The sequence below is a fragment of the Bombina bombina genome, chromosome 4, assembly GCF_027579735.1.
Source record: "Bombina bombina isolate aBomBom1 chromosome 4, aBomBom1.pri, whole genome shotgun sequence".
Taxonomy (NCBI): domain Eukaryota; kingdom Metazoa; phylum Chordata; class Amphibia; order Anura; family Bombinatoridae; genus Bombina; species Bombina bombina.
Genome location: NC_069502.1, coordinates 864,416,843 through 864,561,021, shown reverse-complemented (window position 1 = coordinate 864,561,021; position 144,179 = coordinate 864,416,843). Strand labels below are relative to the sequence as shown.

At 40.7% G+C, this 144,179-nt stretch overlaps 4 protein-coding genes across 4 annotated transcripts; all 4 read left to right on the top strand.

Moving 5' to 3' along the window:
* Positions 1–38,442: 38,442 nt before the first annotated feature.
* Positions 38,443–46,601, top strand: LOC128658011 (uncharacterized). Its single transcript, XM_053712453.1, has 2 exons — positions 38,443–38,524; positions 45,820–46,601. Exons 1-2 carry the CDS (start codon positions 38,443–38,445, stop codon positions 46,599–46,601), a joined length of 864 nt encoding a protein of 287 aa, XP_053568428.1.
* Positions 46,602–47,862: 1,261 nt separating this feature from the next.
* Positions 47,863–141,674, top strand: LOC128658008 (gastrula zinc finger protein XlCGF71.1-like). The gene is made up of 4 exons (XM_053712450.1): positions 47,863–47,977; positions 81,467–81,593; positions 82,972–83,055; positions 141,061–141,674. The coding sequence occupies exons 2-4, from the start codon at positions 81,473–81,475 to the stop codon at positions 141,672–141,674; spliced, it is 819 nt and encodes a 272-aa protein (XP_053568425.1). The 5' UTR covers positions 47,863–47,977; positions 81,467–81,472.
* LOC128658010 (uncharacterized) lies at positions 68,107–70,703 on the top strand. Its single transcript, XM_053712452.1, is given in 2 exon segments — positions 68,107–70,077; positions 70,080–70,703. Coding segments are annotated over 2 exon segments (2,595 nt in total).
* On the top strand, positions 71,085–75,458 carry LOC128658009 (ATP-dependent DNA helicase pif1-like). The gene is made up of 2 exons (XM_053712451.1): positions 71,085–72,489; positions 75,367–75,458. The coding sequence occupies exons 1-2, from the start codon at positions 71,085–71,087 to the stop codon at positions 75,456–75,458; spliced, it is 1,497 nt and encodes a 498-aa protein (XP_053568426.1).
* Positions 141,675–144,179: the final 2,505 nt, after the last annotated feature.

The following is a 144,179-nucleotide window of genomic DNA, read 5'->3' as shown; positions in this document are numbered from 1 at the left end:
CACTCACCTGTGCCCTGTATCCCTCAGACACATCACACACATACACTCACCTGTTTTCCACATACATGTCGCAAACGTAGAATCGTCTGTGCCCTGATTCCCTCAGACACATCACACATGTAGAATCACCTGCGCCCTGTATCCCTCAGACACATCACACACGTACACTCACCTGCACCCTGCATCCCTCAGACACATCACAAACGTACACTCACCTGTGCCCGGCATCCCTCAGACACCTCACACATATACACTCACCTGTGCCCGGCATCCCTCAGACACATCACACACGTACACTCACCTGTGCCCTGTATCCCTCAGACACATCACACACGTACACTCACCTGTGCCAGGCATCCCTCAGACACATCACACACACACACTAACCTGTGCCCTGCATCCCCCATACATGTCACACACATACACTCACCTGTGCCCTGTATCCCTCAGACACATTACACACGTATATACTCACCTGTACCCTGCACCCCTCAGGCACATCACATATGTACACTCACCTGTGCCCTGCATCCCTCAGACTGATCATACATACACTCACCTGTGCCCTGCATCCCTCATACACATTACACATGTACACTCCCCTGTACCCTGTATCCCTCATACACATTACACATGTACACTCCCCTGTGCCCTGTATCCCTCAGACACATCACACATGTACACTCACCTGTACCCTGCGCCCCTCAGGCACATCACATATGTACACTCACCTGTGTCCTGTATCCCTCAGACACATCACACATGTACACTCACCTGTACCCTGCATCCCTCAGACACATCACACACATACACTCACCTGTACCCTGTATCCAGCAGACACATCACACACGTACACTCACCTGTGCCCTGTATCCCCCATACACATCACACATACACTCACCTGTACCCTGCATCCCTCAGATACATCACACACGTACACTCACCTGTGCCCTGTATCCCTCAGACACATCACACACGTACACTCACCTGTGCCCTGTATCCCTCAGACACATCACACACGTACACTCACCTGTGCCCTGTATCCCTCAGACACATCACACACGTACACTCACCTGTGCCCTGTATCCCTCAGACACATCACATATGTACACTCACCTGTGCCCTGTATCCCTCAGACTCATCACACATGTACACTCACCTGTGCCCTGTATCCCTCAGACACATCACATATGTACACTCACCTGTGCCCTGTATCCCTCAGACTCATCACACATGTACACTCACCTGTGCCCTGCATCCCTCAGATACATCACACACGTACACTCACCTGTGCCCTGTATCCCTCAGGCACATCACACACGTACACTCACCTGTGCCAGGCATCCCTCAGACACATCACACACACACACACTAACCTGTGCCCTGCATCCCCCATACATGTCACACACATACACTCACCTGTGCCCTGTATCCCTCAGACACATTACACACGTATATACTCACCTGTACCCTGCACCCCTCAGGCACATCACATATGTACACTCACCTGTGCCCTGTATCCCTCATACACATTACACATGTACACTCCCCTGTGCCCTGTATCCCTCATACACATTACACATGTACACTCCCCTGTGCCCTGTATCCCTCAGACACATCACACATGTACACTCACCTGTACCCTGCGCCCCTCAGGCACATCACATATGTACACTCACCTGTGCCCTGTATCCCTCAGACACATCACACACATACACTCACCTGTTTTCCACATACATGTCGCAAACGTAGAATCGTCTGTGCCCTGATTCCCTCAGACACATCACACATGTAGAATCACCTGCGCCCTGTATCCCTCAGACACATCACACACGTACACTCACCTGCACCCTGCATCCCTCAGACACATCACAAACGTACACTCACCTGTGCCCGGCATCCCTCAGACACCTCACACATATACACTCACCTGTGCCCGGCATCCCTCAGACACATCACACACGTACACTCACCTGTGCCCTGTATCCCTCAGACACATCACACACGTACACTCACCTTTGCCAGGCATCCCTCAGACACATCACACACACACACTAACCTGTGCCCTGCATCCCCCATACATGTCACACACATACACTCACCTGTGCCCTGTATCCCTCAGACACATTACACACGTATATACTCACCTGTACCCTGCACCCCTCAGGCACATCACATATGTACACTCACCTGTGCCCTGCATCCCTCAGACTGATCATACATACACTCACCTGTGCCCTGCATCCCTCATACACATTACACATGTACACTCCCCTGTACCCTGTATCCCTCATACACATTACACATGTACACTCCCCTGTGCCCTGTATCCCTCAGACACATCACACATGTACACTCACCTGTACCCTGCGCCCCTCAGGCACATCACATATGTACACTCACCTGTGTCCTGTATCCCTCAGACACATCACACATGTACACTCACCTGTACCCTGCATCCCTCAGACACATCACACACATACACTCACCTGTACCCTGTATCCAGCAGACACATCACACACGTACACTCACCTGTGCCCTGCATCCCTCAGACACATCACACACGTACACTCACCTGTGCCCTGTATCCCTCAGACACATTACAAACGTATATACTCACCTGTGCCCTGCACCCCTCAGGCACATCACATATGTACACTCACCTGTGCCCTGTATTCCTCAGACTCATCACACATACACTCACCTGTACCCTGCATCCCTCAGATACATCACACACGTACACTCACCTGTGCCCTGTATCCCTCAGACACATCACACACGTACACTCACCTGTGCCCTGTATCCCTCAGACACATCACACACGTACACTCACCTGTGCCCTGTATCCCTCAGACACATCACACACGTACACTCACCTGTGCCCTGTATCCCTCAGACACATCACATATGTACACTCACCTGTGCCCTGTATCCCTCAGACTCATCACACATGTACACTCACCTGTGCCCTGTATCCCTCAGACACATCACATATGTACACTCACCTGTGCCCTGTATCCCTCAGACTCATCACACATGTACACTCACCTGTGCCCTGCATCCCTCAGATACATCACACACGTACACTCACCTGTGCCCTGTATCCCTCAGGCACATCACACATGTACACTCACCTGTGCCCTGTATCCCTCAGACACATCACATGTACACTTACCTGTGCCCTGTATCCCTCAGACACATCACATGTACACTTACCTGTACCCTGTGTATCCCTCAGTCACATCACACATGTACACTCACCTGCGCGCTGTATCCCTCAGACACACGTCACACTAGTACACCTACCTGTACTTATATTGTCACATATTTCCTGCTTTGCAGCTTCTGGCATATTTGCTGGCCCCTGATCTTCTGTTTGTTCAGAGTTACATAAAATTTTAGCATCGTTTTCATCTGAAAGAAATATCAGTAATAGAAATAAATCCCTCTTTACATGGTATCTTTTTAAAAGTTAGTTTAAAACAAAAATGTGAAAAACTGTAATTTAACTTAAATAAACCTGAGCCTACATCACTAGCAGTCACATTTGGAAGAAACGTCCCATGAAATGACATCAGCACAACAGTAAATACAACCTGGGTCATGCAGTAAAGGGAGTTAGCTGGGAATCAGTTACTTTACTTGCTACAAATACAGCCTCATTGTAACCAATCAGAATTCCCATATGAGACGTATTACAGGGTTTTGTGACCATTTTTCAACTTGTATTGCCTGTGTGAGAGAGTGTACCACAGTGATATGATAGAGACATCAGATATATAAAGGGATTTATATAGTTCAAGACAAAAGTATTTTCTATTTCTTTCATAAGAGAGTAGAAACAATAGAAATATTGAAAGTTATCAAGTTTAACCTTTTTCCCCTACTGAGCTATTTCATACCCTTGTGCTGACGCCATTTTCAGTCTTTTGCATTCATTGTATTTATAATTCAGCCTTACATAAATTATATCATAATCACCACAAATAACAGGTGAGTTTTTATCTACGTGGGGAATAGGGACTCGTTTCCAGATCGCTGGAAACTTAGGTTAAGAAGCAGCGGTCTTAAGACCACTGCTCTTTAACTCGTCCGCCACCTCTGAGGCGGCGGACAGCAATCCGCCCGATCGCATACAATCGGGTTGATTGACACCCCCTGCTAGCGGCCGATTAGCCGCGAGACTGCAGGGGGTGGCATTGCACAAGCATTTCACTAGAAATCCTCCTGCAATGATATATGCCGACAGCGTATGCTATCAGCATTTATCGATGTGCGGCGGACATGTTAAAATCGGCCCCTAAGGGTCAGATTACAAGTGGAGCACAATTTAACACTCACGCTTGTTAACTGTGCTAGAAGTAAACTGTTTTCGCTCGCACGCTAACCTGAAGAGCGTAAAAATCTGAACTCATGATATTGTGCGTACCATAACCTATTCCTCCATAGAAGTTAACGGAGCAAAAAAAGTGGGGAAAAAACCCTACTGGTGCACAAACCTGATCCCATAGTCTAAAACGCGCTAATCGAACATGAAAATATGAATATTTCACATTCCTATGTTCTTCACATAGAAGAATATGTTCTATTTATTCATAAATACATAATACATGCAATTATGCACTGGTATTTGTGGAGCGCAATGCAAACTATTGCATGGAAGCTTTGCTCTCAATAGAGGGCGCTTCCTTAGGCTCCAATGGAAGCCTTGTTCTCAAGCCTTTTTTTCTAACACCTCACATCCCCTAACTATAATCCCTAAAACCTGCTTTGAGCAGTTATTTTACAAATTTAAGATGCTCATTATTTTATTTTAAATAAAACAACACTTAACCTTATTTGGGGGGCAATTGGGGAAAATTCATAAAATGAATCAGAGATCTGATCTCTGGTTAATGTTATAAGCGCTAATTGCTACTGCAAGCTTGTAATGGCTGGTTATTTATCGCGGGTCCAGGCAGATTTCCACTTGTAATGTAGCCCTAAATATGAATATTGCATAAATATGTTTTTACATGTTTTCATCTACTTAACTGCAAAGGGCTCCGATGCACTCACACACACACACATATATATATATATATATATATATATATATATATATATATATATATATATATATATATATATATATATATATATATATATATATATATATATATAAAGAGAGAAAGAGTACCCTTATTGATCCAGCAACAGACTATGTAATGAACAGTTATATACTAGTCTCAGGATATAGTTAAAGTCAGAAACACAATGATATAAAACACACTCACTAAATACGTGAATACATTTTTGCTGTTTATATATACATGATAGCAACATAATGTAATTATCAACAATTCCCCCAAATATGTGAAATATAATAATAACAACCCGGGTTGTAAAGGAGAGTCTTAAGGTTAGTCCGTTTATAATCCGGTACACTTAGAAATTTCATTCACAATGCCACTCGTTGGCATATTTGTAATCCAAAAAGTGTGGATAAACGTTAATGCAGGCTCTGCATCAAAAATAGCAACATACCCGATACAGGATTGCAACTTGTATCAATTTAGACAGGATGCCGTAGATTAGCAAGTTCACAATGCCATTACTATCTTGATTTGAACGGCTTGCTCAGCATAATATCACAAGATAAACATATACCTGTTCCTTCGGTTGTTGCGGTGCAATATGACTACCTGCTTGTTACATCCAGTGATTCGATCTTCAATCCGGAGCCGGACTTCAAAATCCGTTACCTTGTGTATATATATATATATATATATATATATATATATATGCACACACATATACATCTTTAGACATGTGTAGGTATGTATCTCTATGTTAAAGCCCTTTGCCTGTGTTTTTTCTAACAACTGGGACCTCATATCTTTGAGCCCTTATAACTTCTTTGTGCAATATTTTTAATTAGATGGTGTTATGGGTGTAACTGTACTTTGTAATTTATTTTTGATGTGTTATGTGACACTTTTTTGTTTCCCAAAACAGTTAACCAGGGCTCTGTGGACGTAGTAATCATTCTAGCATACATTTAACTTGTAATACGAACAGACGCCTGCAAATAGCTGCGATAGAACCCCTTATGGCTCGTGTATAACTTGGGATGGGCGATTGTTTCTAAAAATTCAAAATTTAAAACAAATTTTTATACATTTGTTCGTTCGAATTTCTAATGTTTATATAACATTTTAACATTCTATTTTCGAATTTTACAATGACATTCGAAACTATTTGATCGAATAATAGAATGTTTAGCTATGTATTTTATATCACATTCAATTTCAAAATGTAATATTCGAATTTGAATGTGACATTCGACTTCAAAATAGTATTTCTAGTCTAATACTTTTTTATAAATGTAATATTCGAATTCGAAATAGTATTTCTAGTATAATACTGTGTTTAATAAATGTAAAATTCGAATGTGACATTTGAATTAGAAAGTGACATTTGAAAACTGTAAATAACATTCAATAATATAATTTTTAAAAATATTCGTTCTTAAAGGGACATTAAACCCAATTTTTTTCCTTTCATGTTTCAGATAGAGAATACCATTTTAAACAACTTTCTAATGTACTTCTATTATCTAAATTGCTCCATTCTCTTGATATTATTTCCTGAAAAGCATATCTAGATAGGCTCAGTAGCTGCACATAGATGCCTCGTGTGATTGGCTCACCCATGTGCATTGCTATTTCTTTATCAAAGGATATCTAAAGAATGAAGCAAATTAGATAATAAGTAAATTGGCATGTGGTTTAAAATTGAATTCTCTGTCTGAATCATGAAATAATTTTTTTGGGTTTAATGTTCCTTTAACTTTCGATTATGTAAATCGAATTTCTACAATACCATTCGTTCTAACATTTGAATTCAAATATAAACACATTCGCACATACTTAGCATAACTGTTAATGCGCCACTCGTAATCTGACCCGAAACGTATCTAAAATAAATGTGCCACCCACGGGCTGCATCCCTGCATTTGCACATGCGTCTTCACAGCTCATTAGAATATGAAATTCAACTGCGTACACTATTGCACACTTATACATTTTCATAGTCATCGCTGCTGCCACTTCTCAGCTGGGTATTTATCACTAATAATAATTAGCTGGTTCTGTTTTTAATGCTGTGGCTTGATGGCAGAGTACAATGTCCCTTTAAAAAAAATGAACATAAAAATAAATATTACAAACACGTTTCTCTGCTGGTCTTTCACATGTATTATAGAAGGTTTAAGTACAATGCCCCTTTAACTCACAACATACAGACAGGGCACACAGATGAGCAGATCATATAGTGCTGTGGAGTTTATTTTATGCCCCTACAAAGTGCTACTGATCAGATGACAATAGTAATGATTATACTTGGGCAGATATAAATGACAGCAGCTGTATAGGGCTTGGGTGTCATGTGACCAGGATAACTAAACACTAGTCAGTGACTATCAGGCTATATTGTACTGTGACACTCAGTGTGTGATTGAGGTGACACCCTGACTGGTGATATAATGTACAGCACTTACAGACAATAAGCTATAAACACCAGGCAATACCTCAAAAACAGAATATACGTCACACACACGTGCACTTACCTGCATTGTCACTGTAACACATTTCCTGCATTGGATCTTCCAGTTGACACGTTACACTCACATCTTCTGTTTTAACATCTACGTCAGTATTAATGTCACCTGTCAGAACATATAATGCAGATAATATTTCATGGTTTAGGATTTTATTTCATCCCAAATGCAACTAATGTTTAACACAGTAATGGGTACTTAATTGCCAAACACTTAAAGGGAAAGTCTACTTGAAAACTGTTATTGTTTAAAAAGATAGACAATGCCTTTATTACCCATTCTACAGTTTTGCATAAACAACACCGTTATATTAATATACTTTTTACCTCTGTGATCACCTTGTATCTAAGCCTATGTAGATAGCACCCTTATATCAGTTTATTCCACAATCTTGCATTTCAGCAAATTAGTGCTGTTCCTGCAATATCATTATACACTGGAGTGAGCACAATGTTATCCATATGACACACACGAACTAGCACTGTTTAGCTGTAAAACGCTAATAAAAGGCACAGAGATAAGAGGTGGTCTGCAGGGGCTTAGAAACAGGTAAACTGTGGCTATAAAGTATATTAATATAACAATGTTGGTTTTGCAAAGCTGGGGAATGAGTAGTGAAGTAGATAGTCCCTTTAATATTTGGGGCATATTGAGGTTGACCACTAAAATCAAAAATTTAACTTTATTAGATTTGTAAATTCAGATGTTACGTTAAATAATTAAAATATATTGCAAATTTGAAGTTATGAGTATTAAGCATTTACACCCAAAACATATTTCAGAACTTAAAAGGAACATTCCAGCCAAAATTAGAATCCCTATGGATGCATTTCAGTTTTGAATAGAAGCATCTTTGTAATATACATGTATTAGCAAAAATGCTTATAATAAAAGCTATAGCTGTTTCAAATGTGTATTTAAGTATGCACCGTGCACCAGCATTTTAAACACAGCACTGGTTCAGAGAGCATACGGTGCTTTTACCATCTGGTAATGACGGAATTTGTTAATTGCTGACATTATACAAGCCCGGCAGGCACTCTGAGCAGCTGCAGTATTTAAAATGCTGGTGCACTGAGAAAATACAGCTATGCTTCACATGCACGTGCAGAAAAAATACTAACACTAAAACAGTGATAACTTTTACTATAAGCATTTTTGTTAATACTTGTATATTGCAAATATGTTTCTATTCAAAGATGTAATTCATCTATATGCATTTAAATTTTGACCGGAATGTCCCTTTAAATTTACACATTATAGTCTGTAGGTTAAATAATGTTCCACTACTCTCACTGCTGTCATCATATTAAGAGGATATTTACAGTATATTGCAAAGTACCAGATGCCAATTTATTGATATATTTAATATTAATTAATGACAAAAATGTCTGAGTTCACAATAAAATAAGAGTTTTCAGAATATAATTTAATGAACTAGAAGAGAGATAGAGAGGGCACATGTGTGTATCATTTACATGAAGCAGAGTGTGAAGAAAAAAAGGAAGAGAGGGCATGCATGTGTGCCATTTACATGAAGCAGAGGGTGAGAGAGGGCATGCGTGTTTACCATTCACATGACGCAGAGGGTGAGAGGGTGCATGCATGTGTGTCATTCACATGACGCAGAGGGTGAGAGAGGGCATGCGTGTGTACCATTCACATGAAGCAGAGGGTGAGCGAGGGCATGCGTGTGTACCATTTACACGACGCAGAGGGTGAGAGAGGGCATGCGTGTGTACCATTCACATGAAGCAGAGGGTGAGAGAGTGCATGCGTGTGTACCATTCACATGAAGCAGAGGGTGAGAGAGGGCATGCGTGTGTATCATTTACATGAAGCAGAGGGTGAGAGAGGACATGCGTGTGTATCATTTACATGAAGCAGAGGGTGAGAGAGGACATGTGTGTGTACCATTCACATGAAGCAGATGGTGAGAGAGAAGGGAAGAGAGAGCATGTGTGTGTGTGTGTGTGTGTGTACCATTTACATGAAGCAGAGGGTGAGAGAGAAGGGAAGAGAGGGCATGTGTGTGTATCATTTACATGAACCAGAGGGTGAGAGAGAAGGGAAGAGAGGGCATGTGTGTATCATTTACATGAAGCAGAGGGTGAGAGAGAAGGGAAGAGAGGGCATGTGTGTGTGTATCATTTACATGAACCATAGGGTGAGAGAGAAGGGAAGAGAGGCCATGCGTGTGTATCATTTACATGAACCAGAGGGTGAGAGAGAAGGGAAGAGAGGGCGTGTGTGTGTGTATCATTTACATGAACCAGAGGGTGAGAGAGAAGGGAAGAGAGGGCATGTGTGTGTGTATCAACTACATGAAGCAGAGGGTGAGAGAGAAGGGAAGAGAGGGCATGTGTGTGTGTACCATTTACATGAAGCAGAGGGTGAGAGAGAAGGGAAGAGAGGGCATGTGTGTGTATTATTTACATGAAGCAGAGGGTGAGAGAGAAGGGAAGAGAGGGCGTGTGTGTGTGTATTATTTACATGAAGCAGAGGGTGAGAGAGAAGGGAAGAGAGGCCATGTGTGTGTATCATTTACATGAACCAGAGGGTGAGAGAGAAGGGAAGAGAGGACATGTGTGTGTATCATTTACATGAAGCAGAGGGTGAGAGAGAAGGGAAGAGAGGGCATGTGTGTGTACCATTTACATGAAGCAGAGGGTGAGAGAGAAGGGAAGAGAGGGCATGTGTGTGTACCATTTACATGAAGCAGAGGGTGAGAGAGAAGGGAAGAGAGGGCATGTGTGTATTATTTACATGAAGCAGAGGGTGAGAGAGAAGGGAAGAGAGGGCATGTGTGTGTATCATTTACATGAAGCAGAGGGTGAGAGAGAAGGGAAGAGAGGGCATGTGTGTGTATCATTTACATGAAGCAGAGGGCGAGAGAGAAGGGAAGAGAGGGTATGTGTGTGTATCATTTACATGAAGCAGAGGGCGAGAGAGAAGGGAAGAGAGGGTATGTGTGTGTATCATTTACATGAAGCAGAGGGCGAGAGAGAAGGGAAGAGAGGGTATGTGTGTGTATCATTTACATGAAGCAGAGGGTGAGAGAGAAGGGAAGAGAGGGCATGTGTGTGTGTGTTTACCATTAACATGAAGCAGAGGGTGAGAGAGAAGGGAACAGAGGGCATGTGTGTGTGTGTGTATCATTTACATGAAGCAGAGGGTGAGAGAGAAGGGAAGAGAGGGTGTGTGTGTCATTTACATGAAGCAGAGGGTGAGAGAGAAGGGAAGAGAGGGCATGTGTGTGTGTACCATTTACATGAAGCAGAGGGTGAGAGAGAAGGGAAGAGAGGGCATGTGTGTGTGTGTTTACCATTAACATGAAGCAGAGGGTGAGAGAGAAGGGAACAGAGGGCATGTGTGTGTGTGTGTGTGTATCATTTACATGAAGCAGAGGGTGAGAGAGAAGGGAAGAGAGGGTGTGTGTGTGTCATTTACATGAAGCAGAGGGTGAGAGAGAAGGGAAGAGAGGGCATGTGTGTGTGTGTACCATTTACATGAAGCAGAGGGTGAGAGAGAAGGGAACAGAGGGCATGTGTGTGTGTACCATTTACATGAAGCAGAGGGTGAGAGAGAAGGGAAGAGAGGACATGTGTGTGTATCATTTACATGAACCAGAGGGTGAGAGAGAAGGGAAGAGAGGGCATGTGTGTGTGTATCATTTACATGAAGCAGAGGGTGAGAGAGAAGGGAAGAGAGGACGTGTGTGTGTATCATTTACATGAAACAGAGGGTGAGAGAGAAGGGAAGAGAGGGCATGTGTGTGTGTACCATTTACATGAAGCAGAGGGTGAGAGAGAAGGGAAGAGAGGGCGTGTGTGTGTATCATTTACATGAAGCAGAGGGTGAGAGAGAAGAGAAGAGAGGGCGTGTGTGTGTGTACCATTTACATGAAGCAGAGGGTGAGAGAGAAGGGAAGAGAGGGCGTGTGTGTGTATCATTTACATGAAGCAGAGGGTGAGAGAGAAGAGAAGAGAGGGCGTGTGTGTGTATCATTTACATGAAGCAGAGGGTGAGAGAGAAGGGAAGAGAGGGCATGTGTGTGTACCATTTACATGAACCAGAGGGTGAGAGAGAAGAGAGGGCATGTGTGTGTATCATTTACATGAAGCAGAGGGTGAGAGAGAAGGGAAGAGAGGGCATGTGTGTGTATTATTTACATGAAGCAGAGGGTGAGAGAGAAGGGAAGAGAGGGCATGTGTGTGTGTGTACCATTTACATGAACCAGAGGGTGAGAGAGAAGGGAAGAGAGGGCGTGTGTGTGTATTATTTACATGAAGCAGAGGGTGAGAGAGGGCATGTGTGTACCATTTACATGAACCAGAGGTTGAGAGAGAAGGGAAGAGAGGGCATGTGTGTGTGTGTGTGTATCATTTACATGAAGCAGAGGGTGAGAGAGAAGGGAAGAGAGGGCATGTGTGTGTGTGTGTATCATTTACATGAAGCAGAGGGTGAGAGAGAAGGGAATAGAGGGCGTGTGTGTGTGTATTATTTACATGAAGCAGAGGGTGAGAGAGAAGGGAAGAGAGGGCATGTGTGTGTACCATTTACATGAAGCAGAGGGCGAGAGAGAAGGGAAGAGAGGGCATGTGTGTGTACCATTTACATGAAGCAGAGGGTGAGAGAGAAGGGAAGAGAGGGCATGTGTGTGTATCATTTACATGAAGCAGAGGGCGAGAGAGAAGGGAAGAGAGGGTATGTGTGTGTATCATTTAAATGAAGCAGAGGGTGAGAGAGAAGGGAAGAGGGGGCATGTGTGTGTTTACCATTAACATGAAGCAGAGGGTGAGAGAGAAGGGAAGAGAGGGCATGTGTGTGTGTGTATCATTTACATGAAGCAGAGGGTGAGAGAGAAGGGAAGAGAGGGTGTGTGTGTGTGTATCATTTACATGAAGCAGAGGGTGAGAGAGAAGGGAAGAGAGGACGTGTGTGTGTGTGTATTATTTACATGAAGCAGAGGGTGAGAGAGAAGGGAAGAGAGGGTGTGTGTGTACCATTTACATTAAGCAGAGGGTGAGAGAGAAGAGAAGAGAGGGCATGTGTGTGTGTACCATTTACATTAAGCAGAGGGTGAGAGAGAAGGGAAGAGAGGACATGTGTGTGTACCATTTACATGAAGCAGAGGGTGAGAGAGAAGGGAAGAGAGGGCATGTGTGTGTATCATTTATATGAACCAGAGGGTGAGAGAGAAGGGAAGAGAGGGCATGTGTGTGTATCATTTACATGAAGCAGAGGGTGAGAGAGAAGGGAAGAGAGGGCATGTGTGTGTGTATCATTTACATGAACCAGAGGGTGAGAGAGAAGGGAAGAGAGGCCATGCGTGTGTATCATTTACATGAACCAGAGGGTGAGAGAGAAGGGAAGAGAGGGCGTGTGTGTGTGTATCATTTACATGAACCAGAGGGTGAGAGAGAAGGGAAGAGAGGGCGTGTGTGTGTATCAACTACATGAAGCAGAGGGTGAGAGAGAAGGGAAGAGAGGGCATGTGTGTGTACCATTTACATGAAGCAGAGGGTGAGAGAGAAGGGAAGAGAGGGCATGTGTGTATTATTTACATGAAGCAGAGGGTGAGAGAGAAGGGAAGAGAGGCCATGTGTGTGTATCATTTACATGAACCAGAGGGTGAGAGAGAAGGGAAGAGAGGACATGTGTGTGTATCATTTACATGAAGCAGAGGGTGAGAGAGAAGGGAAGAGAGGGCATGTGTGTGTACCATTTACATGAAGCAGAGGGTGAGAGAGAAGGGAAGAGAGGGCATGTGTGTGTACCATTTACATGAAGCAGAGGGTGAGAGAGAAGGGAAGAGAGGGCATGTGTGTATTATTTACATGAAGCAGAGGGTGAGAGAGAAGGGAAGAGAGGGCATGTGTGTGTATCATTTACATGAAGCAGAGGGTGAGAGAGAAGGGAAGAGAGGGCATGTGTGTGTATCATTTACATGAAGCAGAGGGCGAGAGAGAAGGGAAGAGAGGGTATGTGTGTGTATCATTTACATGAAGCAGAGGGCGAGAGAGAAGGGAAGAGAGGGTATGTGTGTGTATCATTTACATGAAGCAGAGGGTGAGAGAGAAGGGAAGAGAGGGCATGTGTGTGTGTGTTTACCATTAACATGAAGCAGAGGGTGAGAGAGAAGGGAACAGAGGGCATGTGTGTGTGTGTGTATCATTTACATGAAGCAGAGGGTGAGAGAGAAGGGAAGAGAGGGTGTGTGTGTCATTTACATGAAGCAGAGGGTGAGAGAGAAGGGAAGAGAGGGCATGTGTGTGTACCATTTACATGAAGCAGAGGGTGAGAGAGAAGGGAAGAGAGGGCATGTGTGTGTGTACCATTTACATGAAGCAGAGGGTGAGAGAGAAGGGAAGAGAGGACATGTGTGTGTATCATTTACATGAACCAGAGGGTGAGAGAGAAGGGAAGAGAGGGCATGTGTGTGTATCATTTACATGAACCAGAGGGTGAGAGAGAAGGGAAGAGAGGACATGTGTGTGTATCATTTACATGAAGCAGAGGGTGAGAGAGAAGGGAAGAGAGGGCATGTGTGTGTGTATTATTTACATGAAGCAGAGGGTGAGAGAGAAGGGAAGAGAGGGCATGTGTGTGTACCATTTACATGAAGCAGAGGGTGAGAGAGAAGGGAAGAGAGGGCATGTGTGTGTACCATTTACATGAAGCAGAGGGTGAGAGAGAAGGGAAGAGAGGGCATGTGTGTATTATTTACATGAAGCAGAGGGTGAGAGAGAAGGGAAGAGAGGGCATGTGTGTGTATCATTTACATGAAGCAGAGGGTGAGAGAGAAGGGAAGAGAGGGCATGTGTGTGTATCATTTACATGAAGCAGAGGGCGAGAGAGAAGGGAAGAGAGGGTATGTGTGTGTATCATTTACATGAAGCAGAGGGCGAGAGAGAAGGGAAGAGAGGGTATGTGTGTGTATCATTTACATGAAGCAGAGGGTGAGAGAGAAGGGAAGAGAGGGCATGTGTGTGTGTGTTTACCATTAACATGAAGCAGAGGGTGAGAGAGAAGGGAACAGAGGGCATGTGTGTGTGTGTGTGTGTGTGTATCATTTACATGAAGCAGAGGGTGAGAGAGAAGGGAAGAGAGGGTGTGTGTGTCATTTACATGAAGCAGAGGGTGAGAGAGAAGGGAAGAGAGGGCATGTGTGTGTGTACCATTTACATGAAGCAGAGGGTGAGAGAGAAGGGAAGAGAGGGCATGTGTGTGTGTACCATTTACATGAAGCAGAGGGTGAGAGAGAAGGGAAGAGAGGACATGTGTGTGTATCATTTACATGAACCAGAGGGTGAGAGAGAAGGGAAGAGAGGACGTGTGTGTGTATCATTTACATGAAACAGAGGGTGAGAGAGAAGGGAAGAGAGGGCATGTGTGTGTGTACCATTTACATGAAGCAGAGGGTGAGAGAGAAGGGAAGAGAGGGCGTGTGTGTGTATCATTTACATGAAGCAGAGGGTGAGAGAGAAGAGAAGAGAGGGCGTGTGTGTGTGTACCATTTACATGAAGCAGAGGGTGAGAGAGAAGGGAAGAGAGGGCGTGTGTGTGTATCATTTACATGAAGCAGAGGGTGAGAGAGAAGAGAAGAGAGGGCGTGTGTGTGTATCATTTACATGAAGCAGAGGGTGAGAGAGAAGGGAAGAGAGGGCATGTGTGTGTACCATTTACATGAACCAGAGGGTGAGAGAGAAGAGAGGGCATGTGTGTGTATCATTTACATGAAGCAGAGGGTGAGAGAGAAGGGAAGAGAGGGCATGTGTGTGTATTATTTACATGAAGCAGAGGGTGAGAGAGAAGGGAAGAGAGGGCATGTGTGTGTGTGTACCATTTACATGAACCAGAGGGTGAGAGAGAAGGGAAGAGAGGGCGTGTGTGTGTATTATTTACATGAAGCAGAGGGTGAGAGAGGGCATGTGTGTACCATTTACATGAACCAGAGGTTGAGAGAGAAGGGAAGAGAGGGCATGTGTGTGTGTGTGTGTGTATCATTTACATGAAGCAGAGGGTGAGAGAGAAGGGAAGAGAGGGCGTGTGTGTGTGTATTATTTACATGAAGCAGAGGGTGAGAGAGAAGGGAAGAGAGGGCATGTGTGTGTACCATTTACATGAAGCAGAGGGTGAGAGAGAAGGGAAGAGAGGGCATGTGTGTGTACCATTTACATGAAGCAGAGGGTGAGAGAGAAGGGAAGAGAGGGCATGTGTGTGTACCATTTACATGAAGCAGAGGGTGAGAGAGAAGGGAAGAGAGGGCATGTGTGTGTATCATTTACATGAAGCAGAGGGCGAGAGAGAAGGGAAGAGAGGGTATGTGTGTGTATCATTTAAATGAAGCAGAGGGTGAGAGAGAAGGGAAGAGGGGGCATGTGTGTGTTTACCATTAACATGAAGCAGAGGGTGAGAGAGAAGGGAAGAGAGGGCATGTGTGTGTGTGTATCATTTACATGAAGCAGAGGGTGAGAGAGAAGGGAAGAGAGGGTGTGTGTGTGTATCATTTACATGAAGCAGAGGGTGAGAGAGAAGGGAAGAGAGGACGTGTGTGTGTGTGTATTATTTACATGAAGCAGAGGGTGAGAGAGAAGGGAAGAGAGGACGTGTGTGTATCATTTACATGAAGCAGAGGGTGAGAGAGAAGGGAAGAGAGGGCATGTGTGTGTATTATTTACATGAAGCAGAGGGTGAGAGAGAAGGGAAGAGAGGGCGTGTGTGTGTATTATTTACATGAAGCAGAGGGTGAGAGAGAAGGGAAGAGAGGGCGTGTGTGTGTGTATTATTTACATGAAGCAGAGGGTGAGAGAGAAGGGAAGAGAGGGCATGTGTGTGTATTATTTACATGAAGCAGAGGGTGAGAGAGGGCATGTGTGTACCATTTACATGAACAAGAGGGTGAGAGAGAAGGGAAGAGAGGGCATGTGTGTGTGTGTATCATTTACATGAAGCAGAGGCTGAGAGAGAAGGGAAGAGAGGGCATGTGTGTGTGTATCATTCACATGAAGCAGAGGGTGAGAGAGAAGGAAAGAGAGGGCATGTGTGTGTGTGTACCATTTACATGAAGCAGAGGCTGAGAGAGAAGGGAAGAGAGGGTGTGTGTGTGTGTATCATTTACATGAAGCAGAGGGTGAGAGAGAAGGGAAGAGAGGGCATGTGTGTGTATCATTTACATGAAGCAAAGGGTGAGAGAGAGAAGGGAAGAGAGGGCATGTGTGTGTGTACCATTTACATGAAGCAGAGGGTGAGAGAGAGAAGGGAAGAGAGGGCGTGTGTGTGTGTGTACCATTTACATGAAGCAGAGGGTGAGAGAGAGAAGGGAAGAGAGGGCGTGTGTGTGTATTATTTACATGAAGCAGAGGGTGAGAGAGAAGGGAAGAGAGGGCATGTGTGTGTATTATTTACATGAAGCAGAGGGTGAGAGAGAGAAGGGAAGAGAGGGCATGTGTGTGTGTATCATTTGCATGAAGCAGAGGCTGAGAGAGAAGGGAAGAGAGGGCATGTGTGTGTATTATTTACATGAAGCAGAGGGTGAGAGAGAGAAGGGAAGAGAGGGCGTGTGTGTGTACCATTTACATGAAGCAGAGGCTGAGAGAGAAGGGAAGAGAGGGCATGTGTGTGTGTGTATCATTTACATGAAGCAGAGGGTGAGAGAGAAGGGAAGATAGGGCATGTGTGTGTATCATTTACATGAAGCAGAGGGTGAGAGAGAAGGGAAGAGAGGGCGTGTGTGTGTATCATTTACATGAAGCAGAGGGTGAGATAGAAGGGAAGATAGGGCATGTGTGTGTATCATTTACATGAAGCAGAGGGTGAGAGAGAAGGGAAGAGAGGGCATGTGTGTGTATCATTTACATGAAGCAGAGTGTGAGAGAGAAGGGAAGAGAGGGCATGTGTGTGTATCATTTACATGAAGCAGAGGGTGAGAGAGAGAAGGGAAGAGAGGGCGTGTGTGTGTGTATCATTTACATGAAGCAGAGGGTGAGAGAGAGAAGGGAAGAGAGGGCGTGTGTGTGTGTATCATTCACATGAAGCAGAGGTTGAGAGAGAAGGGAAGAGAGGGCATGTGTGTGTGTGTGTATCATTTACATGAAGCAGAGGGTGAGAGAGAAGGGAAGAGAGGGCATGTGTGTGTGTGTGTATCATTTACATGAAGCAGAGGGTGAGAGAGAAGGGAAGAGAGGGCGTGTGTGTGTATCATTTACATGAAGCAGAGGGTGAGAGAGAAGGGAAGAGAGGGCGTGTGTGTGTATCATTCACATGAAGCAGAGGGTGAGAGAGAAGGGAAGAGAGGGCGTGTGTGTGTATTATTTACATGAAGCAGAGGGTGAGAGAGAAGGGAAGAGAGGGCGTGTGTGTGTATTATTTACATGAAGCAGAGGGTGTGAGAGAAGGTAAGAGAGGGCATGTGTATCATTTACATGAAGCAGAGGGTGAGAGAGAAGGGAAGAGAGGGCATGTGTGTGTGTATCATTCACATGAAGCAGAGGGTGAGAGAGAAGGGAAGAGAGGGCGTGTGTGTGTATTATTTACATGAAGCAGAGGGTGAGAGAGAAGGGAAGAGAGGGCGTGTGTGTGTATTATTTACATGAAGCAGAGGGTGTGAGAGAAGGTAAGAGAGGGCATGTGTGTGTGTGTGTATCATTTACATGAAGCAGAGGGTGAGAGAGAAGGGTAGAGAGGGCGTGTGTGTGTGTGTGTGTGTATTATTTACATGAAGCAGAGGGTGAGAGAGAAGGGAAGAGAGGGCGTGTGTGTGTATTATTTACATGAAGCAGAGGGTGAGAGAGAAGGGAAGAGAGGGCGTGTGTGTGTATTATTTACATGAAGCAGAGGGTGTGAGAGAAGGTAAGAGAGGGCATGTGTGTGTGTGTGTATCATTTACATGAAGCAGAGGGTGAGAGAGAAGGGTAGAGAGGGCATGTGTGTGTATCATTTACATGAAGCAGAGGGTGAGAGAGAAGGGAAGAGAGGGCGTGTGTGTGTATTATTTACATGAAGCAGAGGGTGTGAGAGAAGGGAAGAGAGGGCATGTGTGTGTGTATTATTTACATGAAGCAGAGGCTGAGAGAGAAGGGAAGAGAGGGCATGATTGTGTACCATTTACATGAACCAGAGGGTGAGAGAGAAGGGAAGAGAGGGCGTGTGTGTGTGTGTGTGTGTACCATTTACTTGAAGCAGAGGATGAGAGATAAGGGAAGAGAGGGCATGTGTGTGTATCATTTACATGAAGCAGAGGGTGAGAGAGAAGGGAAGAGAGGGCGTGTGTGTCTGTATCATTTACATGAAGCAGAGGGTGAGAGAGAAGGGAAGAGAGGGCATGTGTGTGTGTATCATTTACATGAAGCAGAGGGTGAGAGAGAAGAAAAGACAAGGTAGGGGTGTGAACCAAATAGATTTTATTATTACAATCTGTCTGTCCTGAGGCTCATCATTAACATAGGAGCAAAACATTTGAGAATCTGAAGCTTATACCATAGATCACTCACCTTCAGAGACATCTGATGGCTGAACATTCTGTACAAGTTCTTCTTGTGCTCCTGTGTCTAGATGTTCATCACTGTGACCTGTTAATTCTAATAAAGAATAAAATTTGTTTTTTGGTTAAATGGATTTAAGTGCAGTTATCTCACACAATCTGATTACACAGTAATATTACACAACACATCATGAAAACATTACTAGTAGCTTCTGCCACAGATCTGTCACCTGCAGAGACGTCTGATGGGGACTCCACTGGCTGAATATTCTGTACAAGTTCTCCTTGTGCTCCTGTGTCTAGATTTTCATCTCTGTGACCTGTTAGTTCTAATAAAGAATAAAATCAGTTTATTTTGTTAAATGGATATGAAACAATTTTTGTTGCATCTAAAAAAATATATATTTCCATCTTAATGGGAGGAGAGTCCACTGCTTCATTCATTACTTGTGGGAAATAAGAACCTGGCCACCAGGAGGAGGGAAAGACACCCCAGCCAAAGGCTTAAATACCTCCCCCACTACCCTCATCCCCCAGTCATTCTTTGCCTTTTGTCACAGGAGGTCGGCAGAGAAGTGTCGGAAGATTCGGAGTAGTCTCTTATGGAGGGTAGTACTCTTCGCAATGGGACTGAAGTTTTAAGTAGTCCTGTCAGCAAAACTAGCAAAAAAAAAAAAAAAAAAAAGTATTTCTGCAAAACCATCCCTACTCAGATTAACAGCTCCATAACCAATCAGCGTTGCCGAGTTTCTCTGCCTGCTTTCTTCACTCAAGTCCATGTCAGGAGCGATGCTACTAACCTGTCACACTTGAAAGGACGTGTTCCTGTTCCATGGCATAGATTCTGGTAAGATTGTTTCATTTTTTATACATGATGATAACGCTAGAAGACGGGGTCACAGTGTGACTCCTTTATCTGTATAGAATCAAGGGTTAAAATCTTCTGAAGGGGGATTATTGAACAGTGGGGAATAATGTTATATTTTTATTTGATTTTATGCTGCTTTTATGTGTGAGATTGTATGGGCTCATAGGCTGTTATGGAATATCCAGGTTTTATTTTCACTTTGAGAGCCATGCAGCTTACAAGCTTGGCGTGCTTTTTCTCATAGCAGGGACGGTCCTGCAGTGTGCACCATGTGATTCTTTCCCTCTTTCCTGGTCAGGTGTCTATCAAAGAGGAGTCCTAACTCTCTGTACTGTCTGGGTCATGGGAGGTGGCGAGTGCCCCAGCCTTTGGGATATAAAGGTGCAGTTTTATTGAATAAAATAAGATGTTTTATTTCTATAGTTCTCCGGTTATTGCACTAGCAATGGAGGATTCTGTTACTTAGAGGGCACTCCCTCTATTCCTAAAGAGTAATTCCTGTTTATATTGTGAGGAGGCCTTAGTTCCGCCCCCTCAATTATGTTCTATATGCCTTGATAATGTGATAATATCAAACATGTTTGATACCACTGAGCCGTCCACCTCTGAGGAGCTGTTGCCTAGTGAGGTGCATACCCTGCATACTTATATCTCTACACATGCAATTTCCTGTAGCATTGCTCATCCTCCATCTGGAGGGGGCCATTTTTCAACAGACGTTACTGCACAGTTCAGACGACGGTGTCTGCAACCTTTAATGCTTTACCTCGCCCTGCTAAGCGCAAGCGAAAGGTTACATATTGCACTCCTTCCCAGAGTACATCAGAGAATTTATTGGATTTACCTGATAGGGTTATCCGAGGATGAAGTTCTTTCTGAGACTTCAGAGTATGAACATTCTTAGTCGGAGTCTGCTGCCTCTAAACCTCCGGCTGCGGAGGAACCAGACTTTAGTTTTAGGAATTCGCTCTTGTTACAGAAGCATTAGTTATTTTGTTGTGAAGAGCTTATTTCCCAGCAGCAATGCCTGAACCAGCAAGCCAGCGCCTAAGAAGGGCTCCAAGAAAACTGTAACAAGTTTCATTTCATAAAGAGTTAACTCTTTTTTTTCAGCTTTTAGAAACTATTGTCTAATCACCTCTGGAGCCAGACTGCTAATTGATAAGATGAACTTGTAAACTTGTTATCTTAAGTACTGTAATCCTATTGTGGCCTGTCAAAGGACAGTGCTCTCTATCTAAATGTGTGATGGGGGATTTTGTGCTTCCCCCCCTCTCCCCCTGGGAGTGCCCTGTGTGCATGTAACCTTAATAAAAAGCAGGCTGGGCATCCCAGTCCTGAGTTCTTGTTTGACCCTCAATCGCAGCGTTGACTCGTTTTTGTGGGCAGAAGGGTATCCTAGCTGTACTGCAGCTAAGGGAAATTATTCTATATTTGCGAGACTCATATAGAATACTATGGAAAGCAGCTTCTCCCCTCTTTAGCAATAGGGATCCAGGCTACTAAGCGGTCCATCTCTCAGCGAGACTAAGGGTAACCGTAACATTTGGCGGCAGCGGCGGGATTTTCCTGGATTTCCTAGGAGAGGTACAGAACGGATGAAGAGCGCTTACGAAAAATTGAAGCGTACAACCCTAAAGGATTTACTTGAAAGCAGAGGGGGGTACGCCAGCAACCGGCCGAGGAGAGAGCTGATCGCAGAATTGACCGAACTGGATCAGAGCTTCACAATGGCGGAAACACCGACCACGATTAGTGACGAAAAAACCAGGATTGTTCGGGAAAGGCTCTCATTATACGGGCCGAACCCCTCCATGGAATTGGTACAGCAGTTGATGGCGGAGGCGGACGAGGATATACGAGAGACTCGAGCCCACGAACTCAACCTAGCGAACGCACACCGCAATGCTGAAGCCCCGCAGGTAATCATCCCTGTCGAAAATGCTGGGAGGCCCAAGATACCCTATGCGGCATTTCGACCCTTCCTAGAGAGCGAGACAGGGATTGATGAATATTTGGCGGACTTCGAAAGGCAATGTGCCCTGCACCAGATTCCCAACAGAGAGTGGCCCACGATATTGTCTGGGAAACTATCCGGGCGAGCCCTGGAAGCCTTTCGTACTCTGGGTGCTGAGGAAGTGACACAGTATGAGCTAGTTAAGGAGACACTGTTGCGACGGTACGCTGTAACTCCGGACACGTATCGCCGACAGTTTCGGGGCACGGAAAAGAAGCCTAACGATACCCATATGGAATGGGCGCACCGAATGCGGAGAGCGGCAAATCACTGGCTGAGCGGAAGTAAAGCGGTGACTGGGGAGGAAATTTTACAATTGTTTCTCTTAGAACATTTTTATAATGGCATGGAACAGCAAGGGAAGGAATGGCTGCGAGACAGGCGGCCTTCTACCTTAGAAGAAGCAGCCAAATTGGCCGATGAACATTATGACTCCCGTCTTCACGAACCCATGAACTACCGAGCTCCAGCACGGGTCGAACCCAGAGAGGTTTACCGTGCACCCCCTCGTGCTGAATTCCGAGCCCCGGTGCCCACAGGGCCCGTCCGACACTCAGGACCACCCAATAACAGCTCTGAGCGTCCCAGACCGACTTGCCACCGATGCAAGCAACCAGGGCATTTCATGGCTAGCTGCCCCCTTAATACGCACCAGACACCCAGGAATTACAATTACCCCTCTGGGTCCTATCGTCCGGCCCGGGCCCTCTGTGTTAACCAAGAGGCCCCTATGGAGGGATATGTGGGGCCGCTTCACGAGGCAGACCCTGTATATGCTGCCTCAGATAACCGCCAGCACCATCGGCAGAGGGTATGGCTCGAGGGGCGATCTACCGAGGGATTGCGAGACACAGGGGCTACTATCACGCTGGTACAGAGTCATTTGGTGCCAGAGCACAAGCGATCCGGACAGACTGTGGCCGTTAGAGTGGCGGGGGGGGATGTGTACAAAATTCCAACAGCTAAAGTGCATCTTGATTGGGGAGCGGGAAAGGGGGCTGTGAACGTGGGCCTAATGGATAATTTACCTGCCGAAGTACTACTGGGCAACGATTTGGGCCCCATGACTTCTGCCTATGCTCCAGTATGCAACAACGAGGCGGACCCAGTGACTACACGGGCCCAAGCCCGGACGGAGCGAGAGCTCTCACCAGTGCGGGAGACACAGGTAAGACCTACCCCGACCTTGCCTGACAGGTTAGGCCCCATACCCTGGGACACCCCAGATGCCTTCGAGGCAGAGTCTAAGACTGACCCGACCTTACAAAAGTACCGGGAACGAGCAGAGACCGGAGGGGGCGGGGCAGATAACGAAACATTCTTATGGGAAAAAGGGAAACTATACCGCTGGACAGAGAAAAGGGGACAGCGTAGGCGACAGCTGGTAGTGCCCCACAAATACCGTCAAGAAATCCTCAAAATAGGCCACGACATCCCCTTAGCAGGCCACCTAGCCGTTACCCGTACCCTACACCGCATTACTCACACGTTCTTTTGGCCAGGGGTGCACGCTGACGTTAGAACTTACTGTAACACCTGCGATGTGTGTCAACGAGTAGGAAGGCGAGGCGATCACCCTAAAGCCCAGCTAGTAAATATGCCCATTGTAGAGGAACCCTTCAGCCGGGTTGCTATTGACCTAGTGGGACCACTGGCTACCCCTAGTCCCTCCGGTAAGCGATACATTCTTACCGTAGTGGACTACGCTACCAGGTACCCAGAGGCTGTCGCCCTATCCAACATACAAGCGGATACGGTAGCGAATGCACTAGTACAGGTGTTCTCCCGGGTAGGATTTCCAAAAGAAATCCTATCCGACCGAGGCACCCAATTTACGGCTGAATTGACCCAACAACTCTGGCAGGTTTGCAAAATTAAGTCCCTCCTAAGCTCCCCATACCACCCCCAGACGAACGGGCTGTGTGAGAGGTTCAATGGGACCCTCAAGCAAATGCTCAAGACGTTCACTCAGGAATACCGAGACTGGGAACGCTTCCTGCCGCACCTCCTATTTGCTTATCGGGAGGTGCCCCAGGAAACGACAGGGTTCTCTCCCTTCGAGTTGCTCTACGGAAGAAAGGTACGGGGACCCCTAAACCTGATCCGGGAGCACTGGGAGGGAGAGATGGAGGCTGACGGTGTCCCAATTGTGCCATACGTGCTGGAACTCAGGGACCGAATGGAGCAATTAGCCAAATCCGTGCGGGCTAATCTCCAGTTGGCCCAGAGAAGACAGAAAGTATGGTACGATCGGGGGGCCCGAAAGAGAATCTTCACCATAGGACAAAAGGTGTTAGTACTTAAGCCGGTGAAGACAGACAAATTGCAGGCGTCCTGGCAGGGTCCCTACCAGATCGTAGAGAAAAGGGGAGACACCACTTATGTGATAGCTAGCTGCCACGACAACAATCTTAGAAAGACATTCCATGTAAACATGCTCAAGGAATATTTTGAGCGACCAGAGAACGTGACGGCCGTATGTTGTTCCCCTCAGGAAGACCCCGACAGTTTACCCATTCCAGACCTATTAGAAAAGAGCCTCCCCACAGGTATAGTGGCGCAGGTTCAGATAGGGGACCGACTTAGCCCCACTGAAAGGGAGCAGCTCAACCAACTCCTCCAGTCCAAACACCTCACCTTCTCCCCGAAGCCAGGGTACACTACTTTAACCACCCACCAGGTAGATACTCCGGGACAAGCTCCCTTGCGCCAGGCTCCGTACCGAATCCCCGAAGCAGTTAGGACAGGAATGAAGAAGGAGATCGATGAGATGCTCCAGCTCAGGGTAATTGAGCCCTCCGATAGTCCCTGGGCCTCCCCAGTTGTCTTGGTGCCCAAGAAAGATGGGACCACCCGGTTCTGCGTAGACTATCGGAGGCTCAATGAAAATACCGTGACGGACGCTTACCCTATGCCCAGGGTAGACGAGCTACTCGATCGTATAGCCAGGGGAAATTACCTGACCACTATTGACCTCTGCAAAGGTTACTGGCAGATTCCCCTGGCCCCGGAGGCTATCCCCAAGTCGGCATTCGTCACCCCATTCGGCTTATATCAGTTTAGGGTAATGCCGTTTGGGATGAAGAATGCCCCAGCTACATTCCAGCGCTTGGTGGATAGGCTCCTGGATGGCTTCCAGAGTTTTGCTTGCGCCTACCTGGACGACATAGCGATCCACAGTGAGTCCTGGGAGGACCACTTAGCTCATGTGGGAATGGTTCTGGATCAGATCCGGGCTGCTGGCCTGACTCTGAAGCCAGAAAAATGCCACTTTGGGATGGCCGAGGTACAGTACCTGGGTCACCGGGTGGGGTGTGGAAAGCAGCGACCAGAGCCGGCCAAAATAGAAGCTGTCGCCAATTGGCCCACCCCCATCACTAAGACTCAGGTCCTAGCCTTCCTGGGCACGGCAGGGTACTATAGACGGTTCGTACCAGACTACAGCACACTTGCCAAACCCCTGACTGACTTGACCAAGAAGAACTTACCTCGACAGGTCCTGTGGTCTCCCCACTGTGAAACGGCTTTCCAGGCTCTCAAAAATGCTCTAATTAACGCTCCTGTCTTGGCGGCCCCAGCCCTTAACAAACGTTTTATCGTCCATACAGATGCTTCCATGTTCGGGCTGGGAGCCGTCCTCAGCCAAGTAGGCGAAGATGGAGGGGAGCATCCAGTTGCCTACATCAGCCGGAAGCTCCTGCCCCGCGAAGTCAGCTATGCAGCGGTCGAAATGGAGTGTTTGGCTTTGGTGTGGGCATTAAAGAAATTGACTCCCTATTTATATGGTCAGGAGTTCACTCTGGTCACCGACCATAACCCGTTGGTGTGGCTGAACCGGGTCTCTGGAGATAACGGCAGGCTATTACGTTGGAGCTTATCGTTGCAAACCTTCAATTTCACCATTACTTACAGACCTGGGAAACAGAATGGCAACGCCGACGGGTTGTCCAGACAAACCGACCTCAGCCCCGCATAACCAGCGGTCTGGACAGCCTTAGTCTGCCCCGAAAAGGGGTCAGACCGTGTCTGCCAGAGTGTTCCACAGAAAGGGAGCAATGTTACAGAAGCATTAGTTATTTTGTTGTGAAGAGCTTATTTCCCAGCAGCAATGCCTGAACCAGCAAGCCAGCGCCTAAGAAGGGCTCCAAGAAAACTGTAACAAGTTTCATTTCATAAAGAGTTAACTCTTTTTTTTCAGCTTTTAGAAACTATTGTCTAATCACCTCTGGAGCCAGACTGCTAATTGATAAGATGAACTTGTAAACTTGTTATCTTAAGTACTGTAATCCTATTGTGGCCTGTCAAAGGACAGTGCTCTCTATCTAAATGTGTGATGGGGGATTTTGTGCTTCCCCCCCTCTCCCCCTGGGAGTGCCCTGTGTGCATGTAACCTTAATAAAAAGCAGGCTGGGCATCCCAGTCCTGAGTTCTTGTTTGACCCTCAATCGCAGCGTTGACTCGTTTTTGTGGGCAGAAGGGTATCCTAGCTGTACTGCAGCTAAGGGAAATTATTCTATATTTGCGAGACTCATATAGAATACTATGGAAAGCAGCTTCTCCCCTCTTTAGCAATAGGGATCCAGGCTACTAAGCGGTCCATCTCTCAGCGAGACTAAGGGTAACCGTAACAGCTCTTTCTTCTAAAGAAAGTTTTTTTGGCGAATTCAGAGGTTCCAGAGGCCAAATTGCCTGAGGAACCTTTGATTCCTAAATTGGATAGAGTTTGAGGACAGGGTGGTACCTTATCCTTCCCAGCTCCTATTAGATGGCGAAACTACCTTCTGGTGTGACTCCTTATAGGATTTGATCGGGGTGGAGAGGTCCCCTCGACGTTACTCAGGAAAGATTTACGGCCTTGAGGGTTGCCAATTCTTTTATCTGTGATGAGATTATTCACTTGAATGCTAAGGCTTCAGCATTTTCTGTTCAGGCCCGTCGGGCTGTGGCTGAAGTCATGGTCTGTGGATATAACTTCTAAGTCTAGATTGCTATCCCTCCCCTTTAAGGGAATGATTTTGTTTGGTCCAGGCATGGAATCAATTATCTCCTCGGTCACAGGGGCCAAGGGTGCCCTTCTACCGCAAGAGAATATGAACGAATCTAAGGGACAATTTCCGTTTTGATATAGCTCATGCCAGCAGTCCTCCGCTAAGCGTGAGCAAACCAAGAGCTCTTGGAAGCCGGGTCAGTCCTGGAATAAATCCAAGCAGAGCAAGAAGCCCGCCGAGACTAAGTCGGCAGAAACGGGTGGTCCCAGGTCCTCTTCTGGATCATGTAGGGGGCAGACTGTCGCTCTTTTCAGTCGCTTGTTTCAGGGACGTGCAGGATCCCTGGGTCCTGGAGGTCATAGCTCAGGGTTACAAGATATTATTATTATTATTCTTTATTTATAAAGCGCCGACAGATTCTGCAGCGCTGCCCATGGGTACAAGGATAACAGTACAGTGGAGAAACAATACGATAAGACACAAAATTTTACAGACAAATACAGGGGGAATTGAGGGCCCTATTCCCGTGGGAACTTACAATCTAGACGGGTAGGAGGATTGGAAACAGGAGGTGGGGACTGCAGAGGTGAGAATGATATTAGTGAGGAGATAGAGGGCAACTGTTAGTTAATTGAAGTTAGTTTGTTGGTAAGTTGGGTGATAAGCTTCCCTGAACAGAAAGGTCTTTAGGGAACGTTTAAAGGAGGAGAGGTTAGGGGCAAGTCTGACATCTTGAGGAAGTGCGTTCCAGAGGGTTGGTGCCGCACGAGAGAAGTCCTGTAGTCTAGAATGAGAGGAGGTGATGGTAGAGGATGCAAGAAGCAGATCGTTGTTGGATCTTAGGGGATGGGCAGGAGTGTATTTGTTGATAAGTGAAGACAGGTAGGGTGGGGCAGCATTGGTGAGGGCTTTGTAGGTCAGGGTGAGAATTTTGAATTTAACTCTGTTGTGAATGGGGAGCTAGTGAAGGGACTCACAGAGAGGTGCAGCAGAAACAGAGCGATGAGAGAGGTGGATTAGCCTGGCAGATGCATTTAGGATGGATTGGAGGGGAGAGAGGCGGGAGAGAGGGAGGCCAGTTAGTAAGTTTTTACAGTAGTCAAGTCGGGAAATTACCAGGGAGTGTATGAGCTGTTTGGTAGTTTCAGCACTCAGAAACGGACGAATTTAGGAGATATTGCGTAGGTGGTTGCGGCAGGATGAAGAGAGCAGTTGGATGTGGGGAATGAAGGACAGATTTGAGTCAAGCGTGACTCAGAGGCAGCGGACTTGGGGTGATGGGAAGATAGTGGTGCCGCCAACAGTGATAGAAAAATTAGAGACTGGAGTGGAGCTAGAGGGGGGAATTAGAAGTAGTTTGGTCTTGGACATATTTATTTTTAGGTGGTGAGAGGCCATCCAGGAGGAAATGCCAGATAAGCAGTCGCTGATGTGAGAGTTGACAGAAGGAGAGAGTGCAGGGGTGGAAAGGTAGATCTGGGTATCATCAGCATAGAGGTGATAGCTGAAGCCATAGCTGTTGATAAGTTTACCCAGTGAAGAAGTGTAAATAGAGAAGAGTAGAGGACCCAGGACAGAGCCTTGAGGTACTCCAACAGACAGGGGCAATAGAGAGGAGGAGTCACCAGCAAAAGAGACGGAGAAGGATCTGTTAGAAAGATAAGAGTGAATCCAGGAGAGTGCAGTGTCAGAGACCAAGAGAACTGAGAGACCGTAGGAGAAGGGGATGGTCAACAGTGTCAAAGGCAGCAGATAGGTCAAGTAAGATGAGTATAGAGTAGTAGCCTTTGTTTTTAGCAGAAAGGAGATTGTTAGTAACCTTGGTGAGGGCAGTCTCAGTTGAGGACGGAAGCCAGATTGCAGGGGGTCGAGCAATGAGTTGGAGGACAGGAAGAGGGTTAGGCGATTGAAAACTAGTTTTACAAGGAGTTTTGAAGCTAGTGGGAGCAGTGATATGGGGCGGTAGTTTGCATGGGAGTTAGGGTCGAGGGAGGTTTTTTTGAGGATGGGAATGACCTTCGCATGTTTGAAGGAGGCAGGGAATGAGCCGGTAGAAAGGGATAGGTTAAATATGTGAGTAAGAGCCGGAGTGAGGGTGGTAGACAGGAGGAGGAATTAGATGTGAAGGAATAGGGTCAAGTGGGCAGGTAGTGAGGTGTGAGGAAGACAAAAGGGAAGCCACTTCACTCTCAGTGGTTGGGAGGAGGGTGCAGAGAGTGGCAGAGGGGGTGACTGGGAGTGGAGTTGGGAGATTGCAGGTTTGTGTTGAGATGTTTCCTCGGATTGCAAGTGTTTTATTGAGAAAATAGTCAGCAAGGTCTTGAACATTGAATGCAAATGAGAGGGGTGGTGCAGGTGGGTAGAGGAGAGAGTTGAAATAGAGAAGAGTATTTTAGGGTTTGAGGAGTGAGTGGATATAAGAGAAGAGAAGTAGGTTTGCTTAGCTAAGCGAAGGGCAGAGGTGTAAGGGTAAAGAATGAACTTATAGTGCATGAAATCATGTTCAGAGCGGGATTTCCTCCAGACACGTTCAGCAGTGGGGGAGCATTTTTGTAGGTGACGCGTTTGTTGGGAGTGCCAGGGTTGGAGCTGACGACGTGGGGCTTTGCGAGGTTGGGGTGGAACGAGAGTGTCAAGTGCAGCAGAGAGAGTATTGTTATAGTGAGTTATAGCAAGGTCAGGGCAGGATATCGTGGAAGTGTGGGGGAGGCATAGTTGAATAAGATTGGAGAGTTGGGGAGCGTCCACAGTGTGGTTTCAAGTCTCAGCCACCCAAGGGCAGTTTCCTCCTCTCTCTACCTGTCTTCCTGACCAGAAGGGAGGGAAGCCTTTCTGGGGTGCGTTCGGGATCTGTCCTCTTAGGAGTTATTGTCCCGGTGCCTATCGCAATGAGAGGTTTGGGATACTATTAAAACCTTTTTGTTGTCCCAAAGATGGAGGGAACTTTCCGTCCGATTTGGACCTAAAGTGCTTAAACAAGTTTTTAAATTGTCCCCTCGTTCAAGAGGGAGACAATAGGTCCATTCTTCCCCTCGTTCGAGAATGGCAGTTCATGACCATGATAGATCTGAAGGATGCAATCCTCAAGGACCACTTCCAGTTCCTAAGGTTGCGTTCCTGGAACAGCACTTCCAGTTTATTGATCTTCTGTTGGGTCTAGCTGGTATAGTGGTGAGCATAACTGCCTTCCAAGTAGTTGACCTAGGTTTGATTCCCAGCCAACGCAGCATTCTCCAAGAATTTTTTTTGGAGAGTGGACCATTCGGAATCTCTCCTCTGTTTTCTTCGATCCCATGGATGGAAGATGAATCTAGAGAGAGTTCTCTTGTATCAAATACCAGGGTAGAATTCTCGGGTACTATAAAAGACTCCACAGACATGAGAATTTTTCAGACCAGAGACGTTGCAGGTTAGCTTCAACATGTCTTGCCCTCCAGATCTCCTTAAGGCCATCTGTGGCTCAGTGTATGGAGGTGCTTGGTCTCATAGTGTCCAGCATGGACATCATTTCCTTTGCCAGGTTTCACCACAGACTGTTGCAACTGCGCATGCTGAAGCAGTGGAACCGCGATCATTCGGATCTGCCTCAACAGAATCACTGTGTTTTTGTCCGGATCACTTGTTCCAAAAGGAAGTCCGCCTCAAGACCATCTTTGGTGATTGTGACTACGATTGTGAGTCGGTCAGGATAGGGAGCCGTTTGGCGTGCCAGGAAGGCACAGGACCTATGGACTCAGGAGGAAAAGCTCCTTCCCGATCGCATTTTGGATCTTCGGACAGGGCAATATACAATGCTCTGAAGGCTTGGCCTTTGCTGGGTTCGTCCCAGTTTATTAGATTCCAATCAGACAATATATACTCGGTAGCTTAGATCAACCATCAGGGGGGGGGGGGAACGAGAAACTTCCCACATAGCTAGGGAGCATCTCGGATTCTGGAGTGGGCGGAGACCCACATTTGTTCTCTGTCAGTGATCCACATTCCGGGTTTGAACAGCTGGGAAGCGGATTTCCTCAGCAGACAATCCTTTCATGGTAATGGTCTCTCCATCCCAGGTGCTTACAGAGATTTGCAAGAGGAAGATCTTATGACATCTCAATACCAAGCTGCCCAGATATTGGTCGAGGTACAGGGATCCTCAGGGGGAGCTAACAGATGCATTAGCGGTGCCTTGGAGGTTCAATCTAATTTATCTTTTCCGGCAGTTACCACTATTTCCTAGTGTAGTGGCTTGAATCAAGCAGGCGTCAGTGATACTGATTGCTCCGTCTTGGGCGCGAAGGATATGGTTCGCAAACTAGTGGGGATATCGTTATCTCCTCCATGGAAGTAACCTTGTCGCAGGGATCTGCTAACCAAGAACCATCTATGTCTAGATCTCTGAGGCTGACTGCGTAGAGATTTAACGCTTAGTCCTAGCCAAGAGAGGGTTTTCTGAGAGTGTTATTTTTTTTTTTTTTAAAACTTTATTTATAATCCAGATCCATCACAACATGGAAGTCATAGTATGTAATACATCAGAATTTACATTTTAAGATACAGAAAGGGAATTCGACGACCCTCCTCCCCCACAGTCCGGGGGAAGAGTCTTCCCAAAATAAGATATCTCCATACTGAGATGTTAATCTGTTTTTTTCCAATTTTTTTATAAAGCATCAAGTAACTAATACAAACCATAAACAGTAAACAATCCTATCAAATCAAATCGAATCAGGTCCTTCCACTCCGGGGGGGGGGGGGGATAGATTTTGGGGAGGGGGGGGGACTGAGCTCCCTGGCACTTATGTCAAAGAGAATTTAAGGGCTACTACAAAGCTATGCGTATGTGGTCAGGTTGGCTGAGGGGGGGGGGGGGGGAGGGGGGCGACAGAGAAAGACACCACTTCCCTCTCAGATTTTCCTCCATGATAAATGTTGAATTGCGAAAAGGATAAAGTATTCTATGTCTTACTTGTGGAGAGATGTACAGTAAATAAGGTTCCCATTTATATATATAAGATTTTATTCTTTTATCAAGATCTCCCTGTACGTCCGCCTGCTCCACCAAAACCTGAGTGTGTATTGCCCCCAACAGTTTCTTGAAGGGTGGGGCCTTATCCCTTACCCAATACTGCATGATTAGTCGCCTAGAGAGCAGAATCACAGAGTTCAGAAATTTCCGATGTTGGGATGTAATCCCCTGGTCTGTCAGAAAAATGATGGTGGAGGGAGTTAAAGCTATCTCTTGCTGGAGTACCCTCTGGAGCCAAAACTGAACTTTACCCCACAGTCTTTTTATTTTGGGGCAGTCCCATATTAAGTGTGTGAGATCAGGTGATGCAAAGGAGCACTTGTTACACTTATCTACTGCCTGAGGGGCCCACCTTAGTCTTAGTTTAGGGAGGATATATGCCTGATGTATTAGTTTGGTGTGTGCCTCTCTAGAATAAGCTGAAAGGGTAGCTGCTCTTACTCTCTGAAAGCTATCTTCGATCTCTTGTGCCATAATCTGTATGTCTCTTGTCCCTTGCCATTTGTTGTGTATTGTTTGAAGGACAGGTTGTTCTAAGTGACTTGTGATTTCGTTATATATACGGGTTATGGAATATGATCCTTGTTTCGTCATGCGGACTAGTCTGTCCACGCCAGAACTTACTTTAGTAAGCCGATTGTCTAAGATGAGAGCCCTGACAAAGTGCCTACACTGAAAATATGCGAACATGGTATCAGCGGGGATAGCAAAGGTTTCTCTCAGTTCCTGGAAAGGGAGAACCTGAAGCGTGTTAGGATTGATAAATTGTGCAATAGAGGTCAGGCCAGAGGCCCTCCATTTCTGAAAGGCCCTGGTGGTGAAACCAGGTATGAACGTAGGGTTTCCCTGTATGGGCAGATATTTGGTCACTTTGTGATCACTACCCCAGAATCGGCATAGCCTGTGCCATGCTCTCAGCGGGTCTCTGAACAGTATGTTCTGAGAAATGTGATGGGGTAAGGCAGACAAGGTAGAGTGTGGGAGGTAGGCCAAGTTCAGCGGTGACGCACAGTCCGCCTCTACAGCATGGCTGAAGTATTCAGATCCGGCTAACCAGCCAAGCACCAGCTTAGTTAGTGTTGCCCAATTGTACCACTGAATGTTCGGAAACCTAAGTCCCCCCACCCCCAGTGGCATGGAGAGTCTGGTGGTGTTGATCCTATGCTTTTTTTGGTTCCACACAAAGGAGGCAAAAGTAGAAGAGATTACCTGTATGTCCTTGTTGTGGAGCAGAAGAGGGAGCATTTGCAAGGGATACAAGATTTTTGGTAGTATTACCATTTTCAATAAATGAATTCTACCGTGAAGGGAGAGGGGAAGACCCCTCCAACCTCGGATGGTGTTCTGTGAACTAAGTATAACTTTTGGGATATTAAGTTGATAAATCTTTGTGGGGTCTACATGTAAGTGAATCCCCAGATACTTAAAAGATCCGTCCGTGACCTTAAGACTCGTGTTCTGAAGGGAGCTGCCTCCCTGGTTTTGAAGCCAAGTGACTTCAGATTTGTCTTCGTTTATTTTGTATCCAGTAAAGGTACCAAATTTTGTCATTACTTGTAATATTTGAGGAACGTTAAGATCAGGGTTGCTAATATACAACAAGAGGTCATCAGCAAACAGTGAGATATGTAGACACTGTGCGTGTAGTTTAAGGCCAGCACAGTGTTGTCGGATATAGCAAGCCAGCGGCTCAATGGCAAGATCGAATAGGAGCGGGGACAATGGGCAACCTTGCCTTGTGCCCCTTTCTAGCTTAAAGGAAGGGGAGAGACCACCATTGATAATGATGGATGCCGAGGGTGAATTATACAGTCTACGTACAGCATCCAAGAAGTGGCCTGTGATACCAAAGTTAATAAGCGTAGTGTATAAGTGATCCCACTCCACCCTGTCGAACGCCTTCTCGGCGTCGACAGAGAGGAAGCAGGCATCCTGTAGTGAGGCATCTGACCGGTTATGTCGGGCTTGATGGTATTGTGCTATGACTGCCAGTGCTTTGCGTAAATTGATAACTGATGATCTGTGTTTGACAAAACCCGTCTGGTCTGGGTGGACCAGCAGTGGCAGAACATCTGCCAGCCGATTAGCGAGGATTTTGGTCATTAACTTATAGTCCCCATTTAATAAAGAAATCGGCCTATAAGAAGACGGCAGAGTTGAATCTCTATCCGGTTTGGGAATGACGCATATGTTAGCATCGGTAAATCTAGAGTCCGGTACAGACTTCCCTGCTAAGTAGTCTGAAAAAAGCTTTGCCAAAGTGGGCGCTATCGCCGGGCATAAGATTTTATAATATTCTGCGGGAAGACCGTCAGGTCCCGCCGCCTTCCCTAGTTTAATGCTTCGTATGGTATTCACAACTTCTTGTATTTGAATAGGGGCATTAAGCGTAGCCAATTGTTCCTGGGTCATGGTGGGGACGGTGACATTGCGCCAGAATGACTGTTTATTATGTTCTGATATGTCCTGCTTAGTGTATAGTTTAGTGTAGTATGACACAAACTCTTTCATAATCGTAGGGGTGTCATTACAAAGGCCCTTATCTGTAATGATTGCTGGAATGTTAGATCTAGGGGTGACCACTTTGACCATGTTTGCCATTATTTTCCCTGCCTTGTTCCCGTACCTGTAGAATCGTCCCTGCCTGTGCAATGTGTGTATGTTATCTACCATTTGGATATGGGTGTCTCTTTCTTGCTTCAAGTTGTAATAGTGTTGCCTCGATTGGCTGGTCGGGTGTTGCAGATATGTATTATATGCATCTGTGAGATTTCTTAGCATTTGATCAGTGAGCCTCTTAGTCTGTTTCTTATGATGTGAAGTGTATGCTGTGATTCTCCCCCTTAGCACAGCCTTTGAGGCATGCCAAAAGAGATCCGTGTTGTCGCGGTGTTGGGCGTTATCTGCATCATAGTCTATCCAGTGTGCAAGTAAGTTTTGGCGGAAATCTACATTGTTGTAAAGATGAGAGGGAAACCTCCATGTTTTATGTAAATTATCGGCGGGGGTAAAGTCCAGCACCAGTGTGATAGGGGCGTGATCTGATATGGTGATGGGTTGTATTTTAGTATAGGGTATGAAAGGGGTGAGAGCAGGAGACGTGAGGAAGTAGTCAATCCTGGACAATGTGTGGTGTGATTTAGACATACAGGTGTAGTCCCTAACCTCTGGATTACGCAATCTCCATAAATCAACCAATCCCAAGCCCTCCTTAAGCCTTAAAGTAATTTTAGATTCAATTTTCTGTCGCTGAGAGCCCTGTTTTATGCCAGAGGGTTGTGAGGGGTTTATAAATCTATCGAGAGGGGATAGTTGGGCCATGTTGAAGTCCCCTCCCATGAGGATTTGAGAGCTATTACGTTTAGTTAGGAGTGATTGAATCTGGGACCAAAAGTGGGGAGAGAGACTATTCGGCCCATAGACACTGCAAAGTGTATAGGTTTTGGAAGATACATGCAAGCTAGTGATGATATACCTTCCCTGCACGTCGATATGTGTATCTGTAAGCACTATTGGTAACCCTTTCCTGACCAGTATCGCTACCCCCTTTTTTCTGCCTGTCGTTGGCGTGTTTATAACTTGACCTACCCATCTAACCTTCAGCTTAGCGTGCTCTTCCTGTGTCAAGTGGGTTTCTTGCAACAGTGCAATATCTGCGTGGATTGAGTTGAGGTAGTGGAGTATCTTGCTTCTTTTAGCTGGAGAGGTGATACCTCCAACATTCCAAGATACTACATTATAGCGCTGCGCCATTATCTAATGAAAGTATGGAATGTGCCTGCAGCTCTACTATTCTGAGGTGCGGTCTGTGGAGCAGGCGGATCAACAGGATAAAACATGGGTACCCTAAGGTATGTGGAAAAATGTGGTATGGGGAGGGCATGATATCAATTTGTGCCAGGGAGTTGTACTCACGAATCAGCCAGATGGGAGAGAGTCGGGAAGCCAAACCAGAAGGTTTCCATGTGTCAAGGATTGCATGGTGTGGGGACCCCCCAGAGTGGAGGAGCATCTGTTGCTGGAGGCAGAGACACAAAAGCATTAGTGCATCACATAACATTGACACTGTAGGCAAAACACATAGACATAACAAACAAATTCCACCCAGAAACCAGCAGACTTCATCAGCCTGAGAAAGCGGTTGGAGACCCTGCTTTAACAAAAGAGTATCCTGGTAGCAGGCCTGGCACCTAGCAAAGAGCATGTCAATCTCAGCATAAACATAAACATCCCTAAGGACACATGTAATAGTACCAAAAAGAGAGAAAGAAATGGTTAGGCAAACATGGGCTAGGAGCCTGAAATATCTCTCCGTTACGGTTAAGGGGGAGTGGGGTTCTACTTGGCTGGGAGTACTGTAATTAGAATTAAAGCCACTTTGGGCCTTTTCCCAGGCTGTTTGAATATTGGGTATAGAAGGTTTAAAGCATGGGCAGGGAAGCTTGCCAGCCCTGTTAGAGGATAGGGACGCCATGCATGGCTTAGTTTTAAAACCTGGGAGGAGAAAAAATGCTATCCCTCTACCTTTATGTGGGGAGGGGGTTAGTGTCAGACCTGAGAGACAAAAAGCATAAATTACTGTCTTCGAAAATGCATGCAGAACATAACTTGTAACACAAAACAAGATAACATTGGGGAACCAAACCAGTATCTCCCCAAAATGTATAAGTTTGGTCTTCATGAACCAAGAAGTGAGATAATGTATATGCCCCCATAGCCTAGTTCCTGGGAGTTTCTGCAGTTCCCACATGAGCCTTTCATGCAGTTCAGTATGCCTGAGATTAGTCCCAGTTACTCTTTCTGCCACTGGGCATGTTGCAGCACTCCATCCCTCCATTATGTAACGGAGAGCATGGAGAAAATTGAGGCTGAAAAGAAATTCTTCTATGTTCAGTGTACATCTCGTTGGTCATCTTTATCTCTATCAAGGTATGCTTGCAGATCTTTGGGGGAACTGAAAAACTTGGGACCAGCTGGTGTTTGCAGTCTTAATTTAGCAGGATATAGCAGTGAAGCCTGTCTCCCCTCCTTGTGAAGTCGAGAGCACAGTGGAGCGAATTCTTTCCGGAGTTTGGTAACCTCTGCAGAAAAGTCCTGAAAAATCAATATTTTCTTTCCTTCAAAAATCAAATCTCCTGTATGAGCCCTATAAGCTCGCAATAGTGCGAGTTTTTCCTGGTAGTTGAGGCACTTATAAATCACTTGGCGTGGACGAGAGTTTAAAGTCTCAAGGCCTCTATCCGGGCCTATGCGATGGGCTCGCTCTATGTCAAGGGGTAAGTGATCTGGATTCATTTTCAGCAGTTTAGGGATGGTTAAAGCGGTAAACTCAAGCAAATCTTTGTTTTTCACTGTTTCAGGTACACCCACCATTCGGAGATTGTTCCTCCGACTCCGATTTTCGAGGTCGTCTACCTTTTCTTGCAAGATTTGGTTTTGGCGTTGTAGCTGCCTTACTGAGGTAGAGGTTGATTCTTGTCTGTCTTCTACATCTGACACACGCTGCTCCACGTGGGACATTCTGGTAGAGAATTGGCGTATTTCGCTGGTCAATGTATCTACCCCAGCCTGAAGGGATTCCATCTTCGGTAGAAAGAAGGACTTAAGTTCCTGGAGGAGGGCAGAGGAGTCAGATGTGATCACATGTGAGGATTTGGGAGAGGGTGGGGATTCAGCATGTAATTCTGGTGCAGGCCTCTTCTTATCTGCTTGCTTATGCCTGGATGTCATTTTGTCGGCCAGTGTGTTTGATACAGGCTTAAAGTAATGATCTAGCTTCATGCAAACCCTGCACCGATTTGCTTACAATATAGACAAAGTTCTCTTGGTAAGAGTGTGAGAGTCCTCTAAGTGGCAGCATCAGCCCACGTATCAGCAAGCCAAAAGAAACAAACTCCCCTTCGATGATCTTAATACAAGTGTTTCATGAGACAACCATTTTTTTTATTCTGTTGTTAGTAAACGTTCAGCATAATATGTCATATGTTTCACAATAAATGCTTTGAAACAATGTCCCTTTGATTGTATGATACTTCTTTTATTGTGAGCTGTATAGTCCAGACAGAAAAAGTGTTCCCAATCTCCCACAAATGCAAGTCTTTAGGGGTGTACCTCTGATAAAAAACTTCTGAATGTGCGTGAATGTGCTTGTATCAGGTTTTACACGGTCTCCTGCATGAATCAATACCTCCGTTCTTGCACTTGTTATGTCTATGCACTGCTTGTGGGGCTAAGATGCATGCAATAGGGCTTGTACTCACTCCCTCCGGTAACATACAGCGGCTAAGAATGTCCTCTGGTAGCCGGGTAGCAGCCGGTTCCAATGCGATGCTAGCGTGGGCCGCACTCCAAGATGGCGCCCGCGGTTTGCGCTTCGTTGCGCACTTTCGTTCCTTCCAGGGACTAGGGCGATATTCGGCCCTTCACACTATCTAGTCCGTTGGGGCTAGGGTCCAGATAATACCCCAACAAGGATGGCGTGTGTGGGTAGCAGAGACCGGCAGTTTTTTGGCTTAAACGCAGCACAATCTGAGGAGCTCTTTCACTATGCTGCCGGTCTGTAGCTCCGCCCACCGGAAGTCGAGAGTGTTATTTTTACTCTCATTCAAGCTCGTAGCTGGTTGCTCGTCACATCTATCATAAGGTGTGGAGGACCTACTTATTCTATTCTCCAGGATGAACTGGTGAAGGGCTTTCTGCAAGTCCCCTGAGGGGACAGATTTTGGCACTGTCTGCGTTACTGCACAAGAGGTTCGCTGAGTTTCCTTATGTGTAGTCACTTGTTAAGGCTCTACTAGGATCTGAACTGGGTTTAAGATCTATTGCTCCTCGGTGGAGCATAAATCTTGTTCTTTAGGTTTTGCACGGGCTCCTTTGGAGCCTATGCATGCACTAGACATTAAAATATTGTCTTGGAAGGTTCCTTTTATACAGACTACTGCTTCTGCGCACAGAGTATCTGTGATTACTGCTTTGCAATGTGTCCCTCCTTATCTGGCTTTCCATGCTGATAAGGCTGTTCTATAAACCAAGTTAGGTTTTCTTCCTAAGGTTGAGTCAAATTGCAACATCAATCAAGATATTGTGGTTCCTTTCTTATGTCCTACTTCTTCTTCGTCAAAGGAATGTTTTCAATGTAATTCTGGATGTGGTTTGTGCCTTGAAGTCCTATCTTCAGGCCACGAAGAAATTTTGTCAAACTTCTTCTCTGTTTGTTCTCTTTCCGAAAAGCGTGGGGGTCAGAGGGCCTCTTCGACTTCCTTATCTTTTTGGCTGAGGAGTATCCTCCGTTTTGCATTGAGACAGTGGAACATAAGCCTCTTCTGAGGATTACGGCTCATTCAACTAGAGCCTCTACTTGGGCCTTTAAGAACGAGGCTTCTATGGAGTAGATTTGTAAGGCGGCTATACTTGGTCCTCTTTACATACTTTTGCAAAATTTTACAAATTTGATGGGGGAAAGGTTCTGGGGGAAAGGTTCTGCAGGCTGTGGTGCCCTCAGTATAGGGTCCGCCCCCTTTTTGCCTCACTTTTTTTTCATTCAGTGTCCTCTAGAGCTTGGGTATTTGTTCCCACAAGTAATGATTGAAGCAGTGGACTCTCCTCCCATTAAGATGGAAAACAAATTATGCTTACCTGATAATTTCATTTCCATCTGTGGAAGAAGAGTCCATTGCTCCCGCCCGTTTCTCCGGGGGGGGGGGGGGCGGACCTAAATGTAATATTCTTCTGGCACCATGTAAACCCTGTGATATTTCTCCTACTGTTCCTTGTTCCCTTGGCAGAATGACTGGGGGATGAGGGGAGTGGGGAAGGTATTTAAGCCTTTGGCTGGGGTGTCTTTGCCTCCTCCTGGTGGCCAGGTTCTTCATTCCCACAAGTAATGAATGAAGCAGTGGACTCTCCTCCCACAGATGGAAATTATCAGGTAAGCATAATTTATGTTATTTAAATGTATTCAATTAAGAACAAAACAAAGTATCTGTTTTGCACTTCAACATTTACATATATAAATGAATATACAAAGTGATTTAGGAATAATTCCTCTTGACCCTTTAACTGTGTTTTTATTATTTGTGTTGGGTATAAAACTAGTTTATAATCAGACAGCTGGTTAGATCACACATTATAGATTCACTGTAGATTTGCTCTGTGTCAGTCACATCAGTTGTGTATGTGCATTTCCTGAGTGAGATATTTATTACTAAATAGTGTTACCTGAGCTCTCATTTCCTGGGATCTCCATAGTCCTTAGTGCTTGGTGAGTCTCCATCATGACGTCCTTGTAAAGCTCCTTGTGTCCCTCTATATACTCAAACTCCTCCATAGAGAAATAAACGGCAACATCATCACACTTTATAGGCACCTGAAACACACACAACTGATTTAGCACTCACATAGGGACTGGTTCTGTCACACACTTTTACTGACAGAGCCAGAATAATGTTACTGAGAGCATGTAGAGTCACAGAGAGAAGGTGGAAAGCACACAGGGCCAGATGGGTCAGTAAAGTGAGTGACTGTGCCCTGACGCTGGTATATTGTCAAATTTCCCAGCAATACTCACCTCTCCGCTCAACTGTTGAACGCTGCCGTGGGAGGGCCTCTTCTTCACAATGGTGTATTCCTATAATATGTAGGAGAAAGATCATCAGACTCCATTTGCCTGGACTAACAAGTTCTTGTTTACTTCTCTCGATCATCACAAAACATATAAATAAATAAAATATAGTGGATAATTTTGTGGGACCTCTATGGCTAAAAGCTGCTTAAGACTGAGGACACAAGCTCAGGAATATAGACTTTGCTGGAACATTTGAGAGGGTGTGAAGTGGGGGGGGGGGGGGGGGCAAAAAAAGTTGAGCCCTTGGTTGATAGGAGGTTCCTTTGGTGCTGGGGTCCCTTGTGTGTTAAGCCTTTTTTGTAGTTGGGGTCATGCAGAGGGGCCTTTAGGTTCTGGGGTGAGTTTTTGCAATAGAGGTCATGTAGTAGGGCTTTGTATGAGTGGGCAGTCTACTTGATTTTTTTTTATTATTTAAAAAGATAGTTAGATAATGCCTTTACTACCCATTTCCCATCTTTGCATAACTAACAATGTCATACATTTTATAACCACTAAACCTCTAAATATCTGCCTGTTTCTAAGCCCCTGCAGGTCACCTCTTATCTCAGTGCTTTTTATTAGCTTTTCACAGCAAGACAGTGCTAGTCCATGCATGCCATATAGATAAACATTGTGTTCACTCCTGTGGAGTTATGCAGGAACCAGCACTCGGTGAAAATGCAAGTTTGTAAATAGCACTGAGATAAGGAGCAGTCTGCAGAGGCTTAGATACAGGTAATAATAAAACAAAAAGTATATTTGTATAACAGTGATAGTTATGCAAAACTGGTGAACCTAGTTAAACAATAGCAATTTTCAAGTCTCTTTAAGTTAGTATTAGTGAGATGGTCTGGTTGAACTGAAGTTAGGGTTAGTGAGATGATCTGGGTGAGATGAAGTTAGGGTTAGTGAGATGGTCTGGGTGAAATTAAGTTAGGTTAGTCAGATGGTCTGGGTGAGATGAAGTTAGGGTTAGCGAGATGGTCTGGGTGAGCTGAATTAAGGGTAAGTCAGATGATCAGGGTAAGTGGAAGTTAAGGTTAGTAAGATGGTCTGGGTGAGATGAAGTTAGGTTTTAGTGAGATGGTCTGGGTGAGCTGAAGTTAGGGTTAGTGAGATGTCTGGGTGAGCTGAAATTAGGGTTAGGAGATGGTCGGTCTCGGTGAGATGAAGTTAGGGTTAGTAAGATGGTCTGGTGTATCAGAAGCATCATGATAAATAGGACCAGTGTCACATGACATTACCCAGAAGCTCTCACCTCTCCGGTTAGCAGACAGATGATGCCCAGGGCCTGACTCAAGAACTGCTCTGCTATCAGCTTCCTGTTTTTGTTCATCTTGTTCTTCGTCAGTGACTGAGTCAGATGCTATAAATGTGACACCTACAAGAAGAAAGGAAGACAGTTAACGTGAAAGATCAGAAATAATCAGAGCTCCCCCTGGTTATGGTAGAGAGATGATTATGTGATATTAAACATGTTTATTTCACTTATGAGCAATCTAATACTACACGTGACCAGCTGCATATGCATATATAACATATAAAGTGATAACATGCGACAATATTTTTATAGCATGTTTGACATTATGGGGTGACATATTTATTTAATATTAAAGGGCCAGTAAATACAGTACATTTGCATGATAACAAGACAATGCAATAGCACTTAGTCTGAATTTCAAATGGGTAGTAGATTTTTTTCTGACAAATTTCAGTTATGTCTATTTTCACTCCCCCGTATCATGTGACAGCCATCAGCCAATCACAAATGCATATATTTTGTGACTTCTTGCACGTGCTCAGTAGGAGCTGGTGACTCAAAAAGTTTAAATCTAAAAAGACTGTGCACATTTTGTTAATCAAAGTAAATTGAAAAGGTGTTTAAAATTGCATGCTCTATCTGAATCATGAATGTTTAATTTTGACTTGAGGGCTCCTTTAAGCTCATTAGCAAAAGAAGGTGACTGTATACAGGAATATGCATTGTTATCTGATAAATCAGGAAGCAGATGTAAAACACTAGTGCCACAGCTCTCTGTAATTTTTGTGATTATCCCAAACTGGAAGCTCTTTCCTGTTGCACCTTGGTTTTTCATCTGCTGTTTATGCTCAAACCGGAATCTGCTCCAAATCATATAACCCACATATTACCTTGATCATAGGATGCACCATACAGGATGTGACATAACTGGGAAAAAGTTTGTAAAAAAAAATATCACCTATATTACGAGTTTTGTTCTAAACAGGGTGCGAAAATAACGGCAAATAATTTGCGTTATTTCACTCTCCATAGCACTGCCAGTACAAGTTACTGAAAATCCTCCTTGTGCTGTGCGATATGGTGCGATAAGCTCCATACCGCACAAAAGCCAAGGCCTGATAAACATCAATGGGGAGAAAGTGTTAGAAAAAAACACCTGCGATCGTGGAATGGAGATCGCTATAATGCAATCCCCATTGATGTCTATGGGGAAAAGAAAGTTACATTTAAACCTAACACCCTAACATAAACACCTAGCCTAAACACTCCTAATCCGCTGCCCCCGACATTGCACACACTAAATGTATTAACCCCTAAACCGCTGCCCTCTGACATTGCCGACACTAAATAAATGTATTAACCCCTAAACCGCTGGCCCCCACATCGCAAAACACTAAATTAAACTATTAACCCCTAAACCTAACACCCCCCTAACTTAACATTTAAATTACAATATAACTATCTTTAAAGTGAAAGTAAATCCTAGTGTTTTACAAACGCTAGGATTTACTATTGAATTATTATAAACAGGTCAGACTTGTACTTCATCAAGTCCTCACTCCCTCAAATACAGCTTGCTCATTGTATCAGCCCCCCTCACACTGTAGTCCCTATACAGACTCTCAGCACCTCTTTTTCTCACACCTCAGTCCCTGTACAGACTCTTAGCCCCCTCACACACCAGCCCCTGTACAGAATATCAGCGCCCCCCCCCCCCTCCTGTCTCACATATCAGTCCCTGTACAGATTCGGACCTCTCTCTGACACCCCAGTCATGTACTGGTTCTCAGACTCCCTCTGCCTCACACCTAAGCCCCTGTACAAGTTCACGGACCAACTGTATCACAGCCTAGCTCCTGTACCGGCCTGTACAGTCCCTGTATCCTCCCCCCTCATATTCACTCCCCCAGCCCCTCTGAAGTCTCTCAGCCCCCCTGTTTCGCACTCCATCCCTTGCACAGGCTCTCAGACCCCTTTGTCTCACACTCCATCCCTTGTACAGGCTTTCAGAACGCTCTGTCTCACACCTCAGCCCCTGTACAGGTTTTTAGCCTCTCGCTCTCTCTCACACCCCAATTCCTTACAGATTCAGACCTCTATCTGACACCCCAGTCCTGTACTAGTTCTCAGACCCCCTCTGCCTCACACTTAAGCCCCTGTACAAGTTCACGGACCAACTGTATCACAGCCTAGCTCCTGTACCGGCCTGTACAGTCCCTGTATCCTCAACCCTCAGATTCACTCCCCAACCCCTCTGAAGTCTCTCAGACCCCTCTGTCTCACACTCCATCCCTTGTACAGGCTCTCAGACCCCTCTGTCTCACACTCCATCCCTTGTACAGGCTCTCAGGCCCCTCTGTCTCACGCCTCAGCCCCTGTACAGGTTTTTAGCCTCTCACTCTCTCTCACGCCCCAATTCCTGTACAGGTTCTCAGACCCCCCTGTCTTATAATCCAGTCCCTATACAGACACTTTGCCTCACACCCCAGTTCCTGTGTAGACTCTCAGCCCTCTCTGTCTCCAGCCCAGCCCCTATACAGACTGTGAACCCCTGTCTCACACCCCAGTCTCTGTGTAGACTCAAAGCCCACCTCTGTCTCACAGCCCAGCCCCTATACAGACTCTCAACCCCCTGTCTCACAGCTGTCTCTGTGTAGACTCAAAGCCCACCTCTGTCTCACAGCCCAGCCCCTATACAGACTCTCAACCCCGTCTCACACCCGTCTCTGTGTAGACTCAAAGCCCCCCTCTGTCTCACACACCAGTCCCTATACAGACTCTCAACCCCCAGTCCCTGTGTAAATTATCTGCCCACTCTGTCTCACACACCAGCCCCTGTACAAACTCTCAACCCCTCTCTCTCTCACCCCAGTCCTGAATTGGTTTGCAGCCCTCCTCTGCCTCACACCTAAGCCCCTGTACAAGATCTCAGCCCTCCTCTGTCTCACACCCCACCCCCTGTAAGACCCTCACCCCCCTCTGTCTCACTCTCTAGCTCCCATACAAACTCTCAGCCCTCCCCTCTGTCTCACACTACAGACCTTGTACAGACCCTCAGCCCCCCTTGTCTCACACCCCAACCCCTGTACAGACCATCAACCCCCTCACACTCCACTTCCTGTACAGACCCTCAGCACACCCCAGCCCCCTCACAACTCAGCCCCTTCATAGATTATTACCCCCCCTCTACCTCACACCCCAGCCCCTGTACAGATTCTCAGTCTCCCTCCATCTCACACCCCAGCTCCTGTAGAGAACCTCAGCCCAATCACACTCCAGCCCCTGTACAGACTCACAGACCTCTCTCTCTCACACACACACACACACACACACACCAGTCATAGTATTGGTTCTCATTTCCCCTCTGCCTGACACCTAAGCACCTGTAAAGTCTCTTAACCCTCATCTGTCTCACACTCCAGCCCCTGTACAGATGCTCAGCCCTCCTCACACCCCAGTCCCTGTGTAGAAGCTCAGCCCCCCTCTGTCTCACACCCCAGCCCCTATACAGACTCTCAACCCCCAGTCCCTGGGTAGACTCTCAGCCCCCTCTGTCTCACACCCCAGCCCCTGTACAAACTCTCAACCCTCTCTCTCTCTCTCTCTCTCTCTCACCCCAGTCCTGTATTGGTTTGCAGCCCTCCTCTGTCTCACACCCCACCCCCTGTAAGACCCTCACCTCCCTCCGTCTCACTCTCTAGCTCCCATACAAACTCTCAGCCCTCCCCTCTGTCTCACACTACAGCCCTTGTACAGACCCTCAGACCCCCCCCCCTCACAGCCCAGCCCCTGAATAGGCTCTTAGCCCCCCTTTGTCTCACATCCCAGCCCCTGTACAGACCATCAACTCCCCTCACACCCCAGCTCCTGTAAAGACCATCAGCCCCCTCACACCCCAACCTCTGTACAGACCATCAGCCCCCTCACAACTCAGCCCCTTTATAGATTATTAGCCCCCCTCTGTCTCACACCCCAGCCCCTGTACAGATTCTCAGCCTCTCTCCATCTCACATCCCAGCTCCTGTAGAGATCCTCAGCCGCCCTCACAACTCAGCCCCTGTTTAGATTCTCAGCCCCCTCCGTCTTACAACCAAGCCCCTGTAGAGACTCTCAGCCTCCCTCCATCTCACACCCCAGCTCCTGTAGAGACCCTCAGCCTCCCTCCATCTCACACCCCAGCTCCTGTAGAGACCCTCAGCCTCCCTCCATCTCACACCCCAGCTCCTGTAGAGACCCTCAGCCTCCCTCCATCTCACACCCCAGCTCCTGTAGAGACCCTCAGCCTCCCTCCATCTCACACCCCAGCTCCTGTAGAGACCCTCAGCCTCCCTCCATCTCAGACCCCAGCTCCTGTAGAGACCCTCAGCCTCCCTCCATCTCACACCCCAGCTCCTGTAGAGACCCTCAGCCTCCCTCCATCTCACACCCCAGCTCCTGTAGAGACCCTCAGCCTCCCTCCATCTCACACCCCAGCTCCTGTAGAGACCCTCAGCCTCCCTCCATCTCACACCCCAGCTCCTGTAGAGACCCTCAGCCTCCCTCCATCTCACACCCCAGCTCCTGTAGAGACCCTCAGCCTCCCTCCATCTCACACACCAGCTCCTGTAGAGACCCTCAGCCTCCCTCCATCTCACACCCCAGCTCCTGTAGAGACCCTCAGCCTCCCTCCATCTCACACCCCAGCTCCTGTAGAGACCCTCAGCCTCCCTCCATCTCAAACCCCACCTCCTGTAGACACCCTCAGCCCAATCACACTCCAGCCCCTGTAGACTCACAGACCTCTTTTTCTCTCTCTCACACACACCAGTCATAGTATTGGTTCTCAGTCCCCCTCTGCCTCACACCTAAGCACCTGTAAAGTCTCTTAAACCCTCCTCTGTCTCACACTTCAGCCCCTGTACAGATGCTCAGCCCTCCTCACATCCTAGTCCCTGTATAGACTCTCAGCCCCCTCTGTCTCACACACCCCTGTCCATGTACAGACTATTAGCCCCTCTCACACCTCAGCTCCTGTAGAGACTCAGAGACCTCTCACACACACCAGTCCTTGTATTGGTTCTCAGCCCCCCTCTGCCTCACACCTAAGCCCATGTACAGTCTCTTACCACCCCTGTCTCACACCCCAGCCCATATACAGACTTTCAGCCCTCCCCTCTGTATCACACTCCAGCCCATGTACAGATGCTCAGCCCTCCTCACTCACTTTCAGCCCTCCCCTCTGTATCACAGTCCAGCCCATGTATAGATGCTCAGGAGTCAGCCCTCCTGACACACGCCCAGTCCCTGTATAGACTCTCAGCCCCCTCTGTCTCGCACACCCCATCCCCTAATACAGATGTCCAACTCCTCTCTCATCCCAGTCCTGTGCTGGCTCACAGTCCTCTGCCCCAAACCTAAGCCCCTGTACAAACTATTAGCCCCCTCTGACTCAGACATCAGCTTTTCTCTGTCTTACAGCCTATGTACAGACCAATAGCATTAGTACCTCTGTCTCACACCCCAGCCCATACACAGGTTCTCATCAGCTCCCTCTCGCACATAAACCGCTCCTTGTCCTCTTAACCACTCTCTCTCTCTCACTCAGCACCCACAGCTCATTCTCTTAACCAAACTCTCAGCACCCACAGTTCCTCCAGGCCTCACCCATAGGCGGTAAATGTTAGTTATCAAGCTTATTACCAGCTAGCAGCTAGGTCCAGTCCGGTTTAAGGACAGATGATGTCACTGCAGTCACGTGGCTTCTGTGAGTTCATGGTCCTTTTGCTGCAAGGGATCTAGCTGCTACTGGAGGATACAGTACTGGAAGGAGGCTGTGTGTGTGAGGCAGAGGGAACCTCTTTATAATATTATTTATCTGTATATAATGCACTGGGGAGGTATTTGTGTGTGAGGCAATGGGAATATCTATATACAATTATATACCTGTAGACAAGGAACTGGGATTATTGAACTATCAACTTTTGGACCCCGCCTCTTTTACCTTACGTGACGCTAATGATAGAGCTTCCGCTGCAGTGTATGCTGGGACTACTTTGTTTGTGTGGTTTCCTGTTGAATATCACGCTGCCTGGGAATGATCTAATTGGATTTAGTACTTTCTCGTGTTTGTTTCTGGGTAGGATGTGATGGCTGGCGTAATAACCAAGTCAGTAAATCGGCTATAGACTGATGTGTTATGTGTGTAATATATCTTTATGAATGTGTAGCTTTATGTGTGTAACGTGTCTGTGTATGCACAACTCTGTAATGTCTAACTGTATGCGTGTTACATGTAAACTGCACGTGTGTAATGTGAACTTAGAACATATGGTACTTTTCTGTGTTCTCATTGTTTCTCGGTAGTATGTGCTGACTCTCAGCTGCGTAACTAACCAAGTCAGTAAATCGGCTATAGACTGATGTGCAATGTTGTTTGAGTGTAACTGTATTAGTGTGTGTGCAACTATGTGTTTATACTGTGTGTGTGATAGATGTGTAGCACATTGCGGAAGGAGCAGCACAATTCCACTTTTCCACATGATATGACAAGGCTGAAGTTGGCTTCTTATCCTGTCAACTTCTTATTCGCTGAAGTTGGCTTCTTATTGAGCCAGCTTCTTTTTGGGCAACTGATTTACAATCAGAGAAAAAAAAGCTTTTAAACAAAATGTCTACAATTGTTTTTATTTTAAATAAAATAGACTTTCCCAAAACCTAAACAAATTTACATTTTATACAGATACATGTTATATGGGATGTACTAAAAGGAATGATAATGGTGAATGACAAAATGGAATGCCCATAGACTATAATGGGATTACATTTAAAAGTGTTAAAGCAACAAAACTATGTGACATATCAACTAGATATTTACCAGATATGTTCCCCGGGCACAGTAGCATATTCTGAAAGTGAGATTACATCAGATTATAGCTGCTTTCTATGGAATGACAAGGGTGAATGACAAAATGGAATGCCCATAGACTATAATGGAAATACAAGTATATATAAACTGCGCTTTCCAGTTATCACATAAAGTATTTCTCAACAGCTATAGAACCAACATACTTTCTTTGGTATTTTAATAAGTGGTATATAGTTGTACGTACACTATATAATATGGAGAATATAGGGTAAAACTTCAAAGTGACCTGTATACTTATAACCAGATCAGAAAAGTGTATATCACCCTTGTTGGTATGTAAGTTCCTGCATATGATGGAAGCAGAGGAAAAAGTATTTTCCAATATATGTCCCTGGAAAGCGGTGTGCACAATTCCAAGCGTTGGCCTCAGAAAATGCTGTAAATGGACATATATATATATATATATATATATATATATATATATATATATATATAGAGCAAAAGACAAGAAGCACTCCAGAAGTCTTTCAAATATTGTCACCTTTAATTAGTGAACGTTTTCGGGCAATAAACTGCCCGTCCTCAAACTTACCTTGTAAGTTTGAGGACGGGCAGTTTATTGCCCGAAAACGTTCACTAATTAAAGGTGACAATATTTGAAAGACTTCTGGAGTGCTTCTTGTCTTTTGCTATAATCCGATTTTTGCTAGCACCCAAAGCTGTTGTCTGCTTAGTATCTGGAGTGCACTTTGCTCGTTTATATATATATATATATATATATATATATATATATATTTGTATGTGAGGCTAGTAATGTCCCAAGGTTGCCCACACCTCTTGATATAAAACTATGCCAAAGTGTAATACAGAGCAAGCGCTTTTATATCCCACATATCAAATCCCTCCTATTTATTTCAAGTATTGGTACTTCGCTATCCACATTATGTGGCATACATAGTTAAATGCTATAGAGTTATTGTATACAAAGCTAGTTATCTAGAGATTTACACACTCCATAGAACCTACATATATACAACTTAACTCTTTGCTCTAATGTTTTGTTGACATGTCCTGTATAACCTGACCTTTACATAATACTGTTAACTCTGCAAGTTATGATACTCTTACCCCCATTGATATTATCTAGGTTATTAAAATGTTGAGAATGTTGCATTACCATCATGGCCCAAGAGTGGCCTTAGAGATGTATTAGTCCCCCTTCTCTATGTCGCATGAAAATGTATGGGCCCAAGAGTGACCTGTTTATTGGGGGAATTCTAAAATGTAAAAACAATGTTTAATTTAGGTTTGATTTATATATTTTACCGACACTGCCCTTTGTCCTGGAATAGCGGACAATATTCTGCATTGATTATTATTTTTATGTCTTTATCATATTTTTCCTATGATCGTCTGTAATATTTTTCTTGAAACCTCAATAAAAACATATTAAAAAATATATATATATTTAACATTATGTACCATTATAATGAAAAAAAAATAAAAAAAATTCCTAGATCTTATTATCATTTAATAAATTAATATTCTGAATCTCAAACGTAATGTGTTGTAAGAGGGTACTTATGAAACTAGAAAAGCTAGGAGGAGAAGTATCCTTCCACTTCTTCAATATCATGTACCGCATTATCATTATTATTGTACAATAACTATGAAAGTAGTTTGGTCTAATAATTGCCGAGCTACCATTAACCTTAAAATGATCAGAAAAAAGCTTGTTGTACAAAAAATTTAATTTGGACCATAATTGTGATATGTTTGGATATTTCCAGAATATATGTAGAATATCTGCTTTATCTAGATGACATTTAGAACAGTAAAAATCATTGTTTGGAAAGAATTTTGCCAATTTAAAGGGAGAAAAATAGACATTGTGAATCAGTTTGACATGTGATTCCTCCCAACCGATAGGAATTGTAAGCTTTTGTATTAACATAAGACTATGTCTAATATTAATAGAATCTACTGCTGGAAAATGCGTTGCCCAAAAAGCTTGAATTTTATTTAAATATAACTGACCCTGTTTGGAGAGCAAAATATCATACAATAACGATATAGAACATTTGCCGACAGAAAATTTCCTGATGCATATATTGATCTCGGACCATCGACACAGTAGCTCAAATTTCCAATTTTTAGAATTAATAAAATGACATATCTGAAAATATGCAAACAAATCGTTCCTAGATACTTGGAATGTGCGATTAAGGTTAATAAAGGATATTAAATGTCCGGTAGAAGAGAGCAATTGATACAGATATATCAACCCCTTTTAAGACCATGATTTAAAAACTGTTTGTTGGATTCCTGGTATAAATTCTGGATTCCCACATATTGGAAGAAGGGAAGAGCATTTAAAGTCTATTCCCAGATTGGAGCAATCTATTAGATTTGTTAGAGTACTAGGGAGATTCCTTATTGAACAGTGCAGGATCACCTTGAGAGAAAATGGTGAGATTATTTCTGTTTCAAGTTCATTAGAAGTAAATTGATTTGTCAGCCAGTCCATAGCGGTCCTGGCTAACATTACAAAATTGTACAGTTTAATATCTGGAAAGCCAGCCCAGCATTCTCTTTTTTTTTTAGTGAGTTTACTATTGATATGTGGGCTTTTTGCTTTTTCCATAAAAATTGTCAACAAATTGAATTACATTTATTTATTTGCTGTTTAAAAATAAAGAGTGGTAAATTCTGTAACAAACACAAAATTTGTGGAAATATGATTGTTTTTATCAAGGTGATTCTGGCTGACAATGAAATGGGAAGATCTATCTAGTCTTTTAGATCTAGGATAGATTTACTAAAGACTTGGGGAAAATTCATCTCGTACCAAAATTTCGGGATTTTATGCAGTTGTATCCCCAAATAGTTTATATAATCTGTTGTTTTAAAAGGATGATATACATAGCTATATGATTTCATCATAATCCACATCAGTTCGCTTTTTCCCAGATTAATCTTATAACCTGAAATCGAGCTAAAGATAGTGAGCATGTCTAATAATAAAGGTATAGTTTTTTTTGAGTTTTCCAGGAAAACCAGTAAATCATCAGCATACAGTAATATTTTAATCTTCTCTCTACCAAATTTCAGCCCTATCATTTCAGACCGGAGCCATATAGCGAGGGATTCTATAGATATATTGAACAATAGCGGGGAGAGGGGACATCCTTGACATGTCCCACAACCTAGTAAAATTCTAGCTGAGGGGTTACCGTTAATCAATAGATAGGAATAGGGATTTGTATATAGTTTCCGAATAAAACCTACAAAACTGCCAATAAATCCAAATTGCGATAATGAATCGAGCAAATGATTCCAAGAAATGGAGTCAAAAGCTTTCTCTGCGTCTAACAACAGCAAAGCCAAATCTGTATCAAACATCATCTTTTTATTGGATTGTTTTGGTAATTGTTGAGGATTTATATTCCAAAATGACTTCCACTTTATGCAAGTTTAGAGACATATTCCTTCCCTGTATAAAACCCGTTTGATCAGGATGTATTATTTTATACAGAAATTTGTTTAACCTGTTCGCTAGGATAGACGTAAGGATTTTATAATCGGCGTTTAAACAGAGAACGGCCTGTAAGAAGCTGGCTCTTCTGCATCCTTTTTTATGAATAAGAGTGATATTAGCAGCAGAAAAGTAAATTGATATTGGCATATTAGTAGTATAATACGAGTTGAACAGTTTAGTAAGTGTATGCTTAATATCTTCTACTAAAATTTTGTAAAACTCTGCAGGGAGTCAATCTGGGCCAGCCACTTTATTCAGTTTGGATTCCCTGATAGCATCACATATCTCACATACTGAGTATGGTTTATTGATCAGTTCAAGATCAATTTCTGAAACCTTGGGTGGAGAAATTTTGGACCAGAAGTTTATTCTATTCGATAGATCTTCATCAACTTTTTTTATTTAAGTTTTGATAGAATTTAAAAAATTCCTCCCTGATATTTTCGTTATCAGTATATCTCTGGCCCCCTTCCTTAATTGCTGCTATGTAGTTTTTACTCTTCCTATTCTTAGTTATTTTTGCTAAATATTTAGCCGAGCAACCAATATATCCCTTATATCGATTGTTGATTTTCTTATCTTCCTCTAAACACTTTTGCTTTAAGAATAACTCCCTTTCGGTTCTGGCATGACAATATTTATCCCAATTGAACTTAGAGTTCTCCGATCGATATTGTATTAATGCATTTCTGAGCTGATTAGATAATTGTAATTCCCTAGCTTGCTGTTTTCTTTTCCAATTGCACATATATGCTTTTATCTTTCCCCTCAGAACTGCTTTTGCCGTTTCCCAATATACTTCAATTTTATCATAATACCCTCTATTATTATGATGGAAATCTTTCCATTGACTAGACAACCAGGTATTCAATTTAGTATTCTCTAGCATAAAACGTGGAAACGTAAAAAAAATATTTGCGTAATTTTCTGCTTTTATCGCTTGAAATTTGATGGAGATTATTGCGTGATCCGAGACCAATATATTATGAATTTTAGGTTCTGAATCTAATAATATAATCTGCTCTGAAACAAGAATATAATCAATTCTGGAGAATGACCGATGGGTCTTGGACACACATGTATATTCATAGCTCTCTGGATTTTTTTTTTTTTTTTTAATCAAAGATTTTTATTGAGGTATTTCAGTAAATAACATACATATTGCGTTGACAAACTTATAGGATGCAAATAATAAATGTTCAGAACAGCATCAGACACATTGCAATTAAAAAAAAGAAACAAGAAGGGAATTACTTGTTTGACATAGCTGGAGACAACAAATATACATCTTACAGAATATAGTAAACTACTTTGTCTCTAACAACAGTGCACATCTAAAGATGCAAAAATGATAGTTTGATACCTCTTTTTAATATATAGGATAAATTAATACTAGTACCTCTGGAATATAAATTGCTGCCTATTAGAGTGATATTTTATAATGGTCCTTTGGTAGCCATAACATTCTCATTTTCTTATGAGAGGTGACACATTTTTATATTCTTGTGTGTGTAGGTGCAAAGTAGCGGATAAAAACCGCTGAAAAAGTTCACCATATTGGGTGAATAATAGTGAAATAATATAGAGTCACCCCCTCCCTAGAGGGAATATATAGATATTAAATAACTAAATAGGTTTTACAACCTTGGAGCACTCTATTTAACAGCAGATAGGCGCCTCTTGAAGTTGAAGTAAGGGAAGGGGGGAGGGAAGGTGTGCAAATTAGAACGAAACCCTTTAATCTTGGGAACACCACCTAAGACTCACTTTAAGCTGCATAGCGGTGAACAACCCAAACCTAAGTTAAAGGCTATGTATCAACGGTCATACCCACAGTATATAGACATATAATTATAGCATATACTCACCAAAAACATGGGATATTTATAAAGTTGATGTTACCCTCTAGGTATGGGCCCTATACCCAAGGGTGGTTGTGTTATATTAATAAAGAGGCAATCCTAGTGATAGATATAAGAATAAGGATAGTAACATATAAGGATACCGCAATACCATTAGTGCTAGTGTCTCTACATATATACTAAATTACAGGACCATATGTACAGTTGCAGAAAATGTACAACTACGGTGCTTTGACTGTAGCCACAATTAGGACTCTCCAAAAGAGGAAGCATAACAATAAAGATAGTTCCCTAAAATTCAGTATATTATATAGGGCTACTGTTTTATTACATGTAGCTATATATGCCACCAAAAGAGCATGTCGCAATAAAGAAAACTAAAATCTCCCCTAGTATTACAATATCTTCAAGTGATGTCCATGTGCCAATAGGGGGTTAAGTTAGTGAGGACAAAATAACTATGTGCATAGATGGGCACAAATGGAACTTAGTAGTACCAGGTGCAAATCAAAATATTAGTATGGCTCTGGTCAGTACTCATTATGGCGGCTGTATATTTTGTGAGTCAGAGTATGGCATTCAACAGCAGTAAAGATAATATCACAACAAAACACATCCTGTTCTTTAGAAAGTTAAATAATATAAACAGTATTATATAGAAAATAAACTAGTACAGGGTAAAGGTTAAACTCAAGAATGGTAACTCTCATAACTAATATATTAAAGTGCTTTATAAACCACTAACTGATAATTTACAGATAGTCCCCAAGTAAGAGGAGCGCATGGTAGGAGTATCTGAAATAGTTCATCTTATAGCCGCAATTGGGGCAAATTATGCCTAAAGCACTAACTTTCTTTTAGGGCGTGATAAGTCAAGTTCCAAGTGACAGGAAAAGTAAAATCTGAGACATCAGCCCAGAATATCATCATAGTGAACTAAAACATATACTTCTATGTGGCTTGGACAGTATAGGAGAAAGTCAAGTTGTGAGAAGTCTCAGAAAGAGTGAATAATAGGGTGACCCATCAACAGCGGAAAAGCATGCCGCCTTACCCTACTCCAGATCTGGCTGTAGGCAGAGGAGGAGGCTGCATGAGCGAGGAGGATACTTCTGTATAAATCTGGGGCTGCCTGGAGCCATTGCAGCAAAGTGCGTTAGTAGACGAACCTGAGACTAGTAAATCCACGCAGAGCCATGACCCCTCCACAACACTCCGCTCCTTACCGCTTCCAGCGGGTAGCCAGGGTCCACCAGCCTCTTTCACTGCTATTAGTGTCTGGGCTTCCTTCCACAGATCACGAATCAGCTTATTGTAGGGCTCTGCAGGAGGGTCATTTTGATGCGTGACGGCATCAGCTCCATCAACCAAATTATGACCTCCAAGTTTCCACACAGGCATGTCAAACTGCGGCTCTGCTTCTGTTTCTCCCGTCTGTGGTAAATCATTCCAATTTTGTATTGCGCTGAGCCCGGGAGGTCCTACTTCGATGGTAGAGGGTTGTAGGGAATAGTACCACATACTGAGCTGTGGCGACTCAGCCATACTCGACTTGTGGTTTCGTGCTCTAGAGTTGCTTATGTCTCTTGCCTCTTGAGGTGCCTTCCCTATACAATACAGCACTTCTGGAGGACCATATTCAGCGATTGCCACAAAATTACAAGCTGTCGGGGAATCCGGTTGCGTACCCACAGCCGTTCTCAGTTCACTAATTAGTGCTTGTTGCTGGTTGTCTAAGGCAGTAAGCAAGTTGCGCAGCTTAGTAGAGAGTAGCCCCTTCATAGTAAGACTGAAGACTCAGTTAATTTTTAGAAAATGTACCTCTGATAATAAGAAAGCCTAACAGATGCTCTCTGAAATGACAGTTTGCTCCATGCAGTCATCAACTCAGGCCAAGAGATCTTAGTGCCGTTGCAGTGTCTAATGTTTCGTGTCAATGCCCGAAACTATTTGTCCTGCTCTCCAAAGCATGAATAATAAAGTATTTTGGAGTTTAAGAGACCTTAATTAGGTCTAAAAAGATATGTCTTGTTGCTTCAGTTGCTAGCTCCGCCCCCAGCTCTCTGGATTTTTAATTCTCCAGATATCATTGAGTTTTAGAACCGTACACATTGTTTTAAAATACTGGGCAATTTTTTCATTCTTAACCTTCTCTTTAAAGGGATACTGAACCCAATTTTTTTCTTTTGTGATTCAGATAGATCATGCAATTTTAAGCAGCTTTCTAATTTACTCCTATTATCAATTTTTTTTTTATTCTCTTGGTATCTTTATTTTAAATGCAAGAATGTAAGTTTAGATGCCGGCCCATTTTTGATGAACATCCTAGGTTGTCCTTGCTGATTGGTGGAAAAATTCATCCACCAATCAAAAACTGCTTTCCAGAGTACTGAACCAAGAAAAAAGCTTAGATGTCTTCTTTTTCATATAAAGATAGCAAGAGAATGAAGAAAAATTGATAATAGGAGTAAATTAGAAAGTTGCTTAAAATGGCGTGCTCTATCTGAATCACAAAATATTTTTTTGGGTTCAGTGTCCCTTTAATTGAAGATCTGTCTAACTTAGGCCATAGTGTCATGTTAAAATCGCCGGCAAGAATTACTTTTTCACTAGCAATTGAATATAACTTATTTTTAATTGTGTCCAAAAACTGTGGAGAAAATACATTTGGCCCATATATACTGCCTATCACATATTTTGTGCCACCAGTTATTAAGTGAACAAAAATATACCTACTATTCGTATCACGCTCCACTTTTAATACTTGATAATCTATTTTTTTTTGTATTAAAATTGCAACCCCACAGCTCCTTTTAGTGGAAGATGTGGCCAATACTTCCCCCACCCATCGGTTTTTTAATTTACTTAATTCATTCTCCTTAAGATGCGTTTCCTGAACCATGGCAATGTCGGGGCGTGTCTACCCAACTGTGCTATTATTTGCTTACGTTTTCTTGGGGAGGAAATTCCCCCGACATTCCATGACAGTATATTCAACTGTGTACCGATTTAAAGATATTCTGTATACTTAAATAATGCATAGAGAGATGGAGCGACAAAGCACAAAAAAACCCCACACAGCACAAAACAAAGACTCCTAACATACCCCTACAGAGCGAATATCCTATGTTAATTGACCTTTGGTCACTCTGGCAACAAAAACAAATAGAAATTTTATTGACCCTATTTTCCGTAAGGATGAACCTTGGTTCCTTTTTAAATAAATTATTTAAATAGCAGCCAGTAATTCCTGCGCTTCTAATACATTATTTAATATGTTAATTTTTCCCTAAAACATCCACCCATAATTTGGTTGGGTATAACATTCTAACTTTACAGCCTTTTTCGATAAATTGAGAAAAATAGGGGGACATACTTTTCCTTTTTTTTCGAGTTTCGTTAGAGAAGTCTTGGAACATCAGTATTTTATGATTGTTTACAGTTAATGTGCCAAGCTCCCTATAGAGTTTGAACATTTCTATCTTGTCTTGGTAATTCAAGACTCTAAATATGAGTGTTCTGTTAAACCCTGTATCCCCCGGTTTAGATGTAATAGTACCCACCCTATGAGCTCGCCCTATTTTTAATGGGAGATTTTCCTCGGGTATACCAAGAGCTTTTTGGTAGTGTTAGTGAAGTAAATTTAATTAGGTCTGAGTAATTTGTATTTTCTGGGAGGCCTACAATACGTACATTGTTATGTCGAGACCTATCCTCAAGGTCTTCGAGTCTAGTATTGATTAACTGAATATGCCTTCCCTGTTCTTGAAGTAAAGTGTGTTTTCACCTGTGATATAAATTTATCCATATGCTTATACTTGTGTGTTACCTTCTGAATATCAGCTACCGATTAGATTTTTTTAAAGTTTAATAAGTGATATATCCACTAAATAAAATAAATTAAAGGCTTAATCAGCCGTGACCACACAAAATTGTGTACAAATCAAAATTAAGAAAAAAAAAGGTGTAGTAATGTAAAAGTGATTTAGTGCTTTAAAGTGAATGTAAAGTTTGATGCTAAAGTGCACGGTTTTTAAAACTTCGATTAAAAACAGGGGCACTTTAATTCATCAAAATTTACATTTCACTCCTGTTGTGAAAAAAACTTACCTTTTAAACTTCACAGCAGCTCCAGCTTCCTCCACCCATTTCAAAGCCTCTTCCTGGGTCTAAAAGGAGGCATCCAGCTTCCTCCAATCACAGCGTTGAATCAGACACTGATTCCCCCGGGGGGGGGAAGCTGTGATTGGAGGATGACCTATCAATCATTTCTGACATCAGAAAAGGCTTGTGAGACCAGAGGAAGCTGGAGCTGCTGTGAAGATTAAAAGGTAAGATTTTTTTTCACAACAGGAGTGAAATGTAAATTTTTATGAATTAAAGTGCCCCTGTTTTTAATTAAAGTTTTAAATCCGGGCACTTTAGCATCAAAATTTACATTCACTTTAAGAACCCTAGATAGATTTGTACCCTAGGAATTAACCCTTATACATTAATAATCTTCCTCTACTATTCACTTACGCCTAGATTTAGAGTTGGGCGGTAGCCGTCAAAACCAGCGTTAGAGGCTCCTAACGCTGGTTTTTACTGCCCGCTGGTATTTGGAGTCAGTCATTAAAGGGTCTAACGCTCACTTTCCAGCCGCGACTTTTCCATACCGCAGATCCCCTTACGTCAATTGCGTATCCTATCTTTTCAATGGGATCTTTCTAACGCCGGTATTTAGAGTCGTGGCTGAAGTGAGCGTTAGAAATCTAACGACCAAACTCCAGCCGCAGAAAAAAGTCAGTAGTTAAGAGCTTTCTGGGCTAACGCCGGTTTATAAAGCTCTTAACTACTGTGCTCTAAAGTACACTAACACCCATAAACTACCTATGTACCCCTAAACCGAGGTCCCCCCACATCGCCGCCACTCTATTAAAAATTTTTTAACCCCTAATCTGCCGTCCGCACGCCGCCGCAAGCTACATTATACTTATGTACCCCTAATCTGCTGCCCCTAACACCGCCGACCCCTATATTATATTTATTAACCCCTAATCTGCCCCCCTCAACGTCGCCTCCACCTGCCTACACTTATTAACCCCTAATCTGCCGACCGGACCGCGCTGCTATTATAATAAAGTTATTAACCCCTAATCCGCCTCACTCCCGCCTCAATAACCCTATAATAAATGGTATTAACCCCTAATCTGCCCTCCCTAACATCGCCGACACCTAACTTCAAGCATTAACCCCTAATCTGCCGACCGGAGCTCACCGCTATTCTAATAAATTTTGTAACCCCTAAAGCTAAGTCTAACCCTAACACCCCCCTAACTTAAATATAATTTAAATCTACCGAAATAAATTAACTATTATTAAATAAATTATTCCTATTTAAAGCTAAATACTTACCTGTAAAATAAACCCTAATATAGCTACAATATAACGAATAATTATATTGTAGCTATTTTAGGACACTACACTATCAATAAATTAATTAAATACAATACCTACAAATAAATACATTTAAATAAACTAACTAAAGTACAAAAAATAAAAAAGAACTAAGTTACAAAAAATAAAAAAATATTTACAAACATAAGAAAAATCTTACAACAATTTTAAACTAATTACACCTACTCTAAGCACCCTAATAAAATAACAAAGCCCCCAAAATAAAAAAATGCCCTACCCTATTCTAAATTAAAAAAGTTCAAAGCTCTTTTACCTTACCAGCCCTGAAAAGGGCCATTTGCGGGGCATGCCCCAAAGAATTCAGCTCTTTTGCCTGTAAAAAACACATACAATACCCCCCCCAACATTAAAACCCACCACCCACATACCCCTAATCTAACCCAAACCCCCCTTAAATAAACCTAACACTAAGCCCCTGAAGATCTTCCTACCTTATCTTCACCTCACCGGGTATCACAGATCCGTCCTGGCTCCAAAATCTTCATCCAAGCCCAAGCGGGGGCTGGCGATCCATAATCCGGCGGCTGAAGAGGTCCAGAAGAGGCTCCAAAGTCTTCATCCTATCCGGGAAGAAGAGGCGATCCGGACCGGCAACCATCTTGATCCAAGCGGCATCTTCTATCTTCATCCGATGAGGAACGGCTCCATCGTGAAGACCTCCAGCGCGGATCAATCTTCTCCTTCCGACGTCCAACTGAAGAATGAAGGTTCCTTTAAGGGACGTCATCCAAGATGGCGTCCCTCGAATTCCGATTGGCTGATAGGATTCTATCAGCCAATCGGAATTAAGGTAGGAAAATTCTGATGGAATCAGCCAATCAGAATCAAGTTCAATTAGATTGGCTGATCCGATCAGCCAATCAGATTGCGCTCGCATTCTATTAGCTGATCGGAACACGATGGAGCCGTTCCTCATCGGATGAAGATAGAAGATGCCGTTTGGATCAAGATGGTTGCCGGTCCGGATCGCCTCTTCTTCCCGGATAGGATGAAGACTTTGGAGCCTCTTCTGGACCTCTTCAGCCGCCAGATTATGGATCGCCAGCCCCCGCTTGGGCTTGGATGAAGATTTTGGAGTCAGGACGGATCGGTGATACCCGGTGAGGTGAAGATAAGGTAGGAAGATCTGCAGGGGCTTAGTGTTAGGTTTATTTAAGGGGGGTTTGGGTTAGATTAGGGGTATGTGGGTGGTGGGTTTTAATGTTGGGGGGGGGTATTGTATGTGTTTTTTACAGGCAAAAGAGCTGAATTCTTTGGGGCATGCCCCGCAAATGGCCCTTTTCAGGGCTGGTAAGGTAAAAGAGCTTTGAACTTTTTTAATTTAGAATAGGGTAGGACATTTTTTTTATTTTGGGGGGCTTTGTTATTTTATTAGGAGGCTTAGAGTAGGTGTAATTAGTTTAAAATTGTTGTAAGATTTTTCTTATGTTTGTAAATATTTTTTTATTTGTTAGGATTTATTTTACAGGTAATTTTGTAATTATTTTAACTAGGTAACTATTAAATAGTTATTAACTATTTAATAGCTATTGTACCTGGTTAAAATAAATACAAAGTTGCCTGTAAAATAAATATTAATCCTAAAATAGCTACAATATAATTATTCGTTATATTGTAGCTATATTAGGGTTTATTTTACAGGTAAGTATTTAGCTTTAAATAGGAATAATTTATTTAATAATAGTTAATTTATTTCGTTAGATTTAAATTATATTTAACTTAGGGGGGTGTTAGTGTTATGGTTAGACTTAGCTTTAGGGGTTAATCCATTTATTACAGTAGCTGTGAGCTCCAATCGGCAGATTAGGGGTTAATAATTGAAGTTAGGTGTCGGCGATGTTAGGGAGGGCAGATTAGGGGTTAATACTATTTATTATAGGGTTATTGAGGCGGGAGTGAGGCGGATTAGGGGTTAATAACTTTATTATAGTAGCGGTGAGATGCGGTCGGCAGATTAGGGGTTAATTATTGCAGGTAGCTCGCGGCGACGTTGTGGGGGGCAGATTAGGGGTTAATAATATAATGCAGGGGTCAGCGATAGCGGGGGCGGCAGATTAGGGGTTAATAAGTGTAAGGTTAGGGGTGTTTAGACTCGGGGTTCATGTTAGAGTGTTAGGTGCAGACGTAGGAAGTGTTTCCCCATAGGAAACAATGGGGCTGCGTTAGGAGCTGAACGCGGCTTTTTTGCAGGTGTTAGGTTTTTTTTTCAGCTCAAACAGCCCCATTGTTTCCTATGGGGGAATCGTGCACGAGCACGTTTTTGAAGCTGGCCGCGTCCGTAAGCACCGCTGGTATCGAGAGTTGCAGTGGCGTTAAATTATGCTCTACGCTCCCTTTTTGGAGCCTAACGCACTGAAAACCCAGCCATTCTGTGAACTCTAAATACCAGCGGTATTTAAAAGGTGCGGGGGAAAAAAAGCACGCGTAGCTAACGCACCCCTTTGGCCGCAAAACTCTAAATCTAGGCGTTAGTTACTAATAGCTATCCTTTTAAAAGGCAAGATCAGCAGAAAATTATTTTAACCCAACAAAGTTTTAAATTTCTATACAGAAATGAACCAACATGCAACATGACATTTATCATGCAATCAATGACTTTTGCAGGTTTTAACTCTGTTTTCAACTTGATTCTTCACAAACTACATCCATATACCCATTCAGAGTTTGACCAAGGATTTACAGAGAATTCTACAGACACTAAATATGTTACACAACCAGGATATACTTTTTACTCCTGAACTCTATTTGTGCTATATTTGAAACTTTTAAGTCTGCACATTACTATTTCCTTATGGGATTTCGATTCAAGATATACCAAGATGTACCCAATACATGACATTTCCTATTAAACACTGTATTTGTTTATAATAAAAAAAAGAGAAAGCTTTTATAAAGTCACTGCTCGCCATATACCAAGATGTACCCGTTAAAGAAATCTCCTGCTATAGCTATTTGCAGATATAATGGACAGATATTTTCGATCAGCTTATAGCCAGTCTCTTATGATGTTACTGTTAATCATATACTAAGATGTACCCAGAACAGAAGTTCCTGGCAGGTGCTATATATGTAAATAACAGATACTGCAGATATCATAACGATTATGAATTATTTACAAATAACAATGGAGGTAACTCTTCTGACAGGAGCCACATATATATATCATTAAAAATCGACTGATATCTTATTTTTACTCCAGCTATTCACTCCAACTTTATTATGGGATTAATACCCATAATATACCAAGATGTACCCAATACTGAGATTTACAGCAGAGAATGTGTGTATGTGTATATATCTATATCTATATATATATATATATATGTGTGTATATATATATATATATATATATATATATATATATATATATATATATATATATATATATATATATATATATATATATATACACAAAAATACTCCAGGTATAGTTAGGCAGTACTAAATTGCTTTCAGCTTAATTTATGTGGGACAGATTTCAGCCATTATATTAGTTAGCTTGTCCAGCAGGGATTCAGATGTTTCCGCTAAACTCTAATTGCTTTGTGAGTAAAGCTTTCAACTCTGCTCACAACAAATTTCTGAAGAGGTTGCTGCCCAGAATATACCAAGATGTACCCAATACAAAAGTGTTTTCAACTGGGACAGGTAGAATTAAGCAGGCTATTTCAGGTTCAGCAGCAAGTACGGGTAATAACAATGTCCCTTTTTAAATGTATTGACACCGAATCCTTTTAATCTTGTGACCAAGTAAAATTAAAATCCATCAGGGGGAGAGAGTGGGGGGGGACTGGTCATTTATTGCCGCATTTCCAGTTCCAGGGAGACAGCGTGTTATACCTGGGAGGCCCCTGGGTCTATATTTAAAGATGATCGTTTTAACAAACCATATAGCAGGGATTAAGCCGACATTCTCTATTATATTGAGCTTCTGCCTCCTTAGGCAGTATCATCCGCTTTGGCCCATCCTCCCAGTACTCACATACACAAGAACTCTTACCGTCCTCTGTCTCCCAGGAATCAGGCAAATTCTTCACCCCACTCCTCTCCCTTACCTCTTCGCTCTGGCATGCGCCACAACGCCTAAGTAGGCTATAGATCGACTTCCTTCAACAAGCTGCTCACAGCTCAGTGCCTCCGGCCCAAGAATATCACCCTGCGCCTCGAGGCTGATTGATAGGGGAACTCTGAAAATCCATGCAGTATCTTCCCTGCACGCGCAAGCAACACTTCCTGCTCCTTGCTCCACCCCAAACGGAAGTCCATTATAGTCTATGGTCATTCCATTTTGTCATTCACCCTTGTCATTCCATAGAAAACAGCTATAATCTGATGTAATCTCACTTTCAGAATATGCTACTGTACTTGTGGAACATATCAGGTAAATATCTATTTTTTTATGTATCATAGTTTAGTTTCTATAGCACTTTTAAATGTAATCCCATTATAGTCTAAGGGCATTCCATTTTGTCATTCACCCTTGTCATTCCATAGAAAGCAACTATAATCTGATGTAATCTCACTTTCACAATATGCTACTGTACCTGGGGAACATATCTGGTAAATATCTATTTTTTTATGTATCATAGTTTAGTTTCTATAGCAATTTTAAATGTAATCCCATTATAGTCTATGGGCATTCCATTATGTAATTCACCCTTCTCATTTTCAGAATATGCTACTGTACCTGTGGAACATATCTGGTAAATATCTAGTTGATATGTCTCATAGTTTTGTTGCTTCAACACTTTTAATTTTACATCCCATCAAAGTCAAAGGCATTCCATTTTGTCATTCACCCTTGTCATTCCATAGAAAGCAGCTATAATCTGACGTAATCTCACTTTCAGAATATGCTACTGTACCTGGAGAACATATCTGGTAAATATCTATTTGTTAGGTATCACAGTTTAGTTTCTATAGCACATTTAAATGTAATCCCATTATAGTCTATGAGCATTCCATCTTGTCATTCACCCTTGTCATTCCATAGAAAGCAGCTGTAATTTGACGTAATCTCACTTTCAGAATATGCTACTGTACCTGGGGAACATATCTGGTAAATATCTATTTGATATTGTCTCATATTTTAGTTTCTATAGCACTTTTAAATCTATCCCCATTATAGTCTATGGTCATTCCATTATGTCATTCACCCTTGTTATTAAACATAGAAACATAGATATTGACGGCAGATAAGAGCCATAGGCCCAGCAAGTCTGCCCGACCTTACCTAACAGTATAAACTTATCTAGTTCGTAGAATAGCCCTATGCTTGTCCCATGCATTTTTAAAGTCCCCCACAGTGTTTGTTGCTACTACCTCTTGAGGAAGTTTATTCCATAAATCAATCACTCTTTCTGTAAAGAAGTGCTTCCTCAAATTACTCCTGAATCTACTACCCTTTAGCTTGAGCTCATGACCCCTTGTTCTTGAATTTTCCATTTTATGTAAAATACCCACAGCCTCAGTTTTACTAAACCCTTTAATGTACTTGAAAGTTGCTATCATATCACCTCTTTCCCTTCTCTCCTCTAAGCTATACATATTTAGGTCATTGAGCCTATACTGGTAAGTTTTATTTTTTAGACCATGTACCATTTTGGTAGCCCTCCTTTGCACAGATTCAAGTTTGTTAATATCCTTCTGAAGATATGGCCTCCAGAACTGCACACAATACTCAAGATGAGGCCTAACTAATCCTATATTATAAAAGACAAGAGTTTGTCTGAAGCCGTCATGCGCAGTTCAGACAAACTCTTGCCGCTGCACGCGCAACCCACTTAGCATTGTTTGTTAGCACCCCGCACGCGCACGCGCCTTACCGCACACTCTCAAAACTGATTTGAGCCCCAGATTTGAGCCCCATTGTTTGTGAACCTTACCGCACACTCACAAACTGATTTGAGCCCCATTGTTTCACACTCACAAACTGATTTGAGCCCCATTGTTTCACACAAACTGATTTGAGCCCATTGACCCCCCTTGCTGCGCACGCACACTTTGAGCCCCCCGCACGCGCACGCGAACCCGTGAAGCCCTAGCCATTGACAACCCACTTGCGCACGCCCTAGCCATTGACAACCCACTTGCGCACGCGCACACGAACCCACGCGCACGCAACTAGCCGTTAAAAGCGTCGCGAGCCATAATACATTGCGCATTTCTATTGCACTGGCACTGAGAAAGGTCTTCATTTCAAAGCTCCGCAAAAAAAAAAAAATTTAAGCAAAAAGCAAAAACCTCTTTACTTTAATTTAAAAGAATTGGGTCTTGAAACTCTTTACTTTAGTTTAAAATAATTGGGTCTTGAAATTTTATGCCCTCAGGAAAAAAATTACCTCAGGACTTATGCTGCGCATTTCTTTTGCACTGGCACTGAGATTATTTGAAAGCAAACATTTGCTCTTTAGTTTAAAAATTTGTACATACTAAAAACATTTGCTCTTTAGTTTAAAAATTTTAGTTTAAAAAAAAAATGTTGAAAAAAAAAGTCCCTCAGGAAAAAATTTGCTCTTTAGTTTAAAAATTTGTACATACTAAAAAAAAATACCTCACATTTGCTTTTTAGTTTAAACATTTTTAATACCTCAGGACTTATGTATGTGCAAAATAGCACATACTAAAAAAAAAAACCTAGCACTCAGGACTTATGTATGTGCTAAACATACTAAAAAAAAAAAAAAACCACATACAAAAAAAATATATGCTTATTTAAAAAAAAAAAAAAATATACACAGAACATACAAAAAAAACAACACTGTGCTAACAGAACATACAAAAAAAAGGAATAATAGCCTCATAAAGAGCCCAACACTGTGCTAACAGCACATAGTAGTTTAAAAAAAAAAAAAAAAAAAAAACCTTAATAGGATCAAAAAAAAAAATTTAGGTTTTAAAAATAAAAAAGGATTAACAGGCTCATAAAAGAGCACAACACTGTGCTAACAGCACATAGAAAATAAATATTTTAGTCATAAGCTCATAAAAGAGCTCAATACTGTGCTGCACAGCACATATAACATAACTATATTACTTTAAAAGAAAAAATAGTGCTCCACTGCACATATAAAAAGTCTCTATACAAATAAAAAAAAAAAAGGAAATAAAGAGCGCCTAATACTACATAAGCAGCATTATAATAAACCCTTTGAAAAAAAACCCCACATATATACTGCATAAAAAAGGAAAAAAAGAGTGCCTAATACTACATAAGCAGCATTATAAGAAACATTTTTAAAAAAACATATATACAGAATAAAAAAGGCAAAAAAAGAGCCTAATACTACATAAGCAGCATTATAATAAAATCTTTGAAAAAAACACATATATACTGCATAAAAAAGGCAATAAAGAGTGCCTAATACTACATAAGCTGAATTTTAATCAACCTTTTTAAGAAAAGATATAAAAACATATATACTGCATAAAAAAAGTGTCTTAAAAAAAGGACATAATACAAAAAAAAGAGTGTTTAAAACAAAGTAAAGAGTGACAAACACGCCTAATGTCTACAACAAAATAAAGAGTGCCTAAGACTGCATGAACAAAAATTAAGACTGCAAAAAACAAAGTTACTCATAAGCAGCATTATATATATACTGTATAAAAAACCCCATAAAGAGTGCCTAATACTAATAAACCGTAAAAAACATATATACTGCATAAAAAAAAAGTGTATAAAAAAAGTGCATAAAAAAAAAAGAGTGTTTAAAACAAAGTAAAGAGTGACAAACACGCCTAATAAAGAGTGACTAAGACTGCATGAAAAAAAAATAAAACTGCCAAAAACAAAAGAAAAAGTGTATTGTCTAAAAAAAAAAAATTTGCCTAACATTGCCTAATACAAAATAAAGACTATCTAAAAAAATAAAGACTGCCGATATTAAAAAAAGAGTGCCTAAAAAAACAGGGAAATAAAGAGACTGCCTAAAACAAATAAAGAGACAGCAATAAACAGCATAAAAAAGGCAATAAAGAGTGCCTAATACTACATAAGCAGCATAAACACGCCTAATGTCTACAACAAAATAAAGAGTGCCTAAGACTGCATTAAAAAAAAATAACACTGCCAAAAACAAAATAAAAAGTGTATAAAACAAAGTAAAGAGTGCCTAAGACTTTGTTAAACAAAATAAAGATTGTCTAAAAAAAAAAAAGTGTGCCTAACATTGCCTAATACAAAATAAAGACTGCCGATATAACAAAGAGAGTGCCTAAAAGACTGCCTAAAACAAATAAAGACACTGCATAAACAGCATAAAAAAGGCAATAAAGAGTGCCTAATACTACATAAGCAGCATTATAACAAATTTATAAAAAAAAAAAATATATACAACATAAAAAAGCCAATAAAGAGTGCCTAATACTACATAAGCAGCATTATAACAAACCGATTTAAAAAAACATATATACAGCATAAAAAAGGCAATAAAGAGTGCCTAATAAGAATAAACCTTAAAAAACATATATACTGCATAAAAAAAAGTGACTACAAAGAAGTGCATAAAAAAAAAAAAAGAGTCTTTAAAACAAACTAAAGAGTGCTGCATAAAAATAAAAATAGAAGAATGCCTCCTAAAAGAATTTTAACACAGGAAGATGCAGAAAACGTTAAACGCAGAAGAAAAGAAACTCAACGTATACGACGGACACATATGACTGAACAACAAAGGGTAACTCTACGCAAAAAGGATTCTTCAAAAAAACGGATTTGTAGGGCCAATATGACTGCTCAGGAAAAATGTCTCCAACTGGACATGCAAAGATCACGTTCTGCTGCACGTAGAAAAAAAAAAAAAAATAGTACTAACATCAACCATTCATTATTTAATGAAGACAATGTCCCGATGCACACATGTGGTCAACTTAATGTTTATTGCAAATTTTGCATGGCAAAGCATTTTCCAGAGGAACAACCAAGCGATAAGCTTTTTAATAAATGCTGCAATAAAGGAATAATAACATTACCTCATATACAAATTTCACCACTGATCCAACAACTAATGACTGGACAACACACACATTCAAAGAATTTTATGCAAAATATCCGTTCTATAAATAGTGCATTGGCGTTTGCATCAATGGGAGCAAACATTGCACCACCTCCAGGATATGGCCCATACTGTTTTAGAATAAATGGCCAAATTTATCACCGATCTGGTGCTTTGCATCCAGAAAATGATGATCAACGCAAATTTGCACAACTCTACATTTTGAGTCCTGAGGAAGCTGCGGACCAACGAGCAGCACTAAAAGAAAATTCAGGATGTCACATTGAACTTTTGAGGGAGTTAAGTTTATATATGTCTCAGTATAACCCTTTTGCAAAAGCATGTAAAATGCTCTATGAGGTAGAGCAAGAATGCATCCATGAAGCATCTTTAAATGGAGTTCAAAATTCTAAAGTTTCAATGGTAATTCTGCAGGACAGAACATCAGATTACCGAAGATATAACGTACAAAGAGTTAATGAGGTTGCTGTTATTTTCCAAAATTCTGATGGTGAACCTCCTCTTGAACGTGACCTTCTTATTCATTGCCGATCTACAGATCAAACAAAAAAAACTGAAAGAATAAGTGTTTTAGATCCTAATCTTGAACCATTGCTGTATCCTTTGTTGTTTCCATATGGGGACCAAAGTTGGGGTTCCAATATTGCTCTTAACTACAGGCCAACATCAATTAGTGATGTACAAAGAAGAGTAACCACCAATCCAAGGATAAGAGTTAGCCAAATGAAATACTACTCTTACAGAATTTCAATTAGGGATCAATTCAATCTTTTCCTTAGTGCTGGCAAGTTGACGCAGCAGTACTTTGTTGATGCTTATGTCAAGACTGAGGCCAACAGACTCAACTATATCCGTCAAAATCAATCTAATCTTCGCATTGAAAAATATACAGGATTAATGGATTACATTCAAAGTGAGGCTGCTGCACAGGGCCTGATGCCTGGAAAAGCAGTTATTTTGCCATCATCTTTTCAGGGAAGTCCACGAAATATGGCCCAAAACTACCATGATGCTATGGCCATTGTTAGAGAATATGGAAAACCGGATTACTTCATCACCATGACCTGCAACCCTAAATGGCCTGAGATACTTGATAACCTATTAGAAGGTCAAGCAGTGGAGTTCAGACCAGATTTGGTAGCAAGAGTTTTCAATCTCAAATTAAATTCTCTTTTGAATGATATCTTGAACAAACATGTTCTTGGAAGTCCTTGCGCAAAAGTGCATGTAACAGAGTTTCAAAAAAGAGGATTACCACATGCTCATATCCTTTTAATATTGAAAGCCGAAGACAAGCCAAATGATGCTGAAACCATTGACACTTTTATATCAGCTGAAATTCCTGATGAACAGATTTATCCAAGACTACATGCTATTGTAATAAAGCATATGATACACGGTCCATGTGGAGAACATAATTTAAATTCTCCATGCATGGTTGATGGTAATTGCAGCAAGAATTTTCCAAAAAATTTTCAAAAAGAAACTTTAATTAATGTTGATGGATATCCGCGATATCGTAGACAAAAAAAAATGACACCACTGTAATTGTCAAAGGGAAAAAAATTGACAACTCATGGGTAGTTCCATATAGTCCATACTTCTGCTTGAAATACAACTGCCATATAAATGTAGAGAGTTGTGTTTCTGTTAAAAGTGTTAAATATCTCTTCAAATATGTATATAAAGGTTACGATTGTGCAAATATTTCCATTAAGGAACATAATACACTACAGCATGATGAAATTCAAAATTTTTTGGACACAAGATATGTCAGTGCTCCTGAAGCTGTTTGGAGGTTGTATGGTTTTTTGATGCACCATCAAACACATACAATAATAAGACTTCAAGTTCATCTTCCAGGCGAACAAGATGTATATTTCCATAATGAAAACGTACAATTAGCTGCAGAAAAGGCACAAGACAGGGATACCACTTTGACAGCATACTTTAAGTTGAATGTGGATAATAATGCGGCACGTGAACTTTTTTACTTTGACATTCCTCAACATTTTGTATTTGATTTAAAAAACCGTAAGTGGAATCCAAGACAAAGAGGAGCAGATACAACAATTGGCAGATTGTATAATGTAAATATTTCATCAGATTTGGAGAGATTTTGTTTGAGGTTATTGCTCTTGCACTTAAAATGAGCAATATCCTTTAAGGACTTACGAACTGTTAATGGACAAGTTTGTCACACATTCAAAGAAGCTGCCCAAAAGCTTTCACTTTTAGATGACGACGCTACATGAGATCTTACACTTAACGAATCAGCATCTCAACAAATGCCTAAACAAATGAGGGAACTGTTTGCTTATTTGTGTATATTTGTTGTCCCACCTAATGTCCCACAACTCTTTGAAAAATACAAACATGATCTTTATGAAGATTATTCACGTCATGAAGACCACATTGATGATTGCAAAAGTTGCAAAAATTTGGCATTAACAGATATTCAAAATGTTCTCATATTGCATAGTAAACGTTGTGAAGATTTTGGACTACCCAATCCATCAAACTTCATTCCAGAAATGCAATTCAACTATGTTACACAGTTGGAAGCCCAAGTTGGAGCACAACTTCAAGAAGCATTAAACATCGAGCAAAAAGCTGCATTTGACAATGTAATGTCTGCAATTGATAATGAAAATTTACCACACAGATGTTTTTTTATTGATGGACCTGGTGGAAGTGGCAAGACTTATTTATATAAAACATTATTGAGTACTTTACGTGGACGCACAGATGGAGTTCTTCCTGTTGCCTCTACAGGAATAGCAGCTAATCTCCTTGATGGTGGCAGAACTTACCATTCACAGTTTAAGCTTCCAATTCCATTACTGGAAACATCAACATCAAATATGAGAATGACTTCAAAAGATGCAGAGTTCATACGTAATGCTAAATTGCTTATTTGGGATGAGGCCTCAATGACACCCGGTATAGCTCTAAAATGTGTAAATAACCTTCTTCAGGAAATTATGCAGAACAATAAGCCATTTGGTGGAAAAGTTATACTCCTTGGTGGAGACTTCAGACAAACACTCCCAGTTCTTCCTCATTGCAATAGAACTGCTATTGTGGAAGCTACTATAAAGTTCTATGATCACTGGGATAAATTTAAAATTTTAAAATTGAAGAATAATGTGCGTTCAGTGGATCCAGAATTTAGCAATTGGCTACTAAAATTAGGACAGGGTTCATTAAATAATTCAGAGGGCCTTCCTGAGGATTTAGTTGAGATCCCTTCCAAATTAATATGCAATGATTGTATCATATCTGAAATTTTTGGAAAAAAAATTCTTCCATCTGATCTTCACAGTTTTTCAAAAAAGGCCATTTTGTGTACGAAAAATTGTCATGTTGATCAAATCAATGAGCATGTATTAAATATACTCGATGGTGATGAAAAAATATATCTGAGTTCAGATTCAATTGATGATCAGACAGATGAAGATGCACAAAACTATCCCATAGAGTTTCTAAACGAATTAGCTCCATCAGGAATGCCTCTTCATAAGTTAAAAATAAAATTGGGAAGTATTATTATGTTGCTCAGAAATCTGAACACAAAAAAAGGTCTGTGCAATGGAACAAGATTGATAGATAAAGATCTTAAGCCAAATCTATTAATTGCAGAAGTACTCACAGGAACAGCAAAAAAACAAATGGTGTTTATTCCGAGAATAGATTTAGCCCCTGCCAACACTGAACTACCATTCATTTTACGAAGGAGACAGTTTCCAATAAAACTTGCATTTGCAATGACCATCAACAAATCACAAGGTCAAACGTTAGACAAAGTAGGAATATTTCTTCCAGAACCAGTATTCAGTCATGGACAACTTTATGTTGCAATGTCTCGAGTTCGTACATCATCTGATGTCAAAATTAAGATACTTCAAAGTTCAAAGCAAGGAAAGATATTACCAAACAGTGATACAATTTATACAAAAAACATTGTTTATAAAGAAATATACTTTAAATAAATAAATAAGTTGTGTATTTTTAATTAGTTAGAAGTAATTTTGTATTATTTAGAGCAACAATATTCTTCATGTACAAATTAAACTTTATTTTAATTTAATTTACTAAAAATAAAAATATGACTTTATGTCTACTTTAATGTTTATATCTTATGTTATTTTTTTGAATAACAAAAAAAAAAAAAAATTATTTGGCCCGTGTACACGGGCTTTAACACTAGTGATCTATAAAGTGGCATAAGAACCTTACTATTTCTGCTGCAAATACCTCTACCAATACATCCAAGCATTCTGCTAGCCTTACTCGCTGCATTACTACATTGTTTACTAAGTTTTAAATCATCTGAAATAATAATTCCCAAGTCCTGTTCCTCGTCTGTAACAGTCAGTAAAGTGTCATTGAGTCTGTAATTAACATTTGGATTTTTCTTCCCTAAATGCATTATTCCATAGAAAGCAGCTATAATCTCACGTAATCTCACTTTCAGAATATTATACTGTACCTGGTAAATATCTATTTGATATGTCTGATATTTTTAATAAATATCTAGTTGATATGTCTCATAGTTTTGTTGCTTCAACACTTTTTTAATTTTACATACCATTAAAGTCTATGGGCATTCTATTTTTTTTTTTTTTATATATTTTTTATTGAGGTTCTTTTCGATACAAACAATTAAAGGGACACTGTACTCAAATTTTTTCTTTTGTAATTCAGAAAGAGCATGCAATTTTAAGCAACTTTCTAATTTACTCCTATTATCAATTTTTCTTTGTTCTCTTGCTATCATTATTTGACAAAGAAGGCATCTAAGCTTTTTTTTTTGGTTTCAGTACTCTGGACAGCACTTTTTTATTGGTGGATGAATTTATCCACCAATCAGCAAGGACAACCCAGGTTGTTCACCAAAAATGGGCCGGCATCTAAACTTACATTCTTGCATTTCAAATAAAAATACCAAGAGAATGAAGAAAATTTGATAATAGGAGTAAATTAGAAAGTTGCTTAAAATTTCATGCTCAATCTGAATCACAAAAGAATTTTTTTGGGTACAGTGTCCCTTTAATAGTTGCCATAACATACATACAAAAGAAAGCAAATTGTTACAGGGTAGGCAACGAAAACAAGTAAAGGAAACATATAGTATGCATTACATGTTCAGTACAGACAATAATTGCTGAACAAACTGTAAACCCACCAGATGATTTAAGTGGCCGCTCTTGGACCACATAGTTATAAGTAACATAGTATAAGGTAGGTAAGCCTTAATGTGGAGGGGCCACTCATGGACCCCAAATGAAGGACCTCTTTTTTTTGTACTTTTTGATACTATATTTCTGATGTATATTTTAACAAGGTAGGGTGACACTAAAATAAGCTAGCAATAAATTGGTGGGAATAGAGATGATGTCAACATGAAACTTAACTGCTAGTCAGGAGATCTCTAACATAATATAAAGGGAAAGGAGAACCAGGATAATAGAGTAATGCCTTGAAAGACTAAATTATCTAAAGAAGTTACTCAAGCATCAATTGAAACTAGCTGTACTTTGCTGTTAAAGAGCCTAAAATATGGTATATTTATCCCCTCACTAAGGCATAGGTTAAATTATACTGATTTACTAGGTAATACAGATGGGAAACTAGTTAGTTTACTCATCCAATAGAGTACATTGTGAAGTCATGTCCGGAACCCCTATCACGATCCGGCAAGGCCCAGGTATACAAAGTTTAATTATGCTCCAGGCCCTCCCATAAAATAAAAAAAAATAAAAAAAATAATAATGTACCTCCTAGCATACCATAAAGAGAACATTTACTATATATCTCTTAACAGTGCTATTGGAGTAGGTCCAGCCTGCCCCATAAACAAAGTGCAATTCACACAGCATACTGGGTTTGGAGCTAAGCATATTCTAAAGAAAGTAAAGAGATTTGGTCTGCGTGCATGATAGTGGCAGCACACAGTTAGAGATGAGGGTAAATACATGGCTTGCTTGTACTAATCTCCTAGTACTATTTATTTATTATATGTGTTATGTCCTGAAATTGTATATGGAGATGAAGTGATACACTAAGTTTTACAGAGCCTAATAGATGAATGCACTTTACACTACCTGGGAGCTCATCACAATAACATGAGCCAAATTGCAAACTAACCAAGTGCAATCATTTGAGGAACCACTCTCCTGAACTTAAGTACTCTACCTGGTCAGAGCCCGGTACAAACATAAAGCATTGATAGCTGGTACAGTAAAAGCAAAGTAACAAAGAGCTCTGTATTATAGTTGAGAGGTAATAAATGCTCAGTCTAGGCACAGACATATTTTCAAAAGTCCCTTACATACATCATAAGCTCAAATTCTTACATGTAAACAAGCATCAGTTTGTTTATTAGTGGCATAATGTTACTTAAGGTGAGCTTAGTTGGACATACTATGAGAATGAATAGATGCAGTGAACATGCGTAGTAGTAATTATAATTGACTAGGGATTCTATGCAGGGAGTCAGAGTCATGGATGATTTGTGCTAAGCTCTTGGGATTATTCATGGGATTCGCTTTATATACTAGGTCCTGAGATGGGTTGTGAAAAAAAAAGTGTTATGATAAACTATACAGAACTTGATATGCGTGAGTAGTGTATTCTAAAAAGGAGCTCATCGCTATGACATGGACCAGAACTTTATCTAAATAAGTGCAATCAATGAAACAAACACCTTCTTTATAAACATACCACAAGATCAGAGGTCAAATACCAAAGTGGAGAAGAAATATAAAAGTACAATAAAAATAAAATAACTGTAATCTTTGTCTTATACTTTAGGTAGATTAGTTGCTTATTCTAAACACATGTACATTCTCAAAGGTGAACAGGCATCCATTCTTGTTCAATTAGCAAATGTCACAACTCAATAACTGCTCAGTTCCAACTCATAAACAACTCTAAGATTCTCTAATAGATGTTATGGGCTTGGATCCTTGTTTGTGGACCATCTTCAAATCGTATACAGATGGTATTATGTCCCAGCTTAAGGTACTATCTAGGCTTAAAATTATCACTGTCCCAAAGCAAAAAGGAATAGCAGACCGTACCTGCAGCAAATAGATAAGTTCTGTATCACAGCTGCAGGGTTTGCTTAGAGAGCCGTAGCTGCAAGTGTGAGCGTCTTAGAAGGCTAAGGAACCAAACATGCGTGAAGCAATGACAAAAAGGAGGTGTGTTCTCAGGATCCAATCGGAAGAGCGAATGTGCTGACAGGCTGTACACACAAGAGCTGGAACCGCGACCAGCGAGTGTAGAAAGCAAAAGTCAGTGTAAGTTTATATCCTCGTAAAAAGGCAACCGTAAATGAGGAGAGACTCTGTTAGAGCCTGCTGTAATCAGTGAGTGGGTTGTTGATCGTGAGTGCGGTTTGATCAGTCAAATGAGAACCGTTATCACGCAGACAATTACTGCTCAAAGTCCCTTTTCTTGTAAGTTATCTTCCAAAATAAGCAGCAGACAAGTCTTTGGAATAAAGTTGAAGATAGTAGTTAAGAGGGATTAGACTTTTTTTTAGGGTTTTGTAGACTCCTAGCCAAAAGATATAAACAACCATGTCACAGGCTGCACCAATACACAGCATTTGTGATCTCTTACACCAATCGATAGGTCATATTGATGTGAAAGCCAGGAGCCGTATAACCTCCCGTTCACCCAGAAGGCCATCCTCCTGGGTCCCAGGCAGCAAAAAAAGGAACCTGTAGCTGTGTCCAAATCAGCACGGGACAAACTGAGCAACACATAAGCCTGTATGATTTAATTACAGCCGTGGAGGGGAAAGTTACAGGTATAGCCAGATTTAAGTAGCCTATATACTGCGCTGAGGACCTATGATATGTGCGCCTTTTTCCTGCTCGGCTCAGCGGTCCATCCGCTCGAAGTCCTGTCGCTGCCGTAGTGTGATCAGAGGGTAATGCAGTAGAGCGGTTCATTGCAATCTCTGGGTCATGTTGATCCTGTAGTCTTTCCTCGCTAGACTCCCCAGTTCTTGTTGACATGCTAAGGGCAGTATGCTGACGCCGGGGTCCCAAAGCGCCACCACCTCCACCCCTCACAACTAGAGGTTCAGCTTGGGTAAGTTCACAAGGAGGACAGTTGTCGTTGCTCCCAAACGTTATGCGGAGCTTGTCCTCTAAGGCGGCATGGTGGGCAACAAGCAGTTTGCGCAGGTCCTCCCAAAAACACAGAGGGATCTCCATATTGAAAGTTATTAGCTCCTGCTGGGTAGAAATAAAGAAAACTCTATTCGTTCCAGTGTAGTCTGTGTCTAATTATCATGAATTTTTGCAGTATCTTGCGGGGTAAACTGCATCCTAACGACAGAGGCAAACAAGTGCCCTGCCGGGGGGTGAGTGAGATGTTAGGCCGCAACCTCTGAATCGTTCCGGTAAGCAGGGTATTAATTCTAGCCCCAAGATGAGATAATAATATGATGGAGCTGGCTTAGCTGCACATTCTCAATCCAAAAATATATGTGCTGAGATGATGAAAAGAGGGATTACATGCAGGTTTGGGCTAGAAGTTGCAGGAGCTAAAAAGTTTGCGACCTGTCATGGCCGCTGCCCGGAAGTTCCCCCGGGCATTCTATTTTGTCATTCACCCTTGTCATTCCTTTTAGTACATCCCCTACTCAATATTATATATCTGTGTGTAATGTACTGGGGATATGATGTTTGTGTGCGTCTCAGAGGGAACTACGCTATAATATTATATATCTGTGTATAATGTACTGGGGATATGGTGTGTGTGCCTCAGTGGGAACTACTCTATAATATTATAAATCTGAGTATAATGTACTGGGGATATGGTGTGTGTGTCTCAGAGGAAACTACTCCATAATATTATATATCTGTGTATAATGTGCTTGGGACATAGTGTGTGTGTGTCTCAAAAGGAAATAATTATACAGTATTATATATCTGTGTTTAATGTACTGGTGATATGGTGTGTGTGTCAGAGGGAACTACTCCACAATATTATATAGCTGTGTATAATGTGCTGGGGATAACATCATGTGTGTGTCTCAGAGGGAACTACTCAATATTATATACTGTATCTGTGTGTAATGTACTGAGGATATGATGTTTGTGTGTGTCTCAGAAGGAACCACTCCACAATATTATATAGCTGTGTATAATGTGCTGGGGATAACATCATGTGTGTGTCTCAGAGGGAACTACTCAATATTATATACTGTATCTGTGTGTAATGTACTGAGGATATGATGTTTGTGTGTGTCTCAGAAGGAACCACTCCATAATATTATATATCTGTGTATAATGTGCTTGGGACATAGTGTGTGTCTTAGAGGGAACTACTGCATAATATTATGTATCAGTGTGTGATGTACTGCGGATATGTTGTGTATGTGTCTCAGAGGGAATCCCTCCATTTAAATATATATCCATGAACAAGGTGGAGAGGGTTGTGTTTCTGTGAGAGGGTACCTCTCTATTACATTAGATATATCTGTGTATAAAGTAGTGGGGGCAATATGTGATGTAGAGGGAACCTCTTTATAATACATACTGATATTTTCTTCAGTGGTCAATAAAACCAAAGCAGGATATAATATTTTTTCTATCTTTGATCCCTTTATTAAGGATTTACACCTGTTTATCATGGTCTTGCCCTGTTATTACTGGGATGTGACATGGGTGTAGAAGGGATCACTACATGTGAGGGCTTATTAGCCCTGATAAAGTTGCATTCAGAGGTACCTCTGGGTAATTTAAGACTATATTTAAATATAAAAAAAACATTTTATTTTGCCGTTTAAATTGATATTAAAACTTAGAGGATATGCACATTTGTGCTCAGTTCACCCCCAGGAACAGAATGCTAACTGGGGTAAACAATACACAAATAAATACATAAAATAACTGTGTTAAGATGCCATCAAGAAAAAATTATTTTATTGGCCATTTAAATTTCTAGTATCTTCTTAGGAGGATAGAGATGTTATTTGTACTTATTGTAGTTTAACTGTATAGTTAAGTCTTTACCATCACAGTTAGTAAAAGCTTTTAGTAAAACGTTTGTCACACAATTTTTTCATTGTCATCAAAAATAAATCACTACACTTGTAAGAGAGGGTTTGGCCTAAATATTTAACCAAATATGTAGTAATTAGCTTGAATGGTTTCAATGCTAGTGAATTTTGTGTGACATAGACACAGATCTGTACATTTATATGTAACATTTACACTCTCCACTCTAGTTCTAGGTCAGTGTTACTGTGAGTGACAAGGTGAGAATCTGTAATTCAATGTCACACACGTCAGTGCAACACATATACACACACAACACATATACACACACACAACATATACATATACACACAAACCATAGGCAGAACACTGTGCGATCTGCGTTCTTATCGCAGAAACTGAAGGGTCTCTGCAGAAAGAACGGCAGTGCCAGTTAAAAATATTTTTTGCCTGCACTTTTAATTTCGGCCTGCAGGTGTCACTGTTCCGTTCTCAATAGAAATATTTGCTATGTTCCTCTCTTTTTAATTTCCTTTCATTTCCTGAACTCCAGTGCGGTACAGAGTAACAGCACATTGCAGAAAAGGTAAGTCAGGGCTTAACAAATGTATTCTAGGAGTGTAGGAGCCAACCAAAATACTTAGACAGATTTTATTTTTGTTCTTTAATAAGTGTGTGTGTGTTTATGTTGTGTGTGTGTGTGTTTATGTTGTGTGTGTGTGTGTATATGTTGTGTGTGTGTGTGTATATGTTGTGTGTGTATATGTTAAGTATACGTTGTGTGTATATGGTGTATATGGTGTGTGTATATGTTTTTGTATATGTTTGTGTGTGTGTATGTGGTGTGTATGTGTGTGTGTGTATGTATGTTGTGTGTATATATGGTGTGTGTGTGTGTGTGTGTGTATATATATATATATATATATATATATATATATATATTTGTAGACAAAGTGCACTCCAAGCTTATCAATCAGCTGCCTTGGGTGCAACAAACAGTATGTATAGGCAAGTAGAAGAAAGTGCACTCCACAGGACTTACTTGTTAATCAACTTTATTGTGAACGTTTTCGAGCCTGACCGGCTCGTCCTCAGACAGACAAAACAACAACCTTTGGAGTGCACTTTCTTCTACTTGCCTATATATATATATGTGAGTGTATATGGTGTGTGTGTATGTGTATATGTTGTTGGTGTGTGTGTATGGTATGTGTGTGTGTATATGTGTTGTGTATGTGTATATGTTGTGTGTGTATGGTATGTGTTGTGTATGTGTATATGTTGTGTGTGTATGGTATGTGTTGTGTATGTGTATATGTTGTTGGTGTGTGTATGGTATGTGTGTGTATGTGGTGTGTGTGTGTGTGTGTATATATATATATATATATATATATATATATATATATATATATATATATATATATATATATATATACTGTATATGGTGTGTATGGTGTGTGTGTGTGTGTGTGTATATATATGGTGTGTGTGTATATATATGGTGTATATTGTGTGTGTGTGTGTGTGTATGTGGTTTGTGTGTATATATGGTGTGTGCATGTGTATGATGTGTGTGTGGGTGTGTGTATGGTGTGTGGGTGTTTGGTGTGTGTATATGTTGTGTGTGTGTGTGTGTATATGGTGTGTGTATATGGTGTATACACAGGCTGTACATGAACCTGTCCTCATGCACACCGAGTAAGGGCAACAAACACAGCAACACCAGCTTCTTAAAGACACTGCAGAAAAATTTTCATTAAAAAAAAATCTCATCGCAGAAAATGAAAAAAAGTTCTGCCTCTTGGCACTCACAACATATATATATACACACACACACACACACACACACACCATATACACACACACCATATACACACACACACCATATACACACACACACAACATATACACATACACACAACATATACACATACACACACACCACATACACACACCACATATACACACCACATATACACACCACATATACACACCACATATACATACAACATATACATACACACACAACACATACACACAAAATATACACACACACGTGTGTTTGTATATGGTGCGTGTGTATATGTTGTGTGTATAACATATATATATATATATATATATATATATATATATATATATACACACACAACATATATACATACACACACACACTATATACACACACCATATATATATATACACAGACACACAACATATACACAGACCATATACACACACACAACAAATACACACACACACACACACTTAAAGAACAAAAAACAAAAAAAATCTGTCTGCTAAGTATTTTGGTTGGCTCCTTTACTCCTAGAAAACATTTGTTAAGCCCTGACTTACCTTTTCTGCAATGTGCTGTTAACCTGTACCACACTGGAGTTCAGGAAGTGGAAGGGAATTGAAAAGAGAGGAACGTAGCAAATATTTACATTGAGATAGAACGGAACAGTGACACCTGCAGGTAGAAATTAAAAGTGCAGGCAAAAAAAAAAAAATATATAGCTGCAACTGCCGTTCTTTCTGCAGACACCCTTCAGTTTCTGCGATAATAATGCAGATAGCACAGTGTTCTGTGTTGGGGCACGTCATTAATATTCCGTATCAGGGCAGATTCACATGTGACCCACATTGCCAAGCCTCAGAAATCAAAATGCTGATTGAGGAGGTGAATACCATTAGTCATATTGTCCCTTATCTGCTACTGTATGTGATGTCTGATGCTGAGTGGCCTTTAGACAACACACACACACGCTGTTCATGGTTAGTGGCCGAGCTCTGGGTTTGTTACTGGTCACTGGCAGAGTCGGTTTGATTTGTGTGGTTTATACTGCGTACATTAAGACTGGTTTTTGATGGTTTGACTTTTTAATTTGAAGGAACAAATGGAGTTTGATGAAGTTGCAGTTTATTTCTCGGAGGAGGAGTGGGGCTGTTTAACTGAAGAACAAAAAGAGCTTTATAAGAATGTGATGATGGAGAATTACAAGACCCTCAGGTCTCTAGGTAATAATTTATATAACTCTACAGGGAATGGGACAAAATGGAAAACACATATAAGTGATACATAATCTAGGCTTGTATTAAACAGATATAAAATCTATGTGTTGTTTATTACAGACATTTGTTACTTAATAAAAACATACATGAGATATACAGCCCTGTGTACCCTTCCCTTGCACTGCTCCCTGCTTGGTCATCTAGCTGAGGTCCCACCACCATTTATACATCACACACTGTGCTACTGGCCCATAGTGATTCTGTCATACATATGCGTGATGTCATAACACACAATGAGTGCCCAGAGTCTTAGGCTCTTCATTATAGTTCTGGATGCTGGAAGCAGCAGCACTAGTGGGGCTTATCTGGTTACTGTCACCACTGAGAGGGACATATGACCCTTATTTACAATGCAGGGTCTTATGTTACTGTAAGCTGCAAGTGATAGACCTAGAGAGCAGCACTCTCTGCATTACTATACATTAGGGGATATATTATACGGGGGCAGAGGCTGTAACAGAAACCTTATCTGCATATATGTGTAATAGGGATATGTTCTCAATGAAAATTGAAAATGCTTAATATCAATGGCAAGTGGTTAAAATGTCAAAGTAGCCCCTTTCCCGAATAACACACACACACACACACACACACAGTGCGCAATGCTCATTATGTAGAAAAAATATGGATTTCATGTATTTTAAATACAAACCTCTTACACTAAAATAGGAGTTATAGAAATTTGAGACTGAAAAACCAAACTGATTAATGTAAAATATATTTTTATTCTTGGTTTAAAAACACATAGGGGGATATTTATCAAAGGCCTGGCGGACCTGATCCGACAGTGCGGATCAGGTCCGCCAGATCTCACTGAATGCGGAGAGCAATACACTCTTGTGAGCTGCTGGTGCAACGCCGCCCCCTACCAATCGGTGTCAAACAACCGGATCATACTCGATTGGGTTGAATTGCAGAGATGTCTGTCCGCATGCTCAGAGCAGGCGAACAGGTTATGAAGCAGCGGTCTTTAGACCGCTGCTTAATAGCTGCTGTTTCTGTCGAGCCTGCAGGCTCACAAGAAACATGGGTCCTCAAGATCCATCCGGAGCTTTATAAATGTGCCCCATAACATACACAGCAGTGCTTTTCACATATTATAAAAAAAAATATATTTTTTACAATAAATAAGTGTAAATATGTTTGCTATACAATATAATCTTTTGTTCAAAAGTAAAGTCAAATGTGGTAAAGTTAAAATAAATTTCAACAGTAGGAGATTTTAATATTCTTTTTACTGTTTAACTAGCTAAGAGCAGTTGATAATGTTTGGCACAATATAGTGGTTTGTTTCTCATATAACCTGTGATTTATGCCCATACAGGATATGTTCATGTGAAACCTTTACTTGTTACACAGATTGAACATAGAGAGGAGCTGTATGTGTATAGTTCTCCAATTAACAAAGGTGAGTAATGAATTGATAACTATAGGCTTCATTGAAAGTTGAGCACTATTGCTAGTACAAGATGTACTATCCGTATTGTGACCCTGCTCCCCAAGGCAGAACATACAGTGATCTGAGATGTCATTGCAGAAAATGCAGCATGTCTGCAGAAAGAACAGGACACCTGCAGGAACTTTTAGCACTTTAACTTTGTAGTGCTGCTCCACATTAGACTTTTCTCTTTAAACAGAGCTGTGCTCTGGGTGCACTGTGTAATTTTTCCTTATCACAGTGCATCCAGAGTAAACTGCTGTTTGATGTGAACAGTCTAATATGCAGTAGCACTACAAAGCAGCAGTGCATTTATAGTCGACTTGCAGTGGGCTTTGAATCTTTTATTATTATTACATTTCTCCAACATAGGTGTGTCCGGTCCACGGCGTCATCCTTACTTGTGGGGATATTCTCTTCCCCAACAGGAAATGGCAAAGAGCCCAGCAAAGCTGGTCACATGATCCCTCCTAGGCTCCGCCTTCCCCAGTCATTCTCTTTGCCGTTGTACAGGCAACATCTCCACGGAGATGGCTTAGAGTTTTTTGGTGTTTAAATGTAGTTTTTATTCTTCAATCAAGAGTTTGTTATTTTAAAATAGTGCTGGTATGTACTATTTACTCTGAAACAGAAAAGAGATGAAGATTTCTGTTTGTAAGAGGAAAATGATTTTAGCAACCGTTACTAAAATCGATGGCTGTTTCCACACAGGACTGTTGAGAGGAATTAACTTCAGTTGGGGGAACAGTGAGCAGAGTTTTGCTGCTTGAGGTATGACACATTTCTAACAAGACTTGGTAATGCTGGAAGCTGTCATTTTCCCTATGGGATCCGGTAAGCCATTTTTATTAAATAAGAATAAAGGGCTTCACAAGGGCTTTAAAGACTGGTAGACATTTTTCTGGGCTAAAACGATTGATTTATAAGCATTTTTAATACTTCATAGCTTTGAGGAGTTATTTTATTCTTGGGAATTATGTAAAATAACCGGCAGGCACTGTATTGGACACCTTTTTCACTGGGGGCCTTCTCTAATCATAGGCAGAGCCTCATTTTCGCGCCTCTATTGCGCAGTTGTTTTTGGGAAGCAAGGCATGCAGATGCATGTGTGAGGAGCTCAGATACATAGAAAAAGCTTACTGAAGGCGTCATTTGGTATCGTATTCCCCTTTGGGCTTGGTTGGGTCTCAGCAAAGCAGATACCAGGGACTGTATAGGGGTTAAATATAAAAACGGCTCCGGTTCCGTTATTTTAAGAGTTAAAGCTTTCAAATTTGGTGTGCAATACTTTTAAGGCTTTAAGACACTGTGGTGAAATTTTGGTGAATTTTGAACAATTCCTTCATACTTTTTCACATTTTCAGTAATAAAGTGTGTTCAGTTTAAAATTTAAAGTGACAGTAACGGTTTTATTTTAAAACGTTTTTTGTACTTTGTTATCAAGTTTATGCCTGTTTAACATGTCTGAACTATCAGATAGACTATGTTCTGTATGTGGGGAAGCCAAGGTTCCTTCTCATTTAAATAGATGTGATTTATGTGACACAAAATTTAGAGAAAATGATGCCCAAGATGATTCCTCAAGTGAGGGGAGTAAGCATGGTACTGCATCATCCCCTCCTTCGTCTACGCCAGTCTTGCCCACACAGGAGGCCCCTAGTACATCTAGTGCGCCAATACTCCTTACTATGCAACAATTAACGGCTGTAATGGATAATTCTATCAAAAACATTTTAGCCAAAATGCCCACTTATCAGCGAAAGCGCGACTGCTCTGTTTTAGAAAATACTGAAGAGCATGAGGACGCTGATGATATTGTTTCTGAAGTGCCCCTACACCAGTCTGAGGGGGCCAGGGAGGTTTTGTCTGAGGGAGAAATTTCAGATTCAGGGAAAATTTCTCAACAAGCTGAACCTGATGTGATTACATTCAAATTTAAATTGGAACATCTCCGCGCTCTGCTTAAGGAGGTGTTATCTACTCTGGATGATTGTGAGAATTTGGTCATTCCAGAGAAATTATGTAAGATGGACAAGTTCCTAGAGGTCCCGGGGCCCCCCGAAGCTTTTCCTATACCCAAGCGGGTGGCGGACATTGTAAACAAAGAATGGGAAAGGCCCGGCATACCTTTTGTCCCTCCCCCTATATTTAAGAAATTGTTTCCTATGGTCGACCCCAGAAAGGACTTATGGCAGACAGTCCCCAAGGTCGAGGGGGCGGTTTCTACTCTAAACAAACGCACTACTATCCCTATAGAAGATAGTTGTGCTTTCAAAGATCCTATGGATAAAAAATTAGAGGGTTTGCTTAAAAAGATGTTTGTTCAGCAAGGTTACCTTCTACAACCAATTTCATGCATGGTTCCTGTCACTACAGCAGCGTGTTTCTGGTTCGATGAACTAGAAAAGTCGCTCAATAAAGATTCTTCTTATGAGGAGATTATGGACAGAATTCATGCTCTCAAATTGGCTAACTCTTTTACTTTAGACGCCACTTTGCAATTGGCTAGATTAGCGGCGAAAAATTCAGGGTTTGCTATTGTGGCGCGCAGAGCGCTTTGGCTAAAATCTTGGTCAGCGGATGCGTCTTCCAAGAACAAATTGCTTAACATACCTTTCAAGGGGAAAACGCTGTTTGGCCCTGACTTGAAAGAGATTATTTCTGATATCACTGGGGGTAAGGGCCACGCCCTTCCTCAGGATAGGTCTTTCAAGGCTAAAAATAAACCAAATTTTCGTCCCTTTCGCAGAAACGGACCAGCCCCAAGTGCTACATCCTCTAAGCAAGAGGGTAATACTTCTCAAACCAAGCCAGCCTGGAGGCCAATGCAAGGCTGGAACAAAGGTAAGCAGGCCAAGAAACCTGCCACTGCTACCAAGACAGCATGAGATGTTGGCCCCCGATCCGGGACCGGATCTGGTGGGGGGCAGACTTTCTCTCTTCGCTCAGGCTTGGGCAAGAGATGTTCTGGATCCTTGGGCGCTAGAAATAGTCTCCCAAGGTTATCTTCTGGAATTCAAGGAGCTTCCCCCAAGGGGGAGGTTCCACAGGTCTCAATTGTCTTCAGACCACATAAAAAGACAGGCATTCTTACATTGTGTAGAAGACCTGTTAAAAATGGGAGTGATTCATCCTGTTCCATTAGGAGAACAAGGGATGGGATTCTACTCCAATCTGTTCATAGTTCCCAAAAAAGAGGGAACATTCAGACCAATCTTAGATCTCAAGATCCTAAACAAGTTTCTCAAGGTTCCATCGTTCAAAATGGAAACCATTCGGACAATTCTTCCTTCCATCCAGGAAGGTCAATTCATGACCACGGTGGATTTAAAGGATGCGTATCTACATATTCCTATCCACAAGGAACATCATCGGTTCCTAAGGTTCGCCTTTCTGGACAAGCATTACCAGTTTGTGGCACTTCCATTCGGATTAGCCACTGCTCCAAGAATTTTCACAAAGGTACTAGGGTCCCTTCTAGCGGTGCTACGACCAAGGGGCATTGCAGTAGTACCTTACTTGGATGACATACTGATTCAAGCGTCGTCCCTACCACAAGCAAAGGCTCATACGGACATTGTCCTGGCCTTTCTCAGATCTCACGGGTGGAAAGTGAACGTAGAAAAAAGTTCTCTATCTCCGTCAACAAGAGTTCCCTTCTTGGGAACAATAATAGACTCCTTAGAAATGAGGATTTTTCTGACAGAGGCCAGAAAATCAAAACTTCTAAGCTCTTGTCAAGTACTTCATTCTGTTCTTCTTCCTTCCATAGCACAGTGCATGGAAGTAATAGGTTTGATGGTCGCGGCAATGGACATAGTTCCTTTTGTGCGAATTCATCTGAGACCATTACAACTGTGCATGCTCAGTCAGTGGAATGGGGATTATACAGACTTGTCTCCGACGATACAAGTAGATCAGAGGACCAGAGATTCACTCCGTTGGTGGCTGACCCTGGACAACCTGTCACAGGGGATGAGCTTCAGAAGACCAGAGTGGGTCATTGTCACGACCGATGCCAGTCTGGTAGGCTGGGGCGCGGTCTGGGAACCCCTGAAAGCTCAGGGTCTTTGGTCTCGGGAAGAATCTCTTCTCCCGATAAACATTCTGGAACTGAGAGCGATATTCAATGCTCTCAAGGCTTGGCCTCAGCTAGCAAAGGCCAAATTCATACGGTTTCAATCAGACAACATGACGACTGTTGCGTATATCAACCATCAGGGGGGAACAAGGAGTTCACTGGCGATGGAAGAAGTGACCAAAATCATTCAATGGGCGGAGACTCACTCCTGCCACTTGTCTGCAATCCACATCCCAGGCGTGGAAAATTGGGAAGCGGATTTTCTGAGTCGTCAGACATTTTATCCGGGGGAGTGGGAACTCCATCCGGAAATCTTTGCCCAAATAACTCAATTGTGGGGCATTCCAGACATGGATCTGATGGCCTCTCGTCAGAACTTCAAGGTTCCTTGCTACGGGTCCAGATCCAGGGATCCCAAGGCGACTCTAGTAGATGCACTAGTAGCACCTTGGACCTTCAACCTAGCTTATGTATTCCCACCGTTTCCTCTCATCTCCAGGCTGGTAGCCAGGATCAATCAGGAGAGGGCATCGGTGATCTTGATAGCTCCTGCGTGGCCACGCAGGACTTGGTATGCAGACCTGGTGAATATGTCATCGGCTCCACCATGGAAGCTACCTTTGAGACAGGACCTTCTTGTTCAAGGTCCGTTCGAACATCCGAATCTGGTTTCACTCCAACTGACTGCTTGGAGATTGAACGCTTGATTTTATCAAAGCGAGGGTTCTCAGATTCTGTCATTGATACTCTTGTTCAGGCCAGAAAGCCTGTAACTAGAAAAATCTACCATAAGATATGGAAAAAATATATCTGTTGGTGTGAATCTAAAGGATTCCCATGGAACAAGATAAAAATTCCTAAGATTCTATCCTTTCTTCAAGAAGGTTTGGAGAAAGGATTATCTGCAAGTTCTTTGAAGGGACAGATTTCTGCTTTATCTGTTTTACTTCACAAAAAGCTGGCGGCTGTGCCAGATGTTCAGGCTTTTGTTCAGGCTCTGATTAGAATCAAGCCTGTTTACAAACCTTTGACTCCTCCTTGGAGTCTCAATTTAGTTCTTTCAGTTCTTCAGGGGGTTCCGTTTGAGCCCCTACATTCCGTCGATATCAAGTTATTATCTTGGAAAGTTTTGTTTTTGGTTGCAATTTCTTCTGCTAGAAGAGTTTCAGAGTTATCTGCTCTGCAGTGTTCTCCTCCCTATCTGGTGTTCCATGCAGATAAGGTGGTTTTGCGTACTAAACCTGGTTTTCTTCCGAAAGTTGTTTCTAACAAAAACATTAACCAGGAGATAGTCGTGCCTTCTTTGTGTCCAAATCCAGTTTCAAAGAAGGAACGTTTGTTGCACAATTTGGATGTAGTTCGTGCTCTAAAATTCTATTTAGATGCTACAAAGGATTTCAGACAAACATCTTCCTTGTTTGTTGTTTATTCTGGTAAAAGGAGAGGTCAAAAAGCAACTTCTACCTCTCTATCTTTTTGGCTTAAAAGCATCATCAGATTGGCTTATGAGACTGCCGGACGGCAGCCTCCTGAAAGAATCACAGCTCATTCCACTAGGGCCGTGGCTTCCACATGGGCCTTTAAGAACGAGGCTTCTGTTGATCAGATATGTAAGGCAGCGACTTGGTCTTCACTGCACACTTTTACCAAATTTTACAAATTTGATACTTTTGCTTCTTCTGAGGCTATTTTTGGGAGAAAGGTTTTGCAAACCGTGGTGCCTTCCATCTAGGTGACCTGATTTGCTCCCTCCCATCATCCGTGTCCTAAAGCTTTGGTATTGGTTCCCACAAGTAAGGATGACGCCGTGGACCGGACACACCTATGTTGGAGAAAACAGAATTTATGTTTACCTGATAAATTACTTTCTCCAACGGTTTTTTTAATCAGGTCTGATGATTTATTTTCTCTAACTACAGTCACCACGGTATCATATGATTTCTCCTATGCAAATATTCCTCCTTTACGTCGGTCGAATGACTGGGGTAGGCGGAGCCTAGGAGGGATCATGTGACCAGCTTTGCTGGGCTCTTTGCCATTTCCTGTTGGGGAAGAGAATATCCCCACAAGTAAGGATGACGCCGTGGACCGGACACACCGTTGGAGAAAGTAATTTATCAGGTAAACATAAATTCTGTTTTCTATGTTAGACCAAGAGAAAAAGAAACAAATTTATTCAAGAGACACTTTACAATTTCTTTTTTTTTTGTATGCAACTAATTTGCAATGCAATTTTCAACTACTGAATTATATTATAAATTGTTTTTAAAAAAATGGCTTTATTCTTCAGTTAACCAATACATTGCAATTGAACTGGTGCCTTAGTGTAACTGCCTAACTTAAAATTTAAATTTTATTTAAAAATGATCTGCAGACAAATTTTCACTAAAAAAATCTCATCGCAGAAAGTGAAGAAAACTTCTGCCTCTGGGACCCTGCTTTAAAGGGACAGTCTACACCAGAATTTTTATTGTTTTAAAAGATAGATAATCCCTTTATTACCCAGTCCCCAGTTTTGCATAACCATCACATTTATAATAATATACTTTTAACCTCTGTGATTATCTTGTATCTAAGCCTCTGCAAACTGTCCCTTTTTTCAGTTCTTTTGACAGACTTGCAGTCAAGCCAATCAGTGATGGCTCCCAGATAACTTCACGTGCACGAGCACAGTGTTATCTATATGAAATACGTGAACTAACACCCTCTAGTGGTGAAAAACTGTTAAAATGCAATCTGAAAGAGGTGGGCTTCAAGGTCTAAGAAATTAGCATATGAACCTCCTAGGTTAAGCTTTCAACTAAGAATACCAAGAGAACAAAGCAAAATTGGTGATAAAAGTAAATTGGAAAATTGTTTAACATTACATGCTCTATCTGAATCATGAAAGTTTATTTTGGCCTAGACTGTCCCTTTAAGAATAGCACACAATCTAGTATTACAAGTGAATAGTGAAAAATACCAGAGAATCTTAATTCTGCCAATATTTTTTTTTTCTCATCCTATTCTCTCAATGGATAGTGCAGGGTGTGCTATCATAGCTTATATTACAAATGATGAGTTGTGCTGTGCTTGAGCTTAAAACATTTAGAGTACTGGGAGTCTTAAAGTAAAGTGTTAAGGCTAGAATAAATGCAATAAATAATGCATGTAAATAAAGTAATCCACAGACACATACTGGCAATATCCTGCAAGCAATTCCTAGAATAAAAGCGTAATGGAAGAGTTAGTTACAGCATTTGGCCAAATGGTGATAGGCCCAGGACCACGTCAAGGTCTCTTCCTCCCTGCGTCCTTAAAGGGACAGTAAACACCAGAATTGTTGTTGTTTAAAAAGGTAGATAATCCCTTTATTACCCATTCCCAAATTTTGCATAACCAACACAGTTATAATAATATACTTTTTACCTCTGTGATTAACTTGTATCTATGACTCTGCAAACTGCCCCCTTATTTCAGTTCTTTTGACAGACTTGCATTTTTAGCCAATCAGTGCTTGCTTTTAGGAGCTTCACGTGCCTGAGCTCAATGTTATCTATATGAAACACATGAACTAACACCCTCTAGTGGTGAAAAACTGTCAAAATGCTTTCAGATTAGGTGTCCTTCAAGTTCTAAGAAATTAGCATATGAACCTCCTAGATTTAGCTTTCAACTAAGAATACCAAGAGAACAAAGCAAAATTGGTAATAAAAGTAAATTGGAAAGTTGTTTAAAATTACATGCCCTATTTAAATCGTGAAAGTTTTTTTTTTTTTTTTACTTGACTGTCCCTTTAACGTGCAGCCATACAATGCATGCCCAACCAAACGCTCTGAGATACAAACACGGGTGACACAAGCCCTTTGTAATTTCCTTAGACATATTGTTTTATAATTTGCACCCAGGCTTGCCTGAGGTTAACTTAAAGTGACCACATTTTCAAACTGCCATTCAGGGACATCCCCCCTCCAAAAAATTATTATTTTGTGCCAATTTTTGGAAGAAAGAAAAAAAAGAAAAAAGTAGTCACTAGTTTAGACCCTTTCCGGGTGCCGTTGGTAGAAGAATATCAGACAAATATTAGCTAAAATTACTGGGGTGGGTGGGATTGCGAGGGTAACAGATTTCTCAGTGCCTAGGGCAGCACAAAAGCGCACAGGCATGCAATCCTCAGATAAACTCACAGGCACAAACACACAACAGATTGACACACATATCACATGCATGTTATACACATACATAATGCACAACTCATATAAGGCACAATTGGAACTATTTTTTTTTTTTTTTTATTTCTTTTATACAAAATTACATACACAAATAAGACAAACTCTCACATACAATACGGACAATCTAAGAATCTCTTACGTAATCTTTATGATAAAGTATTCTTAATTTTTTGTAATAAAGGCATAATAACAAAAAAAATGTAGAAGAAAAACAAATCGAGAGAACAAAAATCTTGGAGTTACATAGTAATTAAAATAATGCAAAATACATAACAATGAATCGTTCGATTACTACATCCAAACTTGTAGGGCCGCTCTTACATGAGAGATTTTAGTGGTATCATTCATTGTGGAACAATAGTCCTATGTCAAGGAATCTCTTGTTTGAGCTAGAGAGAAAATTATATTGAGTATTTTTTGACACTAAAGGGCCATATCTATTACATATTACCAAAATTAATTAAATGAAATAAAGTATTAGAGAGTGGGGGAAAAGTAGGGTGAAACAGGGGGAGAGAGAAAGGTGGGATGTAGATAAGGGAATATCTCCTGACTAGGGATGCACCGAAATTTCGGCCGCAGAAAGTTTCGGCCGAAAATGGCATTTTTGGTTATTTCGGTTTTCGGTTTTTTAGCCTTTTATTTTCGGTAAAATTATTGTGTAGCATATTTCAAATTTGATGCCAGCTTAGAGCTGCTGTCTGAGTTCATTACTCGACTTACTGTTTTGCATATAATAATAGTTTTCTAGGACTATAGTTTATTTTGATAATTGGTAAAAAAAAAAAAAAATGTTTAAATCTGATTCTATTACACAGAACTAAATAAAGAATAATACTAGCGACGCACTAAAATTTGGGCCGCCGAAAATGTGCAATTCCAATTTCGGCCCAAAGAGGAACCAAAATGGCTAAAAATGTACAGCCCTCCCCTGTTCTATTGAGTTAAATGTCTATCCTTAGCATAAGGTGAGCAGCACAGCACTGGCATGGTACACAGAGCACACACATAAGTACCATTACATGATGATATTTGTTTAGAAAAAAAAACCAAAGTTCTGAATACAGTTTTCAAAGGAGGATAAGTAACATTTTTATAAACACTTGATATTATCAGACACAGCCCTAAGCACACACAGTGAATATGTATAAGCCTTATATACAGTGCTCATACATCAGCCTCTTGTGCATAGACATTCTAATCGCCTGAGGCAAAGATGCATGCACACTATATATGCATAAGCCCCAAGCTCGCACACAGTTGGTACAAATTAGCACCCACCAGACAGTGTAAACAAACAAGTATAGTAACTTTGTATAACCCCCTTGCACGTAAGGTCGTAGCTAAGTCCGGTGGTCCTGGTGATAGGTGACAGGTAGACTCCATTTGGGGCTCCGGAGACCCAAACCAGGAACTAGGCGGAGATACAATGAGAGACGATCAGGTGCAGCCACGCCTATCGCACGGATAACTGCGCCCAAAAACAAAACACATTTCCACCTCATATTGTTGTCTGGCTATAACTACGCTCTCCCTTGTGGAGCTCCACCAGTTTCACTGCAGATCATGCCCTACGGTACGTGACCACGCTCATTTGTTGGAGCTTTCCCGCCTACAAGCACTCTCAGCTACACACACACTGTAGTTAAAAAAAAGAAAAAAATAATTTCAGTTTCGTTTCGGTTTTCGGCCAGGGGCATCCTGAATTTTCGGTATCGGTTTCGGTCCACAATTTTCATTTCGGTGCATCCCTACTCCTGACCATTCCGCTCTAATTTGTGCAGAAAAAGAAAACCTTTGTTGTAAGTGGGGTTAGTTTGTCTCCTAATGGTCTCTGTTGTGCCTATCCTGTTTGGGGACCCTATTTACCTGGAGAGTATTTCCATCTGCGCGGAGAGTCCTATCGTAGTGGGCTAGTGTATTAGGACACATTATGTAATGTCCAGTAGTACCATACTTTCTGGAAAATTTCTTGGGTGTCTAGGAGAAATGCTGCCTGCTCTGACATATTGTAATAAAATTTAATTTTAAGTTGGATTTCTTCCCAGGAAGGAGCACACTCCCTCCAATGACGGGCTATACAGATCCTTGTGGCCGTACATGTGATTCTGATAAACAGATTAATATATTTGTTAAATTCTTTAAGTCTGACATGGAGCAAAGCTTGCTCCATGGTTAGTCTAATGGGGCTGTCTAGGATTGAGCTTAAGAACCTAGATAGTCGGTTCCATACCCTATGTGAATAAGTGCAGTCCCACCACATATGTCTATAGTCCCCCACCTCCCCGCAGCCTCTGTAACAAAGTCTGGATTTATCTTTAGTAGAGTGTGAGGTTATCAGCGGTGTTAGATACCATCGGAAGTTGGTTTTGATGCAGTTTTCCCACATATCTGCGCTCAATAATCCTCTCCCTGCACTCGAAAGAGTTATATACCAATCCTGTATCTCAAATTCTTTGTTAGTATCCTTTTCCCATTTAATTTGTAAAGAGGTTTTGGAGTTGTCTGATGCTAGCTGAATCGCTTGGTAAAGCTTGGAAATAGTGTTCTTGGGTCTGGATGAGGTGCTGCAGATGTTTTCTAATGTGGAGGACAATTTCTTAGTTATAAGAGGTAATAGGGGGTGAATTGTGGAGGTTAGCTGTAAGTATAGGAACCATTCTAATTTAATTGGTTGTAATTTTTCTTGTAATTGTGTATAGCTCATCAATTTGCCTCCCACTAGAACGTCAGCTATTCTGTAGAGTCCCCTGTTTTCCCATTTTTTGATGATGGGGACCAAATCATGTCTAACTTGGCTAGTGAGTGTGGCTTTAACGGAGTGTGTGGGGAGTAGATTCAAGGAAGTGGTCAGCCTAGACCATTGCTTGATCATGAAATCTATTATTGGGTGTTCGTGTTTCTTCCTACTAAGGCATCGTTTAGGGTCCCTCTTGCGTAATCTTTATGTGGTCTATAATATCTCTTGAGGGGGTCCAGATCCATCTGTCCCCCTTGTCTCAATCTTCTGAAGTTTACTTAAAAACCTTCTTCCTAGTTTTACCCTTATTCAGTATGCTCTGAGGGAGTTGGAGAATCCCGTAATATCTTTTCCCAAATACCCTTTGCTTCTAGGGGGATATCATACCTATTGTTATTCATATAATAATACTCTTCATTAAGCAGGTTGTCATTCACTTTTTTGATCTATTCCTCTTTTTTGGGAACTATCGGGGTCTTCCATTTTGTCAGTATAAGATTCTTTGCACTATTGAACATAATTTGATATAGAAATAATCTAGGTTTATCTCGTTTAAAATCTAGATTAGTTAATATAGCCGTGAGAAAATTATTCAATTTATGCTGGTCATCTCTTGTATCTATCACCTGCAATATTAGAGCCCAGAAAATCTTTATTTCTTTCATGTAATTGGCAAGAGTCCATGTGCTAGTGACATATGGGATATACAATCCTACCAGGAGGGGCAAAGTTTCCCAAACCTCAAAATGCCTATAAATACACCCCTCACCACACCCACAATTCAGTTTTACAAACTTTGCCTCCTATGGAGGTGGTGAAGTAAGTTTGTGCTAAGATTTCTATTTGCCATGAGTCAGGTTCATGTATTTCCTTCTGCAGACTGTCAGTTTCATATTTGGGTAATATAAACATCTTTTAAAGAAATTTTTTTCTTACCTGGGATTTAGTCTTTTTTTAATTGACTACTTCTTGCAAATTGCGGGCGGCATTAGGCCTGCGGGTGCGTCAAATGCTAAACTTTATTGCGTCATTCTTGGCGCGGAAAAATACGTCTGACGCAACTTCGTCATTTCCGGCGTCATACTTGACGCCGAGTCCTTTCACACGGTTGCATCATTAGTGACGCGAGTGTGTCATTTCCGGTTATTTTTTGGTGCCAAAAAGTTTACGTTACGTTGTGCATCATACTTGGCGCCAAACTTTTTCATTATTTCAATACCCCATTGATGTTTACCTCTTGATTTTTTTCTCTATCAGAGGCCTATGCTATTTGCTTTTTTTCCCATTCCTGAAACTGTCATATAAGGAAATAGATAATTTTGCTTTATATGCTGTTTTTTCTCTTACATTTTGCAAGATGTCTCTATCTGATCCTGCCTCAGAAGTTTCTGCTGGAACATTGCTGCCTGACATCGGTCCTACCAAAGCTAAGTGCATTAAAATTGTTGAAATTATTTCGCCGAATGTCATTTGTATTAGTTGTCATGATAAACTTTTACATGCAGTTAGTGTATCCATCAGTAATAGTACTTTGCCATTTGTAGTTCCTTCAACTTCTAATGTGCATGATATACCTGTAAATTTTAAAGAATTTGTTTCTGATTCTATTTTGAAGGCTTTGTCTGCATTTCCACCTTCTAATAAACGTAAAAGGTCTTTTAAAACTTCTCATTTAGTTGATGAAATTTCAAATGATCAACAACATAATTTATCCTCTTCTGATGAGGATCTATCTGATACAGAAGATCCTTCCTCAGACATTGACACTGACAAATCTACTTATTTATTTAAAATAGAGTATATGTGTTCTTTATTAAAAGAAGTGTTAATTATTTTGGATATTGAGGTAACCAGTCCTATTGACGTTCAGTCTAATAAACGTTTAAATGCTGTTTTTAAACCTCCTGCGGTTTCTCCAGGGGTTTTTCCTATTCCTGAGGCTATTTCTGATATGATTTCTAGGGAATTGGATAAGCCAGGTACTTCTTTTATTCCTTCTTCAAGGTTTAAAAAATTGTATACTTTACCAGCAAAATCTATAGAGTTTTGGGGAAAAATCCCCAAAGTTGATGGGGCTATTTCTACTCTTGCTAAACGTACCACTATTCCTATGGAAGATAGTACTTCCTTTAAGGATCCTTTAGATAGGAAGCTTGAATCTTATCTAAGGAAGGCCTATTCATATTCAGGTCATCTTCTCAGACCTTCAATTTCTTTGGCTGTTGTTGCAGCTGCATCAACCTTCTGGTTGGACAATTTAGCGTAACAGGAATTGGATTCTGACTTATCTAGCATTATTCGCCTATTGCAATTTGCTAATCATTTTATTTGTGATGCAATTTTTGATATTATCAAAATTGATGTTAGATCCATGTCTTTAGCTATTTTAGCTAGAAGAGCTTTGTGGCTTAAATCTTGGAATGCTGATATGACATCTAAATCTCGATTACTATCTCTTTCTTTCCATGGTAATATTTTATTTGGTTCTCAGTTGGATTCTATTATTTCAACTGTCACTGGGGGAAAGGGAGTTTTTTTGCCTCAGGATTAAAAACCTAAGGGTAAATCTAAGGCTTCTAACCGTTTTCGTTCCTTTCATCAGAATAAGGAACAAAAACTTAATCCTCCCCCCAAGGAGTCTGCTTCCAATTGGAAGCCTTGCTCAAATTGGAATAAATCCAAGCCATTTAGGAAACCAAAGTCAGCCCCTAAGTCCGCATGAAGGTGCGGCCCTCATTCCAGCTCAGCTGGTAGGGGGCAAATTAAGTTTTTTTCAAGGATATTTGTATAAAATCTGTCCAAAATCAATGGATTCAGAGCATTGTCTCTCAAGGGTATCGAATAGGATTCAGACCTCCTGTGAGAAGATTTTTTTTCTCTAACGTATCCCAGCAAATCCAGTAAAAGCTCAGGCTTTCCTGAAGTGTGTTTCAGACCTGGAGTCTTCAGGGGTAACCATGCCAGTTTCTCCTCAGGAACAAGGTTAGGGGTTTTATTCAAATCTATTCATTGTACCAAAGAAGGAAAATTTATTCAGACCAGTTCTGGATCTGAAAATTTTGAATCGTTATGTAAGAGTACCAACTTTCAAGATGGTGACTATAAGGACTATTCTGCCTTTTGTTCAGCAAGGACATTATATGTCCACAATAGACTTGCAGGATGCATACCTTAATATTCCGATTCATCCAGAACATTTTCAGTTTCTGAGATTCTCTTTTCTAAACAAGCATTACCAATTTGTTGCTCTTCCATTTGGCCTAGCAACAGCTCCAAGAATCTTTTCAAAGGTTCTCGGTGCCCTACTCTCTGTAATCAGAGAACAGGGTATTGCAGTGTTTACTTATTTGGATGATATCTTGGTACTAGCTCAGTCTTTGCGTACTGCAGAATCTCACACAAATCAACTAGTGTTGTTTCTTTGGAAACATGGTTGGAGGATCAATATACCAAAAGTTTCTTGATTCCTCAGACAAGGGTCACCTTTTTAAGCTTCCAGATAGATTCATTGTCCATGACTCTGTCTCTAACAGACAAGAGACATTTAAAATTGTTTGCAGCATGCCGACACCTTCAGTCTCAGTCATTCCCTTCAGTGGCTATGTGCATGGAAGTTTTAGGTCTCATGACTGCAGCATCGGACGCAATCCCCTTTGCTCGTTTTCACATGAGACCTCTACAGCTTTGTATGCTGAATCAATGTACGACACTCTCTGACATGGTGGATAGATCACCATCGTTTAGTTCAAGGGGCTTCCTCTGTTTGTCCAACCTGGACTGTGATCACAACAGATGCGAGTCTTTCAGGTTGGGGAGTTGTTTGGGGATCTCTGAAAGCACAAGGGGTTTGGAAATCTCAAGTTTCGAGATTACCAATAAATATTTTAGAACTCTGTGCAATTCTCAGAGCTCTTCAGTTTTGGCCTCTGCTAAAGAGAGAACCGTTCATTTGTTTTCAGACAGACAATATCACAACAGTGGCATATGTCAATCATCAGGGTGGGACTCACAGTCCCCAAGCTATGAAAGAAGTATCTCGGATATTTGTTTGGGCGGAATCCAGCTCTTGTCTAATCTCTGCGGTGCATATCCCAGGTGTAGACAATTGGGAGGCGGATTATCCCAGCCACCCGACTTTACATCCAGGGGAGTGGTCTCTCCATCCAGATGTGTTTTCTCAGATTGTTCAGTTGTGGGTTCTTCCAGAGATAGATCTCATGGCCTCTCAACTAAACAAGAAACTTCCCAGATACCTGTCCAGGTCCAGGGATGTTCAGGCGGAAGCAGTGGATGCGCTGACACTTCCTTGGTGTTATTATCCTGCTTACATTTTCCCGCCTCTAGTTCTCCTTCCAAGAGTGATCTCCAAAATCATCATGGAACAATCATTTGTGTTGCTGGTGGCTCCAGCATGGCCACACAGGTTTTGGTATGCGGATCTGATTCGGATGTCCAGTTGCCCGCCTTGGCCACTTCCGTTCAGCCAGACCTACTATCTCAAGGTCCGTTTTTCCATCAGGATCTCAAATCATTAAATTTGAAGGTATGGAAATTGAACGCTTAGTACTAAGTCATAGAGGTTTCTCTGACTCAGTGATTAATACTATGTTACAAACTCGTAAATCTGTTTCTAGAAAGATTTATTATAGAGTTTGGAAGACTTACATTTCATGGTGTTCTTCTCATAAATTCTCCTGACATTCTTTTAGAATTCCTAGAATTTTACAGTTTCTTCAGGACGGTTTGGATAAGGGTTTGTCTGCAAGTTCCTTGAACGGACAAATCTCCACTCTTTCTGTTTTATTTCACAGAATGATTGCTATACTTCCTGATATACACTGTTTTGTACAGGCTTTAGTTCGTATTAAGCCTGTTATTAAATCAATTTCTCCTCCTTGGAGTCTTAATTTGGTTCTGACGGCTTTACAGGTTCTTCCATTTGAACCTATGCATTCTTTGGACATTAAACTACTTTCTTGGAAAGTGTTGTTCCTTTTAGCCATCTCTTCTGCTAGAAGAGTTTCTGAGTTATCTGCTCTTTCTTGTGAGTCTCCTTTTCTGATTTTTCATCAGGATAAGGCAGTTTTGCGGACTTCTTTTCAATTTTTACCTAAGGTTGTGAATTCTAACAACATTAGTAGAGAAATTGTTGTCCCTTCCTTGTGTCCTAATCCTAAGAAATCTTTGGAAAGATCCTTACATTCTTTCGATGTGGTAAGAGCTTTGAAATATTATGTGGAAGCTACTAAAGATTTCAGGAAGACTCCAGTCTATTTGTTTTATTTTCTGGTCCTAGGAAAGGTCAGAAGGCTTCTGCTATTTCCTTGGTTTCTTGGTTGAAACTTTTGATTCATAAAGCTTATTTTGAGTCGGGTCAGGCCCCGCCTCAGAGAATTACAGCTCATTCTACTAGATCAGTCTCCACTTAACTCCACAGATAATAACTTGCCAACAAAAAATGGTTTAAAGATATCAATTTATTAAATAAGACATGTGACAATTTGATAAGTATAAAAAACTACCTAGTTGTTCTAATATATATTTAACTGTTGGTACCAACCACTAAAAAAATTAGAATGAATTTTGTATATACTAGACTCAGTATATTTCAGTACCAAAAAAATGGAATATAAAATGATTTAATAAATTTTCTTATATAGGATAATATATGAATGGATTTATAAAATGAACAAAAATGAATTCATAAAAAAAAATTAACAAAAATGAATTCATAAAAAATATCAAGATAATAACTTGCAAACAAAAAATGGTTTAAAGATATCAATTTATTAAATAAGACGTGACAATTTGATAAGTATAAAAAACGACCTAGTTGTTCTAATATATATATAACTGTTGGTACCAACCACTAAAAAAATTAGAATGAATTTTGTATATACTAGACTCAGTATATTTCAATATAACTAATAAAGTGCAATATATGTTTCAAAGTCAATATGAATATATAAATATATCGGATTAAAGTAAAAACATAAATATGATTAATAAAAACAAATAGTCGTTATTAAATGTCCTCCAAAGATATTTATCAACCTGCTTTATTAGTTCATGCATATGTATTAGCAGGAAACGGCTATTTTGTGGCTTTCGCTTTAGGCTTCCTTTATAATATAAAAGGCAGTTTCAATGAGATCCACTGGTCTCCGTTAGGTCATTTGTTGTTTTAATTCACAATCACATTGAAAGATGGTCTAAATAGAATTTTTTCACAATGTCAGCTTTTATATAAGGTACCTTATGATTAAAGATCGTGGGTCAGCGTTGAGTCTCCTCACCCTGATGCACCAGTTTACAACACCGGTGAAGTAAAAGAAACTTTGATGAATGTGTCTCAGAATAATCCAAGCACTATTCCGGCATCTGTATCTCCTGAGAAACTCCTCTGTCAATCAGTGTACCGGTTCCGGTCACGCCCACTGATTGCGGGATGACAAGTTAGCAAACAGCGTGTATGCAAATCCTGTAGGGTGTCCTCTAACACCTGTTCCGTGGTAGCAGTCTGTGTCCTAGCAACGCGTTTCAGCTCGAGAGAGCCTTTTTCAAGCTATGACAGATCTGCTTAATCCTCTCTTATATACTCTTTAGATCATTCCTAATTGGATGTATCAGTTTAACTGTGAATAGCCGTTTACCCATCTTTTGAGATGCTTAAGTTACATATGTTTTGCAACATTTTGAAACATTTATTAAAACATTTATTGAAACATTTGTATAAAATCGATTTTTGTACATGGTCTATTATTTAAATGTCTTATTAGAAAATAATAAAATAGTGACATAATTTTATGTTAAAAACAAATTCTAAGTTCTCCATATAAACAAAAAAGAATTTAAAATCCAAGACTGCATAAGACGCACCGATAAGAACATTGTTTATATGATTCAATGCAAATGCGGAATGCAGTACGTTGGCGAATCAGAACGTCCCTTACGAGAGAGAATATGTGAACACATCCTATCCATTGAAAATATGGACGAAGATAGAAATAAGGACTTACCTGTCCCAAAACATTTTAAAATTTGCAATAAGGGTAATTTTTTTTTTTTTAACTATATGGGTATAGCTAAATTGCAAAAAGAAAAAAGAGGGGGGGACAACCAAAAAGATTACTACAGCTAGAAAGCAAGTGGATTTATAATTAAGATACACTACACCCACAAGGTTTGAATTTAGAAATAGAACTAAGAAGCTTTTTCACATAGATGTATATCCCTGTTTTTTAGGTTTAAATAACACACTTTTAAATTTTTGCCCAAAAATTAATTTGTCATAAATTTTAAATATATTTTTAATACATTTTACATAAATATTTTTTTGCCATGTGTAAAAAACAACTTTAGTACTGATAGAGACTTTTAAACTAATGAAATTATTTACTTTTAAAAAAATTGTCCGTTTTATAACCCAAATTTTTTTTTTTTCTATTTATGTGTACATTTTTTACATATACCTTTTCTATAGATACCCGTTTTAAATATATATGCATTATACATATATATATATTTATCCCATACTTTTTGTACTTCTATAATATCATTTTTTCCCCCCTTTTTTCCCTATGAAAATATACATCCTACGTAACATTTTTTGCCCCATGATGAATATATGTGTGAATATGATGAACAATAATGAATTTATATTAAATATTACATTTTCTAAAGTTTTTGGAATGTTTAATATTTATATCAAATTTTGAAAATCATATCTAATAATAAATTGCTAACGATGCTGGTTTTCTCAATAGAACATATATAATTACTGTATTAACATCTTTCCTACATAAATATTGTCCAGACATAAGTATTTCCAACACATAACTTTATATACCATTTGCAGAAAGAACTTCCATTTTCTGAACCTTCTGTATCTTATATTACTATATAGCTTTTCAACGAAGGTCCAATGGAGAACTTAGAATTTGTTTTTAACATAAAATTATGTCACTATTTTATTATTTTCTAATAAGACATTTAAATAATAGACCATGTACAAAAATCGATTTTATACAAATGTTTCAATAAATGTTTTAATAAATGTTTCAAAATGTTGCAAAACATATGTAACTTAAGCATCTCAAAATATGGTTAAACGGCTATTCACAGTTAAACTGATACATCCAATTAGGAATGATCTAAAGAGTATATAAGAGAGGATTAAAGGGACACTCAAGTCAAAATTAAACTTCATGATTCAGACACAGCATGCAATTTTAAACAACTTTCCAATTTACTTCCATTAACAAAATGTGCACAGTCTTTTTGTATTTACACTTTTTGAGTCACCAACTCCTACTGAGCATGTGCAAGAATTCACAGCATATACGTATATGCATTTGTGATTGGCTGATGGTTGTCACATGGTACAGGGGGAGTGGAAATAGACATAACTTTGCAATTTATTTAACAAAATTCTACTACTCATTTAAAGTTCAGACTAAGTGCTATTGCATTGTCTTCTTATCATGCATTTGTTGATTATGCAAATGTACAGTGTTGACTGGTCCTTTAAGCAGATCTGTCATAGCTTGAAAAAGGCTCTCTCGAGCTGAAACGCGTTGCTAGGACACAGACTGCTACCACGGAACAGGTGTTAGAGGACACCCTACAGGATTTGCATACACGCTGTTTGCTAACTTGTCATCCCGCAATCAGTGGGCGTGACCGGAACCGGTACACGGATTGACAGAGGAGTTTCTCAGGAGTTACAGACGCTGGAATAGTGCTTGGATTATTCTGAGACACATTCATCAAAGTTTCTTTTACTTCACCTGTGTTTTAAACTGGTGCATCAGGGTGAGGAAACTCAACGCTGACCCACGATCTTTAATTATAAGGTACCTTATATAAAAGCTGACATTGTGGAAAAATAAATTTCTATTTAGACCATCTTTCACTGTGATTGTGAATTAAAACAACAAATGACCTAACGGAGACCAGTGGATCTCATTGAAACTGCCTGTTATATTATAAAGGAAGCCTAAAGTGAAAGCCACAAAATAGCCGTTTCCTGCTATATATAGCAGGTTGATAAATATCTTTGGAGGACATTTAATAACGACTATTTGTTTTTATTAATCACATTTATGTTTTTACTTTAATCCGATTTTATTTATATATTCATATTGACTTTGAAACATACATTGCACTTTATTAGTTATATTGAAATATAGTATATATTATTCTAATTTTTTTTAGTGGTTGGTACCAACAGTTATATATATATATTAGAACAACTAGGTAGTTTTTTATACTTGTCACATGTCTTATTTAATACATTGATATCTTTAAACCATTTTTTGGCAAGTTATTATCTTGATATTTTTTATGAATTCATTTTTGTTAATTTTTTTTATGAATTCATTTTTGTTCATTTTATAAATCCATTCATATATTATCCTATATAAGAAAATTTATTAAATCATTTTATATTCCATTTTTTTGGTAGATATTTAGCCAGTGTTTCTTACAAATACAGGCGCACACACATTAGAATTAAGATCTTTTTTAACATATAGCAAACTATCCGGATCACTTGGGGTGTCTGGTTTTGTGTGTGTAGTTTTGTCTACCGTCAGCGCATAGACTTTTAGCTGTTAGTTCCATAACATAAAAAGGTGACCTTGTTTGAGGAATCAAGAAATTCTTTTGTAAATTGATCCTCCAACCATGCCTTTAAAGAAACCACACTAGTTGTTTTGTGTGAGATTCTGCTAAATGAAAAGACTGAGCTAGTACCAAGATATTGTCCAAATAAGGAAACACCACAATACCCTGCTCTCTCATTACAGATAGAATGGCACGAGAACCTTCAAAAAGATTCTTGGAGCTGTCACTAGGCCAAATGGAAGAGCGTCAACTGGTAATGCCTGTCTAGAAAAGAGAATATCAGAAACCGATAGTGGTTTGGATGAATTGGAATATGAAGATAAGCATCCTGTAAGTCTATTGTGGACATAAAATGCCCTTTCTGAACAAAAGGCAGAGTAGTCCATATAGTCACCATCTTGAAAGTTGGGACTCTTACAGAATGATTTAAAAGTTCCAGATGCAGAACTGGTCTGAAAGAATTCTCTTTCTTTGGGACAATGAATAGATTTGAATAGAACCCCAAACCCTGTTCCTGTAGAGAAACTGGAACAATCACCCCTGAAAGCTCTAAATCCGAAACATATTTCAGAAAAGCCTGAGCCTTCACAGGATTTGTTGGAACATGAGAGAGAAGGAATCTTCCCATGAGAGGTCTTATTCTGAAACCTATTCAATACCCTTGAGACACAGTATTCTGAATCCACTGATTCTGAACAGAACCTGACCAAATTTCCTGAAATAATTTCAATCTGCCCCCACCAGTTGAACTGAATTGAGGGCCTTACCTTCATGCAGTCTTGGGGGGTCTGTATTTGTTTTTTTATAAGGCTTGGATTTATTCCAATTTGAAGATGGTCTCCAATTGGAACCAGAGGTCTTAGGGAATGAGTAGACTTTTGTTCCTTTTTCTGGCAAAAGGAACGAAAACTATAAGGAGCCTTACATTTGTCTTTAGACTTTTTATCTTGTGGTGAAAAAGCTCCCTTCCCCCCAGTGATACTGGAAATAATAGAATCCAATTGAGAACCAGTAATCTAGATTTAGACTCTGTCAGCATTCCAAAATTTAAGCCATAAAGCTCTTCTGGCTAAAATAGCTAAAGACATAGATTTAATATCAATCTTAATAATGTCAAATGTAGCAGCACAAATGAAAGGATTAGCATGTTGAAGCAGTAGAATAATGCTAGACAGATCAGGATCTTCTACCTGTCGAGCTAAACTGTCAAACCAAAAAGTTGAAGCAGCAGCCACATCAGCCATAGAAATGGCAGGTCTAAGAATGTAACCAGAATGTAAATAGGCTCTCCTTAGATGAGATATTTCTATCTAAAGGATCCTTAAAAGAAGTACTATGTTTCATAGGAATAGTAGTACGTTTGGCAAGAGTGGAAATAGCCCCATCAACCTTAGGGACTTTTCCCCAAAACTCTAAATTAGCCACAGGTAAAGGAAAGAGCCAGGCTTAGACCATTCCTTAGTAATCATATCAGAAACAGCATCTGGAATAGGAAAAAACCTCAGGTGCAACCATAGAAGGTTTAAAAACAGAATTTAAACGTCTACTGGCTTTGTTATCAAGAGGACTAGACTCTTCAATACCCAAAGTAACCAAAACTTCCTCTAACAAAGAACGAATATAATCAATCTTAAACAGATAGGAAGATTTGTCAATTTCAGAATCTGATTCAGGATCCTCTGATCCAAAGGAATCCTTATCAGTAGAGGATATTTCAGTATGCTGTCAGTCAATACAAATTTCATCAGAATTATGAGAAGTTTTAAAAGACCCTTTACATTTATTTGAAGGCGGAATAGCAGATATAGCCTTATTTATAGCTGCAGTAATATAATGCTTTACATCTGCAGGAATATTAGGTACATTAGACATTGAAGGAACAACAGACGATGTATTAGTACTAATAGAAACATTATCAGCATGAAAAAGCTTGTCATGACAGATGCCACATAATTGGGCTGAAGAAATAACATTAGTTAATTTACAACAGACACACTTAGCTTTGGTAGAACTTTGTTCAGGCAGCATGGTTTCTACAGCAACATCAGAGGCAGGATCAGACTGAGACGTCTTGTAAAATGTAAAAAGAAAAAAACAACATTTAAACAAAATATCCAATTTCCTCATATAGCATATATACAGCAGGAATGGGAAAAAATACTTATGCAAGTAAGATGCAAAAAAACAAGCATCACAGCTCTTAAAAATATGAAGAGAACCAAAATCATTAAAGGAAGAGGGGTAATATACAAAATAATTGGCGCCAAGTAAAACGCATGACGCAAAAGGAAGTGAATTTTTTTTGGCGCCAAAGCTAACACCAGGAAATTAGGCAACTCGCGTCATAACAAGCACGAATTTGCCCAAAATAACCAACGTCAAAAAGACGCAGGAAATTACGAGACTTGCGTCATCCTAGATGTAATTTCGCTGAAAAAAAAATTAGCGCTAAAAATTATGCCATAAAAAACGCCATTTTGCGTCCTCACGAGCCTAGTTTGTCCGCGAAATTTTTTTGAAAACAAAGTCAAATTGAAAAAAACTGGAACCCCAGGTAAGAAAAAATTTAATAATTTTCCCAAACATAAGTTCCACACTGAAACTGATAGTCTGCAAAAAAGGGAAATATACATAGACCTGACTCATGACAAATCTCAGCAAACACATATATTTAAAACTTTATAATATAATATAATGTGCCAAACATAGCTGAGAGTGTCTTAATAAATGATACATACTTACCAGAAGACACATATAGCAGACAGCCAAACCAGTACTAAAAAATTTCAGCAGAGGTAATGGTATAGGAGTATAACGTTGATCTGAAAAGGGAGGCAGGGGATGAATCCCTGTGACCGATTACAGAGAGCCTTTGAATAGATTTACAAACCAAACACACAAATGAAGAGGTGGTACCAAAATTATATAAAATAATGTAAAGTGTCAGCAACCTGGTAAGTAGAATTAGACACTAATATGAAAAAGAGAGAAAGAATTGCATCAGCATAAGATGCAATTCAAAGACCAGGATAAACAGCCAAACACTATATAATGACAAGAATACTACAATAAATCAGAAAATATGTGCAGTTTATTAATTATAGATTTCAATAGAAAACATACTAAATCAAAACATACTTATATAGCTTTCAAATGAAGAAATATGCCACAGAAAAAATATATATTACAAAGCATACAAAACCCCCACATGAATACACAAGGGACAGACAAACAATACACATGGGCCCCACTTATACCACAGAACTAAACCTAAGCCGGCAAATGAAAGTTCATGGCAAACAACTGAATCCAAAAGTGAATGAAATGAAAAGATGACATGGCAGCAAGCCAAAACAGAAGATGAATGGCTGATGATAATAGCTGATGCTATAAATGTGAGATGTTCATAGGTGAATGAATGAGATGATGGTTAATGAAAATAATCATACATTCCAAGGCTTAGGTGAAGTTGTAGGGTAAAGTACACAAGCAGAGCAAATGCCATATTATCAAAAGTATATGGGTGGAGAGGTGTAGCGGGCGTAAATCAAATAACAGTTCAAATGTATATTCCAGTTGGGGGCGAGTACGTGGTCAGATGGTCAATGCACACAAGCGGCAGTAATATAGTACTCCAAGCCCCTAATGTCGATCACTCATGCGATCCTTCCATTCATACTTACGACCGCACTTCACCAACATCCACCAAGTCTCTGACCGACAGAGATAGCAAATCAAACTTGCTGAGATTAGTTGCTTCTGCATACAAGTAGTAGGGGTATCCCACGGCAAACACACGCTGCTCACCGACGCGTCCTGTTGTGCGTTTCACTCCCACTCGGCAGCAGGGAGCTTCTTCCGGGTTGTGACGTGTCACGTCATAGCGTCTCTTTTAATTGGTAGACAGACTGTAGATCCAATACGTAACTGACTATGCCTTAAAGGGGCCACCTTGTAAATCCAAAGTTCACAACTCTTAAAGGGGAAATCGCCAAGGATGAATTACATAGGCAAAGCGTTAAATGATAGTATACACCACTACCAATACTTACAAAACAGACATACAAAAACACGAGGACAAAAACATTAATACCTAAAATAAAAGAATAATAAATAAAAACACCTTATAATACCTAAATAAACTAACAATAATTGCAAATAGTATAAACAATATTGTTTAAACAATGCGTGGAGTGATAAGTTAGTACACTAGAGAATATTAAATGAATAGTAAGTCTGAATTACACATATGAAAATTTATTTTAATAATAATAGATTAATATCTTAAGTTTGAACCGCCACAACTTAGTCGTGTGTGGGGAGCTGGGCCGGCCACACCAGGTGGCATCAAGTCCCAAAGAGCATGGAGAAAGGCAAAACTGGTGCAAAAACTACACCATAGTAAGAATATGAAAAATTATTTTTATCAAATTGGAGAATGAATCTGAGGGGTACCTGAACCCAATAGATCCACTAAGAATATATACAAAAACCAAAAGGTCTATTTTTTAGGGAGAAACGAAACAAATTCCAATTTTTCATTTAGTCCACTAGGGGACAGGGTTTTTAATTGATAAATCCACCGTGCCTCCTTTTGGAGGAGGATAGTATCAATATCCCCACCTCTTCTATGTGGATTCACCTTTTCAATTCCTATAAACTCCAGACCATCAAGTTTAGAGTCATGGTATTTAGCAAAATGTCTGGCAATTGGACTATCTACATCTACATTTTTGATATCATCACGATGTTCATAAATCCTTGTTCTGAATTCCCTAAAAGTTTTACCCACATAGAAGCTGGGACAACTACAAGATAGGAGATAGATAATGCCTGTACTGGAGCAGTTAATTAAAGATCTAATCTGATATTGTCTCTGTGTGCTGGTCTTAAAGTTTTTTGTTCTTTTCACAAAAGAGCAGGCTACGCAATGACCACAAGGAGAGCATCCAACTATACTTTGAGAATGGCTTACTAGCCAATTTTGGGGTGTTGCTTTAACGAATTCACTCTTGACCAAAAGGTCTTTAAGATTGTTCGCTCTCCGTGCGGTCATAGACGGAAAATCATCAATACAGTCAGACAAGTCCTCGTCCTAGGCCAGCAAATACCAGTTATTCTTAAGAATCATTTTCAACTTATCCCAATGGGAATTATACTTGGTAATAAACCGTACTTTGCTGTCCGCAGGGGGTTGGACCCTCTGACTGTAGAGAAGATTTGATCTTTCTTGCATCAATGCCCGATGCCTTGCTTTTTTCAATGTCCTTTTCGAATAGCCCCTTAGTAAAAATCTTTCCATCATCTCCGAGGCTTGTCTATTAAATGTACAATTGTCAGAACAAGTCCTACGTAACCGTAAGAATTGTCCATAAGGAATACTGTTTTTTAAATTCGTAGGGTGATGGCTACTACCTAATAGAATACTATTTGATGCAGTAGGTTTTCTGTATACTTCTCTGTGAATCTGATTGCCTTTTTTACTTATAAGTAAGTCCAAAAAACTAATACTCGAATAACTACTGGTATGTGTGAGAAAGATGTTAAACACATTTTTGTTAAGTATTTCTACAAATTCCTGTAGTTCATCCACAGTACCTTCCCACAATATAAGTATGTCATCCACGTACCGAATCCATAGGGTCACGTGTGCCTCCACCCATGCCGCCAGATCTCCAAACACTACCTGGTTCTCCCAGAATCCCAGTTGTAGACATGCATAGGTGGGGGGCACACATGGCCCCCATGGCGGTACCTCTTAGTTGTCTGTAATATTTCCCATTGAACATAAATATATTGTTTTTAAGTACAAAATTTAGAAGTTGGATAATAAATTTGGTATGCGTACCAAAGTCATTACCCCTTGTTTTAAGGAAACTCTCACATGCATGTATCCCTATGTCGTGAGGGATTGAGGAATATAGTGATTCCACATCTAAGGACACCAAAAGTGTAGATTCAGAGATTACAATACCATCAATTTTCCTGATTGCATCAATTGAATCCTGAGTAAATGTCCTCAGTTCAGGTAAGAAGGGCTTCAAAAAGGAATCCACGTATTGGTACAGAAGAGGGGGTGGGGGGAACGTACAACCAAACAATAGACGCTATCACATGATAACGCGCAACCGCTTACGGTACAATTGAGTGAAACTGATAATAGGAACTCTCTCCTAGGCGACCACCCCTCAGAAAATATGAATATTGTTAACTTGTCTAAATTTAATCTTAAACTCCATCATATTAAATTGTTACAGAAAGTATTGAGTTTCTGTCCCAGTGCCAAATTAGATGTATTTGAAGTGACAAAAGATCTTCACTTGTTTGCACAAAAATTAGCACTTCATAAAATAATGAAACATAGGACGACAATTGACCTAACAGACAGGAAAGAAAGAGAAGCTATTAACACACTTGAACAATTGCTAACAGACCAAAATGACACTGTAAGGACCGAGATAAAACCTAAGACGGGCCTCAAGAAGAAATCCACGTATATGCCTAGCTTTTCAACTGTTCCCAGTATTGCTACATTTGTTTAAAATGTATCTGTGGAGTTGGAAAAGATCCAACTCACTGGAATAATGAATGATAATCTCACTCGTGCAGAACGTCTTGCTCTTCATGATTTGATTAAGCATAATGAGCTGGTGATAAAGCCGGCTGATAAAGGCGGAAATGTAGTTATTCTTGATCAAGCTTATTACATTGAAGAGGCCAATAGACAATTTGGAGACACTGAACAGTATCAAAATGTATCTTATGATACTTTCTTAAAATCTAACAATGAGTTATTATTTTTGCTCAGTGATGCAAGAAGAAATAATCTCATAACAAGCCAAGAGCAAGGCTTTCTGTACAGTGACAAACCTAAGGTGCCTGTATTCTATTGGATACCGAAGCTGCACAAGTCAGCATCTAAACCCCCTGGACGCCCAATTATATCGGGCATAGGGGGTCCTACTGAAGGCATCAGCCAATACGGGGATTCCTTTTTGAAGCCCTTCTTACCTGAACTGAGGACATTTACTCAGGATTCAATTGATGCAATCAGGAAAATTGATGGTATTGTAATCTCTGAATCTACACTTTTGGTGTCCTTAGATGTGGAATCACTATATTCCTCAATCCCTCACGACATAGGGATACATGCATGTGAGAGTTTCCTTAAAACAAGGGGTAATGACTTTGGTACGCATACCAAATTTGTTATCCAACTTCTAAATTTTGTACTTAAAAACAATATATTTATGTTCAATGGGAAATATTACAGACAACTAAGAGGTAACGCCATGGGGGCCACGTGTGCCCCCACCTATGCATGCCTACACCTGGGATTCTGGGAGAACCAGGTAGTGTTTGGAGATCTGGCGGCATGGGTGGAGGCACACGTGACCCTATGGATTCGTTACGTGGATGACATACTTATATTGTGGGAAGGTACTGTGGATGAACTACAGGAATTTGTAGAAATACTCAACAAAAATGTGTTTAACATCTTTCTAACACATACCAGTAGTTATTCGAGTATTAGTTTTTTGGACTTACTTATAAGTAAAAAAGGCAATCAGATTCACACAGAAGTATACAGAAAACCTACTGCATCAAATAGTATTCTATTAGGTAGTAGCCATCACCCTACGAATTTAAAAAACAGTATTCCTTATGGACAATTCTTACGGTTACGTAGGACTTGTTCTGACAATTGTACATTTAATAGACAAGCCTCGGAGATGATGGAAAGATTTTTATTAAGGGGCTATTCGAAAAGGACATTGAAAAAAGCAAGGCATTCCGCATTGATGCAGGAAAGATCAAATCTTCTCTGCTGTCCGCAGGGGGTTGGACCCTCTGACTGTAAAGTACGGTTTATTACCAAGTATAATTCCCATTGGGATAAGTTGAAAATGATTCTTAAGAATAACTGGTATTTGCTGGCCCAGGACGAAGACTTGTCTGACTGTATTGATGATTTTCCGTCTGTGACCGCACGGAGAGCGAACAATCTTAAAGACCTTTTGGTCAAGAGTGAATTTGTTAAAGCAACACCCCAAAATTGGCTAGTAAGCCATTCTCAAAGTATAGTTGGATGCTCTCCTTGTGGTCATTGCGTAGCCTGCTCTTTTGTGAAAAGAACAAAAAACTTTAAGACCAGCACACAGAGACAATATCAGATTAGATCTTTCATTAACTGCTCCAGTACAGGCATTATCTATCTCCTATCTTGTAGTTGTCCGTGCTTCTATGTGGGTAAAACCTTTAGGGAATTCAGAACAAGGATTTATGAACATTGTGATGATATCAAAAATGTAGATGTAGATAGTCCAATTGCCAGACATTTTGCTAAATACCATGACTCTAAACTTGATGGTCTGGAGTTTATAGGAATTGAAAAGGTGAATCCACATAGAAGAGGTGGGGATATTGATACTATCCTCCTCCAAAAGGAGGCACGGTGGATTTATCAATTAAAAACCCTGTCCCCTAGTGGACTAAACGAAAAATTGGAATTTGTTTCGTTTCTCCCTAAAAAATAGACCTTTTGGTTTTTGTATATATTCTTAGTGGATCTATTGGGTTCAGGTACCCCTCAGATTCATTCTCCAATTTGATAAAAATAATATTTCATATTCTTACTATGGTGTAGTTTTTGCACCAGTTTTGCCTTCCTCCATGCTCTTTGGGACTTGATGCCACCTGGTGTGGCCGGCCCAGCTCCCCACACACGACTAAGTTGTAGCGGTTCAAACTTAAGATATTAATCTATTATTATTAAAATAAATTTTCATATATGTAATTCAAACTTACTATTCATTTAATATTCTCTAGTGTACTAACTTATCACTCCACGCATTGTTTAAACAATATTGTTTATACTATTTGCAATTATTGTTAGTTTATTTAGGTATTATAAGGTGTTTTTATTTATTATTCTTTTATTTTAGGTATTAATGTTTTTGTCCTCGTGTTTTTGTATGTCTGTTTTGTAAGTATTGGTAGTGGTGTATACTATCATTTAATGCTTTGCCTATGTAATTCATCCTTGGCGATTTCCCCTTTAAGAGTTGTGAACTTTAGATTTACAAGGTGGCCGCTTTAAGGCATAGTCAGTTACGTATTGGATCTACAGTCTGTCTACCAATTAAAAGAGACGCTATGACGTGACACGTCACAACCCGGAAGAAGCTCCCTGCTGCCGAGTGGGAGTGAAACGCGCAACAGGACGCGTCGGTGAGCAGCGTGTGTTTGCCGTGGGATACCCCTACTACTTGTATGCAGAAGCAACTAATCTCAGCAAGTTTGATTTGCTATCTCTGTCGGTCAGAGATTTGGTGGATGTTGGTGAAGTGTGGTCGTAAGTATGAATGGAAGGATCGCATGAGTGATCGACATTAGGGGCTTGGAGTACTATATTACTGCCGCTTGTGTGCATTGACCATCTGACCACGTACTCGCCCCCAACTGGAATATACATTTGAACTGTTATTTGATTTATGCCCGCCACACCTCTCCACCCATATACTTTTGATAATCTGGCATTTGCTCTGCTTGTGTACTTTACCCAACAACTTCACCTAAGCCTTGGAATGTATGATTATTTTCATTAACCATCATCTCATTCATTCACCTATGAACATCTCACATTTATAGCATCAGCTATTATCATCAGCCATTCATCTTCTGTTTTGGCTTGCTGCCATGTCATCTTTTCATTTCATTCACTTTTGGATTCAGTTGTTTGCCATGAACTTTCATTTGCCGGCTTAGGTTTAGTTCTGTGGTATAAGTGGGGCCCATGTGTATTGTTTGTCTGTCCCTTGTGTATTCATGTGGGGGTTTTGTATGCTTTGTAATATATATTTTTTCGGTGGCATATTTCTTCATTTGAAAGCTATTTAAGTATGTTTTGATTTAGTATGTTTTCTATTGAAATCTATAATTAATAAACTGCACATATTTTCTGATTTATTGTAGTATTCTTGTCATTATATAGTGTTTGGCTGTTTATCCTGGTCTTTGAATTGCATCTTATGCTGATGCAATTCTTTCTCTCTTTGAATAGATTTGCCATGGATGAAACCATAAAATCAATAGGCAATACTCCCTTCACATCCCTCTGACAAACACTGTACTCTGAGAGGAAATGGGCTTCAGAATGCTTAGATGCGCCTATCAAGGAAGAAATCGAGCACAACTTACTTCACCACCTCCAAAGGAGGCAAAATTTGTAAAAACTGAGGTTTGTGTGTGGTGGGAGGTGTAGTTATAGGCATTTTGAGGTTTGGGAATCTCCCTGGTAGGAGTGTATATCCCATACGTCACTAGCTCATGGACTCTTGCCACTTACATGAAAGAAACATAGACCTTAAGGATGTCAGAGTAGAGTCCTGCTGCTGAGTTTATATCGGCATAAAGGTGCTTGTCCCAGATCCAGGATTGGATAAGTGGGGGACTGAATTTCTCTGTTTTCTCTAAGCATGGATACGAGATGCCCCAGTTAGGCTGTGGTCATAGTATTTCGGAGTTCCTTATACCTTCCTCCCTGAGGCAGGTTTCACCTCTTATGTTTATCTGCAGACAAGATTAGAGAGAGGCATTTTTACTTGCGTTTGGACTTTTAGTCTTAAAGTGCCTCTGCAAGTTTTCTCAGGATACAGTCCTCTGACAAGGAAATTAGTTGTTTCTTTTTCCTTTGGTCCAGGGGGTCAGTTCTTACGGACCATTGACCTAATGGATGTGTATCCTCAAGTTCCTGAGATTTGCTTTTCTGAAAGTCTCTTTCAGTTGGTGGTTTGCTTAATTTGGCCTTGCCTAGGCTCCCTGATTTAGTTTTGGACAGTAATCAGGTTTTGGGGAATTTCAGTGGCGCCTTCTGGATGACATTGGGTTCAGGCGCCATATTTTTAAAGACAATTTCTCCTTCAGAGATTTTGTTGTCTTGCCACGTTTCCTCAGATGGGAAGTGATTCTGGAAAAGAGTTCCCTTGTTCCAGCTACAGGAAGTTGTTTTTTAGAGACCATAATTCCTATCTATGATAATCTTTTTGACAGAGATTAAAGATCTAAGATTCTCTCCTCTTGCCTTTCTCAGAGTTTAAGGCCCGGGCCTTAGTGGCTCATCGGATGGATCCCCTTGTTTGCTTCCATTTGAGAGCTCTGCAGTTTTGCATGCTCTGTCTAAGGAAAAGGGACCTTTCCTATTTGTCTTAGAATATAGATCTAGATTAAGTGACATGCAACTCTCTTCCGTGGTGGTGTTCTCAGGAGCATCTGTCTTAGGGCACATGCTTCAGGAGACCTTCCTGGGCGATTGTGACCACAGATGCCAGCCTGTTTGGCTGGAGTACAGTCTGGGACTCTTTCTGGTGCAAGGACTATGGACTCGAGAGGAGTCTGCTGTCCCCATCAACATTTTGGAGGTGAGAGCGATTTACATTCCTCTGATGGCTTGGTCTTAATTGTCCTTAGCCCAGGTTATCAGGTTCCAGGCAGACAACATAACCTCAGTGGCTTACATCAACCACCAGGGAGGAACCCGGAGTTCCTTATTCTTGAAAGAGGTGGTTTGGAATATCCAGTGGGCAGTAGCTCACAGTTGCTGTCTGTCTGCCATCTATGTCCCAGGAGTGAACAACTGGGACATGGATTTCCTTAGCAGACAGACCTTTCACCCCAGGGAGTGGGAACTCCATCCAGAGGTGTTCTCCAGCTTAACCCTCCAATGGGGGGTGCCAGAGTTGGATCTGTTGGTGTCTCGGCATAATGCCAAGCTTCCAAGGTTCAGTTCAAGGTTAAGAGATCCATAGGCCACTCTGATAGAGGTTCTGGGATTTCAGGCTAGCATACCTGTTTCTCCAACATAGGTGTGTCCGGTCCACGGCGTCATCCTTACTTGTGGGATATTCTCTTCCCCAACAGGAAATGGCAAAGAGCCCAGCAAAGCTGGTCATGTGATCCCTCCTAGGCTCCGCCTACCCCAGTCATTCTCTTTGCCGTTGCACAGGCAACATCTCCACGGAGATGGCTAAGAGTTTTTTGGTGTTTAAATGTAGTTTTTATTCTTCAATCAAGTGTTTGTTATTTTAAAATAGTGCTGTTATGTACTATTTACTCTGAAACAGAAAAGAGAAGAAGATTTCTGTTTGTGAGAGGAAGATGATTTTAGCAAACGTTACTAAAATCGATTGCTGTTTCCACACAGGACTGTTGAGATGAAGTAACTTCAGTTGGGGGAAGCAGTTGGCAGACTTTTCTGCCTGAGGTATGATGGCCACATTTCTAACACGACTTGGTAATGCTGGAAGGCTGTCATTTTCCCTATGGGGACCGGTAAGCCATTTTCTTAGATTAAAGGGACACTGTACCCAAAAATTTTCTTTCGTGATTCAGATTGAGCATGAAATTTTAAGCAACTTTCTAATTTACTCCTATTATCAAATTTTCTTCATTCTCTTGGTATCTTTATTTGAAATGCAAGAATGTAAGTTTAGATGCCGGCCCATTTTTGGTGAACAACCTGGGTTGTCCTTGCTGATTGGTGGATAAATTCATCCACCAATAAAAAATTGCTGTCCAGAGTACTGAAACTAAAAAAAAGCTTAGATGCCTTCTTTTTCAAATAATGATAGCAAGAGAACGAAGAAAAATTGATAATAGGAGTAAATTAGAAAGTTGCTTAAAATCGCATGCTCTTTCTGAATCACAAAAGAAAAAATTTGGGTTCAGTGTCCCTTTAAGTATAAGAATAAAGGCTTTATAAGGGCTTAAAAAACTGGTAGACATTTTTCTGGGCTAAAACGATTACTTGCTAAGCATATTTGACAGATTATAGCGCTTTATAGTTATTATAATCTTGGGGATTGTTGTTAAAAAACGGCAGGCACTGTATGGACACCTTTTTCAGATGGGGGCCTTCTCTAGTCATAGGCAGAGCCTCATTTTCGCGCCACTAATGCGCAGTTGTTTTTGGAAGGCAAGGCATGCAGATGCATGTGTGAGGAGCTAAGATCCACTGAAAAAGCTTATAGAAGGCATCATTTGGTATCGTATTCCCCTCTGGGCTTGGTTGGGTCTCAGCAAAGCAGATTCCTGGGACTGTATAGGGGTTACATGTAAAAACGGCTCCAGTTCCGTTATTTTAAGGGTTAAAGCTTTCAAATTTGGTGTGCAATACTTTTAAGGCTTTAAGACACTGTGGTGAAATTTTGGTGAATTTTGAACAATTGCTTCATACTTTTTCGCATATTCAGTAATAAAGTGTGTTCTGTTTAAAATTTAAAGTGACAGTAACGGTTTTATTTTAAAACGTTTTTTGTGCTTTGTTGACAAGTTTAAGCCTGTTTAACATGTCTGAACCATCAGATAAACGATGTTCTATATGTATGAAAGCCAATGTGTCTCCCCATTTAAATATATGTGATAATTGTGACATGGTGTCCAAACAAAGTAGGGACAAAGATGCCACAGATAATAATAGTGCCCAAGATGATTCTTCAGATGAGGGGAGTAAGCATGGTACTGCATCACCCCCTTCTGTGTCTACACCAGTGTTGCCCACACAAGAGGCCCCTAGTACATCTAGTGCGCCAATACTTATTACTATGCAACAATTAACGGCTGTTATGGATAATTCTATTGCAAATATTTTATCTAAAATGCCTACTTATCAAAGAAAGCGCGATTGCTCTGTTTTAAACACTGAAGAGCAAGAGGACGCTGATGATAACGCTTCTGACATACCCTCACACCAATCTGAAGGGGCCAGGAGGGAGGTTTTGTCTGAGGGAGAAATTTCAGATTCAGGGAAAATTTCTCAACAAGCTGAACCTGATGTTGTAACATTTAAATTTAAATTAGAACATCTCCGCGCACTGCTTAAGGAGGTATTATCTACTCTGGATGATTGTGACAATTTGGTCATTCCAGAGAAATTATGTAAGATGGATAAGTTCCTAGAGGTTCCGGTGCCCCCCGATGTTTTTCCTATACCGAAAGGACTTATGGCAGACAGTCCCTAAGGTCGAGGGGGCGGTCTCTACTCTAAACAAACGCACTACTATTCCCATAGAAGATAGTTGTGCTTTTAAAGATCCTATGGATAAAAAATTAGAGGGTTTGCTTAAAAAAATGTTTGTTCAGCAAGGTTACCTTCTTCAACCAATTTCATGCATTGTTCCTGTCACTACGGCAGCGTGTTTCTGGTTCGAAGAACTAGAAAAGTCGCTCGATAAAGAATCTTCGTATGAGGAGATTATGGACAGAGTTCATGCACTTAAACTGGCTAACTCTTTTATTCTAGATGCCGCTTTGCAATTAGCGAGATTAGCGGCGAAAAATTCAGGGTTTGCTATCGTGGCGCGCAGAGCGCTCTGGCTGAAGTCTTGGTCAGCGGATGTGTCTTCCAAGACAAAATTACTTAACATCCCTTTCAAGGGCAAAACACTGTTTGGGCCTGATTTGAAAGAGATTATTTCAGACATCACCGGAGGAAAGGGCCACGCCCTTCCTCAGGATAGGTCTTTTAAGGCTAGAAATAAGCCTAATTTGCGTCCCTTTCGCAGAAACGGACCAGCCTCTACTTCTACATCCTCTAAGCAAGAGGGTAATACTTCTCAACCCAAACCAGCCTGGAGACCGATGCAAGGCTGGAACAAGGGTAAGCAGGCCAAGAAGCCTGCCACTGCTACCAAAACAACATGAAGGGATGGCCCCCGATCCGGGACCGGATCTGGTGGGGGGCAGACTTTCTCTCTTTGCTCAGGCCTGGGCAAGAGATGTTCAGGATCCTTGGGCACTAGAAATAGTTTCTCAAGGTTATCTCCTGGAATTCAAGGAACTACCCCCAAGGGGAAGGTTCCACAGGTCTCAATTATCTTCAAACCAAATAAAAAGACAGGCATTCTTACATTGTGTAGAAGACCTGTTAAGGATGGGAGTAATTCATCCAGTTCCAATAAGAGAACAAGGGATGGGGTTTTACTCCAACCTGTTCATAGTTCCCAAAAAAGAGGGAACGTTCAGACCAATTCTAGATCTCAAGATCCTAAACAAATTTCTCAGGGTTCCATCGTTCAAAATGGAAACCATTCGAACGATCCTTCCTACCATCCAGGAAGGTCAATTCATGACCACGGTGGATTTAAAGGATGCGTACCTCCATATTCCTATCCACAAGGAACATCATCAGTTCCTAAGGTTCGCTTTTCTGGACAAGCATTACCAGTTTGTGGCACTTCCATTCGGGTTAGCCACTGCTCCGAGAATTTTCACAAAGGTACTAGGGTCCCTTCTGGCGGTTCTAAGACCAAGGGGCATTGCAGTAGTACCGTACTTGGACGACATCCTGATTCAAGCGTCGTCTCTGTCAAAGGCAAAGGCTCATACGGACATCGTCCTAGCCTTTCTCAGATCTCACGGATGGAAAGTAAACATAGAAAAAAGTTCTCTTTCCCCGTCAACAAGAGTTCCCTTCTTGGGAACAATAATAGACTCCTTAGAAATGAGAATTTTTCTGACAGAGGTCAGAAAATCAAAACTTCTAAGCTCTTGTCAAGTTCTTCATTCTGTTCTTCGTCCTTCCATAGCGCAGTGCATGGAAGTAATAGGATTGATGGTTGCAGCAATGGACATAGTTCCTTTTGCACGAATTCATCTAAGACCATTACAACTGTGCATGCTCAGACAGTGGAATGGGGATTATACAGACTTGTCTCCGACGATTCAAGTAGATCAAAGGACCAGAGATTCACTCCGTTGGTGGCTAATCCTGGACAATCTGTCACAGGGAATGAGCTTCCGCAGACCAGAGTGGGTCATTGTCACGACCGACGCCAGTCTGGTGGGCTGGGGCGCGGTCTGGGAACCCCTGAAAGCTCAGGGTCTATGGTCTCGGGAAGAATCTCTTCTCCCGATAAACATTCTGGAACTGAGAGCGATATTCAATGCTCTCAAAGCTTGGCCTCATCTAGCAAAGGCCAAATTCATAAGGTTTCAATCAGACAACATGACGACAGTTGCTTATATCAACCATCAGGGGGGAACAAGGAGTTCCCTGGCGATGGAGGAAGTGACCAAGATAATTCAATGGGCGGAGGATCACTCCTGCCACTTGTCTGCAATCCACATCCCAGGAGTGGAGAATTGGGAAGCGGATTTTCTGAGTCGTCAGACATTCCATCCGGGGGAGTGGGAACTCCACCCGGAAATCTTTGCCCAAATAACCCAATTATGGGGCATTCCAGACATGGATCTGATGGCGTCTCGCCAGAACTTCAAGGTTCCTTGTTACGGGTCCAGATCCAGGGATCCCAAGGCGACTCTAGTAGATGCACTAGTAGCACCTTGGACCTTCAACCTAGCTTATGTTTTCCCACCGTTTCCTCTCATTCCCAGGCTGGTAGCCAGGATCAACCAGGAGAGGGCTTCGGTGATCTTGATAGCTCCTGCGTGGCCACGCAGGACTTGGTATGCAGACCTGGTGAATATGTCATCGGCTCCACCATGGAAGCTACCTTTGAGATAGGACCTTCTTGTTCAAGGTCCATTCGAACATCCGAATCTGGTTTCTCTCCAACTGACTGCTTGGAGATTGAACGCTTGATTTTATCAAAGCGTGGGTTTTCAGATTCTGTAATAGATACTCTTATTCAGGCTAGAAAGCCTGTAACTAGAAAGATTTACCATAAGATATGGAAAAAATATATCTATTGGTGTGAATCTAAAGGATTCCCATGGAACAAGATAAAAATTCCTAGGATTTTATCCTTTCTACAAGAGGGTTTGGAGAAGGGATTATCTGCAAGTTCTCTGAAGGGACAGATTTCTGCGTTATCTGTTTTACTTCACAAAAGGCTGGCAGCTGTGCCAGACGTTCAGGCGTTTGTTCAGGCTCTGGTTAGAATCAAGCCTGTTTACAGACCTTTGACTCCTCCCTGGAGTCTCAATCTAGTTCTTTCAGTTCTTCAAGGGGTTCCGTTTGAACCCTTACATTCCGTAGATATTAAGTTATTATCTTGGAAAGTTTTGTTTTTGGTTGCAATTTCTTCTGCCAGAAGAGTTTCAGAGTTATCTGCTCTGCAGTGTTCTCCGCCCTATCTGGTGTTCCATGCAGATAAGGTGGTTTTGCGTACTAAGCCTGGTTTTCTTCCGAAAGTTGTTTCCAACAAGAATATTAACCAGGAGATAGTTGTACCTTCTTTGTGCCCGAATCCAGTTTCAAAGAAGGAACGTTTGTTACACAATTTGGACGTAGTCCGTGCTCTAAAATTCTATTTAGAGGCCACTAAAGATTTCAGACAAACTTCTTCTTTGTTTGTTGTTTATTCTGGTAAAAGGAGAGGTCAAAAAGCAACTTCTACCTCTCTTTCTTTTTGGCTTAAAAGCATTATCCGTTTGGCCTATGAGACTGCCGGACGGCAGCCTCCTGAAAGAATCACAGCTCACTCCACTAGGGCTGTGGCTTCCACATGGGCCTTCAAGAACGAAGCTTCTGTTGACCAGATATGTAAGGCAGCGACTTGATCTTCACTGCACACTTTTGCCAAATTTTACAAATTTGATACTTTTGCTTCTTCAGAGGCTATTTTTGGGAGAAAGGTTTTGCAAGCCGTGGTGCCTTCCATTTAGGTGACCTGATTTGCTCCCTCCCTTCATCCGTGTCCTAAAGCTTTGGTATTGGTTCCCACAAGTAAGGATGACGCCGTGGACCGGACACACCTATGTTGGAGAAAACAGAATTTATGCTTACCTGATAAATTACTTTCTCCAACGGTGTGTCCGGTCCACGGCCCGCCCTGGTTTTTTTAATCAGGTCTGATGAATTATTTTCTCTAACTACAGTCACCACGGTATCATATGGTTTCTCCTATGCCTATTTCCTCCTGTACGTCGGTCGAATGACTGGGGTAGGCGGAGCCTAGGAGGGATCACATGACCAGCTTTGCTGGGCTCTTTGCCATTTCCTGTTGGGGAAGAGAATATCCCACAAGTAAGGATGACGCCGTGGACCGGACACACCGTTGGAGAAAGTAATTTATCAGGTAAGCATAAATTCTGTTTTCCTTCATTTTGTTCTTCTTCCACGAGTCGTTGCTCGTATCAAATAGGAGAGAGCGTAGGTGAATCTAATTGCCCCTGCGTGGTCTTGCAGGATCTGGTATGCAGACCTAGTTGAGATGTTATCTCTCCCACTGTGGAAACTGCCTGTAAGGAAGGATTTTTTGTTTCAGGGTCCCTTCCTTCATCCAAATCGAATTCCTCTAAACTTACTGCTTGGAGATTGAATGTTTCGTTTTGTCTAAGCGTGGTTTTTCTGACATTGAGACCATGATTCAGGCTTGCAAGCCTGTTGCTAGAAAGATTTACCATAGGATATGGCGTAAATATCTTTTCTTTCATGTAATTAGCAAGAGTCCATGAGCTAGTGACGTATGGGATATACATTCCTACCAGGAGGGGCAAACCTCAAAATGCCTATAAATACACCCCTCACCACACCCACAATTCAGTTTTACAAACTTTGCCTCCCGTGGAGGTGGTGAAGTAAGTTTGTGCTAGATTCTTCGTTGATATGCGCTTCGCAGCAGGCTGGAGCCCGGTTTTCCTCTCAGAGTGCAGTGAATGTCAGAGGGATGTGAAAAGAGTATTGCCTATTTGAATACCATGGTCTCCTTCTACGGGATCTATTTCATAGGTTCTCTGTTATCGGTCGTAGAGATTCATCTCTTACCTCCCTTTTCAGATCGACGATATACTCTTATATACCATTACCTCTACTGATTCTCGTTTCAGTACTGGTTTGGCTATCTACTATATGTAGATGAGTGTCCTGGGGTAAGTAAATCTTATTTTTTGTGACACTCTAAGCTATGGTTGGGCACTTTATATGTAAAGTTCTAAATATATGTCTTTAAACTTATATTTGCCATGATTCAGGATAATCAGTATTCCTTTATAATTCAGACTGTCAGTTTCATTATTTGGGATAATGCCTTTTAATTCAATTTATTTTTCATTACCTTGAAAATTCTCAATTGACCATTTTCCCTGCGTGCTGTTAGGCTCGCGGGGGCAGAAAATGTTGCTTTTTATTGCTTCATTCTTGACGCTGACTTTTTTGGCGCAAATTTTTTTGACATTTCCGGCGCCGTAGTTGACGCCAGAAGTTGTATTCTGTAAATGTAATTTTTTGACGCATGTGTATTCAGACATTTTTTTCCCGCCAAAAAATGTGGGCGTCTGTTTCGGCGTCAGAGGATGTGGCGTCATACTTGGCGCCAAAGAATATGGGCGTTGTATTTAGCGCCAATAATGTGGTCGTATTTTTTGGCGCCAAAAAATGTGGCTATTTAAATTTCACTTTTTTATTGCTTCTGGTTTTTAGATGCTTATTATTTTGCATTTCTTTTCCCATTCCTGAAACTGTCATTTAAGGAATTTGATAATTTTGCTTTAAATATTGTTTTTTTTCTATTACATATTGCAAGATTTCACTGTTCCTGTTTCAAAATCATTCTAAGGGATTCCTTTTGACTGAAGTTCAGTCCTACCAAAGCTAAGTTAATTTATTTTAAAAATGTTATGAATGTTTTTTCTTTAGCTATGGTTTGTAATAAGTTATCATGATAAACTTTTACATGCAGAATCCGTTAGTATTTATGCTTTATATATTTGCTATTATTTTCTCCAACATAGGTGTGTCCGGTCCACGGCGTCATCCTTACTTGTGGGATATTCTCTTCCCCAACAGGAAATGGCAAAGAGCCCAGCAAAGCTGGTCACATGATCCCTCCTAGGCTCCGCCTACCCCAGTCATTCTCTTTGCCGTTGTACAGGCAACATCTCCACGGAGATGGCTTAGAGTTTTTTAGTGTTTAACTGTAGTTTTCTATTATTCAATCAAGAGTTTGTTATTTTGAAATAGTGCTGGTATGTACTATTTACTCAGAAACAGAAAAGAGATGAAGATTTCTGTTTGTATGAGGAAAATGATTTTAGCAACCGTAACTAAAATCCATGGCTGTTCCACACAGGACTGTTGAGAGCAATTAACTTCAGTTGGGGGAACAGTGTGCAGTCTCTTGCTGCTTGAGGTATGACACATTCTAACAAGACGACGTAATGCTGGAAGCTGTCATTTTCCCTATGGGATCCGGTAAGCCATGTTTATTACGATCGTAAATAAGGGCTTCACAAGGGCTTATTTAGACTGTAGACTTTTCTGGGCTAAATCGATTCATTATTAACACATATTTAGCCTTGAGGAATCATTTTATCTGGGTATTTTGATATAATAATATCGGCAGGCACTGTATTAGACACCTTATTTCTTAGGGGCTTTCCCAAAGCATAAGCAGAGTCTCATTTTCGCGCCGGTGTGGCGCACTTGTTTTTGAGAGGCATGGCATGCAGTCGCATGTGAGAGGAGCTCTGATACTTAGAAAAGACTTTCTGAAGGCGTCATTGGTATCGTATTCCCCTTTGGGTTTGGTTGGGTCTCAGCAAAGCAGATACCAGGGACTGTAAAGGGGTTAAAGCTTAAAACGGCTCCGGTTCCGTTATTTTAAGGGTTAAAGCTTCCAAAATTGGTGTGCAATATTTTTAAGGCTTTAAGACACTGTGGTGAAAATTTGGTGAATTTTGAACAATTCCTTCATGTTTTTTCGCAATTGCAGTAATAAAGTGTGTTCAGTTTAAAATTTAAAGTGACAGTAACGGTTTTATTTTAAAACGTTTTTTGTACTTTCTTATCAAGTTTATGCCTGTTTAACATGTCTGAACTACCAGATAGACTGTGTTCTGAATGTGGGGAAGCCAGAATTCCTATTAATTTAAATAAATGTGATTTATGTGATAATGACAATGATGCCCAAGATGATTCCTCAAGTGAGGGGAGTAAGCATGGTACTGCATCATTCCCTCCTTCGTCTACACGAGTCTTGCCCACTCAGGAGGCCCCTAGTACATCTAGCGCGCCAATACTCCTTACTATGCAACAATTAACGGCTGTAATGGATAATTCTGTCAAAAACATTTTAGCCAAAATGAACCCTTGTCAGCGTAAGCGTGGCTGCTCTGTTTTAGTTACTGAAGAGCATGACGACGCTGATATTAATATCTCTGAAGGGCCCCTAACCCAATCTGAGGGGGCCAGGGAGGTTTTGTCTGAGGGAGAAATTACTGATTCAGGGAACATTTCTCATCAGGCTGAATCTGATGTGATTACATTTAAATTTAAGTTGGAACATCTCCGCATTTTGCTTAAGGAGGTATTATCCACTCTGGATGATTGTGAAAAGTTGGTCATCCCAGAGAAACTATGTAAAATGGACAAGTTCCTCGAGGTGCCGGGGCTCCCAGAAGCTTTTCCTATACCCAAGCGGGTGGCGGACATTGTTAATAAAGAATGGGAAAGGCCCGGTATTCCTTTCGTCCCTCCCCCCATATTTAAAAAATTGTTTCCTATGGTCGACCCCAGAAAGGACTTATGGCAGTCAGTCCCCAAGGTCGAGGGAGCGGTTTCTACTTTAAACAAACGCACCACTATACCCATAGAGGATAGTTGTGCTTTCAAAGATCCTATGGATAAAAAATTAGAAGGTTTGCTTAAAAAGATGTTTGTTCAGCAGGGGTACCTTCTACAACCCATTTCATGCATTGTCCCTGTCACTACAGCCGCATATTTCTGGTTTGATGAACTGATAAAGGTGCTCGATAGTGATTCTCCTCCTTATGAGGAGATTATGGACAGAATCAATGCTCTCAAATTGGCTAATTCTTTCACTCTAGACGCCACTTTGCAATTGGCTAGGTTAGCGGCTAAGAATTCTGGGTTTGCTATTGTGGCGCGCAGAGCGCTTTGGTTGAAATCTTGGTCGGCTGATGCGTCTTCCAAGAACAAGCTACTAAACATTCCTTTCAAGGGGAAAACGCTGTTTGGCCCTGACTTGAAAGAGATTATCTCTGATATCACTGGGGGTAAGGGCCACGCCCTTCCTCAGGATCGGCCTTTCAAGGCAAAAAATAGACCTAATTTTCGTCCCTTTCGTAAAAACGGACCAGCCCAAAGTGCTACGTCCTCTAAGCAAGAGGGTAATACTTCTCAAGCCAAGCCAGCTTGGAGACCAATGCAAGGCTGGAACAAGGGAAAGCAGGCCAAGAAACCTGCCACTGCTACCAAGACAGCATGAAATATTGGCCCCCGATCCGGGACCGGATCTGGTGGGGGGCAGACTCTCTCTCTTCGCTCAGGCTTGGGCAAGAGATGTTCTGGATCCTTGGGCGCTAGAAATAGTCTCCCAGGGTTATCTTCTGGAATTCAAGGGACTTCCCCCAAGGGGAAGGTTCCACAGGTCTCAGTTGTCTTCAGACCACATAAAAAGACAGGCGTTCTTACATTGTGTAGAAGACCTGTTAAAAATGGGAGTGATTCATCCTGTTCCATTAAGAGAACAAGGGATGGGGTTCTACTCCAATCTGTTCATAGTTCCCAAAAAAGAGGGAACGTTCAGACCAATCTTAGATCTCAAGATCTTAAACAAATTTCTCAAGGTCCCATCGTTCAAGATGGAAACCATTCGAACTATCCTTCCTTCCATCCAGGAAGGTCAATTCATGACCACGGTGGATTTAAAGGATGCGTATCTACATATTCCTATCCACAAGGAACATCATCGGTTCCTAAGGTTTGCATTCCTGGACAAACATTACCAGTTTGTGGCGCTTCCTTTCGGTTTAGCCACTGCTCCAAGGATTTTCACAAAGGTACTAGGGTCCCTTCTAGCGGTGCTAAGACCAAGGGGCATTGCAGTAGTACCTTACCTGGACGACATTCTGATTCAAGCGTCGTCCCTCCCTCGAGCAAAGGCTCACACGGACATCGTCCTGGCCTTTCTCAGATCTCACGGCTGGAAAGTGAACGTGGAAAAGAGTTCACTATCCCCGTCAACAAGGGTTCCCTTCTTGGGAACAATTATAGACTCCTCAGAAATGAGGATTTTTCTAACAGAGGCCAGAAAAACAAAACTTCTGGACTCTTGTCGGATACTTCATTCCGTTCCTCTTCCTTCCGTAGCTCAGTGCATGGAAGTGATCGGGTTGATGGTAGCGGCAATGGACATAGTTCCTTTTGCGCGCATTCATCTAAGACCATTACAACTGTGCATGCTCAGTCAGTGGAATGGGGACTATACAGACTTGTCTCCAAAGATACAAGTAAATCAGAGGACCAGAGACTCACTCCGTTGGTGGCTGTCCCTGGACAACCTGTCACAAGGGATGACATTCCGCAGACCAGAGTGGGTCATTGTCACGACCGACGCCAGTCTGATGGGCTGGGGCGCGGTCTGGGGATCCCTGAAAGCTCAGGGTCTTTGGTCTCGGGAAGAATCTCTTCTACCGATAAATATTCTGGAACTGAGAGCGATATTCAATGCTCTCAAGGCTTGGCCTCAGCTAGCGAGGACCAAGTTCATACGGTTTCAATCAGACAACATGACGACTGTTGCGTACATCAACCATCAGGGGGGAACAAGGAGTTCCCTAGCGATGGAAGAAGTGACCAAGATTATTCTATGGGCGGAGTCTCACTCCTGCCACCTGTCTGCTATCCACATCCCGGGAGTGGAAAATTGGGAAGCGGATTTTCTGAGTCGTCAGACATTGCATCCGGGGGAGTGGGAACTCCATCCGGAAATCTTTGCCCAAGTCACTCAGCTGTGGGGCATTCCAGACATGGATCTAATGGCCTCTCGTCAGAACTTCAAAGTTCCCTCCTACGGGTCCAGATCCAGGGATCCCAAGGCGGCTCTAGTGGATGCACTAGTAGCACCTTGGACCTTCAAACTAGCTTATGTGTTCCCGCCGTTTCCTCTCATCCCCAGGCTGGTAGCCAGGATCAATCAGGAGAGGGCGTCGGTGATCTTGATAGCTCCTGCGTGGCCACGCAGGACTTGGTATGCAGATCTGGTGAATATGTCATCGGCTCCACCTTGGAAGCTACCTTTGAGACGAGACCTTCTTGTTCAGGGTCCGTTCGAACATCCGAATCTGGTTTCACTCCAGCTGACTGCTTGGAGATTGAACGCTTGATTTTATCGAAGCGAGGTTTCTCAGATTCTGTTATCGATACTCTTGTTCAGGCCAGAAAGCCTGTAACTAGAAAGATTTACCACAAAATTTGGAAAAAATATATCTGTTGGTGTGAATCTAAAGGATTCCCTTGGGACAAGGTTAAGATTCCTAGGATTCTATCCTTCCTTCAAGAAGGATTGGAAAAAGGATTATCGGCAAGTTCCCTGAAAGGACAGATTTCTGCCTTGTCGGTGTTACTTCACAAAAAGCTGGCAGCTGTGCCAGATGTTCAAGCCTTTGTTCAGGCTCTGGTTAGAATCAAGCCTGTTTACAAACCTTTGACTCCTCCTTGGAGTCTCAATTTAGTTCTTTCAGTTCTTCAGGGGGTTCCGTTTGAACCCTTACATTCCGTTGATATTAAGTTATTATCTTGGAAAGTTTTGTTTTTAGTTGCAATTTCTTCTGCTAGAAGAGTTTCAGAATTATCTGCTCTGCAGTGTTCTCCTCCTTATCTGGTGTTCCATGCAGATAAGGTGGTTTTACGTACTAAACCTGGTTTCCTTCCAAAAGTTGTTTCTAACAAAAACATTAACCAGGAGATTATCGTACCTTCTCTGTGTCCGAAACCAGTTTCAAAGAAGGAACGTTTGTTGCACAATTTGGATGTTGTTCGCGCTCTAAAATTCTATTTAGATGCTACAAAGGATTTTAGACAAACATCTTCCTTGTTTGTTGTTTATTCAGGTAAAAGGAGAGGTCAAAAAGCAACTTCTACCTCTCTCTCTTTTTGGATTAAAAGCATCATCAGATTGGCTTACGAGACTGCCGGACGGCAGCCTCCCGAAAGAATCACAGCTCATTCCACTAGGGCTGTGGCTTCCACATGGGCCTTCAAGAACGAGGCTTCTGTTGATCAGATATGTAGGGCAGCGACTTGGTCTTCACTGCACACTTTTACCAAATTTTACAAGTTTGATACTTTTGCTTCTTCTGAGGCTATTTTTGGGAGAAAGGTTTTGCAAGCCGTGGTGCCTTCCATTTAGGTGACCTGATTTGCTCCCTCCCTTCATCCGTGTCCTAAAGCTTTGGTATTGGTTCCCACAAGTAAGGATGACGCCGTGGACCGGACACACCTATGTTGGAGAAAACAGAATTTATGTTTACCTGATAAATTTCTTTCTCCAACGGTGTGTCCGGTCCACGGCCCGCCCTGGTTTTTTAATCAGGTCTGATAATTTATTTTCTTTAACTACAGTCACCACGGTACCATATGGTTTCTCCTATGCAAATATTCCTCCTTAACGTCGGTCGAATGACTGGGGTAGGCGGAGCCTAGGAGGGATCATGTGACCAGCTTTGCTGGGCTCTTTGCCATTTCCTGTTGGGGAAGAGAATATCCCACAAGTAAGGATGACGCCGTGGACCGGACACACCGTTGGAGAAAGAAATTTATCAGGTAAACATAAATTCTGTTTTTACATCTTATGTACAAGAATTACGTAGAAGATGTATAAGAATATTTTTCTGATTCTATTTTAAAGGCTTTGTCTGACATCGTGCCTTCTAATAAAAAATTTTTTTAGGTCTTTTTCAAACTTCTTTTTTAATTATTGAAGTTTCAAATGACCAACTACATAATGATTTATCCTTCTCTGATGATGTTTTTTCTCATTTCAGAATTTTCTTCATCAGATATTGACACTATCAAAAGCACTTTTTTATTTTTAAAGTACATTTGTTCTTTGTTGAAAAGGTGTTGATTATTTTGGATATTAAGGTAATTAGTTCTTTCAAGACAAACTAACATTTTATTTCTGCTTATTTATTCTTCTGTATTTTATGAGGTTTTTTTCCAGTTCCTCATACTAGGGAATGGAATAGGCTGGGAATTTTCTTTTATTCCTTCTTTAAAGGTTTTAAATTCTATTCTTTGCCGGCAGTTCATTTCAATTTTGATGGTTCTCCAATTTAATGGGGCTATCTCTACTCCTGCTAATTATGCTATTGTTTCTATAGCAAAATAGTATTTATTTTTCCTTTAGATGGTTGTATCCTATATAAGGAAAATTATTTTTCAGGTATTTTTCTTGGACCTGTGTTTTATTTGAATGATGTTGCAATTGCTTCATTTTTTCTGTTTACTTTAAAATCAAGTATCAGATTATGTTTTTATTTAGCATTGTTAAGGGACAAAGTCTACTGCTCATTTGAGGTTAGACTGGGTGCTGTTGCATTTGTCTTGTTGTCTTGCATTTGTTTATGCAAGTCTGGTGCATTGACTGGTCTTTTAACTGGATTAACATGCTAATAATTTCATTTGTATCTTCATTTTATTGAATATTTTCACAAATGAGGTTTTAATTTATGTCTTTAGCTGTTTTTAGCTAGAAGAATTTTGTGATTTCTAAAAAAATCCTTATTTCTTTTTTTTCCAAGATAATCAATTATTTGGTTCATTTTGGATTCAATTCTTAACTGTTACTCTGGGCTTCAAGATTGAGTTCTAAGACTAAAACTTTAAGCTTATTTTAGTTTGGTTGTTCTTACTAAGGAACAAAATTCTAATTCTTATCCAAGTAACATGTTTTTAATTGGAAGTTTTTTGGTTCAATTCGGTCCAAATTTCTTAGAATTTGGTACAGAATAAAATTTAGAGTTAAACCGTCTATGAGAAGTCTTTTTCTCTCTATTATATTCCAGCTATTCCAGTAAGGCTAACATTTTCCTATATATTTTGGGTAATGTTGAAGTGCGGCTGATCACCTGTTGGGGCTCAAGCGCTGCTCAGATCTGGAATCTTCTGGGGTATTTATTCCAGTTCCATTTTTAGGAACTGGGTTTTGGGTTTTTTATTCAAAACTATTCATTGTTCCAAAGATAGAAAATCTTTTTATTATGTACCATCTTTTAGATTGGTATTTATATGGTCTATTCTGCCTTTTTTGGTCAGTGATAGCATTATTTGTTTTCGTTAGATACAATAGATGCATATCTTCATGTTCTGTTTCCATTCAGATTTATTTTTATTTCCTGAGACTACGGAATCTCATATGGTTCAACTTTGTTATTTCAAGACATGGTTAGAGGATCTTTGTGTCACTGTCTTTGCCTCTAACAGACAAGTGACTTTTTTTTATTGGGTTTTGTCTGTCGGTACCTTCAGTCTCTATTATTTCCTTCAGTTGCTATATATGCATGGAAATTTAGGTCTTATGGCTGCAGCATTGGATTCAATTCTCTTTGTTAATTTTCATAGAAAACCTTTCCAGTTTTTTATGCTGAATAATGGTGCAGGGATTCTAGGATTTCACTTTTTAAATCTTCGAATTCTATGTTTATCTATCTTTGATTCGGTGGTTAAGATCACCATCATTTAGTTCTACAGGTCTCTTCGATTCTTTCAACCTGGACCATGATCTCTATAGATGCGAGTCTTTTAGGTTGGGAGGCTCTCTGAGGTTCTCTGTCAGCACAAGGAGTTTGGAAATCTCAGGAGGCGAGATTACCATTTGATATTTTGGAACTCCGTGCATTCCCAGAGTTCTTCAGTTGGTTTCTTTTGAAGAAGAGACGTTTATTGTTTTTTTCAGACATTATCACATCTGTGGTGTATGTCAATCATCAGGGGGTGACTATAAGTCTTTAGACTGTGACAAAAGTATCTTGGATATTTGCTTGGGCTAAATCCAGCTCCTATCTAAATTCTGGGGTCCTTTTCCCAGGTATAGACGTTTGGGAAGCGGATTATCTCTGTTAATCAAGCTTTACATCCGGGAGAATGGTCTTTACCCAGATATGTTTTTCAATTTTTCAGATGTGAGGGCTTCCAGAAATAGATCTGTTGGCCTCTCGTCTTAACAAGGAACTTCCCAGGAGCCTATTTCAGGTCCGGGGATCCTCAGGCGGAAGTAGCGTATGCATTGACACTTCCTTGGAATTATCATTCTGCCTATATCTTCCGCCTCTAGTTCTTCCAAAATTCTAATGGAGCGTTCGTTTGTACTGCTGGTGGTTCCAGCATGGCCTCACAGGTTTTGGTATGCGGATCTCATTCGGTTGGCCAGTTGCCAACCTTGGACATTTCCGTTAAGACGAGACCTTCTATCTCAAGGCCCATTTTTCGATCAGGATCTCAAATCATTCAATTTGAAGGTATGGAGATTGAACGTTTGATTCTTAGTCATAGAGGTTTCTCTGACTCAGTGATTAATACTATGTTACAGGTTTGTAAATCTGTCTCTAGAAAGATTTATCATCGAGTTTGGAAGACTAACATTTCTTGGTGTTCTTCTCATAATTTCTTTTGGCATTCTTTTAGAATTCCTAGAATTTTACAATTTTTCAGGTTGGGTTAGATAAGGTTTTGTCTGCAAGTTCTTTGAAAGGACAAATCTCTACTTTTTCTGTTCTTTTTCACAGAAAGATTGCTATTCATTCTGATATTCATTGTTTTGTACAGGCTTTGGTTTGTATCAAGCCTGTCATTAAGTCAATATCTCCTCCTTGGAGTCTCAATTTGGTACTGAGGGCTTTACAGGCTCCTCCGTTTGAAGCTTTGCGTTCTCTGGACATTAAAATTACTTTCTTGGAAAGTATTGTTCCTTTTGGCTATCTCTTCTGCTAGAAGAGTTTCTGAGTTTTCTGCTTTTTTCTTGTGGATCTCCTTTTCTGATTTTTCATCAGGGGTAAGGCAGTGTTCCTTCCTGTTATTCATTATTTTGTTCAGGCTTTGGTTCTTATCAAATCTGTCATTAAGCCAATTTCTCCTCCTTGGAGTTTTAATTTGGTTCTAAAGGATTTACAGGCTCTTCTATTTGAGCATATGTTTTCTCTAGACATTATTTACTTTCATGGAAAGTATTGTTCTTTTTAGACATCTCTTCAGCTAGAACAATTTTTGAATTATCTGTTCTTTCTTGTGAGTCTCCTTTTTCTGATTTTTTTCATCAGGATAAGGTGGTTTTTGCTATCCTCATTTCAATTCTTACCTAAAGTTGTGATTTCTATCAACATTAGGGAGGAATTATTGTCTTTTCCTAAGACTTCTTTGGTAAGATTCTTACATTCTTTGGATATGGTAAGAGTTTTGAAATCTTATGTTGAAGCTATTCAGATTTCAGATAGTCTTCTAGTCTATTTGTTATCTTTTCTGGTGTTAGGAAGGTCAAAAGGCTTCTGCCATTTATTTGGCATCTTGCTTAAACTTTTGATTCATCATGCTTATTTGGAGTCGGGTGGATTCCCGCCTCGGAGGATTACGGCTCATTCTACTAGGCAAGTTTCTACTTCCTGGGCTTTTTAAGAATGAAGCTTCTGTTGATCAGATTTGCAAAGCAATGACTTGGTCTTCTTTGCATACTTTTACTATGTTCTACCATTTTGATGTTTTCTCTTCTTTAGAAGCAGTTTTGGTAGATTGGTACTTCAGGCAGCTGTTTCAGTTTGATTCTTCTGCTTATATTTTCAGTTTTTTTCATTATAAAAATTGAAACTTTTTTGATTTGGGTAGTGGATTAATTTTTCAGCGGAATTGGCTGTCTTTATTTTATCCCTCCCTCTCTAGTGACTCTTGCGTGGAAGTTCCACATCTTGGGTATTTATTATCCCATACGTCACTAGCTCATGGACTCTTGCTAATTACATGAAAGAAAACATAATTTATGTAAGAACTTACCTGATAAATTCATTTCTTTCATATTAGCAAGAGTCCATGAGGCCCACCCTTTTTGTGGTGGTTATGATTTTTTTGTATAAAGCACAATTATTCCAATTCCTTATTTGATGCTTTCGCTCTTTTCTTATCACCCCACTTCTTGGCTATTCATTAAACTGAATTGTGGGTGTGGTGAGGGGTGTATTTATAGGCATTTTGAGGTTTGGGAAACTTTGCCCCTCCTGGTAGGAATGTATATCCCATACGTCACTAGCTCATGGACTCTTGCTAATATGAAAGAAATTAATTTATCAGGTAAGTTCTTACATAAATTATGTTTTTTGGTGTGAAGCCAAGGGCTACTCTTGGAGTAGGGTCAGGATTCTTAGAATTTTGTCTTTTCTACATTAAGGTCTGGAGAAAGGTTTTGTCAGATTTCTGCATTTCTTTTTTTGCTGCATAAGCGTCTGGCGGACGTGCCAGATATGCAATTTTTGTCAGGCCTTGGTTAGTATCTGTCATACTCTGCAAGGGAGCAGGTTCAGGAGAAAGGAGCTGTTGTGCAGAGGTGTCAGGTTTTGGGGTTAATGTTGTGTTTTGTCTGAGTGAGTCTTTCCTGTTAGGCATAATTAAACAGGTACAAGGTTTTAGGAAATAAAGGAGATGGTTTTATTTATAGGATAAAGCAATGCAGAGATATGCAATTAGATAAGACAAAGTCTATAGGTTGTTGTATTAGGCAGAAATACAGTTCTTTGTAATAACAGGCAGGATACTTGCATATGCTGTAGACTGGAACAGTGAAATAACAGGCAGGAATGCAGGGCTTTGTAATAACATGCAGGATACTTGCATATGCTGTAGAACTGTATAATAACAGGCAGGAATGCAGAGCTTTGTGTAACAGACAGGATATTTGCATATGCTGAAGACTGGAACTGTGTAATAACACGCAGGAAAGCAGGGCTTTGTAATAACAAGCAGGATACTTGCATATGCTGTAGAACTGGAACTGTGTAGTATCAGGCAGGAAAGCAGTGCTTTTATAACAGACAGGATACTTGCATATGCTGAAGAACTGTATAATAACACGCAGGAATGCAGAGCCTTGTAATAACAAGCAGGATACTTACATATGCTGTAGACTGGACACAGTTGTAACAAACTGGAAACTTGCATATACTGCAAACTGGTACTTTAAGGAAATTTGCATAAACTGCAAACTGGTACTTTGTAGAAACAAACAGGGAACTTGCATAAACTGCAAATTGGAACTTTGTAGAAACAAAGAGGATACTTGCATAAACTGCAAATTGGAACTTTGTAGTATCAGGAAACAAGCAAGCAAAAGTACCTGAGTCAGTCTTTAGGAAATAGAGTTTTAAGCAAGATCAATTGCCAGGAAATCAGTCCAAAAATGAATCACAGTGCCAAGGGATTATCCAGAAGAGTAGTCAGTATTTGAAGCAGAAATCAGGAACCAGGAAATCCAACAAATCTGTAGTTCACACAGGAAACAGGAACAGAGAGTCTTTCAGAGTATAACTCTTAATGTCAAGGCCCAGAATTGCAAACAAACCTCCCAGATAAAGCAGGCTGCTGATTACATGATTTGTTTCAGCTGGCAAGCAGGTGGAGATAGAGAGCCAAAGTTGCAGCAAACAGAAAAACACAACATTCTTTTCCTGTGATCAAGCCATCTGGTGGCATAGTGGTAAAACAGACTGGGAAAGAACAGCAGCAGAAATAGAGACAGGTCCCAGGTTCAATTCCAGGCTGAACCATGACAGTACCCCCTCCTCATGGACGACCTCTGGGCGAACCCAGCATTCTCGTATAGCACCACATCTTTAATACGTACCAGAGTGCCATCAGAGGCATATGTACAATCAGGGGGTATTTTCTTTTTTGAAGGGCTCTTCAGGAGAGGATTCTGGGGACTGGAATTAGTATAGAGGGCCCCAACAGGACTGATCTTTGGTTTCTGTGCAGTTCTAGGCTTGTCGGTTCTGGAGAGGTGGGTCTGAGGTAGAGGTGTTAAAGGACCTTTTGACCGCTCAGCAGTTTGAAGCACTGTCCCTCCAAGTGTCAGAATCAGTATCATCTTCAATGGTTGAATAGTTAGACATTTCCTCTGGAAAGCACAAAGATAAGAATGTAGCTGGATCTGGTAGGAAAATCTCTGCATTCATAGTACTAGGATTCTGTGGATGACATGTTAGTACTTCACAGGAATCAGAGTCTTTGAAAGGTGCAGTCCTAGGCTGATCAAATTGGGGATGTAAAATAGAACCCATGCATAGCTCATCTCCAGAGGAATCCGAAGTGGGATAACAGTTTGACTTCCTCTCTGAAGCCTGTCCATGTGATGACTCAGGATTTAGAGGTGGAGACCGCGAAACAGATTTCTTAGGGGGTCTCACTGGACAAAAGGAAATTACATGCCCAGTAGCTCCACAATAGAAACATAAGCCATTATTTCTCCTTCTGGCCATTTCATCAGTGGTAAGAGGGGTTGAAATCCTCCTTTTGATTGATAAGGATACAGCTTTTGGGGTAGTGGGCACAGGAGTAGGAGTGCCAAACCCAAATTTTTTTTTATTGAAAAAGTCTTTCAGGCTATCCTGTAAAGTCTGGAATCCTTCAGTGAAATCTTGGATAAGTGACTTCATTGCATCTGGAAAAGATTTTAGAATCTGGTTAAGTTGTAGTAGATGAGAGTCCACAGACAAAATTCTCTCTGACACTTCAGTCAAAGAATGGATCACCTCAGCAAGCTCCAATGTATGGCCTTGACATTCTGTCATACTCTGCAAGGGAGCAGGTTCAGGAGAAAGGAGCTGTTGTGCAGAGGTGTCAGGTTTTGGGGTTAATGTTGTGTTTTGTCTGCGTGAGTCTTTCCTTTTAAGCATAATTAAACAGGTACAAGGTTTTAGGAAATAAAGGAGATGGTTTTATTTATAGGATAAAGCAATGCAGAGATATGCAATTAGATAAGACAAAGTCTATAGGTTGTTGTATTAGTCAGGAATTCAGTTCTTTGTAATAACAGGCAGGATACTTGCATATGCTGTAGACTGGAACAGTGAAGTAACAGGCAGGAATGCAGGGCTTTGTAATAACAAGCGGGATACTTGCATATGCTGTAGAACTGTATAATAACAGGCAGGAATGCAGAGCTTTGTGTAACAGACAGGATATTTGCATATGCTGAAGACTGGAACTGTGTAATAACACGAAGGAAAGCAGGGCTTTGTAATAACAAGCAGGATACTTGCATATGCTGTAGAACTGGAATTGTGTAGTATCAGGCAGGAAAGCAGAGCTTTTATAACAGACAGGATACTTGCATATGCTGAAGAACTGTATAATAACACACAGGAATGCAGAGCCTTGTAATAACAAGTAGGATACTTGCATATGCTGTAGACTGGACACAGTTGTAACAAACTGAAAACTTGCATAAACTGCAAACTGGTACTTTAAGGAAATTTGCATAAACTGCAAACTGGTACTTTGTAGAAACAAACAGGGAACTTGCATAAACTGCAAATTGGAACTTTGTAGTATCAGGAAACAAGCAAGCAAAAGTACCTGAGTCAGTCTTTAGGAAATAGAGTTTTAAGCAAGATCAATTGCCAGGAAATCAGTCCAAAAATGAAACACAGTGCCAAGGGATTATCCAGAAGAGAAGTCAGTATTTGAAGCAGAAATCAGGAACCAGGAAATCCAACAAATCTGTATTTCACACAGGAAACAGGAGCAGAGAGTCTTTCAGAGTATAACTCTTAATGTCAAGGCCCAGAATTGCAAACAAACCTCCCAGATAAAGCAGGCTGCTGATTACATGATTTGTTTCAGCTGGCAAGCAGGTGGAGCCAGAGAGACAAAGTTGCAGCAAACAGAAAAACACAATATTCTTTTCCTGTGATCAAGCCATCTGGTGGCATAGTGGTAAAACAACAGGCTGGGAAAGAACAGCAGCAGGGTTTTCAAAATAAAGCTTCTCTGGAACGGTTTTGCAAAGACTGCAACTTGGTCTTCTCTTCAAACTCTGTCCAAATTTTGATAATTGTATATTTTTGCCTCGGCGGAGGCTCTTTTGGGAGAAAGGCTCTTCAAGTAGTGGTGCCTTCTGTTTAGGTTACCTGTCTTATCCCTCCCTAATCATTGGTGTCCTCTAGCTTGGGAATTGGTTCCCAAAGTAATTGATGATTCTGTGGACTCACCGTATCTTAGGAAAGATACCTGATACATTTATTTGTTTCCGGATACGGTGAGTCCACGGCCCGCCCTTTATTTTAAGACAGTTATTTTTAACTTTAACCTCAGGCACCTCTACACCTTGTTATTTCCTTTTTCTCCATTTACCTTCGGTCGAATGACTGGAGGTTGTGGGAAGGAAAGTGGTACTTAAAGGGACAGTCTACACCCATATTAACATTTGCCTATATGTTCAATAAAGTTCTGATTGTTCTAACTCACCCCCTCTACCTTAACCAGTCTGCTTCACAAACTGAGTTATTCCTAATCCAAACTCAGATTATAATTGTTATAAATGGCTGACCAGCTCCGCCTATTAACTATATCATAGACTCTCTCCCTTGAAAAGCTCCAATCAAAATTAGATCACCGATTTAAAAACAGGATTGTGCTTTCTTTGTTTTGCGCATGCGCACCTTCTGAGGAACAGAAAAACGGAACCAAAATCTATTTGAAATTTGCACACGGATCCATTTATTTAGTGTATTCAATGCATAGTGTAAGTATATAGAAAAGCGTCCCTTTCTCTTACAGACTCACTTCCTCTACATCACTTCCGTATATAGGAGCATGTGTTTTTGCACGTTAATAACGTAGGTGGTTGAACGTGCACGAGTATGAGATCCAAAGAGAAGGGGAATTCAAGGTAGGAGGAGAAGGGAATGGGCGGAGTTTGTTGGCCATTTTTAACGTCTCGAATCAAAGTTTGGATTTCGGAGATCTCCATTTGTAGAGCAGACTCATTAGAGTAGAGGGGGGTGAGCTAAGAAAATCTGAACACGATCTAAGGTATAGGCTAATGTTAAAACGGGTGTAGACTGTACCTTTAACAGATTTGCTGTGGTGCTCTTTGCCTCCTCCTGCTGGCCAGGAAGGATATTCCCAACAGTAATTGATGATTCCGTTGACTAATTTAAATTCCCTAAGTTTTTTTCTTAATTTCTCTTAACATATCTCTATTTAGCCTCATTGGATTTGATTTATTTCCTTTACTTTTATAACTTTGTGGTATGTGATGATATGTATATGTTGGTTTTAAATGTTCTCCATTTTACCCTTTGAGTTTGTATTAGAGAATACTTTGTTCCAATTTATGCTATTTAACAATTTAATTTTGCTTTCTTGGTTGAACCCTTGTAACACTGCTTATGGAAAGTTATTTCAAACATTATCATTTTATGATTACTGTTACCCAAATGTTCTTTGACTTCTATATTTTATATATTTCCTTTTTTGTTTGATAGCACTAAATCAAATATAGCTTTATTTCTAGTTGGCTCCTCCTATTAATTGTTACATGAAGTTACCTTTGAGCATATTTATCTGTATTGTTGGATTGATGGTCCATACCCCAATTTATTTTGGGGTAGTTAAAATCTCCCATAATTACAACACTGGTATTATTAGTGCCTTTCTTATTTGTATTAGCAATTGAGTTTCCTCTGTGAAACCTACATTTTTGGTTCGGCACCTGGGTAACGCTTGCTGATTGGTGGCTAAATGTAGCCACCAATCAGCAAGCGCTACCCAGGGTCTTGAACAAAAAATGGTCTGGCTCCTAAGCTTACTTTCCTGCTTTTTCAAATAAAGATACCAAGAGAACAAATTAAATTTGATAATAGGAGTTAATTAGAAAGTTGCTTAAAATTGCATACTCTCTGAATCATGAAAGAAAAAAATTGGGTTTAATATCCCTTTAACTACACTAAAAATCTGTGTCCTAGAGCAGGGCTTAAAAAACCCCGGCACCAGGATGCCACTGGTTACTTTAAACCAGAACGGCAGGGCCTAATTTTGAGTCCCCATAGCACCTAAAATTTAGGTCTCACATCTTTGATATTCCATGTTTTATTGGGTTATTATATAAAGTGTGTGTATTATATTAAAAAAATGGCATAAAGTTTCTGGTTCCTAAATTTGTCAAGCCCTGGCCTAGAGATCCAATACAGCATGTAGTTAAAAGATAACAAGCTTTACAAAGTCAATAATAGTGGAATTATGAGTGCATACACGCAAAAGTTATACAGTGTTGTGTGATTGAAGTAATTTTATTACTCAAATGTTATGTGAACATCATTTAAAAAGCACTAAATATTTTTTCATTGCATTACAAAAATATGAAAATAATGCTAGAATTATTTATTTGCTTATTTGTACTACATAGTTATTTTAAACATTCATTCCTTTTTGTATTAGATAATCTGAAATATTTGTTGTATGTAAAGAACGTGTGGTAGTAAATGCAAAGTTCTACAAAAATAAAGCTTAACGTGAAGGTAAACTTTGATGAATGAAAGCCCGTTTTTTTAAAATACTATTTCTAGTACTAATACTACTAATACTACTTTCATTCATCAAGGTTTAGAAGGCAGCCATTTTGATTAAAAACTTACCTTTTGTTTTTTTTTACAGCCAGAGCAGCTTCCTCCACCCGGAGATCCTCTCTTCACACCTCATCAATGACTAATCCAGCTTCCTCCAATCACGGCATGGCCTCAGGCAATGACTACCCTGGGGGGAAAGCCGTGATTGGAGGAAGCTGGATTAGTCATTGATGACGTGTGAAGAGAGGATCTCCAGTGGGGTAAGCTGCTCTGGCTGTGCAAAGAAAAGAGGTAAGTTTTTAATCAAAACGGCTGCTTTTTAAACTTTGATGAATTAAAATGTCCCTGTTTTTAATAGTATTTTTAAAAAACGGGCTTTCATTCATCAAAGTTTACCTTCACTTTAAAGTGATAGTAAATGTTCCCCTTTGTAAAAATAGATCCGGAATGTTAGCGATATTGTAGATGGAGTTTAATTCACCAGTTGTAATGAAGATGCCATATAACTTACATTTTAATGTAGCACTGAAATTCAAATACCCCACGTTCCGGCTGCCCACTTCAAAAGTTTTTTTTTTTTTTTGTGAACCAAACTGTTCTGCAATCGGTGGTCTAGCTACAAAAAAGTGCTATATGGCGAGAGTGCTGATTAGAGAACATTTCAAACCATGAGCTCACAAAAAATACTTTTGAAATGGGCGGGGAGCATGGGAGCATGAAGTATTTTAATTTCAGAACTACATTAAAATATACGTTTTATCGCTTATTTAGTACAATTGATTAATTAAACTCCATCAAAATTATCGCTAACATTCCAGATCTGTCTATACAAAGGGGAAAGGTTACTATCAGATTAATGTTTTGTGCTCACAAGTAATAATTATAAAGAGTAGTTTTAGTACTAAAATTATTGAATTACTAATGTTGTGAAGACAATTTTAAGGGCTCAAGATAAAATAATGATATAATTAATAAATAACTATTCTCCTTGTATATCTTATAAACAGGTAAATTCACAAACTGCAAAAATCTTAGTCATGAACAGTGTGCTGATGCTACTTCCAATCTTCTTCAAAATCAAAGACCCCATGTAAGAAATGTATGTTCTGAATGTGGGAAATGTTTTACCAAGAAATCATATCTTATAGACCATCTGAAAATTCATACAGGAGAGAGAGTTTTTTTATGCTCTGATTGTGGGAAATGTTTTACTTGGAAATCAGCTCTTTTTAGACATAAGAAAATTCATAAAGGAGAGGAAGCATTTTTATGTTCTGAATGTGGGAAATGTTTTACACGGAAATCAAATCTTATTAGGCATCGGAAAACTCATACGGGAGAGAAAGCATTTTCATGTTCTGAATGTGTCAAATGTTTTGCTTCCAAATCAAATCTGATTGATCATCAGAAAATTCATACAAGAGAGAAATCATTTTTATGTTCTGTCTGTGGGAAATGTTTTACTCTGCAATCAAATCTTATTATGCATCAGAAAATTCATACAGGAGAGAGAAGATTTTTATGTTCTTACTGTACAAAATCTTTTACTCAGAAATCACATCTTATTACTCACCAGAATATTCATATTAAAGAAAATAAGGGAAATCGAAGCTTAAAGTGATAATAAAACTTCTGTATTTTATGTTATATTTTAAAACTTTTACGTGTGTTCCATTTATTTTAATACATTTTTTTATTCTTTAACATGTGAATAAGTATTAAAAAATATTAACCTGTCTGCTGTATTTCTTTCATGTAATTAGCAAGAGTCCATGAGCTAGTGACGTATGGGATATACATTCCTACCAGGAGGGGCAAAGTTTCCCAAACCTTAAAATGCCTATAAATACACCCCTCACCACACCCACAATTCAGTTTTACAAACTTTGCCTCCTATGGAGGTGGTGAAGTAAGTTTGTGCTAGATTCTACGTTGATATGCGCTCTGCAGCAGGTTAGAGCCCGGTTTTCCTCTCAGCGTGCAGTGAATGTCAGAGGGATGTGAGGAGAGTATTGCCTATTTGAATGCAATGATCTCCTTCTACGGGGTCTATTTCATAGGTTCTCTGTTATCGGTCGTAGAGATTCATCTCTTACCTCCCTTTTCAGATCGACGATATACTCTTATATATATACCATTACCTCTGCTGATTTTCGTTTCAGTACTGGTTTGGCTTTCTACAACATGTAGATGAGTGTCCTGGGGTAAGTAAGTAAGCTTATTTTCTGTGACACTCTAAGCTATGGTTAGGCACTTTTTTATAAAGTTCTAAATATATGTATTCAAACATTTATTTGCCTTGACTCAGGATGTTCAACATTCCTTATTTTCAGACAGTCAGTTTCATACTTGGGATAAATGCATTTGTTTCAATCATTTTTTCTTACCTTAAAAAATTTGACTTTTTCCCTGTGGGCTGTTAGGCTCGCGGGGGCAGAAAATGCTTCATTTTATTGCGTCATTCTTGGCGCAGACTTTTTTGGCACAAAATTTTTTTTCTGTTTCCGGCGTCATACGTGTCGCTGGAAGTTGCGTCATTTTTTGACGTTTTTTTTGCGTCAAAAATGTCGGCGTTCCGGATGTGGCGTCATTTTTGGCGCCAAAAGCATTTAGGCGCCAAATAATGTGGGCGTCTTTTTTGGCGCTAAAAAATATGGGCGTCATTTTTGTCTCCACATTATTTAAGTCTCATTATTTATTGCTTCTGGTTGCTAGAAGCTTGTTCACTGGCATTTTTTTCCCATTCCTGAAACTGTCATTTAAGGAATTTGATCAATTTTGCTTTATATGTTGTTTTTTTCTTTTACATATTGCAAGATGTTCCACGTTGCAACTGAGTCAGAAGATACTTCAGGAAAATCACTGCCCAGTGCTGGAGCTACCAAGCTAAGTGTATCTGCTATAAACTTTTGGTATCTGTTTCTCCAGCTGTTGTTTGTATTGCATGTCATGTCAAACTTATTAATGCAGATAAAATTTCCTTTAGTACTGTTACATTACCTGTTTCTGTTCCGTCAACATCTAATTTTCAGAGTGTTCCTGATAACATAAGAGATTTTATTTTTTAAATCCATTAAGAAGGCTATGTCTGTTATTTCTCCTTCTAGTATACATAAAAGTCTTTTAAAACTTCTCTTTTTTCAGATGAATTTTTAAATGAACATCATCATTCTGATACTGATAATGGTTCTTCTGGTTCAGAGGTTTCTGTCTCAGAGGTTGATGCTGATAAATCTTTGTATTTGTTCAAGATGGAATTTATTCGTTCTTTACTTAAAGAAGTATTAATTGCATTAGAAATAGAGGATTCTGGTCCTCTTGATACTAAATGTAAACGTTTAAATAAGGTTTTTAAATCTCCTGTAGTTATTCCAGAAGTGTTTTCTCTCCCTGATGCTATTTCTGAAGTAATTTCCAGGGAATGGAATAATTTGGGTAATTCGTTTACTCCTTCTAAACGTTTAAGCAATTATATCCTGTGCCATCTGACAGATTAGAGTTTTGGGACAAAATCTCTAAGGTTAATGGGGCTGTCTCTACTCCTGCTAAACTTACTACTATTCCTATGGCAGATAGTAATTCATTTAAGGATCCTTTAGATAGGAAGATTGGATCCTTTCTAAGAAAAGCTTACTTATGTTCAGGTAATCTTCTTAGACCTGCTATATTTTTAGCGGATGTTGCTGCAGCTTCAACTTTTTGGTTAGAAGCTTTAGCGCAACAAGTAACAGATCATAATTTTATAGCATTATTATTATTCTATAACATGCTAATAATTTTATTTGTGATACCATCTTTTGATATCATTAGAGTTGATGTCAGGTATATGTCTCTAGCTATTTTAGCTAGAAAAGCTTTATGGCTTAAAACTTAGGAATGCTGATATGTCTTCTAAGTCAACTTTGCTTTCCCTTTCTTTCCAGGGTAATAAATTATTCGATTTTCAGTTGGATTCTATTATCTCAACTGTTACTGGAGGGAAGGGAACTTTTTTACCAAAGGATAAAAAAATCTAAGGTAAATTTAGGTCTAATAATCATTTTTCGTTCCTTTCCTCACAACAAGGAACAAAAGCCTGATCCTTCATCCTCAGGAGCGGTATCAGTTTGGAAACCATTTCCAGTTT

Bases quoted from the DNA above. Each gene is read 5' to 3' on its own strand.
- LOC128658009 (XM_053712451.1), top strand. From the start codon at position 71,085: ATGCAATTCAACTATGTTACACAGTTGGAAGCCCAAGTTGGAGCACAA. The intron at 72,490-75,366 runs GTGATACAATTT...CTTATACTTTAG, and splicing joins AGGAAAGATATTACCAAACA to GTAGATTAGTTGCTTATTCT.
- LOC128658011 (XM_053712453.1), top strand. From the start codon at position 38,443: ATGGCGTGTGTGGGTAGCAGAGACCGGCAGTTTTTTGGCTTAAACGCA. The intron at 38,525-45,819 runs GTCTGTAGCTCC...GCCCCTGTACAG, and splicing joins GCTCTTTCACTATGCTGCCG to ATTCTCAGCCTCTCTCCATC.
- LOC128658008 (XM_053712450.1), top strand. From the start codon at position 81,473: ATGGAGTTTGATGAAGTTGCAGTTTATTTCTCGGAGGAGGAGTGGGGC. The intron at 81,594-82,971 runs GTAATAATTTAT...ATGCCCATACAG, and splicing joins CAAGACCCTCAGGTCTCTAG to GATATGTTCATGTGAAACCT. The intron at 83,056-141,060 runs GTGAGTAATGAA...TCTTATAAACAG, and splicing joins TAGTTCTCCAATTAACAAAG to GTAAATTCACAAACTGCAAA.